Here is a 144,179-nt window from a genome sequence, read left to right as displayed (position 1 = left end):
CAACCTAATGGACGATAGGTAGGCGGTTTTCCTAGGCTGAGTGGTACAGGTGGTGAAACCGCTGGCCTGCTGGGCCCGATTTGGCTGGCGAGTTCGAACCCGGCTCAGTGCTCAATTGCGGAAGGTTTAAAAAAATTGCCATAACTCATCATTTCCGAAAACCGTAACAGTAACTGGCGGGATTTAAAACCACTGGATTTATTATTATTATTATTATTATTATTATTATTATTATTATTATTATTATTATTATTATTATTATTATTATTATTATTATTATTATTATTATTATTATTATTATTATTATATCGCTTTGTTGTCGATTCATATTAAAGAACTAGATGATCAATTTGATCACAAAAAAATCAGAATTTTTACTAACTAATTTCTAGTCGTGCAAATATTAAGTCATTCACAAGCTGACGGTATGGATGCTGTTGATATTTGTGTGATCAAGACATCTCGCAGAGTAGGATGTGCTCTCAACACGAGCTGTGACGAGACGACGTCTCTGACAGGTGTCGTCCTTCCCACGGTCTTGAAGACACACTGCTAAGGAAGGGGAGTTGTGTTGACTCGTGGGCTTGAAGACATAATTCCGCTCGTCTCTTCTCTACTTCTCGGATAATCTCCAGTACAAAACCTCGAATATATTTACTTTCCTTCTCCTGCACACTCATTACTCCAGATCTCGATGCTTATGTCAATATGCTCGCACGCACTTGCGTGAGGGTCCTTTCTACACACTGTTCATTTATTACACTTAGACCAAGGAACGTCCAAAGAAGTGACTCATTACTTTCTCGGGAACAATATTTTAAAGTTTGTAATCTATACGTATGAGTCATTCCAACGTACCCAGGAAATTATTCCAGATTTACCGTTGTTAATGAATCATCGTCCACCCAACTCGTACAGCAATTTGAATTCAGGAGAGATCTGTAAGAGATTGTAAAATATTAATTTGAATTCAAGTGGTCATAGTATACCTTAGATCGAAGGATAGATGGATAAAATCCTTTATTATTATTATTATTATTATTATTATTATTATTATTATTAAAGCGTCTTTATTGTGGCGAAGTTAGGGCTCCCGGCCCTTTCTTACACTTAACCACTTCATGTATATACAATGTATATTTTACATAAAATTTAAACATATGAAATCTTTACAACCTAAAGTATAACTAAAGCAACTTAAGTATCACTAACTAAACTAAGGTGAGTGAAGTATAACTAAATTATATACAGGAACACATTGCAATAAACAACCATATTCACTCTCATTCATGCATCCCATTCACACTCAAGAAAGACTGGAAGTGCTTAAAAGATGACGCTGGCAAAGGATTTTAAATTTTGTCTTAGATTTAGCTTCCCTGATGTCATTGGGGAGTTCATTCCACCAGCTCGTGGCGGTGATAGTGAACGATCTGTTGTAGGTTGCGGTTCGATGCACAGGAATGTCTAGCGTACAGCCTGACCGGGTATTGAACAGGTGCAGGGAACTAAGGTAGCGAAATCTGGTGGATAGGTAAGGAGGAGTGTTTTCAGAAAGCACTTGATACACCAAAGTAGTTGCGTGGAGTCTACGTCTGTCATTCAGTCGTAACCAAGATAATTGTGTATAGAATGGGGATACATGGGCGTATGGTTGTATGTCGAATGCATACCTGATGCATGCATTTTGGGCACGTTGCAGTCTCATGCTTTGCTCGTTATTGATATCAATAAAAACTGTATCACAGTATTCGAGAATTGGAAACAAGAGTGATTGAATGAGCTTTATTTTCAAGGACCGAGGAAATATATTTTTAAACCGCTTCAGAGGATGCAGGCTTTGATATACCTTTTGGCACACTTTCATCACATGTTGCGACCAGTTCAATGTTTCGCTTATAGCCACACCAAGATTCATAACTGTTTCACAAAATGGAATAATGGTATTGTTTAGTGCTACAGGAGGAATTTCGTATTGTTTTAAGACGTGTAAGTTTTTTGAAGTACCAATGATTATTGCTTGCGTTTTAAGAGGATTAATTTTGAGATTGTTACTCAATGCAAAATTACTTATGAGACTTAAATCAGCATTAACTTTTTCTACAGCACTCTGAATGTTATCAGTTCTTGAGTGGTAGTAGATCTGCAGATCATCAGCATAAAGATGATACTTGCAATGTGTAATCGATTTGGCAACATCGTGTAAGTAAATTGCAAACAGCAATGGTCCAAGTACAGACCCTTGGGGGACACCGAGGGCTTTGTTAAGCCACTCAGATCTGCTATTATTTACTTTGACACACTGACGGCGATTTTTGAGGTACGAACTGAAAAAGTTTATTGCCGTCTTGCTGAAATTTAATGAATCCAATTTTGAAAGTAGCAGTTGAGGAACAACAGTATCAAAAGCACTAGAAAAATCAAGTAGAACCAGTACAGTCACTTGTCGAGTGTCCATTGCCTGTCGGATATCATCAGTTACTTTCAGTAGGGCAGTCGTTGTGCTGTGTCCTTTCTTGAAACCAGATTGGTAAGGGTCAAGCAGTGAGAAGTTAGTCAAGTAAGTGAGGACTTGTTCGTGTACCAAGCGTTCTAGTACTTTGGAAAGGGGTGGGAGAATGGATATAGGGCGATAATCTGATGGTAAACTAGGAGAATTCTTCTTAGGAATAGGAATGACAATACCGTGCTTCACCACAGTTGGGAATACTCCCTGTACAAGGCAATGATTAAATATATGCGTCAGAATAGGTAATATGGCACCAATAATATTTTTTATGAAAGATAATGGTATGTCGTCATTACCAGGAGCATCAGACTTGAGGGAGTAAATTACACGCTTCACATCGTGCGCCCCAACTTTTTTGAAAGTGAATTTTACTTGATTTACTCGGGAATGAGCATTTATGGCGTTAATGTCATCATCAGTTAGGTCATCAACTGGTTGATGATGATGATTATTATTATTATCATTATTAGGATAGTTAGCATCATGGTCATTATTGTCAGTAATATCATTATTAGTGTATGCTGCTTTCGTAAAATGAGAATTTAGATCATCAAATGGTATACTGGGTGTCTGCATGGTCAGGCTGCGACCTATACCCATCTGATGCAAATGTTTCCATATTAGTGCTGAATTTCGTCTGTTTGTTATCTCTTGAATATATTTATACTTGCTGTTACGAATTAATTTCTTAACTTGATTTCGGAGAATTATCTATGGCGTGTTAGGGCTCTCGCCCTTTCTTACACTTAACATCACATATATTATCACTTATTAATACTCTGCAACTGACACACTTAAAATGCTAAGAACTACAAATATCACTAATGTTTCAGACAAAAATATGAATCTATACACACAAAGAAAGAGAAAAAGGGACTATGTACATAACACAGATTAGAAAAATTAAAACTTCAATACAATAACTCAAAGAAATGCATACGATAAGCTAAATTACTAGTAAGTAAAAATATTGGGGCTGCCTCGCCGAGACGGTAAAGGCGTGCTCGGTTCGCCCGGAAGGACGTGGGTTCGAATCCCCGTCAGGAAGTCGTAAAATTTAAGAAACGAGATTTCCACTTCCGGAGGTGCATATGGCCCTGAGGTTCACTCAGCCTACACCAAAAAATGAGTACCAGGTTAATTCCTGGGGGCAAAGGCGGCCGGGCGTAGAGCTAACCACTCTACCCCATCACGTGCCGTGGTTAACAATGGTGGAAGCCTTTACCTTCCACTCCTCCAAGGGCCTTCATGGCCTGTACGGAGGTGACTTTGCTTTTCTTTAGTAAAAATATTAAGTGAAATTTAACTAATTTTATTCCTGCAGTACTAGATCTGAATTAAATACTGTGATTACTACTATGTTTACTTCTACCAGAGATACACCTCCCCAGGCGCGCCTTCTCTATGGCCATGAATGTCAGTGAACACGAACTTTTAAAAACATTCTAATGATATCTGGTGGACTAAAAGCAAACTAATTGCTGTAGATATTTTTGGGGATATAGTTGGTAAACCTTTTTTCTGATGATTATTCTTTATATGTACCGAAGTTGTCAACACTTCACCTGGTTCCTCCTCTATTGTAACCTGCCTATCACATGCTTGTAACTATGTTCTCTAGCCAATCAAACCCTGGGGTGTGTATGATAATTTAGCCTAAAAGCGCTTTGTTTTTTAATTCGGTCTGGGACTTTCCCCTACGGAACTGTTTACGGAGAGCACTTTTGGGCCGTCTTGTCTGAATTGCTCGAGTTCTTGGGAATGCCACTTGACGGCGACTAGGGGGGCTAGGGGGCAGGGGGCGGCCGGCTTGAAGAAGATCCAGCTCTATAAGATAATGGCCCTCCTCTGCGAACCATGTGACCTTGCCACGGTGGGGAGGCTTGCGTGTCCCAATGATGCAGATAGCCGAGCCGCAGGTGCAACCATATCGGATGGGTATCTGTTGAGAGACCAGACTAACGAATGGTTCATCGAAAGGGGGGTAGCAGCCTTTCGGTTGTTGCAAGGGCGGCAGTCTAGATGATTGACTGATACGGCCTTGTAATAATACTCAACATGGCTTAGCTGTGTTGATACTGCTACACGGCTGAAAGCAACGGGAAACTACAGCCGTAACCACCTCCCGAGGACATGCAGCTCTCTCTGTATGAAAGATGTACTGATGATGGCTTCCTCCCGGGTAAAATATTCCGGAGGTAAACTAGTCCCTCATTCGGATCTCCGGGTGGGGACTACACGAGAGGGGGCGATCATCAGGAAGATGGATACTGACATTCTGCGAGTCGGAGCGTGGAATGTTAGGAGTTTGAATCGTTGTGGTAGGTTAGAGAATCTGAAAAGGGAGATGGATAGGCTAAAGTTAGATGTAGTTGGTATAAGTGAAGTACGTTGGCAGGAAGAACAGGATTTTTGGTCAGGCGACTACCGAATTATCAACACGAAATCAAACAGGGGTAATGCAGGAGTTGGTTTAATAATGAATAAGAAAATAGGGCAGCGGATAAGCTACTACGACCAGCATAGTGAAAGAATTATTGTCGCCAAGATAGACACCAAACCAATGCCCACCACAATAGTGCAGGTCTATATGCCTACCAGTTCAGCGGATGATGAAGAAATTGAAAGAATATATGAGGAGATAGAAGATTTAATACAATATGTCAAAGGTGACGAGAATCTAATTGTGATGGGAGACTGGAACGCAGTGGTAGGCCAAGGAAGAGAAGGTAGCACAGTAGGAGAATTTGGATTGGGACAAAGGAACGAAAGAGGAAGTCGGCTGGTTGAATTCTGCACTGACCATAATTTAGTCCTCGCCAATACTTGGTTCAAACACCACAAACGACGGCTGTATACGTGGACGAGACCTGGAGACACTGGAAGGTATCAAATAGACTTCATTATGATTAGGCAGAGATTCAGAAACCAGGTATTGGATTGCAAAACTTTCCCAGGAGCAGACGTGGACTCTGACCACAACTTGTTGGTCATGAAATGCCATCTGAAGTTGAAGAAATTGAAGAAAGGAAAGAATGCAAAAAGATGGGATCTAGACAAGTTGAAAGAAAAGAGTGTGATGGATCGTTTCAAGGAACATGTTGCACAAGGACTAAATGAAAAGGCCGAAAGAAACACAGTAGAGGAAGAGTGGAGAGTCATGAAAAATGAAGTCAGTAGGGCTGCTGAAGAAATGTTAGGAAGGAAGAAAAGATCAACTAAGAATCAGTGGATAACTCAGGAGATACTAGACCTGATTGATGAACGACGAAAATACAAGAATGCTAGAAATGAAGAGGGCAGAAAAGAATACAGGCGATTAAAGAATCAAGTGGATAGAAAGTGCAAGGTAGCTAAGGAAGAATGGCTGAAGGAGAAGTGCAAGGATGTCGAAGGCTGTATGGTCCTGGGAAAGGTAGATGCTGCATACAGGAAAATCAAGGAAACCTTTGGAGAAAGGAAATCTAGGTGCATGAATATTAAGAGCTCAGATGGAAAGCCACTTCTAGGGAAAGAAGACAAAGCAGAAAGATGGCAGGAGTATATCCAACAGTTGTATGAAAGTAAAGATGTAGATAATTTGGTTCTGGAACATGAAGAGGGTGTTAATGCTGATGAAATGGGAGACCCAATTTTGAGGTCAGAGTTTGACAGAGCTGTGAGTGACCTAAATAGGAACAAGGCACCTGGAATTGATGATATTCCCTCTGAATTACTGACTGCCTTAGGAGAAACCAGCATGGCAAGGTTATTTCATTTAGTGTGCAAGATGTATGAGACAGGAGAAGTCCCATCCGATTTTCGGCAGAATGTTGTTATACCTATTCCCAAGAAAGCCGGTGCTGACAGGTGTGAAAACTACCGCACTATTAGTTTAGTATCTCATGCCTGCAAAATTTTAACACGTATTATTTACAGAAGAATGGAAAAACAAGTTGAAGCTGAGTTGGGGGAAGATCAATTTGGCTTCAGAAGAAATGCAGGAACACGTGAAGCAATCCTGACTTTACGTCTGATCTTAGAGGATCGAATCAAGAAGGACAAGCCCACGTACATGGCATTCGTAGATCTAGAAAATGCATTCGATAATGTTGATTGGACCAGGCTATTTATGATTCTGAAGATGATAGGGATCAGATACCGAGAACGAAGAATTATCTACAACCTGTATAAAAATCAGTCTGCAGTGATAAGAATCGAGGGCTTTGAAAAAGAAGCAGCAATCCAGAAAGGAGTGAGGCAAGGCTGCAGTTTGTCCCCTCTCCTTTTCAATGTTTACATAGAACAGGCAGTAAAGGAAATCAAAGAGAAATTTGGAAAGGGAATCACAGTCCAAGGAGAGGAAATCAAAACCTTGAGATTTGCCGATGATATTGTTATTTTATCTGAGACTGCAGAAGATCTCGAGAAGTTGCTGAATGGTATGGATGAAGTCTTAGGTAAGGAGTACAAGATGAAAATAAATAAGTCCAAAACAAAAGTAATGGAGTGCAGTCGAACGAAGGCAGGTGATATAGGAAATATTAGATTAGGAAACGAAGTCTTAAATGAAGTAGATGAATATTGTTACTTGGGTAGTAAAATAACCAACGATGGCAGAAGTAAGGAGGACATAAAATGCAGACTAGCACAAGCAAGGAAGAGCTTTCTTAAGAAAAGACATTTGCTCACTTCAAACATTGATATCGGAATTAGAAAGATGTTTTTGAAGACTTTTGTGTGGAGCGTGGCATTGTATGGAAGTGAAACATGGACGATAACTAGCTCAGAAAGAAAGAGAATAGAAGCTTTTGAAATGTGGTGTTATAGAAGAATGCTGAAGGTGAGATGGATAGATCGAATCACGAATGAAGAGATACTGAATCGAATTGGTGAGAGGAGATCGATTTGGCTAAATTTGACGAGAAGAAGGGATAGAATGATAGGACACATCTTAAGACACCCAGGACTTGTTCAGTTGGTTTTTGAAGGAAGTGTAGGTGGCAAGAACGGTAGGGGTAGACCAAGGTATGAATATGACAAACAGATTAGAGCAGATGTAGAATGCAATAGTTACGTAGAAATGAAAAGGTTAGCACAGGATAGGGTGGCATGGAGAGCTGCACCAAACCAGTCTATGGACTGATGACTCAAACAACAACAACAAGATAATGGCAGAATTTACCTAAACCTATGATCGTGCCTACGGGTAGTACGAGGGGAAGATTTCAGCAGTTTTCTTAATATCTAACAGGTAATCGTTTCTTTTTGGGCTGAAATAGTCTACCTTCTGCGCTGTCTTCGGACTCTGTTTTTATTGCCTACTGGGAAAACATTTAATATAAGGGAGCACGAATGGTGACCCTCAGATCTCTTCCCTCTTTCTCTTCCCTTCAACTCTGAGCTGGGTGACTAAAGTTTTCAACCTCTAAACTTTAGAAATCTTGTCCCGGATTTTAAATTGTACCCCTTTAATCACCCTTTTTAGTATGGGACTAGCCTCTGCATCAGTGGGCCTTCGGCCCACGTAGGTTCTTGTTTCTTCCACAATGTTTGCTAAAGAGTGCTTTATTTCGCCCCTTTGCTTCATGTTAATGGCCTGTTGTGTGAAACCTTTTCTTTTTGTCCTTAAGGCCTTGTAGTATGGGTAATTATGCCCCTGTGTATTCTATATTTTTCTTAGGAAAACCGTGTCTATGTTTGGTTCCCTTTGCTTAAACTAATCGTGGAACTTTGTAATACTTAAGCCCACCATGGGGCAACCAGTGTGTGAACAATCTGAAGCGGGCTCACATTTGAGGTTGCCGTGTGTAATTAGGATTGTGAAAATCTACTGATTGCCTGATTGAGGCTAGCCTCTTGTATCACGGAGCGGAGATTCCTATAAATTGTAACTGTTCAGAACAACTAAGCTCTTTCATAATATTGTACCTTTCAGGTGGTAGTGATAGTAGTGATTATTGTTTTAAGAGAAGGTACAAGTAGGCAACCATCTTCTAGTACCCGTCAGGAGCAATTATGCTCTTTCGAATGTAATTTAACGACTGGGAGTTTCTCCCAATTTATTTTGTACACGATTTACGACTTCTAAGTCCAATGCATTGTTCGAGCCGACGAGCTCGTTGTTCATATTTCTCTCTCTCTCTCTCTCTCTCTCTCTTTCGCTGAATTTTAAGAAAGGAAAGAAAAAAACTTTCCAATTTTTTAAAGGTAAATTTGCTCTAAGTAATCCTCTGTCCAGGCATTCAACCCAGGAACTTCCAATTCCTCTGCGAGCCACGGAATCTCCGTAACAGGTAAATACTGATTTTTAAATTAATTCAATTGTCCGCCTCTGTGGTGTAGTGGTTAGCGTGATTAGCTGCCACCCCCGGAGGCCCGGGTTCGATTCCCGGCTCTGCCACGAAATTTGAAAAGTGGTATGAGGGCTGGAACGGGGTCCACTCAGCCTCGGGAGGTCAACTGAGTAGAGGTGGGTTCGATTCCCACCTCAGCCATCCTGGAAGTGGTTTTCCGTGGTTTCCCACTTCTTCTCCAGGCGAATGCCGGGATGGTACCTAACATAAGGCCACGGCCGCTTCCTTGCCTATCCCTTCCAATCTTCCCATCCCTCCACAAGGCCCCTGTTCAGCATAGCAGGTGAGGCCACCTGGGCGAGGTACTGGTCATTCTCCCCAGCTGTATCCCCGACCAAGAGTCTGAAGCTCCAGGACACTGCCCTTGAGGCGGTAGAGGTGGGAACCCTCGCTGTGTCCGAGGGAAAAGCCGACCCTGGAGGGTAAACATATGATGATGATGATGATGATGTTGATATGCACTATTAAATCAGAAAATCATTAAGTCAGGAAAAGAGCTTAATCAATCTAGTTACAATGAAAGCTACAGATTGAAAAGTTACAGAACCAAACTTAACTTGAATTATCGTGTTAACCCAATATTTGATTTAATTTTACAATAACCTCATAACATGATTTTCACACACAATCACTCGTTCCTCTCATATAGGTAACTTGCCAAAAGCACTTAATGAAGAACTGTTGGTAAGATGCCTTAAATATACTTTTTGATGTAGTATCCTTCATGTCTGGGGAGAGCATTTCACTATCCCGAGGCGGCGACAGTGAATGGTCGATGGTATGTGGTTGTTCGGTGGACAGGTATTTCTACGAGGGTCACTGAGTGGGTATCATGGAGATGTAAAGAACCAAGGTGACGAAAATTGCTGGAGAGATAAGCAGGGAGGTCTTCCGAAAGTACCTGGTACAAAAGAGTATTTGAAAATACAGTAGTTTACGTCTGTCGTCTAATCGTAGCCAAGATTATTGTTTAGAGCAGGTAGAAACTCGAGCGTCATATCGTAAATCTATAGCATATCTAAGGCAAGCATTTTCGGTGCTTTGTAGTTTCAAGCTTAATTCATTTGGTATATCCGTAAAAAATTACATCACAGTTATCGAAAATGGGAAATAATAATGACTGAACTAGTTGAATTTTAGTGATCGAGGGAATACATTATTTTCTGAATCGTTTTAAGGGGTGCAAACCACAATACACCTATTTTCAGATATTCTAAATGTGCACTAACCAATTTAGAATTTCCGTTATAATACCTCCAAGGTTAGTAACTGATTCACAATAAGGTATAACAGTTTTATTTAAAGTTAGGGGTGGAATGCAATTTTCTTTTAAAATGTGAATATTCTTTTATGTACCAATGATAATGGCTTGCGTTTTATGAGGGTTTAATTTAAGGGTGTTTTTAATTGCACAGCTATTATTTAGTTTAAAGTCAAGGTCTTAGAAAATGAGGTGTTTATTGCCGTACAATCACCAACATTTTTTTAAACACTGTATGAATTATTTTAACTGTTGGGCATATTTAAATACATTTTGTGCCTCAGGCGATAGTGTAGTTTTTGAGGCCAGGATGAAAAGTTCCAAACCGCCTCAGTACAGGGGTTTGGTAGGTACTCAAATACACCTGCCTCATTTCGTTAGATATACGGGCACGTACAAAAACTCCTGTGTAACAAAATTTCGACACTAGGGTCTCAGAAAAATTAAAAGTAGTTACTGGAATGTAAAATTATCATAATAATAATAATAATTATTATTATTATTATTAGACATATTATTTGATTATTTATGTTCTGATAACGTCTTAGGATAAGAATATTTCACCTTGTATGCTCAACAAAAATAAATTTTGAGGGAAAGGACCGGCTACTACCTGGACCTGATTTCAGTGCAATGCGGTCATGTCAACATTCCAATTGCAAAGCTGCAAACTAAAGAAAAAAATTACGGATAGTGGACAATAAAATATGTTTTGTTGATTTGCACGTCAGGTAATCAGTAATTTCGACTAATTTAAGTACCCTCGGTTAAGCTATTACTCACAAGGGCACATTTCAGCTGTTTTTATTCTTATTTACTTCAATCAATACTCTAAAGGCCCGCTCTGTTCTTTCATTGGCTGTTCGTTTCGGTTCCATGTAATTGTCACAACCTAACCTCTTCTTGATGTCTTCCAAATACTTCATCCTAGGTCTTCTTCTTCCTTTCCTTCCCAGCACTTTCCCTTCAAGAATGTTAGTGAAAGAAAGTGTTGTGCCTGATGACATGTCCAATAAATTTTAATTTCCTGTTTTCCATTTCCTTCAATAATATTCTCTCTTCTTTAATATCCCTTAAGACTTCCAGGTTGGTTTTCCTTTCCGTCCAGCTCGTTCCGGTCATTTTCCGCCATAACCACATTTCAGCAGCTTCAAGCTTATTCACTTATGTAAGTTTATTATAATTCACCTTGATTAAATGCATTGGATACTAAGCTATACGACGATACAAATTCTCACTCAGCAGACATTTCTCACGTTAACCATTGGAACAACGAGGTGTCCATTTAGGACTTATCTTGTTTGTTTATTTATTTATTTAGATGGATTAACTTAAACTACGGACTCACCGTCAAACTGAGTGAAGAAACATGATCCCAGAGTCCACTGAAACTTGTAATCATTTTGAGACACTTTACGACCTTGGATGGAGTATTTCCCAGTCTCACAGGTTATCGCAAACCCGATGTAGCATAGAAATCTGGCTGGTTTGTTCAAGAAATGGTAGGAAAACGGCTTTGAAATTCCAGCTATTTACCAGGAATAATAGATAGAAAAGCTTGGAATATCATTTCATGGACGGCGACTTTGGATTTCATCTACATCTCTCGAAGCCAACAAAAGTTTGTAGCCTTGTCCTTTTTATCTGGACCTGCTCTAAACAATAATCTTGGCTACGACTAGACGACAGACGTAAACTACTGTATATTCAATAAATAAATAAAATAAATCTGGTTTAATGGCCATCTCTCCTTAACATGTTTAATTGGCATTATTAGAGTATTGTTACATGGAACATTTTCACGACCCTTCTCTTGAACCAGTTCCCGCATTAAGGCTTAAGGAGCACATCTGAGTGCGACTATGAAATGAATCACACTGTCAGTATATCCATTCTAATGACTAACCTTCTTTACCAAGACACACAAAGAGTCATATTCAAAAAGGTATTCCTGTTTCTCTTTAGGCAATTGTATCATTTTAAAATTTGGCAGCAGGCTACTCCCATGAATAGCAAGTGGGGAGGATTAGGTGCAAACGGATACTTCTACCTTGAACCTTCCCCTGAAATGATTGTACTGAAGACAATAATCCACTCTATCCTTTTTCTTTTGTTTGCTATTGGCTTTACGTCGCACCGACACAGATAGGTCTTGTAGCGACGATGGGACAGGAAAGGGCTAGGACTGGGAAGGAAGCGGCCGTGGTCTTAATTAAGGTACAGCCCCAGCATTCGCCTGGTGTGAAAATGGGAAACCACGGAAAACCGTCTTCAGGGCTGCCGACAGTGGGGTTCGAGCCTACTATCTCCCGAATACTGGATACTGGCCGCACTTAAGCGACTGCAGCTATCGAGCTCGGTCCACTCTATTCTTAAAACAGAGATTCATTCCAAGGGGTTATGGGTGAACATGATGCAAAATAACTATTTTTCTGCTCAATAATATTTCACATTATCTTCAATAAACTTCCTTGTATATATTTTTTCATTTCTTCATTTTATCTTCTAAAAAAGTGAGTCTGCAGTGATAAAAATCGAAGGCTATGAAAAAAAAAGCAGCAATCAAGAAAGGAGTGAGGCAAGCCTGTAGTTTATTCTCACTCATTTTCAATGTTTATATAGAACAGGTGGTAAAGGAAATCAAACAGGGATTTGGAAAATGAGTCTCAATCCAAGGAGAGGAAATTAAAATTCTGAGATTTGCCGATGATATTGTTATTTTATCTGAGTCTGCAGAAGATCAGATGATATGGAGGAATTGGAGTACAATATGAAAATAAACAAATCCAAAACAAAAGTTGAACGAAGTCAGGTGATACAGGAAATATTCGATTAGAAAATAAGGTAAGTAGATGAATATTGTTACTTGGGTAGTGGAATAACTAATGATGAAAGAAGTAATGAGGACATAAAATGCAGACTAGTACAAGGAAGGCCTTTCTTAACAAAAGAAATTTTCTCACATCGTACAGTGATATAAGAACTGGGAAAAATGTTTTGTGGAATTTCGTCTGGAGCGGGGGATTGCATTGAGGTGAAACATGGACGATAATTAGCTCAAAAAGAGAATAGAAGCTTTGGAAATGTGATTTCAAAGGAAAATGCTGATCATGAGATACATAGATCGATATACGAACGGAGAGGCACTAAATCGAATTGGTGAGAGAAGAACAATTTGGCGAAATTTGACCAGCAGAAGAGAGAATGATAGGACACATCTGAAGGTGCCCAGGATTTGTTCAATTGACTTTTGAGGAAGGTGTAGACGGTAAAAACTGTAGAGTTAGACCAAGTCATGAATAAAACAAACAGGCTAGGGTAATGTAGGATGTAGTACAGGGTGAGCAACATAAAGCGGAACCAGTCCCGCAGCCCGGCAGCGCAGCCTGCACACGGGAGGTGCGTGGGTGATAGAAAGTCCAGAGTAAAGACATTGTCGTGTAAGATATGTCTAACATACGAACGAACAAACAAAGAAAGAAACAAACAAACAAACAAACAAACAAACAAACAAACAAACAAACAAACAAACAAACAAACAAACAAACAAACAAACAAACCAACAAACAAACAATACAAGACACAAAAGAAACACTCACATATATCACGCCAGGAGATGTTGAAACTGCCTCCCTTGGCTGTTCAAGCATTTCTGGCACCTGCTTAGGAAATTTTTCATTACATTCTGCAGTTCCCTCTGAGAAATGGCAGCAACTTCTTGACGAATGTTATTTGGAACTTCATCTAAAGTACGCGCACGTATTTTATACACTTTCCTTTTCAATGGCCCCAGAGATAAAAATCGCAGGAGGTTAAATCGGGGAACCGTTGTTAGTGATAACTCTATCTTCAAACACTGCATGGATTTTCTATGAGGAAAAGCGGACTGCATATGCGACACTTTTTTCCTCTTACTGAATTCTCCAAAACACGGCTGCAAAATGGTTTGCACATGGTTTTCCGAAAAAGTGTGGCCTATTATTCTCACGTCGCTAATAGCTCAGCACACTCCTAGTTTCGCGTCATACAGAAGTACCTGGTGAAACTGATTAGGCTTTTCAATACTCAAATAACGATTATTTTGTGTAATAATAAACTCACTTAGGTGAAACCACGATTCGTCCAAAAACATTAGAGTAGGGTCAATTTCTCCGCCATATATCGCATTCAAAACTCATTCTCAAAATCGCATTCGTAATGCAGGGTCACCCGGTTTAAGTTCTGTACAGCAGTAATTTTATACGGCTTTAACATCAGTAACTTTGTATCCGTTCGAACAGAACCATAGGGAATTTCTGTTTCCTGAGCAAGTCGTTGAAGTGATTTTAAGAAGACCTTTCCAGATCGTTACCAATGTTACCTACAGTTTCTTGTGGGAGTACTGTAAGTGGTTTATTACATTTCAAGAAGACTTCCCGTCTTACGTAATTTATTTAGTAATCTATGAATCTAAATCCGACCTGGAACTTGAACGTTAGGAGACTTCTCTTAAAATAAAGTCCTTACGGCCCTTGCATTTTCTGTACGGATGTATGAATCGTAAATGAATACTCTTTGGGGAACGGAATACCTATACCCGACTTGAGCCATTTCACTGAATTCACACACTGTACTAATATCACCAACGAAACACGTGCCACGTTTACAAACGTTTAACACAAACTGAGACCTGGCGCGGTAGCGTGGACATGAGTCCATCTGGCACTGCATCACATCACTGGCGGACTCACTCACTCAGGAATTCCCGCGTGCAGGATGGCGCGGTTCCGTTTTATTCTGCTCACCCGGTAGTTACGTAGAAATGAAAAGTTTAGCATAGGATAGGGTGGGAGGGAATCTGCATCAAACCAGTCTGTGGTCTGATGACCCGAACAACAACAATGTATAAAATCTTCACTTTCAAAGTATAATCACAATTGCAAGGTTTGATTCTACTTAATTTAATGTTTATGCTCACCATCCCAGCCACTGTATCTCGGCTATGTCATTTTTCGTCTTCGAGATGATTGCCTTTCTGCATTCGTACATTTTAGATAAAAATACCTACTTTTTCCTTCTCGAGATACCGGGCGAGTTGGCCGTGCGGTCAGGGGCGCACGGCTGAGAGCTTGTATCCGGGAGATAGTGGGTTCGAATTCCAATGTCGGCAGCCCTGAAGATGGTTTTCCGTGGTTTCCCATTTTCACGCCAGGCAAATGCTGGGGCTGTACCTTAATTAAGGCCACGGCCACTTCCTTCTCACTCCTAGGTCTTTTCTCTTTCCTCTCCTATCGTCGCCATAAGACCTATCTGTGTCGGTGCGACGTAAATCCACTAGCAAAAACAAAACAAAAGGACTTTTCGAGATATGTTTAGTGTCACAAGCAATATTTCAATAATAGCCACTTTACATTTACTTTTCGCGGATAAAGATGAGGTCATAATTGGGCAAATTATATGTTAACATTGTATGATAACCGAGCTCGATAGCTGCAGTCGCTTAAGTGCGGCCAGTATCCAGTATTCGGGAGATAGTGGGTTCGAACCCCACTGTCGGCAGGCCTGAAGATGGTTTTCCGTGGTTTCCATTTTCACACTAGGCAAATGCTGGGGCTGTACCTTAGTTAAGGCCCTGGCCGCTTCCTTCCAACTCCTAGCACTTTCCTGTCCCATCGTCGCAATAAGACTTATCTGTATCGCTGCGACGTAAAGCAACTTTAAAAAAAAATCCCACATTGTATGATTACTTTCACTAGCTACTGTATTGTAGTTGAACGTTGTTATTCAATCGAATGATTGATTTCACAGCATGGTTGCTTAATTAACAGACTAATACGAGTGAACATAGTGTAGATACCGGTGAATAACGCCGCAAATGAAAGACAAAGAAAAAAGAAGGAAAGAAAGAAAGAAAGAAAGAAAGAAAGAAAGAAAGAAAGAAAGAAAGAAAGAAAACTATGTTCAGATAATTGACGCCCGAATTATAGGTGCTCTGTTGTACAAAGGTAAAACTCGTTTCTTTCTTAAAACTGTTCATTTTATCGAGAACTCCATAAGACGTTACTTTTCTATTTATGTTATTTTTATTGGCACAAAGGAAGGAACGTTACGCTAACCGTTTCCGTAGCACCGGTAATATTTAGGGATTCTCTAAATAATATTGGAATAATATTCGATAAATAGTTCACTAGGTCAGAGGCTAATGACCAGGATGCTTGTTCCCTTAAAATAGCAGTCATCATCATCATCATCATCATCATCATCATCATATCATCACCGTCCCTTAATTTGGTCGTCACATGTTGCGAACATTTGTATACAAGTTTTCATTTCTTTGTACTGCCCAAAGAGAAAGACGGATTTCCTATCAGAGTGCACCACAAGGCACATTACTTCAGAGTATAATATTCCCAATATTTGATTATGGTGTTGTACCTTACTGCCGGCCCCGCGGTGTAGGGGTAGCGCGCCTGCCTCATACCCGGAGGCCCTGTGTTCGATTCCCGGCCAGGTCGGGGATTTTTACCTGCATTTGACGGCTGGTTCGAGGTCCACTCAGCCTACGTGGTCACAATTGAGGAGCCATCTGACGGTGAGATAGCGGCCCCGGTCTACAAAGCCAAGAATAACGGCCGACAGTAATCGGGAGATAGTGGGTTCGAGCCCCACTGTCGGCAGCCCTGAAGATGGTTTTCTGAGGTTTCCCATTTTCACACCAGGCAAATGCCGGGGCTGTACCTTAATTAAGGCCAAGGCCACTTCCTTCCACTTCCTAGGCCTCTCCTATCCCATCGTCGCCATGAGATATATCTGTGTCGGTGGGACGTAAAGCAAATAGCACCAAAAAAAAAAGTCCGAGAGGATCCGTTTTGCTGACCACACGACACCTCGTAATCTGTAAGGCTTTTGGCTGGGCAGCGGTTGCTTGGTAGGCCATGGTCCTTCGGGGCTGTTGTGCCATGCGGGGGGGGGGTTGTACCTTACTATAATATAAGCAAAATATTTAGCTTCCGATTACAGTAGTCGTTCAATGACTGTACTCGATTTTTTACGACTATGCCAATCCAATCCAATCCTTCTCTGCTAACTGTCACTGGTAACGTTGATTGGATGATGTTACTACCATGGTTATTTCCTTCTTAACAATGTTATGTAAACAGCATACCGAACTACACAGCTGTGCAAAACGTAAGGACGAGATAGATACAGCTAGTATCTACTACTCGGTGGAAATGAATGAAAGTGCGGTAACTTGTTGCCAGAGGTATCCCACACGTGCAAAGAAACCTGTCGTGAGGTCAGCGGGACTATAGCGCCACGGGTCCGGTCCCACAAAACGAGGCAGTTGAAGGAACGGAACAAGATAGCTGTGAGTCAATCAGCGAGCTGTTACGGTGCACTCTGGTAGTGTTATTCATTACAATATGGCCCGAAGAACACATTTGAATGACTTCACACGGGGAAGAATTATCCCGAAACTGGAAGATGATCGAAATGTGACGAGTGTAGCCCAGGAGTTTGACATTGCTCACAACATTGTATCATGTGCATGGATAGCATTCTGAACCACATGCACTACTGCTCGAAGGAGAGGAAGGGGTTGACCACGGTCAACTACAGCAACAGATGACCTCTATATTGTGCAACAGTCAAGAAGGGACTCACGTCAAACAGCAGGTGCAATTGCAACCACATTTAACAGGACTGCAAGGCACCCAACCTCACGCTCTACAGCGGCACGATGACTGCATGGGTTTGGTGTGTTTGCCCCACGACCAATACGTTGTGTTCCGTTGACCACCGCACATCGACGGCACCGTTTGCGATGGTGCCGAGAACATCAGGTCTGAACCGACAAGGAGTGGGGTCACATGCTCTTCTCAGAAGAGAGCAGATTCAGTCTGAGTAGTGATTCTAGACATACCCTCTTCTGCCGAGAGGTGGAGGGAACACGTAATGCACTAAGGAAACATTGTCGAGCATGATCATTTAGATGGTCCATGTGTTATGGTGTGGGGAGGCATAACGTTGCATGAGCGTACATACCTCCAAATCTTTAAGGGTGTACACTCACCGGTCAGCGTTATTGTGACAGTGTACTCCTTCCCCATGTGCGTCTTTTCAGGGGTGCATTCGGCCCTGAATTCATATTTATGGACGACAATGCAGTAGCGCATCGAACAGCGCAGGTGGAGGAGCTCTTGGAACGAGGGGATATTCTGTGAATGGACTGGCCTGCCAATTCTCCCGACTTAAATCCCATCGAGCACGTGTGGGACATGTACCACAGCACGTCCACATGCACCAACGGCCATCCAGCAGTTGTCAACCGCGCTGGTTGAGGAATGGATCGCCCTACCAAAAGAACTCCTTACCAATATTATGCTCAGCATGGGAAGACGTTGCAGAGCGTACATCGCTGTCCGTGGTGATCACACACTCCTTTAAGAACCATGTCCCTTCTTTTGTGATATCCCGGTGACCATCATGAGTTGCAGTAACTTACGTGTAATTGATTGTCTCTGTTTAAAAGTGCCATTTCTGTTCGTCTCATTGCGTATTCTATTCATTTGCCTACCGTACCACACTGTAACAGTTCTTCATATGTATGGTTCAAGTTTCATCGAGCTATGTTACTTGGCAGTGACACAAAATGCGAAAGTTACACTCGTCTTTAAGTTTTGCACTGCAGTGTATTTTCTTCTTTATGCGGAATTCCTAGTTCATAAACACATTCCCTCTCCAACGCCCGCAGTCATCACATATCATTTGAAACTTTTATCGTACTCAATCCAACATGATATCCGAGACATAAAGCAATCTGAGGCTATGTAATGAATAGGGCTCGGATTTTTTTAAAAATGCATATGCGCATATAAAAATGCATATTTTGAATGTTAGTGCATATTCTGAACGTTAGTGCATGTACAGATATACTTTTCTCTTATGTGTGAGAGATTATCTAAGATTTCTGAACGAAATGAAAATCTAATAAACACTATAGATGCTGTACATCCCTTGGCAAAACGATAAGCCTTCCCTGGTCAAAGAAAATGACTTCAGTGTCGCAATAGTGCACCCGTCCCTACGCATAATGGCTCCGGCATGATATCTACAGGGCGTTAACGGGTTGGAATAAAACAAATAGGCGCTTAACTAGACTTGGCTTAAAGGCATACAGGGTAGGAGACGGATCATACCTAATTACAATGAGAACACATTCGGGTTAAAGTTTGGATTAATACAAGTGGTTTATTAGGCCTTAATGATGATGATGGTAATGACGCATTTATATACAAATGAATTACATGGATTATTATCAATTGTTGTTGTTTGTTATCGACTTTTAGTCGTATGTGATGGATCCGAGTATTATCTATCGCAGAGCGATCCATTATGACGAGATTCGAACGGGAAAACACTTATCATAGACACTGAGGCTATGTGATATCATTGACCAATAGGATTAACATGCATGCAACGAATCTGAGCAATCCCTATACTAAACACACGACTATTCCCCAACGAAGTACCACGAAGGAACTCATAAAAATGTGGAACAAACGCCCGGGTTTGAACCGACCCTCACTTGTATACAATTCACCACCCCGATGGTCACCACCATCGGCAACTCAATTATAATCACAACAAGATACATAAACCCTTAAAGAACACAAATTATATACAGTAAACACGTGAGACATCCAGCCTTCGGTTGAGCATTGGGTACCAATGCCGCTGTCGGGAACTGAACTGACACCCCTTGGGATGGAAGTGGGACTCTGAAAACCCTAAGCTACATTATACTCAAGTGTGTAATGACAGTAAACTAACAAGTACTGGTAACAATCGCCGTGTCATTTATTAGCGACTACATCATTCTGGCGTGTTGAATAATCCATTATTCGGCGATTCTTCTGCCCTCGTTCTATTTAACTCAAGGCTTCCCCTTTTACGAGCGGAGGAGCATACAAAAAAAAACCAACACTTCTCCTCACTAGGTCAACTGCCCCCAGCCCATTTGCACGGCGGGTGGTCAATGGCCTCGGCCTTCACAGGCATAACGCCCTTTCTTAACAAAACACCCCATCTCGGGGATCGTTCACTAATAAACTGAACTTCATTGTTCATTAAACAAAATTACATCGGCTCTCAATACTTCACTTCAATTCAACCCACACATTCGTTTACAATATCATGATCCCGCGACGCGACACCGGTTTCTCTGATACCAATACTTGCATGATTACCATAACTACAATTTATTATTATTATTATTATTATTATTATTATTATTATTGTTATTGGGTTCATCATTACACTATCTCCCTACACGACTTACCTGGAAATTAGACCATACTGCATGATCATAATTAACTTCCTCGTAATAACGGTGTAATTAATCCATATCTAAATTGTGATTTCTCATAAAATCGTCACACGGAAATACAATTATGAATTAAATATTCCTCAATTTGCACTTAAATTGTGATAAGCCTGCCAATTAAAATCGTACACTTCCTATCTAAATATATGTCAGTGGAGGCCTGGGTGTCAGTTCCGAAGTCATATCTCGTAGTTCTGGGTGCTCACGGAATAAAATTACACTATTTACCAGCCATGCATTATCAACGCTGGACTACAGCCTAACTTGAATTACTCTGAATTACTAAAAATTAGTCTCCTGACGCATCAATAATTACAAGTTTTCCCAAATAAAATGATTAAGTCAATCTACTACTGCATGCAAACTTATCGTATTACCCCTTTATTTACAATTGATTGCTCAGACGTGTTACTAATTAAATAAAGTAAATAGAAGCTACGTGTATCATGGTAGCACATCTACATTACTGAAGTTACAATCTTTAACATTATAGCGTCAGGTAATGATAACTGTTCCCCGCCCAATCTGATTACGTCATATTAATTATGATTTATACTCATCTCCATCTCGATGACCCGTTGTCAGCTCAGGGAGTCCATTGCTGGTTTAGTGCTGACCCATAGGCACCAAAGCAGTTACTGGAGGCACCATTCTTCTTTCCAACCGGGAGTCCATTGTTCTAGGTTGACGAAACCGCTGGCAGTATTCCTGAGGCACACAACACGTCACTATTTATTCCAAGATTTGTTTAGTTACATTCAGTGTGAACGTCCAGCCACGATATCGGACCTCACTCCGCAATCCGCGATTCAGTATCGGATTCCGCGTACCTTTGTTACTACTCGACACAGTAGCGCCGTAGTAATAATAATAATAATATTATTACAAGTTATATTTAATGTTCGCGACACGTCCCTGATCTTTAAAGTTTAGACACTAGCATCGCGTCTATCCAATCTCTGCAATATTTACGCACAGTACGCGATTTCACTTGTAAATTAAATTGAAATTCACTCAAACAAAAGATCGCTGGAAGCTCGACGGCACGTAGCTTCGCCGTCTGTAAGCCACAAATCCCGACTGACCCTTCTCCCTTCCTGCAGTAGTTTTTACTAGGGAGCGATACCCCTTCCACTAATTTGTGTAGCGCCTATTCCCGGCGTACTCGAGGTAAAATAGTACGGGTGGTCGGTGACCAGTATCTAATTGGTGCGATTGAGACATAACCACTCAATTATCCTTCGGTGAATCTCTTTAAATTAATTAAAATATGTTCTGCTTCCCCTACCACACGGGGTGAATTCCCTCCGTCGAGGACGTGTCATGAGACTAACCAGATGGCCCCAGTACTTTTCCACGCAGAAACAACACAGTATTCTTTCTTCTGCTGAAAGTTATCACGGAAGAGGACATTAAACACTCTAAATAAATGTCGCAGTAACATTTATCCCTTTTAAATCGGGAGATGAGCCCCTAATTCGAGTTTTATTAATTTTCTATCTCGTAGGTAATTCAGTTGGCCAGTCCGATTCCAAGATGGCTCCTATATTCCGTTTCGAAAAAGTTAGTTTCCCCTCATTCTGTGAGCCTTGAGGAGGGATGTCTTCTCTCGAGTGATGTCACAGGGAATCCCCATTCATAACCCCTCCCGGGTCTAAGTTGGCTTGGCTTCATCTGCGGGGCCCCCGCTACACAAAGGATAATACTGCGCAATAAGTCGCAGACAAAGAAATCTCGTAAAATAATTTTAAAATACACAATTTATTTATCTCAATGGTATGAATATTAATTAGTTCCGGTATGACCTCTATTAATGATATGAATATTAATCATTTTCAGCGTTCTTTCCCTTTAATAGCATTGCGTGCGTAATTACGGATATCGATATCAACCTAAGGTCCTTGGATCATGCACCTGTCGGGTTCATATTCCCCTCTCCCCGAGAAGAAATGGGTACAGGCACTGGACACATTTCGTCGCTAAATATTCAATTGGCAATATCGATCTACAACTGTTTCCAAACCTTTGCTTTCTGGCGAAGTTCCTGGTTCTCTCTTTCCAAATAATATGCTATCTGACGCAATGCTTCTCTGTAGTTCTCCCGGTACTGACATTCTGGACATTCTTCATCCCCAAGATCTCTCTGTGAAAACAAATTCTCCAAATAATTGACTTCTTCGGTTTCCTCATTTGGTCCCGACTCTTCATCTGACACGTCACGTCGATCTTCTTCTCCGTCTTCCTCATCGTCTTCTTCTTCCGTTGCCCCAAGTTCTTCAGCGTTGTCCGCGTCTTCTTCATTGCCTCCGGACGTATGGTACAACTTCAGATTTGCCGCGTTGTAGATGGTTTCGGTCACGCCGTCCATGCTTTGCACCTTGTACGCGTTGTTGTCGAGGTTCTGGATGACTCGGTAAGGACCGATGTACAGTTCAGCGAACTTGTGGTAGAACTTGTTAGGTGGATCGGATACTGTTGGTCGTTTAACGAGAACAAGTTCCCCTACGCGCAGTGGTCGATGGTACCTCTTGTTACGGAGACGACGTAATCTTCGTTCTGCTTGGGCCTTCAAATGATTTGCTGTCTCCTGTATGCATAGCTCAACCGATAGCCTAGGATCCTGTGGACATTTTAAGACCTCGTGCCATGGTCTCTTCGGGAAACTGTCGAAATGAATCACTGACGGAATTTGGCCGGTGGATTCGTGGATAGTGCCGTTGATACTTTCTGTGATAACAGGAATCACGTCCACCCAACGCCAGTGTTGTCTAGGACAGTAAATACGGCAAAACTTTGCGATTTCTCGCATTATCCGCTCTGCGGGATTCGACTCCGGATGCCTAATTGAACTTAGATGATGTTTGATGTTTAAGTTGACAATGTCTCGCTTGAAGTTTCCCGATGTGAACTGCGACCCATGATCCGTGAGAACACATTCGGGCTTGCCCATACGTGGTATGATTTTAGTCTTCAACTGATTTATGACGGCTCTAGTGTTTGCCTTCTGGATTGGACAGAGAGTAACGAATTTTGAAAACACATCTACGCATACCAAAATGTATTGAAGCCCTCTCTTTCCCTTGGGAAGTGGTCCGTAAAAGTCTAAAGCAAACAGTTCCCGAGGTTTACTTGGCAACAACGGCTTCGGTTTTTGCTTAAGTAGGTATGGATTGGGTTTTACCCGTTGGCAAATGTCGCAAGTAATTTTTCCAGAAAAAAGTTTCCCGAAGTGTAGCAATTACTTTATCTCTTCCTGCGTGACTTGTAACGTGATGAGCGAGCCAAACTAAATCAACCTGCAACGTCGTTGGAACCACGATCCTGAATTGCGTGTGGTCCTCGTCCACGAATTTATGCAGCATGCCATTAAAAAATTGGTACTTCTCGGATCTTTTCTGAAGTTCACGGTATTCATCCGTCCCTGGCTGTATTCTACGTTGGAGGAAATCGATCAACTTCATCATTTCCGGACATTTTTGCTGTTCTTCACCAATAGTCCGCAGCCTTTCTATGATTTCGCGGTCCCCTTGTTCTATCAACTGTATTTGGTTAACCACGATAGGTTCCGGATCTGGATTTCTACTGAGGGCGTCTGCAATTACATTTGCCTTTCCGGCGCAGTGCTCAACTGTAATGTTGAATTGCTGCACAAACAAGCACCACCGGCTGACTCTCTCGCTTGTTAATGCCGATTTCATCATGAACGTCAGAGCTTTGTGATCCGTCCTTAACACAATTGGATACCCATAAATGTATTTCTTCCAATGGTTAAGAGCGGTCACGATCGCGAGCATCTCCAGTTCGGTCACGGTGTATTTCAACTCATGCGACCTTAATTTGCGACTCATGAAAGCCAAATAGGTGATCCTCTGTTCGGGTTCAGGCGTCTCTTGATATAGGACTGCCCCAACTCCTATAATCGACACATCAGTCTGCACGATAAACTTTTGTGTATAGTCCGGATATCCTAATTTTATACTATGGGCCAACAGATCCTTTGCTGTAGCAAATGCTTCATCGCAGGCGAGGTCCCATTTCCACCTATTGTTTTTCTTAAGGAGATCTTGTAATGGTGCAACTATACTGGTGTAGTTCGGACAATGATCCGCGAAAAAGTTACAAATTCCTAAAAATTGCCTGACATGTTTCACCTTCGTCGGCTTTAAATTTTGAATTGCCTTTAATTTAACAGGATTGGGCATAATTCCTTCTGAGTCGATCACATGACCTAAGAATAGGATACTCCTTTGGCAGAAATTAGACTTTGGTAGGTTTACCTTGAAGTTGTTCCTTTCCAAATCAGCTAATAGTTTATCAAGTTTCTCCAGGTGCTCTGGCAAAGTTTCAGATGCAATAAGGATGTCATCCACGTACCTCACCGTAAACTGTTTAACTTCGTCACTGAGGTCACGATCTAGTGCCCTAATGAGCGCTGACACTGCTGTTTTCAATCCAAAGGGTAACCGATTAAAAACGTAGGTTTGCCCATCAAACAAAAACCCGGTCAAAATTTTGGTGGCTGGGTCAAGTTCAACGTGATGAAATGATGATGTCAGATCAACTCCACTAAATAATTTCATTCCCCGGAATTTCTTAAGGACCTCTTTTATACACGGGGCCTGGTCATACTCTGGGATTAACGCTGGTTTATTGCTCGCGCGTCGAGGCAAACCCGCAACGAACCGTTGCCCTTCTCCACTACGACCAACGGATTCAAAAATGGTGTGGGTGATTTTGATATAATTCCGTTATCTTCCATCTCCTGTATAATTTTCTTCACCCCAGCGTGAAACTTTTCAGGTATCGGATATGGCCTTTGCCGAAATGGCTCCCAATTGTTGACGACTAAGGAATATTTGAAATTTGGAATTTTCCCTGGACGTGAACCAAATACATTTTCGTGTCTCTCTATGACTTTCTGTAATGTGCCTTTGTCTTCCTCCCCTATCTTCGCTTCGTCGATCTTTTCTCGGACTACCTCCGCCAATGATGGTCCTTCAATCTCCGCATCTAACTTGAAAATCATCCCTTCAAACTCCTTGATCATCTCGTCCCGATAGGCATCCCAGTTTGGGAAGCAATCTCCTCCTTCATGTTTCAATCGTTCTACCTCCATAGTCCAAATCTTCTCCTCCCCGTGTTGTCCCTCGAAGTCGTTTAACCTTACATCTCCCTGAATTGAATCGTTCCTGAATCTAATTTCATTCTTGTCCATGTCAATGACCGCTTTGAATTCCCGAAGAAAATCAGCTCCAATGATGATATTATATTCCATTCTAGTCAAAATTATAAATGGATGTGATATGAGGTTGTTCCCAATTTCCAAATCTAGATAGGCCTGGCTATTGCATGTAGTTGTGCGGTCCGGAATTATTCCTCTAACCTTAATATTGGAAATCGGAAGGATTGGAATACATTGCTTCGATTCCAGTTCTTTAACTAATACTTTAGATACCACGCTGACGCTCGCGCCTGTGTCTACGAGGCAACGAACCAGCAACTGGTTGACACGGACATAAATGACGGGTAACGCTCTGATTGGTTTTGGACATGCCTGAACGGGATCTTCAACGAGGTCATCGGGCTGAACTATCCAAGATGCGATGGTCACGGACGTCCACGGTTCCCCCTTCGCGTCGGTAGTCCTCGAAAATCCGACTATCTCCTCACTCGGTTTTCCTAATTTTTTTTTATCTGACCTCCGCCTCCACTTGAATATGGTGGTGCGCGGGGATCAAGATTACTGGCCCGGTTTGCAGCATTATGTGCCTGTAGTTCGAGGCTCTCTGCCCCTCGACACTCATCCGACTTAGCAAACTGCTGCATCGAATCTTTCCACCGATCGTTTCCGGCCTGGGTATTTTGCAGATCTCTGACGTAACGGCGTGACTCATTCCTTCTGTCGTTGAGGTCACCCCGATAGTATTCTCGCGGTCTGTTGTTCTGTCGACCACGGTTACCCCAGTAGGAATTGGGTGTTCTCTCGTAAGGTCGTCGCCCTCGTGCGCCGCTCTGTCCGCGGTTGTACTTCCCTGACTGGTACCATTGACTCCTACCCTGGTCATTTCGACACTTCCATTGGTGGTTTTCCCACTTCGGAGATCGCCAATCCTTACTATTCCTGTTCTGGTTGCCTATCTGAGCATCAGTCTGAGTACTTATCACCTGAGTACTCCGGTTTACCGACTGATCTCCCTCTCGAACATTTAACGTGTTGATGGCTTCTACGTTTCTAGCTCGACCGTGCCCGACATGAGATGTCTGATCCAACTGCCTTAACACGTGCTCGGCTTCCACTGCCGTACGAATGTTCGCCGCAATCAACATGCGCTGGACGTCAGCTGGGAACTGCTTTGTGATGGCGGTTATTAATTCACTTTCAGTCGGCGGGCTGTCCAGTTCGCGCATCTTCACCAGCTGGGACGTGAAATAATCGCAGAACCTTGTGGGTCCTCCCGAAGCGTACCTCCTCGAGTAAAGCTCTAACCTAAGCCCTTGCTGCGTGTCCAAACCCCAGTATTTTTCCAAAAATAGCTTCTTAAAGCATTCGTAGCTATCGAAACAGTAGCGGAAAGCTTTAAACCATTCAAGGGCCTGGTCTTCCAAGAATTTTTCCACTACTCGTAACTTCCTATCCGCCGGTACCCGATGATCCGCCATATAATCATCTACCTCGCGGAGGAAACTTTTTGGCGTAGTCCTAGTGCCTGGTTTGAACTTCTTTGGCTTATCATCCGCCGAACGTAAGAGGCTATACATCGGTATTGAATTTTGGCCAAGCAAGGTCGACGTTCTCTCGTCCATCGTCGGTAATTTATACTCTTCATTGCCGGGTAGTTGCTCCTTGAACAGACTGTAGCCCAACTGATGTGATCCGCTACCTAATTCCATTTTCTTCATTCCGGCCGTTTCCATTTTGAAATGTGGTTCATCCCGAATGTCTAATTTCTTCATTCCCTCTATTTCTTCGCGAAGCGCGTTAATTTGTTCTTCGTGGATCTCCAATTTCACCATCATTTTCGAGCCTTTCTCTTCGCTCCATTCGTGGATCTGTTTAGCAGTCTCTCCTACTATTTGTCCTGACACTTCCTTCCGTAACCTGGCAAAAGTTAGTTTCGTATCGGACTGCGCTGCTTGCGATACTGACGTAATCTTTTCGTCTAGGGCCTCAATTACCGCCAAGGCTTTCTCCGTCCTTTCTTCAACGATCCTGATATTTATCTGGTTGTCCTTGACCTGCTCCACTATCTCTTCGATCTTCGTGTCGCGGTCATTAGCTTTGGACCTGACCTGTTCCATCTCACCATTCAGCCGATCGATTTCCTCTTTAACATCCACGATTTCGCCATTCACGCGAGTTATGTCTCTCTCGATACCGGTCTCAACCTGACCAAGCCGCTCAACTATTCCCTCGACCTTTATTTCAACAACGGCATTGAGCTGAGAAACCGCGTCTATTTTATCGCTTAGTTCCTTAGCCCCCTTTTCGCATTGTTGTTGAACCTCCTGAATTTTGTTCATTAAACTACTGCATTTCTCCTCAATCATCTTACTAGTCTCGGTTCGGTTTCCTTCCAATTTAACCTCAAAATGTGTCAATTTACCGTCAAAGTTCTCTAATTGGTCTCTGACCTCCGCACGCCCCTGCTTGCATTCATTCTCAAGCGTCTTAATATCGTCCTTCACGCTGTCCCTGATCTGCGCACTATTCTCCTCCATCTTATTTTCAAGTGTCTTAATATCGTCCTTCATTTCCTCCCGATTTGCCTTTAAATCGTCCTTCACACTGTCCCTAATCTGCGCACTGTTCTCTTCCATCGCCTTCCTGCTCTCCCTAATTTGCGCACTGTTTTCCTCAATACTTCTCTTTAAATCGTCCTTCACGCTGACCATAATCTCCTCCATCAAAGCCCGCATGGCTTCACTATCCATGTCGCTATCCTTTGAGATGACAGGACCCCCCTCGCTAACGTCGGCGTCAACAAACCACAACAATATATAATTATTATTTATTTTAAAGGAAAAGATTCCTCTATCCAAACTTTACGTTCTTCCAGCTTCAAAAGGAAAATTTTACTTTAATCATCATTGCAAATTAAGCCTCAAAACGGCTATCATTGAAGCTGCCTAACCGCCTAACATCATTAAGGTTCATGAAATTTATATAAGAAGGCAACGGGAAATTTCCGAAAATGATTATAATATTAGCCCTCAAATTCAGTTAATACAGTTGCCGGTTGACCTGTAATTCTAAAATCGGGCTCGATTGTCAATACCAACACATGTGGTATAGTGCCAGTAAATCAACCCATGCCCTCAGCATTGAGGTCCTTCAAACACACAAAGTCATCATAATCTCAAACTGAACCCATGAAATCAACCTACTGCCACTCGAAAAAGAAAAGTAGGCGTGAGGTTACCTCTTCTCATCCACGGTTATACTAACGTAAAATATATTTCCTAATAGCAGGTTGTTTGGTGAAGAAACACGCACCACTGGCTGATATTCGTGAATAAATAGGCACTAAGAAAAAGCCACTATTCACTTCAAACCTCACTTATGGGAAATTCATTTTATAGTTTCCCGGGATTCGAACTAATCCCCTTGAATTTTGGATACGCCCCTGCTTACGCGAATGTCATGGCTCTGCCCATATCATTGGACCATGACTGTGTTCTCATTCATAAAACGATTTAATATTGACATCAAGGTATCACTTATTCAACTATAATGAACTGGGCCTCGCGTGGAAATGTCAGAAGCAGACCTGGGTTACCAAATAATCGTGCCCACTCCTGGAAGCCGCACAAGTATGCCTTGCCTAATACATAACACAACACGCCCCTATCTTCGCATTGTTGTTGCGATAGGTGGGATAATTATGCGCCTATTAAACATGAAAATACGTCCATTAAACCGTAAAACATGTCCCACCTGGAGCGTCATTCTATATGGCAGGTAAAGTAAATATGCGCCCCTATTTAACAGTAAAACACGTCGGACGTTGGGCCGACATTTTATATGGCGCTATGGTACCCCTTTACGGAATTTCGGGCCACACGTTGCTCGGCTACCATGTCTACTATGGCGCTAAATTTTCTAAATCTGGGTAGTCCTTATTTACGGACATATCGAGCCCCCACAGTTCACTTGCGCCCTTTTATCTCGCACCACGATGGACTGACATTTTAGTATGGTGCACAACGTGTAAAAGTCATGTAGAATAAATATACGCGCCTATTTATCTAGCACCACGTTGGAAGCGCCATTTTTAGTATGCACCCGTCCCTACGCATAATGGCTCCGGCATGATATCTACAGGGCGTTAACGGGTTGGAATAAAACAAATAGGCGCTTAACTAGACTTGGCTTAAAGGCATACAGGGTAGGAGACGGATCATACCTAATTACAATGAGAACACATTCGGGTTAAAGTTTGGATTAATACAAGTGGTTTATTAGGCCTTAATGATGATGATGGTAATGACGCATTTATATACAAATGAATTACATGGATTATTATCAATTGTTGTTGTTTGTTATCGACTTTTAGTCGTATGTGATGGATCCGAGTATTATCTATCGCAGAGCGATCCATTATGACGAGATTCGAACGGGAAAACACTTATCATAGACACTGAGGCTATGTGATATCATTGACCAATAGGATTAACATGCATGCAACGAATCTGAGCAATCCCTATACTAAACACACGACTATTCCCCCAACGAAGTACCACAAAGGAACTCACAAAATGTGGAACAAACGCCCGGGTTTGAACCGACCCTCACTTGTATACAATTCACCACCCCGATGGTCACCACCATCGGCAACTCAATTATAATCACAACAAGATACATAAACCCTTAAAGAACACAAATTATATACAGTAAACACGTGAGACATCCAGCCTTCGGTTGAGCATTGGGTACCAATGCCGCTGTCGGGAACTGAACTGACACCCCTTGGGATGGAAGTGGGACTCTGAAAACCCTAAGCTACATTATACTCAAGTGTGTAATGACAGTAAACTAACAAGTACTGGTAACAATCGCCGTGTCATTTATTAGCGACTACATCATTCTGGCGTGTTGAATAATCCATTATTCGGCGATTCTTCTGCCCTCGTTCTATTTAACTCAAGGCTTCCCCTTTTACGAGCGGAGGAGCATACAAAAAAAAACCAACACTTCTCCTCACTAGGTCAACTGCCCCCAGCCCATTTGCACGGCGGGTGGTCAATGGCCTCGGCCTTCACAGGCATAACGCCCTTTCTTAACAAAACACCCCATCTCGGGGATCGTTCACTAATAAACTGAACTTCATTGTTCATTAAACAAAATTACATCGGCTCTCAATACTTCACTTCAATTCAACCCACACATTCGTTTACAATATCATGATCCCGCGACGCGACACCGGTTTCTCTGATACCAATACTTGCATGATTACCATAACTACAATTTATTATTATTATTATTATTATTATTATTATTATTGTTATTGGGTTCATCATTACACTATCTCCCTACACGACTTACCTGGAAATTAGACCATACTGCATGATCATAATTAACTTCCTCGTAATAACGGTGTAATTAATCCATATCTAAATTGTGATTTCTCATAAAATCGTCACACGGAAATACAATTATGAATTAAATATTCCTCAATTTGCACTTAAATTGTGATAAGCCTGCCAATTAAAATCGTACACTTCCTATCTAAATATATGTCAGTGGAGGCCTGGGTGTCAGTTCCGAAGTCATATCTCGTAGTTCTGGGTGCTCACGGAATAAAATTACACTATTTACCAGCCATGCATTATCAACGCTGGACTACAGCCTAACTTGAATTACTCTGAATTACTAAAAATTAGTCTCCTGACGCATCAATAATTACAAGTTTTCCCAAATAAAATGATTAAGTCAATCTACTACTGCATGCAAACTTATCGTATTACCCCTTTATTTACAATTGATTGCTCAGACGTGTTACTAATTAAATAAAGTAAATAGAAGCTACGTGTATCATGGTAGCACATCTACATTACTGAAGTTACAATCTTTAACATTATAGCGTCAGGTAATGATAACTGTTCCCCGCCCAATCTGATTACGTCATATTAATTATGATTTATACTCATCTCCATCTCGATGACCCGTTGTCAGCTCAGGGAGTCCATTGCTGGTTTAGTGCTGACCCATAGGCACCAAAGCAGTTACTGGAGGCACCATTCTTCTTTCCAACCGGGAGTCCATTGTTCTAGGTTGACGAAACCGCTGGCAGTATTCCTGAGGCACACAACACGTCACTATTTATTCCAAGATTTGTTTAGTTACATTCAGTGTGAACGTCCAGCCACGATATCGGACCTCACTCCGCAATCCGCGATTCAGTATCGGATTCCGCGTACCTTTGTTACTACTCGACACAGTAGCGCCGTAGTAATAATAATAATAATATTATTACAAGTTATATTTAATGTTCGCGACACGTCCCTGATCTTTAAAGTTTAGACACTAGCATCGCGTCTATCCAATCTCTGCAATATTTACGCACAGTACGCGATTTCACTGTAAATTAAATTGAAATTCACTCAAACAAAAGATCGCTGGAAGCTCGACGGCACGTAGCTTCGCCGTCTGTAAGCCACAAATCCCGACTGACCCTTCTCCCTTCCTGCAGTAGTTTTTACTAGGGAGCGATACCCCTTCCACTAATTTGTGTAGCGCCTATTCCCGGCGTACTCGAGGTAAAATAGTACGGGTGGTCGGTGACCAGTATCTAATTGGTGCGATTGAGACATAACCACTCAATTATCCTTCGGTGAATCTCTTTAAATTAATTAAAATATGTTCTGCTTCCCCTACCACACGGGGTGAATTCCCTCCGTCGAGGACGTGTCATGAGACTAAACAGATGGCCCCAGTACTTTTCCACGCAGAAACAACACAGTATTCTTTCTTCTGCTGAAAGTTATCACGGAAGAGGACATTAAACACTCTAAATAAATGTCCCAGTAACATTTATCCCTTTTAAATCGGGAGATGAGCCCCTAATTCGAGTTTTATTAATTTTCTATCTCGTAGGTAATTCAGTTGGCCAGTCCGATTCCAAGATGGCTCCTATATTCCGTTTCGAAAAAGTTAGTTTCCCCTCATTCTGTGAGCCTTGAGGAGGGATGTCTTCTCTCGAGTGATGTCACAGGGAATCCCCATTCATAACCCCTCCCGGGTCTAAGTTGGCTTGGCTTCATCTGCGGGGCCCCCGCTACACAAAGGATAATACTGCGCAATAAGTCGCAGACAAAGAAATCTCGTAAAATAATTTTAAAATACACAATTTATCTATCTCAATGGTATGAATATTAATTAGTTCCGGTATGACCTCTATTAATGATATGAATATTAATCATTTTCAGCGTTCTTTCCCTTTAATAGCATTGCGTGCGTAATTACGGATATCGATATCAACCTAAGGTCCTTGGATCATGCCCCTGTCGGGTTCAATACAAGCAGGTATACGGGTAATGAACCTTTTCAGAACAGATACTTTCTTTCTCTCTGAAATTCCTTCCTCCTTACAGTAGCCTCCCAAGGTTTGCTTAAATAAGTGTGTTCATCTGTTAACTTGCTCTTCGTCTACTGCAGTGTTTTTACCAAATTAAAATATAAAAATGCCTAAGGTAAAAGCTCGAGGTCTTTATTAATTAAGCTGTGGATATCAGGCAGTAGTGACTATACTAGTGACGGTGATGTAGTGTACTGTCAAGTATGCGACAAGAGTGTAAAATGCGATCATTTTTTTTTAACTGAACAGCATTCGAAAACAACTTCACATTTCAGATCAAAAGAACATAGTAAAAATACGCAACACTACTTTTAACCGACGTGGAAACACGGCAAGTAGTTAGTACATTTTCCGCTGTTATACGTAAAACTTTTGTACTGAAGGTTGAATAATCCACACCTACTCTCGTTTCTTGAAAATTATTGTGCTAATCAAAGGATACAGGTGAATCTACTCTTAGAAAGAACTATTTGCTTTCAATGCTCGCTTCTGTCGTGGATTCGATACGATCTGACATAGGAGAGAAATGTGTCTGTATATCGGTAGATGAAACAATCGATTTGTGTGGTCGATACATTGCGAACTTCATAGTGGGTAAATTACCTCCAGAATAACCCAACTTGCCTCATTTATTTTCGTGCAAAGTGCTAGAAAAATCCAACAACGCTACACTTGCGAGATTTGTTAACGATTCCCTGCGACTTCTGTGGCCTGTGAATCGGAGAGCGATTGTTCCAAAGTGCGCCGTTTAGTCACAGATGCAGCTTCGTATATGGTGAAAGCTGGTCAGTCTCTTTGAATATTTTTTCCAAATAGCATCAATGTCACATGTTTTGCCCATGGATGGCATTGCATTGTAGGAAAGATACGTACCCTCTTTCCATCTGTCATCGAAGTAATTTAAAGTGGGAGAAAATCTGTTCCTAAAAGCATCGGCTAGTGTATAGTTGTTGTACAAAACACATCTACCACAGGTTTTTCTTCCGCCGGAACCTGTTCTTACAAGATGGACAACGTGATTATCCGCAATATCGTTCTACCAGAACTTTAATCAAGTGAAAGGTGTAGGTAAAAGTGTTGACTGATAGTCATACTGCGTGTGTTCGTGAAACAAAATGCGCATTTGAATCTGAAACTGATTAAGATATCAGTTTGAACCATGTGCATTATTCGTCACTTTCGAAGGCGATTAGGGGCCTAAAAACTCATGGTGCAAGAATTCATTCAGTTAATTCAAAACACCCATTAGTTCTTTAAATGGTGTCCGTGGTGGAACTGAAGAAAAAGTTAAAAGAAAACTCAGTGCGGTGTTTGACTCAAACCCAGGACTGAAGATAATTCAATCCATAAGCAACTACATAAGTGGAATCAGGCAGTCTTTGCCAGAAGAATGTTCCGAGCAGTCAGTGCCAGTGTACACGTATTGCCCAGTTACGATCGTCGACGAAGAACAATCAACTTGAGCGTATAAATTAATTCTGTACGACAACAGAATGTCATTGATCCATGAAAACATTGAAAAAACTATAGACCAGATAACCTAATGCAAAGTATCATTTTGCAAGGAATGAAACATGGTTATCAATTTAACACTGAGCTGAAATTAAATAATGCGTTTTGTAAGTGAATTTTGTTTAATTTTTAGCGCATATTTTCAACAATTTTAGTGCATATGCGCATGCATATTTTTGGAGTTTTTAGTTCATATGAATCCAGGCCCTAGTAATGAAGTGTCTGAAGTGATATTTACAATAAAATGCAGAAAGCAAGATTCACAAATCCAGATCACAATTAGAATTTAATATTAATTTTATTATAAGAATGGACTAAAATTGAGAAATTCGAGAAGATTCCTTTGCAAAGAAATATTATATTTTAACTAACACATCAGCTATAATATTGCATGAACTGTACGACGGTGTAATAAAACATAGACTGGCATTTAAATCACAGTGTACTATACAACCACATCATAGTAACTGCTTTCCTTGTCAATGTGTTTAGTTTCCAAATGTTGAATGTACGCTATTTCTAGTTCTTAAAAATGTTATTTTTAATGTATGATGTTTCTCGTTAGTTTGCGCATTTTTCTTCAAAACATGAAATACAATTGAAAGCAATTAATCGCAAATTAAACAAAATTGCTTAGCATAAAGAGAAATGGATTTTTTTATTTCAGTCACCGAGAGGAACATCGATAATCCAGCTGCAGTAGGAGTTATTTCCTTGTTGTGGCCTACGCACTTCGTAGAAATGTAGACGGAGACTATCTGCCAACTTCAGGTTGAACAGCCTTCAAAAAATATCATCATCCCAAGGTTTTCCTGAAGTATGAAAGGGAAGTTCTATAGTGAATCCACGCCAAGGGAAATGGTAAATGTGCCGGGTTCGATTATGCTTTCCTCCATCTTCATGCGCACGAGAGATACTCAGTTATTGAATACTCAATTCAGAAGCTGAAATTATAAAATAAATATAATGTACTTTGTTCGCCACCACATTATTAGTCTTGATTAGATAAATAGGTCTCGTAGAAATAGGGGGAGGTGGGGAGAGTATGGTCTCTCACAAATCAAACAATGAGTGTGTGTGTACAGTATTATTGTATCGGGCTGCTTGGGTTCCCTTATCAATCTTGGAAGTAGAGCGTGGGAGGGTGGCAGAACCGCACTTCCGGAGTGGCTACCAGGGAATATTGTCTCAGCTTCGCCTACGACGGTGAGTCACAGCATTCTGACAGCTGACATTCTCCAGCATTCTTGATTAAAACACTGGTTTCCGTACGCTGCTGTCAGCTCTGTGATTAAGAGGGAATACTGCAACGAAATTCGTAGTTAAGACAGCATTCCATGGCGGAGTTCGTATAATGAAAACAACTACTCTTCTTTTTTTTTTTTTTTGCTAGGGGCTTTACGTCGCACCGACACAGATAGGTCTTATGGCGACGATGGGATAGGAAAGGCCTAGGAGTTGGAAGGAAGCGGCCGTGGCCTTAATTAAAGTACAGCCCCAGCATTCGCCTGGTGTGAAAATGGGAAACCACGGAAAACCATTTTCAGGGCTGCCGATAGTGGGATTCGAACCTACTATCTCCCGGATGCAAGCTCACAGCCGCACGCCTCTACGCGCACGGCCAACTCGCCCGGTAACAACTACTCTAATCAGTCATGAATCTCTTACTAAATTTTATGTTCGTTTGTTTAATTCTAAGTTCGAAGGCTAGTTTTATCCTCAACAGGTCAGTGATCACCTCCCGCAGTTGGACTAGGCGTCAATGAAGAGGTGTTCCAGGGAAATGACGAATGTGGTAGTTTTCTGTTGCTTTCTCTCAACTCGCCAGAAGTTGTTATTACATACCAGTCTGCCTAGCTCACTGAAATGGACGCACCAACCGACCCCATGAACGACATTTTCACACCATGCATAACAGGAACTGACTGCATAAGGAATGGCATTAGGCTACTAGCATCGCCCATTCCTCAATCACTTTCATATTAACAAAGACGGCCACAAAACTGGGCCAAGCCTACATGTGTGACACAGGAAAAGAGAAAAATAAATTAAGCATCCATAGGTTCAGGATATTTGAGTCGCTAATTGCAGAAACCACCTAAGTGCACTTTTTCAAACTGTTGGGAAAATGAAAAAAACTGTGTGGCAATGAAACCATTTTAGCCCATACCAGAAGTCACAGTGCACTGTATGCACTAGATCTTGCAGACAAAGGCAGTGGTAAATGGTGGAAAAGTAAAATCCACAAAGCCGAGTTTCTTAAGCAATAATGAGCATCGGCAGAGGGAGGGAAGTGTCGAGTCACGCGCTGGGTCATTTCGGTTTTCCTCTTAGATAGCAACCCCTTACACATTGCAAATGAATAGTTTATTTCAGAAACCATCTAAGTGACACTTTTATCAAAATTGAGTTTTTGACGGGATAGTACTATTCGGAGATACATACATTGTTTTTAGCAGAAACAACTCAGTTTCCATATAAACAATGCTGTCAGGCAGCTGTGTAAATAATGTGTTTATTTCAGAAAGAACCTAAGCGCCGTCGCTTAGGTTCTTTTCTGCGGTAAATTTATTCCTCCACTCATGACGGTTGGCGGTCCTGTTAGGATAACCTGTTTTGTGACTCGCACAGAATCACACAGTTGTGCAGTTCTTATTGAATATCTGTGACAGAGGTCAGTTTGAGATGATTACGCATAACTTCCCTGTCCGTGGGCACTCTTTATCGCCTTGTGACAGGGATTTTGGAAGTATTAAACGGCTCTTGAGGAAGGTGGTCAGAATTTATACTCTAGATGAGTATGCTGAGCAAGGCAAGTGTGTCTGGACGTTTTACCGTTTATCATATTACCTCGAACAATGTCTTAAGTTTTAAGCATTGGTGGCCTACAACGTATAAGGGAATAACAAACTCCAATGAAACATCAGGCAGGGAAGTACCAAGAGAACGTAAGGAGCCTTTCCAGTTTTCTAGTTACAGTTTCTGTACTCTAAAGATACTCCAGGACAAGTTGTGGCATAGGCGTTTATTGGTGGATTTTCATCTACTACTGAAAACTGACAGCCCACCTGAGCTACCTTCCTTATCCTTTGGGAAAGGTAAGTCGATTACAATAATATTAATATATGGATATAAAATTATTATTAAAGGGATATAAAATTATTGAGCACGTCAAAATATTTTGTAGCCTATAATAACTTTATAAACTTTTACTGGGTTCTGCACAATGCAGTTTTTGAATTTAGGTTGCAATCAACAAAAAGAAAGTAGAAGACTTGAAAAAATTAATGGACACACCGTTGGTTATGAAGACTTTTATGACAGTATCATTCAATAGCCAACAACCGAGAGAGAACCTGCTGAGGATATGCCAGAGGCTGAATAAAGACAGAAAGGGTTTTATTGTTCTAATTTGTATTTTGTGGCTCATTAACTAATGCCCACTAAATTTTGATGAATAGAACGGTGTTATTTACGTAACCTTTCATCTTTAAACTTGCATAGATTAATCAATTAGCTGTTTTTTAAATAGTTGCTATAAAAATTAACAGGAAAAGTTGTTTATTTCAGAAACAACCTAAGTGAAATGTTTTGAAAAAATTGTTTATGGCATTTAAAAAAAATGAAATATTATTTCATGTTTAGTACACTTTTCTAGCACATTACAGTTTAACTTTTAAAAAAATAGAAGGAGATCAGACTTCAGCTTATACTCCCACACAGTTTTTTTCATTTGCCCAACAGTTTGAAAAAGTGCACTTAGGTGGTTTCTGCAATCAGCGACTCAAATATCCTGAACCTATGGATGCTTAATTTATTTTTCTTTTTTCCTGTGTCACACATGTAGGCTTGGCCCAGTTTTGTGGCCGGGTGCTCTTCCAGATGCCAATACTGTTGTTGTTGTTGTTTGAGTCATCGGTCCATAGACTGGTTTGATACAGCCCTCCATGCGACCCTATCCTGTGCTAACCTTTTCATTTCTACGTAACTACTACATCCTATATCTGCTCTAATCTGCTTGTCATATTTATACCTTGGTCTACCCCTACCGTTCTTACCACCTACACATCACTCAAAAACCAACTGCACATGTCCTGGGTATCTTAAGATGTGTCGTATCCCTTCTTCTGGTCAAATTTATCCAAATCGATCTCCTCTCACCAATTCGATTCAGTATCTCTTCATTCGTGATTCGATCTACCCATTTCACCTTCAGCATTCTTCTGTAACACCACATGTCAATAGCTTCTATTCTCTTCCTTTCCGAGCTAGATATCGTCCATGTTTCACGTCCATACAATGCAACGCTCCAGACGAAAACTTTCAGAAACATCTTTCTAATTCTTATATCAATGTTCGAGGCGAACAAATTTCTTTTCTTGCATTCGGGAAATAGTGGGTTTGAACCCCACTGTCAGCAGCACTGGATATGGCTTTCCGTGGTTTCCCATTTTCACACCAATCAAATGTTGGGGCTGTACCTTAATGAAGGCCACGGTCGCTACCTTCCCAATCTCCCACCCTTCCGTCGCCGAAAACCTTCGATGTGTTACTGCGACGTTAAACAAATAGCATCAACCAGTTACTACGTTTGCTAACTGGGGCACAATTAGAGAACATGCAACATGAACTGCAGAATACACAAAGGACGGTACTTCAATAACTTACAACACATACCATCACATTCATGACGTAAAACAGAATTTGTTTTCCAGCAAACGAATTTTTCGATTTGTTGTTTTCGATCGTGATTAGAGGAATCCGAAGATATGCCATTCTGTGGTGAATGAAATATTACATTTCAGCTCTTGTATCTGATCTTACCTATTTGTATTATAAAGTATGTTTGATCGACAAGAAAGTTACTTTTACGTTGACACTATCAAGACATTTTCACTGAAAAGCATGCCTTCTAACCAATCAGTTTTCATTTGCGGTGATGAGTTGCTCACATAGTAGAGCGCTAGCGTTCGGAGCTCAAGTTGGTGGGTTCGAACCCGGCTCAGTCCGGTGTTAGTTGAAGGTGCTCCAGTACGTCAGTCGAGTGTTGATAGATTTACCGGCATGTAAAATAACTCCTGGGAGACAGAGTTTCGGCACCTGGGCGTCTCCGAAAACCGTAAGAAACCATAAAGTGAATAACAGTATTATTAGATCTTCATCTATATTTAACTACCAGCAAATGTACCCGCGCTTCGCTACGGCATTCTACATTATATACGGATATCGAAGTAAATTACTGTACACGCAATGAATAAGATTTTTTTAAATTGCATGTCTCTTAGCGTTATCCGAGAAACAGCAATGGGAGGTCCCATACTTAGTTTCCAATGTGAAGAACGAGTTGCAGAATTTTTGATGATAACGGCAGGCTCACTTGAATACTGCCATTCACAACAGAGTTGGGAAGTTTTCGTTATAATGCCAGGCCCCATTGCCTACTGCGCGGTCGCAATCGATCTGGGAAGTTTTCGTTGCAATGACAGGCCCCCTTTCCTACATCCAGACAGATTACATTTAGAGAGTTTTTATTATAATTGCAGGCACCTTCCCTACTGCCAGTCAAACTTGAGTTGTGCTGTTATAATTATAATGACAGGCCCCTTTTCCTAATGTCAGTCAGCTTACTGCCAATCACACCGAGTTGGTGAGTTTCCGTTATAATAACAGGCCACTATGGCTAATGCCAGTCACATTTTAGATGTGCAAATTTATTTATAACGGTGGGTACCCTTGCCTACTGCCAGACACAGTCGAATAGGGGAGTTTTGAACAAAATTGCTTGCTCTCTTGCCTTCTGCCAGTCAAATCGAGAATTTGCTGACAGTCACTATCGATTTGTAAAGTATTAATTATAATGGCAGACACACCTTTTCTAGATCGCTACAAATCGATATCAACTAATATACACTGCTTTAAATAAAGTTAAGCACCCAGACGGAGTGGTTGAAAGTGAATGAAACTACATGTGCTGAAAGACTATGTGCCTTTATTCAATTGATTACAATACGGGATAAAAGAGACAAGGCCGTTGGCGGTTGCAGGTGTAATGTTGGCGCCAGGTCAGGGGGTGTCTCACCCACCCTGGCCAAAATGCATGCCCTTATGCGGTTCGAAATGGCTTCAAACAGCATCTGGATCCTCTCCTGAGGCAATTTCGTCCACATTTGTTGCAGCTGTACCTCCAAATCCCGAAGATTGGTACTGGGATGCGGTCCCCTTCCAATGTCATCCCACAGGTGTTCAATGCTGGATGGTCCGGGGATCTTGCTCGCCATGGTAGGACCCCAACATGCTCAAGGCAGTCCATAGACACACGTGCTATGATTGGACATGCATTATCATGTTGAACACTGTCCCAGCATGCTGTGCCATAAGGGGTAGGATTTACGGACGCAGAATGTCTGTGACGTATAGCCCTCAAAGTTGCCGAAACAGTGTTAGAGGTGACCTGAACGCATATCCTATGGCTCCCCACACCATGATGCCAGGGATTACGCCTGCGTGTCTTTCCATAATATGGAAAGGATTTACCCTCTGCCCTCGACGCCGCCAAACCCGCACACAATGGTCATCGGGGGTTATGGAGAAGAGGGACTCATCACTGAAAATAATGCAACGCCAGTCATCATCTTTCCATGTCTCCCGGGCAAGGCACCACTGCAAACGCAGGCCTTGTTGTTCTGGTTTTAATGGTAACCGACGCATGGGGCTGTAGAACCCCAATCCGACGGATGCGAGTCATCGTAACACTGTGCGGGAACTCACAGTATGTTGTAGAGTATCCAGTACATGTTCGCGGATGGCGGGTGCAGAAGTTATGGGATCCCGCAATGCTTGACGCAGTATACGACGTTCCTCCCATGGGGTGATGTTGGTTGCTCTCATCTACCCATTTAGTCCAACATCGGACCACTGTGACATCTGAATGGCCCATATGGCTAGCAATTGCAAGATAAGATCAACCAGCCTTATGCAGTCCCACAATGCGGCCCCTGTCAAGTGCTGTCACTTGGTGGGGAGGCTGCCTAACGCGTCTGCGAGGCATCGCGGGTGCTTCGTACTGTACGTAGTTCTCTCTCCGCGTCTTGCTTAACTGTCAGACTCACAGCAGTTGGCAGGTAAATACTTATAAACAACAGGACGGTGACAACACGAATGAACTCTGGTGGGCGTTATACACATAACAAATCCTTGTAAATCTAATCATTTACTCACACACATTTGGTATGCCGAAATGGGATAATATTGGACCACTCCTTCTAGGTGCTTATCTTATTTTGTCAAGCAGTGTATACAGATAGACATACGAAAGTATATGCATGTTTACATTATTCGAGACCTTCATTTACAGATTAACTGCTGCTAAACGGTACGTCATATCCACAAGCGCAGTGTAGCATGAAACGCTTCATTTAGCGGTCTAAATGGATGGTCCTATGCTATTTTCTCGTATCTCATCTGTATATGGGTAAGCAAGAGTTAGGAACGTTGAATACAGTGAAAACTGGGTAGGGTTCTCTAACAGCGCATTTCGTGTAGAATTTGATGATTCTGTTTTTCTTATAAATGAAAAATGAAATGGCGTATGGGTTTTAGTGCCGGGAGGTATCCCAGGAGTTCGGCTCGCCATGTGTAGGTCTTTTGCTTTGACGTATCTAGGCAACCTGCGCGTCGTGATAAGGATGAACTGGTGATGAAGACGACCCAGTCCTCGTGTCAGGCAAATTATCCAATTATGGTTAACATTCCCGACACTGACGTGAATTGAACCCCAGACCCCTCTGACCAAAGGCCAGCACGCTAACGGTTTATCCATGGAGCCGGAGTTGATTATAAGTGATTGAAAGTATGCATTATACGCGCAAAGAGTGCAAAATGTACCCTACAATCGGGAATCAGAGAAAAATCTAATTATAAGGGATAGAGATACGACAAAAAGTCATAAGACCAAAGTTTCAGATCACTCCAAATTGAAGTGAGATTGTGCCATCCGTTTTGTGACAGGTCTACGACTGACCGTTACGCCAAGAAATATCTCGAAACGAATGTCTGCACCGTCATTAAAATTGTCTCCATATACAGATATTTTTCGGGGGTAAAATGCAAAAATGTAAAGAACTTTGAAGTTTTCCGTCAGTTTTATGTTAAAACCTATAATTTTGTCAAATTTCTATTTTCTAGCGCGCCTGGCAGACTGAGACGCAATCTTGATTCGGGGGACGGGGGTGAAAATTAGGACTTTCAGGAAACTAAAGCTAAAAGATATGCAGAAGGTCAATTATTACACGCGAAACGGACAACTGTACGAAAATTTCGTCAAAATTGTCAACGTACAGTCACACGGTCGTTACGATTTTATTTTGTATACAGATAAGAAATCTGCTTCACGTGCAACAATTTTCGGTCAATGTCCACTGCGACTTAGCCTTTGGAGCCGTCCGTTAATGATACCTCCCTTAATAAACCTCCTATGGAATAGGTGCGCATGAGAAAAAAAGGTTTCAGAAATAGATTTCCATTAAGGTTGGTAGATTTACACTCACGGTGGTATTTTGTATTTTTGTGGGAGAGTCAAATCACTGCTTCGGTTCCTCATAAACCTGTAATCATTTACGGAAATTTGAAATGGTATGGACCTAAAACCTACCTCAGGAGGGTGGTAAATATGAAGTTTGGTTGAAATATCTCCAGTAGTTTAGAAGTTATAAGAAGTACGCTTTACACGCACCCGCTTTTGAGTTAAGTCCGCTGTTTTGGTTTCGAATAAACCCCCAGTAAATTTGGGTATACAGAACTAATATTAGCCCTGAAACCTATCCAAGGCCAGGTGTATTCTAAATATCAGGTTTAGTGGAAATATCTGCTGTAGTTTTCAAGTTATCAGAACTCAGACAAACAAACAAACACCAGAGCTAAAAAGTATGCAGATGGTCATTATTACACCTGAAACGGATAATTGTACGAAAATTTCGCCAAAATAGTCAAGGTACAGGCACAGGTTGTTACGATTGTATTTATATGGATAAGGAATCTCGACTTAGTCTGAAGAACCGACCGTTCATGATATCTCCCTTGTAACCCTCCTATCGAAAAAATACACATAAGAAAAAAGTTTTAGAAATAATTTTGGTTTTCCATCAAGGTTGGTGGATTTGTGTGTCTAATATATATTATGGGATAGTGAAATCACTGTTTCGGTTCCCTATAAACCCGTAATCATTTCTGGAAATTTGACATGGTATGGACCAAAAACCTACATTTGGACAGGTAGATACTGAATATGAAGTGTTGTTGAAATATCCCCAGTAGTTTTCAAGTTATAATAAATACGCTTTACGCGCACCCGCTCTCTATATAAGTCCGGTGGAACTTATACTGAAAACGGTCCGTTAATGATATCTCCCTTATTAATCCTCGTATCGAAATGATGCACGTGAGAAAAAACTGTTTTTAAATTGATTTCCATTAAGGAAGGTAGATTTCCATTAAATGTGGTTGTGTAAATTTTGTGGGAGAGCAAAATCATGGTTTTGGTTTCGTATAATCCTTCCAGTCATTTCATGGATTTAGAAAGATTTGAAAAATTTGACATGGTATGGACCAAAAACCTACATTTGGACAGGTAGATACTGAATATGAAGTGTTGTTGAAATATCCCCAGTAGTTTTCAAGTTATAATAAATACGCTTTACGCCAATGCCTTGAAGCCTATCCAAGGACAGGTGAATTCTGAGCCACACCCCCTCCCATCGCGGAAACAATCCCAGCACAAATCAATACCGTGAGAGATTTGAGGCGTAGATCGCGAATAGGTAAGGCCAAAGAAAACAGCCTTGAACTGGAAAGGAGCCTCACTACCAATTAAAAATAGTAAGGGACTAATTCTACAAGTAATAAAATCCAAGTACACGTAATGAGGGTTTATTAATATCTTAAAATAAAGGTAGAAGCAAAGAATAAATGGAATCAATTAAAAGGATAAGAACGGGTACATACATGAGTAGACTTGGTCCTGTTGATGGCATAACATTGCTATGTGAGCATGACGTTATCCAACCCCTAGATAAAATTAAAATTTCGGTGAGCTCACTCAGTTAAATACAAAATCATTATTGAATATGCCAGTATTAATATTAGTGTCACTGATCAAGCAGATCGTTCTTTCCACAAGTTTAATATCGTATCATCTTTCATACACACTTCGTTTCAACTCCACCCCTATACCAACAATCCCCATAGATCGTCAAACTCCCACGCATCAAGGAGAGAAACCCGAGCCGGAAAAATATGTAAGATATCAGCATGGCACAAAGAGAAACATCTTTTGACCAAGGAAACAATATAAATAACCAAAGGAAAAATCCCAGGCATGCAAATAGCCTAAATATAAGAAACATAAACATGGAGGCCCCATGGGTAAGCGAGCGGCCGAGACAGGTGCGAAGGCAAGACATAGCACCTACGAAAAGGTGGAAGCTCGCGCCGACACGAAGGGCAAACAGTCATTAGATAGCGAATTACATAAGAATGCACTGCACGTGAAAAGAAGTAGTCTAATATGAGAACCAAGTATCAACATAAAATAATCACAATAACCACAAGAAAACATGCAGCCCATTTATACTGCGGAGCGAAAAGACGCATATCGATCAACTATGAATAACAGAACAAATATTACGAAAGAACAGTAGAACAAATAATAAGAATATGAAAGAATTACCATACCTGTAATATACTAGCCATCAAAGTAAGAAGAATGATGGTAGTATATACTAATTTTGAATCGTTTAAAAACCCTTGTGTAAGTCAAAAACGCTACTCCGATCTGCGTGGGGTCCATTTTTATTCTTCACTCTAAACCAAAACGAAGATTCGAGTCATAGATATAAAATTAATATCTCGTCAGAAAGATCGACCATCCGTGTTCGCCATCGGGGGAGCTGCCCTCTCTAGTACAATCATGGAAATAGTTAAGTCATTCAGTAGTATCCAGTAGTCTTCAAGTTATAAGAACTCAAAGAGACAAACAGACACCAAAGATAAAAAATATACACCTAAAACGGATAACTGAATGAAAAATTCATCAAAATAGTCAAAGTACTGACGCAGGGTCGTTACGATTGTATTTATATAGATTAATATATTCTGCATCTACTGTACTGTAATTCCTTTGTCTTCTTCAGAACATGGTCTCCCCGACTGGTGGCCATGATCATTAAGCCGTGAAGTTCAGATAGTCTGACACCATTGTTAGCCGTTTCGAGTCCCTTTGGTGTAAAACGTTTTCATCATCAGAATGTCAGCTGGCAAAACACGAGGGGTGGTGGTATATAATTTCTAATCATTAGATTTCGTGCCAAAAGTCTGGATTCAATCCCAAAATTCTCCGCAGTGCTCTCAAGCAGAGAGGGTATATGGCGGTGTTGATGTTGATTCGACCTTCGGATTGGGACGTAAAGCCTTAGGCAGACCCTTTGGTGCTATTCGACAGGAGTGGGCCCGTACAGGGTTTGAGCCTCTACCGTCCTATCACATATCAGATCATTCATTTCATCCCATGAACCCCTCCGATGATTTTGATGTCATGAAGGGCATCTGGTCGTAAAAGCTCGCTACGAAGGTGCATCTTATTTCATATCCGAACCCAGAGAGAGACAGGGCAAATGTCGGACATACATTCACAGCATGGTCTCCTCTTATCATTCTTACATTACACAAATTCCTCCAAATCCAATTAAATAATTCTTAGGGGTCTCAAAATGTTCCCTATTAATCTATCTCTTATTCTTAGAGTCGATGCATGCATGGTCTCTTAGACTACTGTTAGGCCCTACGTACTTTGTTCGGGTTGGACAGTGTCTTTTTCTATGTACGGTATGGATACTCTGCGCATTTCGAGTACGTTCCAGTATTCATTATCAAGGCGACTGATGTAACCTTCTCTATGAAGGAGGTTAGGAATTCCATACACAACAAATCGAAAGATAAGCAAAGTATAATTTGCGACTTTGTCCTTTTAGGGTGCATTAGGAGGAATTTATCAAATACAATATATTGAAATGTATGCACAACTTATTTAAAATAAATAATTTAGTGATCTTTCTTTTTTGTTGCTATTTTTCTTAACGTCGCAATGACACGTATATGTCTTATGGTGACAATGGGAGAGGAAAGGTCTAGGAAGTGGAAGAAAGCGGCCGTGGCCTTAATTAAGGTACAGCCCCGGCATTTGTCTGGTATGAAAATGGGAAACCACGGAAAACCATCTTCATGGCTGCCGACAGTGGGGCTCGAACCCACTTACTCCCGATTAGTAGATACTGGCCGCACTTAATCGACTGCAGCTATCGAGCTCGGTAGTGATTTTTCTTGAATACTATGATACATTGCTAGTCATTAGAATTAGTACACCACAAAAGCCGGGGACTCTTAAAATTTTTTAATCGCTTGTAGATTACACAGAAATCAGTTTATCGTGGAATCGCACTGAACGGTAACGACTACTCTTACACTGCCCGGCACAGGGGGAAGAGACGAAGATTTATGCCTGGAGTATGATCATCCATGTGGTTTCGTCACGTATCTCAAGTTTAAATGCTGAAGTCTGAGGTGATCTAAGTAGCGTCAGTTACTCTGTAATCATGGACCAACTACGTTAAATAGCTGACTGGTGTGGCACATGCGCAGGCCAAGGGAACATGATTGACATCCAGAAATCATTGAACGTTCACGCACGTTTGTGCAATAGCATGTAAGTTTGTGCAATGTCCTCTTGTTAACTGGCTAAATGCTCGCCTTGGTGATGAGGAAGAGCAACACCTCAGAGTACTGGTCATGAATGTGGCTGCAATCCAAGTTTACGCCATGCCATCACATCAAGTTCCGACCGGTATGATGATGTATAGTTCAGGATTCCCCCTATATCATACCACGGTACCACCATCGTGGTGCTGGGGAATATGCCGGAAGAACTATGCACGAAAATAGTGGAAGTTTAAGTATTTCTACAAGCCTAGATTAGGTATTTGAGGGATTCTCGAAATGTTGTTGGTCTTAGGATTTACTAAAACTTGAATAAAATTATACCACTTTACCTAGTATGGCTGTGTTTGTTTTACCTCATTAATTCCTAGATAGTGTATTATGAACCATGTGTTGAAGCGTGCAGTCATATCGGGGATTTACTGTTTACTGCCACGACAGTGTATTTGACTAATGTGTCTTCCTTCTTTGTCAAAAATTTTGTAATGTTCTCATTAAATGCTACATACCGCGTCATACTGTCCACGTCAACGGCATCTTCGTCCATGATTGGTACCGGATAATGTAGTGTAACCCTCCGCGCTTTCATCTGAAGTTTTTCTGCGTAGTTTAATTTTGTTTTTGCTCTTTCTTATGATTATTTAGTTAATAATAGTACTATTCTTCCAACGCCTTTCCTTATTATTTTTATTTTCAATATTTATTCCTACTTCTGTTGTGTAATTAAAGTTTTTGGTTCCTTTCAGCCCTACTTTTCTTCTGTGCACTCCGCCCCGACTTCTCCAAATAATAGGATTCACCTTCTTGCCAGAAATCATCAGCTGCAGTTGAAGATTCATTTGTTGCTCCACTTCCTACAGCAAGAGAAGACATTCGCCAGCCCCTCGTTTTGAGCACGCACGCCACAGCATGTAGCATGTCCCAAAACCTTTCGCTGAAGCTTGGTTTCTTTAGAGCTGACATGAATTTGACTTGAAGATATTTGAGTTTGTATGATACACAGAAGGTGGACGTTTTTAGACTTCAGTTCCTTGCACTTTTGAGAAACATGCTTACGGAACAGGCGTTGAAAAAAGTAAATGAAGATAGGTAAGTCATGTACAGTATTGGAAACCTTTACGGCCAACAAACATTTAAGTAGTTAATCTCGAGGTATCTTAAAACCGCTACCCCTTTGTTTTGGGAAATTAGAATTTAATGTAATTCTTTATTTATAGAAGCTTGATATTTTTGTGAACTTAGTCCACAGTAATGGCAGTTAGCCGTTTTTTTAACAGTGAACAAATGTCTTCTTCTTCGTAATAAATTTGTCAAAGAATACGTAACTAACATATCAAGGCTGTGCCTTTTTCTCATGTTAACCTATTGGTTGGTCCTATGTAACACACCATTATGCAACTTAAAACTGCTTTCTAGCTTCGTTAAACATCAGTTTTATATTTCTTAAATAATTATTTTGTGCTAATCGGTGGCGTGACCAGTCTTAAGGAGAATAATCGATAGGAAGAGCTTTGTGGAATACAACGTTTTACCGGTGAAGCGACGATATCCTTTTTGTAGCTTCATTAGCCTACGGTCTTACATTTTTTTATATCTGTTTTGTGCTAATCGGTGGCCCCTGTGACTCAAGACCAAGAACTTTTATTAATTATTTGTACTTTTGTTAGTTCAACAAATTTAATTAATATTTGTAATCCCATAAAACTATATTATGCAAGATTGTGGATATTCTCTTTTCATACATATTCAATTCTTCTTTGGTGTGCACATGATGCTTTATGTTAAGTCTCCCACACCATGTACTCGAGGTGAGTGACCGTGTTGCCTACAGTTCCATTGTATATACAACGGCTTCTGTAAGTATATGCGAATATAATCTTATCTGTAAGAACAGCCGTTTCTATCAGAATATCTAACATGAACGTGAGCTTAACCACATATTAACTGACATAAATAATTACTGAAAATAAGTATATTTAGCCATAATATCACTAAATCGCACACTTCTCACAACGCTATAAGGCTATAACTTGGAATATATAATGTCGTAATCCAATTTTTGACTCCCATACAGTTTATAGAAAGAAAAGAACGAGAAGGTAATTTAAAAATGTAAAATAGAACTTTCCCCAGTTAGCAGACAATGAGCTACTTATTCTATCTTAAAGATTTCATAACTACTATTTTATTATACTTTCTAGACGTAGAGAACTCGGGGTGTAGTATTAATATTACTTATCAGTTTATCTCTATGATTAACGATGACCCACATGACCGTTCTAGAACTTCACCGGGTGAGTTGACCGTGCGGTTAGGGGCGCGTAGCTGTGAGCTCTCATCTAGGAGATAGTGGGTTCGAATCACACTCTTGGCAGCCCTGAAGATGGTTTTCCATTATTTCCTATTTTCACACCAGGCAAATGCTGGTGCTGTACCTTAATTAAGGCCACGACCGTTTCCTTCCTTTTTGTAGTTCTTTCCTGTTCCATCGTCGCCATAAGACCTATCTGTGTCGGTACGACGTAAAGCAAATGGCAAAAAAAAAGTAATACCATTCCCTCCAAATGTATAGAGAGAATTACATTAAATACTAGATGAATGCGCGTTCTTATCACGAGATAATGCATTTTCTTTTATTTTTAATAAAAAATATGGGAATAAAAAACCTTAGTCTTTTTAACTACTTTTTAACAAGCCCTTGTGATAAATTTCATCCCTCTACCGTTGTGGTAATTGTGCAATTTAGTGGTATTGTTTTTTTTAGAGTTACCCAAATTTCACCCCGTTTATCACAAAACATCGGAATTAAGCATATTTACTCTCCATAACTAGCTTATAAGGAATACCTGTGCCAAATATAATCCCTCTAGCTTCATGGGAAGTGTGATAATGAATTATATTTTAATTATGCGTTTTACCCCAATTTCACCCCTTTAATCACAAAAAAACCCGCAATGAAACATTTTTAACATTCCCTGAATAGTTTATGAGAAACATCTGTGGCAAATAGCAGCTCTGTAGTTTCGTGGGAAGGGTGAGAATTAAATATCGTAATTAGAGAGTTAACCCTATTTCATCCCCTAGTAAAAAATCTGATTATACCATCCTTACTTTCCTTAAGTAACTTGTAAGTAATATTTCAACCAAATTTTAGCCCTCTATGTTAGTGGGTTATTTATGACATTGTGTTTAGGGTAGTTATCCCATTTTCATTCCCTTTATCACAAAACATTGGAATAACAGATTATTTCCTAACTACCTTTCAAATGACACACGTGCCAAACTTCAACCCTCTCGTTTCGTGGCAAATGTGAAAATAAGTGAGTGAGAGGTTTTAAGCTTTTACGTATACGGATTACTGTTTTTCCTAATATATATTTTTATACACGTGGACACTATCTTTAATGACGTTAGGATACAGTACTAGGAAAAAGTACGTACAATCTAATTTCCACTCATGTTTTGCAGGAAAGTAATTATTCTACTAATGATTGAATGTTGAAAAATGACCCAATATTTTCATGTAGACCGGCATGTTGTCGTAAGTAAGTTAATGTTGAAACAACCTTCCCTAGTGCGTGAAGAAACACAGCATTTTCACTAAAGAATACATGCAGGCACACGGCCGTTTTTTCATTGGGTTGTCGAAAATATGGCCATAATTTTAGCCTCATGTGGTAAAAATCTCGGAGGTGCTGCCTTTGCTCTATCGTCTTGCAGCAAACTGAAGCACAGCGTGTATTTTGAGATATGAAGGAATCCATCACAAGAAATGTATTCGGGTGTTTTCTATTAAACAGTGAAACAACAACAATAATGTGTTTAATAATTCTCGTATCCCACCTTTACCTTCAACTTAAATAGAACTGTTCAAAATTTTTAGCAAGTCAAAATTCATCATATGCAATTAACTCTCCTAGCAGATACCATGTACGCTCTGCTGTATTAATTATGCACGACCTAAAACTGATAAATTAGTTTGAAACTTGAAAATATTTTAATTAAACAATGCCATAACAGTAAGATCACTTGAAATGGGAGTTAATAATCCTGTGGTTTTACAATTTAATGCAACAATTACAACTATTTATTGATGTAACACCATTAACCTACACTTACGGGTAAATACTACTACTATCACGTCTACTACTACTACTAAACCCCATGGCACTACAGCCCTAGAAGGGCCTTGGCCTACCAAGCGACCGCTGCTCAACCAGAGGGCCTGCAGATTACGAGGTGTCGTGTGGTCAGCACGACGAATCCTCTCGGCCGTTATTCTTGGCTTTCTAAACCGGGGCCGCTATCTCACCGTCAGATAGCTTCTCAATTCTAATCACGTAGGCTGAGTGAACCTCTAACCAGCCCTCAGGTCCAGGTAAAAATCCCTGACCTGGCCGGGAATCGAATCCGGGGCCTCCGGGTAAGAGGCAGGCACGCTACCCCTACACCACGGGGCCGGCACTACTACTACTACTACTACTACTACTACTACTACTACTACTACTACTACTAATAATAATAATAATAATAATAATAATAATAATATTAATATTAATATTAATATTAATATTGTTGCTTTTACGCCCCACTAATGTTCAGCTCTACAATGAAGCGTTGTACGATTAAAATACTGCATCTTCTTCTACCGATTTTCCCACACCTGTGCAGTCGCGGGTGCGAACTGTGTCGCACATGTGAATTTGACCTTGTTTTACGGCCAGATGTCCTTTCTGATGCCAACCTTATATGGAAGGATTTATTCACAATTGCGTGTTTCTGTGGTGGTTGGTAGTGTAGTGTGTTGTGTGCATATCAAGAGGATGGACATAATATTCTACATGCTGAGATGATATTGATATTACGGTTTTCGGAGACGCTGAGATGCCGAAAATTTGTCCCGCAGCAGGCTGACTTATTTAACTGCCTTCAAATACTACTGGGATGAGCAGATATCCAATCCGCCTACTTGAGCTTGAGCTTTACCGTCTGAACTGCACAGCCTTCAAAGACACGTACAGCCGTCATCGTGAATTCAAATTGGAAACATGTGTATTTTGACGTATTTTTATTAGGACGTTCTAAATAAATAAAACATTGATAGGCAGCATTTCTTTGCTTATATGTCTTGTTGTTACCCCTATTTTTAGTATATATATTTAAAGCTCTGTCGTATGTTCTTAGAATGACTGCCAGTAGTTGAGGCATCTAATAAACAACGCCCCATACAGAAGATAACTTGCTAATTTTTCTTTAAATTGGTTGTTATGAGGACTAAGATACATCAGGTAATCTTAGTGATTATAATTCTCTTCACGTCGAAAGACTTAAAATGCGGCTGCCTTTGGGATTCCAACGCTATTTCTTCTCTCGAAGTACGAGGGTCTAACAGTGTTTCAGTTAGAGTAGGAAGCTCATACGCAATTCATAATTCTACTGGTTGTTTAAACACTCGTCTAGAATTCAAAATATAAAATTTGAATAATTAATCGCCTTTCCCAAAGAGTCTTATTCAGTTAAATTATTATGTACGACTGAGTTAATATTTCATTTTGCTGTAGGGATATTTAGCGAATATAGAGTCTTCAGCAGAAATTCATTAAAGAACCATACAGCTTTAGGAGAAAAGTCATTTTCTTGGCGTGGAACTCAGTACAACTCTATCAATCATGTGCTCCTCATGACTGTCTGGGAGGTTCATTATATCCTCCCCCTCTGCTTAATAAGGACTTGCATTAGCGGCACCACAGGCTGAACACAATATCAATAATCCATTGCTCATTTGTGAGTCCGCTGTTTAACGAGGTCTGGATTTGTCTTTCAAGAAACTCTATCCCCGACCACATCGTGTTCCTCCAATATTGACCATACAGCCTAAACCCCGCAGAGAGGTTGCTTATTGGACAGCTGATGGTGGGGATACTGCTGGGATGTTCACCAGAAGGAAAGGGGCTACTTCTATGCACAAAACCGCAACTACTACCGACATTGCGAAGAGGAATTAATTTATGAACACGGATAATAATCGTTATTATTATTATTGCAATCAGAAGAAGTAGAAGAAGAAATTCTGTAGGAAGTGAAATCCTTGTGCAATAATATCCGACAGGAGATACTTAAACCATAAAGTTTGGGTAATAATTGCTCAAGGGGAAGAAGTCTTCAATCATTATTATTATTATTAAAACATTATTTATGAATGCAAATTGGTGTTTAAAGGGGGCATCGATTAGAGGCGTAGATATTTTTCGTGTTTAGTCATCAATATTGGCATCAGTCATTTTTCGTATCCTTCCAACATTCGAATTGGAAGTAGGTATATGCTCGTGTGTCTGTGTATTAAATTATCAAATTATGAATGACTGCTTCCTTTCTGCTGACAGCTGATGTGTTGGGAGTAGTATTTCCACATACGAAAACCTATCTTCTTATTCGGTGGCCTTGCAAAATAGTAAAATCGTTACTATCTACCTACTACCGTGATTCGAATGCAAGGCCATTAATGCGCAATTTACAAAATGAAAAGCCATTATTCTGTTGTTAGTATTACACGTAAAACTATTGATCTGGTAGGTATGAACGGGAGTTCAAAATTCGTTTAAAACTCCAGTCATCCTTTCTTTTCTGGTTACATCAAAACAGCCAGCTAAATTGAATTCGGAATTTTCCAGACACTGTGCGATAAGAACAATTTCTGTAAAACTTGATATAATACCAATACTAATTTGTAACAATGCTTCTTCAAATATTGTATCTTTGTAGATCCGAATGGATATGATAAAATTTCAAGTTCGAAACTGCTCAGCTCTCTATCGAAGCATTGTACGTACGGAATACTTCATATGAACATAACATTATACCTACTGAAATAATATTGATGATTGTAGTCGTTATACGGGACCAAATATCGAATTTATTGGCTTCTTCTTCTTCTCTTCTTCTCTTCCCCTTGTGCCGTCTTCATTGAAGGTCGGCGATCATCATGGCAATCTTTGTTTTCGAACTTCATGCGCAGGAAATTGAAGTCATGCTATTCCCGTAGGTTTATCTTAGGTTTATCATCCAGGGAGGTTTTCTTCGGACTCGTCATGTCCGCCTTCTATATTATCTGCATCACTACTTTTAAGATCAGCCTTCGCAAGTTTGTGTTATATAAATGCTCCCATCTACATATATTTCACAATAGAGATTAATAATAATGTTTTTGCTTTACGCCACACTAACTACTTTTACGGTTTTTGGAGACGCCGAGGTTCCGGAATTTTGTTCCGCAGGAGTTCTTTTACGTGCCAATAAATCTAGCGACACAAGGCTGACGTATTTGAGCACCTTCAAATACCACCGGACTGAGTCAGGATCGAACCTGCCAAGTTGGGGTCAGAAGGCCAACGCCTCAACAGTCTGAGCCACTCAGCCCTGTATAATAGGGATTAGTCCAAATATGTATGGCAATTCCGTTGAACTGCTGTGCATAGCTACAATATCAATAGTTTTACGTGGAACACTAACAACAGAATAATGACTTTTTATTTTGTTCATTGTGCATTAATGGCCTAGCATTCGAATCACAGCCGTCGTAGTAGATAGGCAGTAACGATTTTACTATTTTACAAGCCCATCGGATAAGAAGATAAGTTCATATGTGGAAATACTACTCCTAACACATCAAGAAGTTTTAAAAATTTGAATTGAAGAGCACCACAGTCGCTACGCCATCGTATGAGCACTGGGAAGTTCAAACGAAATAGCACAGGCACACTGGTATTCAAACAACGTAAGATTATTTTGAAGCGGTATTTCCAAGTGGAGAATTTTTTGAAGTGCAACGGTGATGGTATCATGAGTTTGGGAGTGAGCCATCAACACGGCTGGGAATCGCACACTTTCTTCAAAAGTTTGAATGTTTGTGATGTGTGCAAGAGATCATCTCCGGGAGACGTCACTCCCTGTGTCCTCGGATACGGTGTTACAACTTACACGCTCACCCGCAGAATTCTGTCAATCAATGAGCACGTGAGAAGAGAGTCTCTATCAAGCGTACGACTAATCCTGAAGAGAGTGAAGTGGGGAGTGTTCAGCAGGTGATCGTTGCACGTTACGAATGAAGATGATCTTGACTGACATCTGCAGTAGTTTAACATCGTACATGAAAATTCGCGGAATCTTCTGTGTTGGCTGATTGAGCTCAATTTAAATTAAATGGTAGAGTCTAGCGTCGTATTCAGATTCATGTGGTCAGAGCTATCAATTTGCTAATGGTTAATGCCCGATTTTAGGACTGTTATCCAGGGTCTCTATTGGACCATTCGTTTTAAGGTACGGTCACTAGCTGCTCGTACCTTTACATACTGTGTGTATCCGTTTAATGGGTCATCCATGTGGATTTAAAATGAACAAATTTTCTCTGAATAACTGAACATTTTCATTTTATAGGTATGATTTTCTCTTTCATGAATATATGTAAGTACGCATGTAAGTATGGTGGGCAGAAATGTTCTGCCGTTTCAGGTTGTATAAACATATCTTCACCTGTTACTTACTGAGTGACAATACTGAACAAAGTCACCGGAGTACAAAATATTAAATATGATAAATGTATAGAAAAATTAAGCGTTGTCATCGTATACAGTGACAACGTTAGAATCGGAATAGTTTGGAAACTGACGCGTGGACTGTAAAGAAATGTGAGTATTTACATTTAAATGGAAGTAGTAAGAGAGGGTGCGAGAAACCTGGGCATTTCACAGAGGAATACACATGTAAATTACAATATAATAGGAATATTCTAGAGAAGAAGATAGAAGCAATTATTTTTACTTGCGAAGTTCCTGAATAAAAATCTCGTACAGACAGCTGGTGCAGATGACAATGGCTCTAAAATGAATAAATTTTCTCTGATAATGAATATTTTAATTTTATAGCCATGATTTCCTCTTTCATGAATCTATGTACGTACGCATGCAAGTATGATGGGGAGAAATGTTATGCTGTTTTAGGTTGTATAAACATACCTTCACCAGTTACTCACTGAGTGACAATACTGAAAAAGGACACCAGAATACAAAATACGAAAGGCCATGTCTGATAAATGTACATAAAAATTAAGCGTTGTCGCCGGTTACAATGACAACGTTAGAATCGGAATAGTTTGGAAAATGAGCCGTGAACGTGAGCATTTAAATGGAACTATTAAGGGAGAGTGTGAGAAACCTAGGAAAGCGGAAAGTTCGTCAATTTTAATCGCGTGCCCGGAAGTCACAAAGTAATACCATTTTCCCGAAAATAAATATTTTCTCCGCCAATGCGATTACACCATTCTTAACATAACGCGAAGAGCATTTCTGACTTTTTTGTTGGTGTAGTTATGATACACCCTATGTAATGGATGAATTAGAGAGATTTGAATCATAAACAGCAATGTACGGTATATTTTCTGGCAACAAGGTACTGGGGTAATGTTTGCACGTACCGGTTCATTGGAAGCTGAGTGTACTTGCGGTTTAGCGTCTGTAAACACGACTCGATTGAGGAGAACGCAATATCACCTTGCTGTATGGAGCGCAGTAGAGTCTTACCAACCGCTATTATGCAGCTAATATTACAGAACGAGAATTATTACGATTTAACTGTTTAAAGGAACACTACCATAGATAATAGCATTAGTTTGTAACTGACTTCATCGAACCTCACACAGAGGAAATTTCAAATCTTCCATTCGACAGGAATACTTACATATTTCATCGTCTATCACAAAGTAAATTTATGTGGATTATGTTGAAGTAACCTCAATAATTCGCTGCTGGTTATATACGCACAAATCAATTTCTGGTCGGACACAGTACTTCCAGGCTTGTGGTATAGGCAACAGTGTGCTAGCAGCAGTGCCAGACCTGTAGCTCACATCCTTTCAAACAGAACAAAGATGGCCTAGGCCACCATAGCTCAATTGGTAGAGCAACCGACGCGAAATCGGGAGGTTGTGGGTTCGGATCCCGCTGGCTATTGTTGTTCTGTACTTAACATCTCTTCAACACGTGCTACATGTACGTAACACGACCTAAAACGTTGAAAGTCTGTTTCGATTACAATGCGGTCGTGAAAATTCAATATTCATTGACATGCCCCACAACGGGCGACTTAAACGCACTCTACAGTGTGCTAGCAGCAGTGCCAGACCTGTAGCTCAGATCCTTTCAAACAGGACAAAGCTGGCCTAGGCCACCATAGCTCAATTGGTAGAGCAACCGACGCGAAATCGGGAGGTTGTGGGTTCGGATCCCACTGGTGTCCGGCTGGCCATTTTTGTTCTGTACTTAACATCTCTTCAACACGTACTACATGTACGTAACACGACCTAAAACGTTGAAAGTCTGTTTCGATTACAATACGGTCGTGAAAATTCAATATTCATTGACATGCCCCACAACGGGCGACTTAAACGCACTCTACAGTGTGCTAGCAGCAGTGCCAGACCTGTAGCTCAGATCCTTTCAAACAGAACAAAGATGGCCTAGGCCACCATAGCTCAATTGGTAGAGCAACCGACGCGAAATCGGGAGGTTGTGGGTTCGGATCCCACTGGTGTCCAGCTGGCTATTTTTGTTCTGTACTTAACATCTCGTCCGCCTCTGTGGTGTAGTGGTTAGCGTGATTAGCTGCCACCCCCGGAGGTCCGGGTTCGATTCCCGGCTCTGCCACGAAATTTGAAAAGTGGTACGAGTGTTGGAACGGGGTCCACTCAGCCTCGGGAGGTCAACTGAGTAGAGGTGGGTTCGATTCCCACCTCAGCCATCCTGGAAGTGGTTTTCCGTGGTTTCCCACTTCTCCTCCAGGCAAATGCCGGGATGGTACCTAACTTAAGGCCACGGCCGCTTCCTTCCCTCTTCCTTGTCTATCCCTTCCAATCTTCCCCATCCCCCGCAAGGCCCCTGTTCAGCATATCAGGTGAGGCCGCCTGGGCGAGGTACTGGTCATTCTCCCCAGTTGTATCCCCCGACCAAGAGTCTGAAGCTCCAGGACACTGCCCTTGAGGCGGTAGAGGTGGTATCCCTCGCTGAGTCCGAGGGAAAAACCGAACCTGGAGGGTAAACAGATGATGATGATGACTTAACATCTCTTCAACACGTACTACATGTACGTAACACGACCTAAAACGTTGAAAGTCTGTTTCGATTACAATGCGGTCGTGAAAATTCAATATTCATTGACATGCCCCACAACGGGCGACTTAAACGCACTCTACAGTGTGCTAGCAGCAGTGCCAGACCTGTAGCTCAGATCCTTTCAAACAGAACAAAGATGGCCTAGGCCACCATAGCTCAATTGGTAGAGCAACCGACGCGAAATCGGGAGGTTGTGGGTTCGGATCCCACTGGTGTCCGGCTGGCCGTTTTTGTTCTGTACTTAACATCTCTTCAACACGTACTACATGTACGTAACACGACCTAAAACGTTGAAAGTCTGTTTCGATAACAGTGAAGCTCTTTCTTTCAATGGTCTGTCTAAGTCTCATCCTTGGCTTTGACGGTATGAAAGTGGCTGATACATGAACAATGACAGTACTACCATTCCTTATGCAGCCAGTCCCTGTTATAAATGGTGGGAAAGTTTAGCTTTTAGAGTGCGTTTCTGTTGGGCGATATAGCAACTTCTGCTTCAGTGAAAAAAAGCAATAAGAACCTACATTTATTCTTTTTTTTTTCTTGTACGCCTCTTCACTGATGCCTAAGCTATTTAGAGCAGCTGATAGTGGAATATTAGGGTTCAGGATACCCTGCGAGCTGAAAACTAAACATACAACATACTGCTCATTTGGACTAAGATTAAAATAACGAATAGAAATATTCACCTACGTTGAAAACAAACCTTGCTTTCCAGATATACTTTTACACACATTCTGGAAGCTTCGGGTGCTAGGGAGTTCTCCAATTCTGCATTAAGGTCTGTCTATACATATCCGTGCAAAATTTGTACTGCGTTCGACCTGTTCCGCGAAATTTAATGTTTATGTGATGGTCAATATCCTTTCTTTGAATTTGAGTGCCCTATACACATATGTCCGGAAAAATACCGCATTTTATGAGCCAGGATCGGTGCAATGACCATTCCGTGATAATGAATATAATCACCAACGATATGTTCGCTGTTGCATGGACGCGTAAGGTAATTTCAAACAGTACAGAACCTCCATAGTTCAGGAATCAACACGCTGGCCTCTCACTGCTGGGTTCCGTGGTTCAAATCTCGGTCACTCTATGTGAGATTGGTGCTGGACAAAACGAAGGTGGGACAGGACTTTCTCGCGATACTCAGGTTTATCGGTCATCTTTCATTACAGCAGCATTCTCCAATATAATTTATTATCATCCATCAGTCATTAATCATTGCCCCAGAGGACTGCGGCAGGCTTCCCATCCTCGCCGCTAGATGGGGTTTCATTCATTCCATTTCTGACCCAGTCGAATGACTGGAAACATGCTGGCAATTCCCTAACTAACTACTTTCAAAGTTTTCATTAACTATTACAGTAGAAATCCATGGTAACTACCTCTTCAAATGCGTAGTTTTAACATTATTAAACATTTGTAAAATTCAAACAAACCACCAGCTACTCCCTCCGTCAATTTTCCTTCTCCACTCACCCATGCCTTATGAAGATGTATGAATATAAAGGTGGAATTCAAGGAGACAAATAGGGACAAATATTAATTTACAGGACGAGGAGTATGGTATTGGAATACATTATTAAAGGAAATATTCTATACATTTCTAAGTTCTTTGAAAATGTTAAAGGAAATGTTGATAGAAAATCTGGCACCTGGGCGACAGCCCTAAATTCAGATCTTTAGTGATTGATTGATTGATTGATTGATTGATTGATTGATTGATTGATTGATTGATTGATTGATTGATTGATTGATTAATTGATTGAACCCAATTCCATTTCTTCACCGGACGTTGTTCCTCTCCATTTTATTCCAAAATTATAGGAATCACTTCGAATTCTAAACCGTAAACTTTGTCATCTCTAAAAGAACAGACTTCCAATTATTGAAACGATACTGACAGGTGTGGATATCCGTCAGTGAGGCCTCACGATGTCACTGAAACTGAACTGACACGTCGCAGATATGTGTAAATTGACCTTTACCAACCATTTCTCCTCCATAAACAAGTATTGTATGCAATTTGGGGACAATATTGTAACTCTTATTCAGGCAATAGGGTCACCTGTCAGCATTTGTTAACTCACTTTGTGATAACTAAACGTTTCTTATTTTGGCCATTTACCTACGGTTATTACAGTGTTCGTCAGATGTCCTCTGTACACCTCCGTACATTTGCTCAAGACAATGTAATGATCGAAATTTACTCTAATTACGCGTGAAACTTTTCAATGTTTATCACTTTCAATGTCTATTGTCTAACAGATTGAACTAGGTGTTGGATTTCTTTGACATGTCATATTTTTATCCTGTTTGCCTTTCACTAAATGAAGTTAAAATACTAATTATTGCTTTTGAGAACACGATCATAGGATTATAGTTGGTCACATAAATTCATTTTTTACCTATTTCATCATTAAATCATGGTGTAAAAGCATTTTTGGTCATCTTATAATAGTTTTACCACTTCTCTAAGGCTTATTCACATGTCATGAAATTTTGTTTGTCTTTAGTCATTTTGGATGTCCTCTATTTAGAAATATTTTTGGTTAACTGACGTATGAAAGCTAATGGGCTTCGCAAGCAGTAAGTTGTCAACATAGAACGGACAAAATAATATTAGGAATATGCCAGCAAATTTCAGAGAATATTTAATGTCTTTTGTGTCATTTTCCGAAGTTTCCTTTCGCCATATTTTCGTAAGGGAATGCATATAATTTATTCAAAGATTTTAGGTGATAGAAATCCGAGTCCTAGAAATAACGAAAGAATCAATAAAAAATGTATGTTATTTCTGTTGTCTATTCTCTATCCATGCAATAGTCCATCAGTACATACTATACCCTACAGGGCACATTAATACTGCAGGATGATACCTACCTGCTCTTCTGTTCTTGGATACGGACACCAGCTCAGCTGCAGTCGGCAGAAATGGTCGATAGTTTGGGTTCTTATGACGAGAGGATCATGGGGAACTCAATACTACATTAAACTACGGAATGAGGAACACTTTCGCTGTGATCAGAATTTTGAGCATAAGTTTGTATTCACAACACAAGTTAATTACAAGGATTGCACCTGTAGTGCCAAAATACGTGCGCCGAAGGCTCACATCTACAAATTAAAAAGACAACAAAGCAAATACAATCTGGATGATGACGTTATGCTGAAATTTGTCGATCTGTGAACCAAGAAAAGAAAACCGGATGTGTTCTCCCACATGGAAACTACATCCCTATGTCTGCGACATAAAATGATATAATGGTAGAATTAAGGATACCTGCGGAGATTACCGCTATGATGAAAGTTTCCTCCCATACCGGGATATTTATATACACAAAAATTAGCAGCACAATAGGTAAATAAAAATAAACTAAGATAACCTACTCTAGCGCCCTCAATTACATATTTACACGGACGTGAACCCACGTCCACCAGGCAGAAACATGTGCCAACAGGGCAATCATACCAGTAGCATAGTGCCAAGATCACCTTAGTAGAATACACAACCCTAAGAACGCGAATCAAACAAGAAAGGAATACAAGGTAAAGTGGATAAAAATAAATGACGCACAGTTTTGCAAAAGACTCCCTGCCAAAGGAGAATGACCGACCTCCAGAGCAATTTAAAAATGGCCGAGCTCACCCCAATACGGAGCAGGCGAACATTGACCTGAAGTCGGGTCTGGAGCCCCTTTCCACAACAAAAAAAACTTGTAAACAAACTCCCGCTAGACGTCTTACCCTACATTCTTTCACAAAGGGACTTTCAAGCTTCTACACATAGCAGCAAATGGCATAAAATAAGTGAGGAAAAACACATCTCACATCACGCTCCTGACTTCAATTAACCACCCACTCGGGTCGCAGTTGAATCACATAAAGTGTTCTACTATTCAATCATATCAAACCATCACCGCCAATATGCGGCACGACAACAGTAACCTTGGGAGTCAGAGGTTCAAACCCAACGTTTGGCAGAGTAGCACAGAGTCGAATAGCGTTAAAACCTGCGCCTCCGCTATAGTTTACGCCCGTCTAAGGCACGTAAATAGAGCCCCTTAACTAAATAACTACCATCAGCCTGCATACCTTACATTACGCAGCTATATCTGCCCTTCCCCTGGAATATAATGGGAATTACACATAGTGCCTAATCCTACAAGTAAAATGCATTTCGCGACCGACCCAAATGAAAATATCCGGTCTATCGTACTCAAACAAATATGTGTCACTAGGCACACTACCTCTTGCCTCGATAACAAATATTACCTCATTGTCCGCTTTACATAAAGATACAAGAAAACAAATCTAACTACTCTTACCCTTAGATATATCAAACAATCTTAATATGCAGCCTGATGGGCCACCATCAAATCCTATATGAATATTTACACGTTTAATTCTACTATCTCTGCGTGATACCTTAACTCTACCATATGTCTAATAATTCATTGTTCCACTTATCTTAATTAATCTCCTCGTCTCTCCCTCCGGGTAGGCTAGCATGATTTAGCCCATCATGATAGATGTCTCAGCCAGGTTCGATTCTTGGAGTCCAGTCTTCCAGCCCTGCTGGTTCATGGTGCCGCCTTCTTCTTGAGGGATGCCTCGTTCAAGGTAGCGTCTTCGAAGGCACGTTCTGAAGTCCTTGCACCTCACTCCCCTCGGCTATATCTCGACTTCTTACTACAATGAAATATTCACTTTAAACACAACGCCACATTCTGGACATTTATTTAGGTTGAGCTAGCACAGATCGCTACCACTTTGCAATACACACTCCTCGTCCTCCACTCTCGTATAGCTGCATACTCGCTAGCTTGTGCACTGTGCCATAAACTATTTCCTGCTCTATAAACTATCCACTCGGTTATTGTGTTTTTATGCCCGCTTAACTTGGATTCAACAGTCTATCAGAGGATAAATATAGACCTCCTTAGCCTTTGTCCACACTTCCTCGGCACCTCGGGAGCTTCGCCCCTACCGTTATTTATCCGAGTCTACAAGTACGGCTTTCTATTGTTACTGATACCATTAAGCACACGCGATCTCATTGATAGGTATCTGAACATCGCGCCACTTACAAATCCACCACCTGTAACTCCGTGTCTCTTATCCACTGGATCAAAGCTATCGCACTGTAATAATTACACACTGTCTTTGTTCTGAACAAAGGATCTCTGGCGCAATCTAGGCAGACGTGCGACGCGTGCCGGCAGCAATATGATAGTCAACTGGATGATCTCCCCCATATCACTTAGCTTTTATATGGGGCAGCACCCCAAAGGACGCCAGGGGAAGTCCCGAGAAACAACTTAAGTCTGGAATATGGCCACTACAGAGCTTCCCACGGTGGTTCTGCTTGGAACATATTTATCGATCTAATCATATGTTAATAAACCTAGAGGTATCTACCGCTTCGTAAAATTCTAGTAACCATTTCCATCTTTTTAATTTCTTGAAAAACCTTCAATTACGGGAATTACGGCTCAATTTCCGTAATGTGGTGGGCCTGCCTGCTCCCGCTAAAAATCTCTGTTAAGATGGCAGGTCTCTCCCCCAGACAAAATCCCATCTCTCTTTCTCTCTTCCTCACATATTCTTTCTTCGTCACACCTGACCACGCCTTGCCTCGGGAAATCACCTTCTCGATTCCCGCGCTCTGTATAGCATCACGCCCTCACAAGCGGCGCCCTACTGCAAAATTATCACTGCGTTAAATATCCATTCTCGCCGCTCAATATAATGGTACAATACTTCCGCCTAGCCTTCGAAATCAAAAATTGATGAAAAGTTCCTGTACATTTTTTCAGTTTATTACCATCTGGTAGGGTAAAACATAACATGGAAGCTGATCCGTAGGGAGCTTAAATGACGTCATACTAAATACCTGTAGACGGTAACTGAGGATATGTAAATATTATTATTATTATTATTATTATTATTATTATTATTATTATTATTATTATTATTATTATTATTATTATTATTATTATTATTATTATTATTATGCTGAACCCCTTTAAATTCGAGGGAATACTAAGGCCCTGGTTAGGTAAAGTATATTTTTCTGAGAAATAAACTGTTAAGGGACAGCATTTGCTACATTTAGATTGCAATGGCTAAATGCAGACTCCAGAATTTAACTTCAAGACTGAAGTGTGTAGTACCTATTTGCAGATGAATTTAGGTCCAATGTCTCTGAAATGTAGTGCTGTTAGAGCACCTTCTTCGCCGTCGGTATTTGTACTTTCAAACTGTCAAATAATCGAACTCGAGACTTTGATACGTACAGCTGGTCATGGCTAAACACAGGATGGTGTAAATGTACACCAACACGATTTAATGTCTGTCCTTGAGTTGTGATTGTTAATCTTCTTACTGAATGTAAGGCAATAGGAAACTAACCTCTTAAAATTAAATGGAAGAGTAGTGTCGGATGGTGTTAAATCAATTCTAGGAATCAAAACTCTCTGCCCATCACTCAACCCAGTAATGATTTCGAGATCCAAACAACTGTCATCTATTTTTCCTTTCTTTCTACGAGTTGCTTTATGTCGCACTGACGCAGAAAAACCGTATGGCGACGATGGGACAGGAAAGAGCTAGGAGTGGGAAGGAAGCGGCCGTGGCCTTAATTAAGGTACAGTCCCAGCACTTGCCTGGTGTGAAAATGGGAATCCACGGAAGCCATCTTCAGGGCTGCCGAAAGAGGGGTTCGAACTCACTATCTCCAGAATACTGGATACTGGCCGTAATTAAACAACTGCAGTTACCGAGCTCGGTTTTCGTACAATTAATCTTGTTCCATTTAGAAGTCCCTGTGTAGCATTTCTCTTAATAACATCACAATTGTTCCAGGTTTTAATATAATTTAGGGACATGATGAGGAAAGCCACTCAATTCTAAGCTGTTCGGAAACTCTATGGGAAATTGGAGACTTTCATTTTCACCTTCAGTAATTAAATTATTTACACTGATGTACCTTCTGGCCGTTCCGGGTAAAAGACCTATAACTTTAGAATTTATTTGATCACAATGTTCGTTTTTAGCGGCAAGAATAGCAATTTTGGACAAACTTGTAACCTGGTAATAATAATAATAATTTCGTGTGGCTATTTCTAGCCGAGTGCAGCCCTTGTAAGGCAGACCCTCCGATGAGGGTGAGCGGCATCTGTCATGTGTAGGGAACTGCGTGTTATTGTGGTGGAGGACAGTGCCATGTGTGGTGTGTGAGTTGCAGGGATGTTGAGAACAGCACAAACACCCATCCCCCGAGCCATTGGAATTAACCAATGAAGGTTAAAATCCCCAACCCGGCCGGGAATCGAACTCGGGACCCTCGGAACCGAAGGGCAGTACGCTGACCATTCAGCCAACGAGTCGGACACATCTTCTGGTGATTCAAATTTATTCCCGTAAATTTGGGAGATGGTGTCTTGCTTCGCGATGATAAATCAATCACAGATTGCTCTGGTGATTTATGATTCACGATTGAAGGATAATCTCCATAACCAATTTTCAGTAAAAATAATCAGCAAAGTCTAACTCTCCTGGTCTTACTGGCATATTTAAACAGACGAAATATTTTAAATTCTGACCAAAGAGGAGAAAATTTTAGAGAGTTCTGAATAACAGCTTTTTTTGAAGCATGCGGAACAACAGGTAAAACCTGTCTAAAATCTTCACCTAGAACCATAACTTTCCCTCCAAAAGAGATGGAATTACCCATGATGTCATTCAAAAGCACATCAGACCATTCACATTAGCAGTGCGTGCTTCATCGCATATAATCTTGTTGACATGAAGTTTCGTGTAGTTTCAGCGGAAACTTAAATCTGCTGTGTACCGTACGGCCTTTGGATAATAGCATGGCAAAAATTCCAATCCATGCCACTGGTATCACTTCTAAACCCAAAATCAGTGCACTCTTTTATGATGCATTGAGCCGTATCCTGCCGGCCCATAAGAGATACTCGGATTATTATTTGACATAATATGAAAACTTTTATTGATATGAATTGCAGTCATATATGGTAAAGTAAGGAATCGCAGGATAGCTGAGACCGGAAGTTTATGGAGCCATCAAGTCGCTAGATATTGCCCAATACTTCCTCGGGACCGTGAGAATGGCTTAGCGTCACTAGGAGTTGGCACATCTCCGCACGTGTACAAGGTGCTGACCAAGCGATATATTCAACCAATGAGAACATGAGGATATGGCAAATATGGAGTCTACATCGCGCGAGGTCATAATCCCAGGTTGACCAACGTGTACAGTTGCTTGTGATAAATTCTGTTATTTGGCGGATTTCCACAGGTCTATAAGTGAAATATAATCATGAATACGGTATAAAAATTATAGGAAGAGATTTGATATAATCTGAACTGTGTTTTATTGATATGTTATAATTGATATTGTGTCATTATAAATGGCAAGCATTCTGATTGGTGGTTTGTCTAGACAAGCGGGAATCCCATAGTTGCAACGGCCTTACCTACGCTTCCTTAGCACCCCAAGCTCTGGAGAGCGTCACTCTGATCGGGTAGTTTGGAGAGTGTAGAAGTGCGACTCTGATCGGGTAGTTTGTAGAGCGTCACTCTGATCGGGCAGTTTGGAGAGTGTAGAAGTGCGACTCTGATCGGGAAGTTTGGAGAGTGTAGAAGTGCGACTCTGATCGGAAAGTTTGGAGAGTGTAGAAGTGCGACTCTGATCGGGTAGTTTGTAGAGCGTCACTCTGATCGGGCAGTTTGGAGAGTGTAGAAGTGCGACTCTGATCGGGAAGTTTGGAGAGTGTAGAAGTGCGACTCTGATCGGGTAGTTTGTAGAGCGTCACTCTGATCGGGCAGTTTGGAGAGTGTAGAAGTGCGACTCTGATCGGGAAGTTTGGAGAGTGTAGAAGTGCGACTCTGATCGGGAAGTTTGGAGAGTGTAGAAGTGCGACTCTGATCGGGTAGTTTGGAGAGTGTAGAAGTGCGACTCTGATCTGGCAGTTTGGACAGTGTAGAAGTGTAACTCTGATCGTGGATATTGACGTGAGGTGGACGTTGTTCGATGTGCTCCGAGAATTGTACTTTAAAGTTGCCACGTGAATATATCATTAACAGAGTATGGTTAATAAGACCAATAAACAGTGTTTCAGTCGTGCAGTGGAATAAATTAACTGATGCAGAGTTAATTGCAGATTATATTATCGCTAAGTTCACTACCAATATATAGACGGTGATAATTAGCCGCAGTGTAGAAAGTGCAGGAGAGACGTTCCATTGTCTCATATTTTCGTGTCGGTCGCGTTTCGCGAGGAACTCTCGATTCGTACCGCGTGCAGCTCTCAAAAACTGTGTACATAAACCCTCAAGTGTAAAATTTACAGTATATTTATGTGTCAGTGTGTTTGGCTGAGTCTGTAGCCACAAAAGGGTTGTTCGGTACGTGCAGAATTGAGCGGTGAAGAGATATTCATCCAAAGCCTTCTGTGTTGCAGTGTTAAATAACTTTCAGCAAGAAGATGGCTTCGCCTATGGAAGAAGCAGTGATCAACATGGAGTAGACGCCCAGCAAGGCAGAGATGTGAGCTGCTGCCATGTATCCAGAGAGTCGTCCAAGATAATGCGCAGGTGTTAATTATGGAATGTTATATGGGTTATGTTAAAATACTAGTCCAATTTAGAATAGGGATTTTATTTAACGTAAAGTAAGCCTGACGGCATGTGTTCGTTTCACTTTTATATTTTTGTATATACGGATAAAAGAGAAATGCATGTTCTCTTTATTTTTATTTTTATTTATCACTAGATAGTTGGGATAATGAGGGATTGGTTGGGATTATTTCGTTGTTCATTTATGCATGATGATTTAGTTTAGTATTCTTCCGCTTTTTCCTTGTATATTAGTGCTAGGAGGATTAGATTGACAAGTTCATCCAATTTTCAAAGTTAAACACTTGCTACGTTGAGCGTTAATTCAATTTTATTTTGGTCATTTAGAGAGACAGTAACAGTTAATTGCATGACTCATGGTATTTCAGAAGCTGTATATAAGGAGTTGCATAACATCGTTGAAAGAACAGGCTCTTCGAATTTAGGTTGGAATCTGTTTTGCCCAATGATTTGCACAGGAAAAGAACCGGATCTCATCATGTAAAAGGCTGATGTGATTTGTGAGAGATATGACAAGTTATAATGCATGCGGAGTTATAAAGTGATTATACAGGCCGATTGCATGCCTGATAAATGAAAGAATTATGTGCAGTGGATATGTACCTGCTATTGTCTTCTGAGAGAATATTAGTTACCAGAATTGACGGAATTGATTCTAGACCAATGAGTCTGATGTGTGTTAAATTGTCAAAGCATGCTAGGAAGGTATACGATTGTACGTGAGTTTCCGTGTAGCCGACGAAAGATGATATCTCTTGGCAAGCTGATATATTGGCCGTGTTCTCTTAGACGGCGTGAATGAGACGGTATTTCCATGTTACAACCTTGGCGGACAGAATCCAAGCCTTAGTACAGTGTTGAGTTCCAACATTTCCTTTCAGCTCACAGCACACCAGGAAATACGTGACGGATGATCGCGCTGTTGAGTGCGCAAATGCAGCAGAAGAAGGCAATGTTGCCCATTGCTTTCCAAGTGAATATTGATTGGATAATTACATGTTTTTCTCTTACAGCAAGGTGTTTTATGATGTTTATGTTGTTTGAATATGTTTTCTTGTTGTTTAATGGGGAACAGCCCGAGTGCTGAGTATATTGATGGTCAATCTAGTTCTCACTAGATCCTTTGTGGTGAACCGCGATTCACGTAGAATCTGTGTAGTATGTAAGACTTTTATCTTTATCCGATGTAAATAGATGTGTTATTTTGCTTATTTTGCTCATTGTAAATATAACGTAGGAAATGCCGCTAGTATTTTTCATAATTCATATCATGTCCCATTGCGTCTTAATTTTTCTTTTAGCTTTTCTTTTCATCTTACTTTATTTTATATTGCAATTTTCCTGTTAACGTTTAATCTTGTGACGACTCTAAATGAAATTACAAACCCGTATCATTGCGATATTTTCAAGTGTGACTCCATCTGAAATAAATACGTATCAGTGTATGCCTACACATGTTGTCATATAACATGAACAATGGAAAATAAGAAGAAGATTATTTCTGAACGTATGCAAGTATTCAATGTTGTGCTTGATACTTCATTTCACTTTTGTTTATTTGATCAATTAACGTTGTTAATGTCCAGGTATTTCTTTAATTTTGAGATTTTTGTAATGACATATTATTATTTGATTTATTTGATTTTCGAGTAGTATGATTCGGGGATATTTATGAATAAACTCCTACCCCATATTATTGTTTCTCATTCGAGTTATACCTCCATTTTCCTGTCATTTACTTATACTTAAGTGTAGAACTTCGACTTTTAGCCTGACCCAATAACGACCAACCCACTCTCTGTCCAACCCTGAGTTAGTCGGATGTTCATACAGGAATGGAGGCATCGTCCTAGAGGGTTTTTACCCCTGGGTACGGTACAGCATAGGTATTCGAATGTCTTGCCAGTATCGCCAGGACCATCTATAAAATACGCATTACTTTTATACATATTGTTCTTTTACATAGCGTGAATAATTTCATCAATGGTGGATCTTTGTTGTACATGGTAAATCATTGATAACTGGCAACCCGAAAGTTGAAAGAGGAAAAACCATCTAATAATTTTATCTTACTGATGCTGCTGAGCATCAGTTAATAAACTGTTTGCTGGTTGTGAAGACGTAGGTAATCTTCACTAACGAAAATGTATCCCATAATTCAACTAAATTAGATGATTGTTGTAATATACAAATGAAAAAAAATAATTGTCACAATTGAAATGGATTTTGAAAAACTGACACTTCACGTAGACAAAACTATGTATCAAAATGAACAAGAAATATTAGTGATGCGCTTCTATAATGAACCTCATTCAGATCCCCGGAGATAGAAGTATCGTACGTATTCTGACGTTTTCGAGTCATGGGATGGTGTTCCACCCTCTCACAGACACATTATGCTAAACAGGATGGATTTACAAATTTGCTTACAGATTTTGACGGAAAGCATTGCGACCTTTTGACCTGCTTACTTATTTGGCCATGTGGACAGGATGGCATATTTCATTGCCGGCTGGAGGAGAGAGGAAAACTAAAATCTACCAGAATAACACTATAAGAGAATATATTTCATATACACTTCATATTAAAGTGATGACTCTCAACGAAGAAACGCAGGGATAAGATATGTATCTTTAATTTAAAACAAACAACTTGAAAATTGGCCAAGTAGAAGTCATTCAGGGATTGTAGAGAGAATGCATATTGGTCGCATATGGGCGAATAGCATTATGCGCATGACATTTCGTAAAATAATAATAATAATAATAATAATAATAATAATAATTGAACTCAAGAAAACAATAGTGATGGCACATATACATCTAGGTACCTTTCAGCTGAAGCGCATTTCATAAAGATCTGTGCAGTGGGGAGTTGTTGGCGGATTGCAAAAGAAAACGCCGTTATTGGCCTTCGGTTCATAGGGTGTCGTGTTGGTTTCCCGACTAGATCGGAAATCTTCACCGTGTCTGGTTAATTCTTCTGGATCTGAGACTTGATATTTTAGTGTTTATATTAATATATACCTCTCCATCCACATAAAACACATGAAACTGCCAACCACCACGGAAACACGCATTAATAAACACAGCCCTCCACGGTACATTGGCGTCAGAAAAGAAATCCAGCCGTAAAACACGGCCGTGTGTACATATGCGATAGAGTTCGCACCCATGCCGCAACCAGGGCGTATAAAAAAAAGAGAGAAATAAGATTAAAATGACTCCAGTTTTAAATAACAATACTACTAATAATAATAATAATGTTATTGGCTTTACGTCCCACTAACTACTTTTGCAGTTTTCGGAGACGCCGAGATGCCGGAATTTAGTCCCACATTATTTTTTAACTTCAGGTAAAGCTACCAGCACGAGGCTGACGTATTTGAGCATCTTCAAATACCACCGAACTGAGCCAAGATAGAATATGCCAATTTGGGGTCAGAAGACCAGTGCCTCATCCATCTAAGCAACTCATCCCGACTAATTTGAAAAATACTAATTAACTGAACTAGCTCTCAGGTATCTCAGGATTTCCTTTCGACATGACATGAGGTACAAATTTTATCTCAAGTAAGTGAGTGGAGTGAAGGTGCAATGTTGCTTGCATCCTGTTAGAGCACATAAATATTGTATTCACTAGATTGCGCACAGTATCTTAGTTCCTGACAACGACTTATATTATACATCTTATGGGACTTTACACGTAGTGTGAATTTGGGTGTAGAACACCGTGAAAAGTCTAAAATATTTCTGGAGAATCCCATAAATGTCACTTAACTAATGTGAAGTTTCATATTCATGAAATTGGGAGGTAGAGTGGAGGAAACTTTATTCACCGTCCTTTCAGTACCGCAAATTTCATACTCTCTCACGGATGTACTTCTGCCTTAAAGTCATTTATTCACATTTTAGACAAGTTTACAGATTACAGATGTTGGTACTAGGGAGAACTATATATATAAATGTATTTTCCTTTATTATAATGAATAGACTATGTGTTTTAATAAAATTATTAAAGTGGAAGTGTAGTAATGAACAGAGATAGGTGAAAAATTGAAAGTAGACAATTGAATGAATGCGGCACTTGTAGGCACCCAGGAATCTTACAGCTCGACACCAAGGAATTTGATGCCCTTATGATTCTTACAAAAGTCAACTATTTTCCAAAAGCTTTTTTTCTTTCAAACAGATAGGCCTTATGGCGGCGATGGGATAGGAAAGGGCTAGGAGTGGGGAGGGAAGCGACCGTGGCCGTAGCCTTAATTGAGGTACAGCCCCAGCATTTGTCTGGTTTAAAATGGGAAACCACGGAAAACCATCTTCAGGGCTGCCAACAGTGAGGTTCGAACGTACTATCTCCCAAATGCGAAAGCCCAGATCCATCCGCAATAAAATAAAATACAGCTTCTCATTAATGTCGCCTCGATTCAAATCCCGGGCAATGCATATACGAATTTGAAATGAACACACACGTTCCTTTGGTTCAGACTGCACGCAAAACTGAAGTACTCTCTTCCAGGGAGAGGGCCTACAGCCTTCGTGAGCTTTAACATTTTCTGAAAATTCAAATTAACTTTAAACATTGAATCCTAAAAAATATACTCAGGAATGGGAGTCAACGTGTAGGGTTGTATATATAGTCTTCATCACGAAGGTTGGTTGGATCCTAAAATAGCACCACCGAAGCTTATGTTCTTATAGGTAAACCGCAAATGGTACTGGTAGCGTCATAATGAGGCATTAAAGCTGCAATGAGAAGTGAGATAGTTTGCCAATGCTTTCCCCTATAGGGCCAAAAGGTGCTATTGTAGCACAACTGGTCATTTCAGTAGCACCTTTCAAAATATCTCGACTCATTATTCGTGCTCCGAATGTCATAACTCACAACCACTATACCTCAGCAGGTTCCGTAAAGTCATCGCCATAAATGAGAATTAGAATATATCTTGCCCTGACCAGAGCCACAAGAATGAGAGTATATCTTACCCCGACCAGAACCACAAGAATGAGAGTATACCTTGCCCTGATCAGGGCCTCAAGAATGAGAGTATACCTCACCCTGACCAGAGCCACAAGAATGAGAGTATACCTCACCCTGACCAGAGCCACAAGAATGAGAGTATATCTTGCCCTGACCAGAGTCACAAGAATGAGAGTATACCTCACCCTGACCAGAGCCACAAGAATGAGAGTATATCTTACCCTGACCAGAGCCACAAGAATGACAGTATATCTTGCCCTGACCAGAGCCACAAGAATGAGAGTATATCTTGCCCTGACCAGAGTCACAAGAATGAGAGTATATCTTGCCCTGACCAGAGTCACAAGAATGAGAGTATACCTCACCCTGACCAGAGCCACAAGAATGAGAGTATATCTTACCCTGACCAGAGCCACAAGAATGACAGTATATCTTACCCTGACCAGAGCCACAAGAATGAGAGTATATCTTGCCCTGACCAGAGCCACAAGAATGAGAGTATATCTTGCCCTGACCAGAGCCACAAGAATGACAGTATATCTTACCCTGACCAGAGCCACAAGAATGACAGTATATCTTACCCTGACCAGAGCCACAAGAATGAGAGTATATCTTACCCTGACCAGAGCCACAAGAATGAGAGTATATCTTGCCCTGACCAGAGCCACAAGAATGACAGTATATCTTACCCTGACCAGAGCCACAAGAATGACAGTATATCTTGCCCTGACCAGAGCCACAAGAATGAGAGTATATCTTGCCCTGACCAGAGCCACAAGAATGACAGTATATCTTGCCCTGACCAGAGCCACAAGAATGAGAGTATATCTTACCCTGACCAGAGCCACAAGAATGAGAGTATATCTTGCCCTGACCAGAGCCACAAGAATGACAGTATATCTTACCCTGACCAGAGCCACAAGAATGACAGTATATCTTGCCCTGACCAGAGCCACAAGAATGACAGTATATCTTGCCCTGACCAGAGCCACAAGAATGAGAGTATATCTTACCCTGACCAGAGCCACAAGAATGAGAGTATATCTTGCCCTGACCAGAGCCACAAGAATGAGAGTATATCTTACCCCGACCAGAACCACAAGAATGAGAGTATATCTTGCCCTGACCAGAGCCACAAGAATGAGAGTATATCTTGCCTTGACCAGAGCCACAAGAATGAGAGTATATCTTGCCTTGACCAGAGCCACAAGAATGAGAGTATATCTTGCCCTGACCAGAGCCACAAGAATGAGAGTATATCTTGCCTTGACCAGAGCCACAAGAATGAGAGTATATCTTACCCTGACTAGGGCCACAAGAATGAGAGTATATCTTACCCTGACCAGAGCCACAAGAATGAGAGTATATCTTACCCTGACCAGAGCCATAAGAATGAGAGTATATCTTGCCCTGACCAGAGCCACAAGAATGAGAGTATATCTTACCCTGACCAGAGTCATAAGAATGAGAGTATATCTTACCCTGACCAGAGCCACAAGAATGAGAGTATATCTTACCCTGACCAGAGTCATAAGAATGAGAGTATATCTTACCCTGACCAGAGTCACAAGAATGAGAGTATATCTTACCCTGACCAGAGTCACAAGAATGAGAGTATATCTTGCCCTGACCAGAGCCACAAGAATGAGAGTATATCTTGCCCTGACCAACGCCACAAGAGTACGCTTTGGAAAGGATACAAGTCAGGCCACAGAAGCTAACACTTTCAAAATAGGCACTTACAACAATACATACGCTGCCTCTGCCCGCACTGCAATCTGACCATTTATTCTTAGAAAAATCTTGAAGAAATATGGATTTAGGCATAGCATTGGGGGAAGACATCACAATCGGTAAAATCAGAACTCTAAGCATCCTACATCGTCACTTGTACTTTTCATTATTTTGTTTCGACTTTTATTTAATGTTCAAATTTTTATCTGCCGATTGAGTTATGGTGATTTATTTACTGCCCACCCTCTTCGGAGTGTCTGCCTTACAGTAGTAGCAACAGCAACAATAAATTAATATCTTTTTTCAGAATGTTTAGACGTGGTGCTGTATAATTTTCAGTATTTCTAGATTTCTGTTCGTTGTTCCTTGATTACCGCTGTACAATGAAATTATGCATCATATTACTTGGAATTCAGGATCCTTGCGGTCACACACTGCTGAGTGTACTAATGTGATAATGAAAATACATAATTATTCCTACAAAGAGGCAGTTCTAGCAACGAGAAAGTTTGCCAAGCGGTTTGGCTCACGTTGCAGTGAGCTTACATTCGGAAGATAGTAGTCTCGAACCCCCAAATCAGTAACCCGGAAAGTGGTTTTCCCGTGGATTCTTATTTTCGCACTAAGTAAATGCTGGGACTGTAGCTCAATTAAGGTCGCGTCGCTTCCTTCCCATTTCTATCCTTTTCCCAACCCATCGTCGCTGTAAAATCCATTTTGTTCTTGCTACGAGATATGCCGAGAAACATCAAGAAAAACAGTTCTACGCACCCTAGAAACTAAATATCACATCTGAAAACCTGATATCCCCATATTATTTGAATCATCGAAAATGCCCTGTTCTTCCAGAGGGGCAGAACTAAGAGGGTGTGCACTGGTACGCAGAGTGCACTACATGAATATGGTCTCGACATCAACAGTTAAGTTGAACTACAATCATTCCTTTATATAACATACATATCGCTCCTTCTCGAAATTGAGCACGGTTTAAATCGCAATTGAAAATAAAATAAGAGTGACGAACAAAACCTTTGTAATTACCATCCAGTAACTGTATTACGGCCATAAATACAAATGAAGCAGATAATGCAAATATGAATGTGGCTTCCTTTATCTCCCACTCGTGCAGCCAACAGGTAATGCGCCTCGAATTATTGCCTTCGGTTTTCATCGGGCAGTGTTCGTTATTTTAAAACCTTAATCACAGCTCCCACATTCCGGCTACCTTTATAAAATGATTTAGTCTTCCCATTAATACAACATATATATGATAAAAGCTCAGTAGAGAGTAGATTAAAACTGCTACATTTATCACCCACCAGGTATAAAATGGTGGTTATTAATGTAAACCTAGTGGAGTGTACGTACTTAATACACCACGAGAAATGTGTGGCAGTTACTAGAAAGCTAATCCTTGTTTGTTACGAGTGTACGTTTTTTAAAAAGATTTAATCGCCTAAGTCTTGTACCACAGTACAGTAATTCAAAGAGAACTTTCGTTATTGCAATAAGGTGAAGTAAATTGCTATATATGCCAGTACACGTGGTAATTTTGTCACAGTAGACGAATGGAAAGGATACCCTGCATGGTAACAATGAATGATAAGGTTGTGCTTATCAGAGCCGAAAAGAAATGTAAGAGTTATTGAAATGAAGCTATCGGTTTATTGGACAGTTGTATAGGAAAGTCTTAATGGTGTATGTTTCTGTGGGGAAGGTTGAAGAAAAAAGGGAATTAGTCAGGTCATGCTTACAACTCATTAATGAAATCATTGAAGATGTTGATGCGAAATCCCATGTAGAAATGAAACGTCTAGCAGAAGAAAGGGAGGAATGGTAAAGAAGAATCGCTGACGTGTGTATTGCCTGACAGGAAAAAAATGTTCCTGTTGATGGTGAAATATACGGAGTGTAACAATGTAATTTACCACCTTAAGAGGACGATATTTGTATGAAAATTAAAACAAAAAGTACGTCTTATAACATTTTAGACGTGCATGATTTACAAGATATGTTGCTTTAACCGATGGTTGTCAGTATACAGTAGAGTTAAAACAAAGTGCCCTTTGAATGGACTATGAACTCGCAACTAATACTCAACGTTAGTTCTCGGGATGCTGTTGTCCTTACCCCAAGGATTAGATCTTGTATTTTGTAAATTAGAAGTAAAACATACAACAGGAAGGGAAGTGGTTGATTAATGTGCTTCTTCTTATCTTCTTGTTCTTGGCGTGAACTATGGAACTACTACCACTACTACTAATCGTTTTCATCCCTCCCCCGAAGGGGGAGGCGGACCTGTTAGACGGTAACGCCGTCTCTCAGGCCGGGAGATTTGTTGCGGTGAAGGAGATGTGCGGAGAAGGTGAGGGGGTGGGCGGCGGTGGCCTATACTACGAACTGTCCCGGCATTCGCCTTAGTGTAGGAGAATGGAAAACTACGGAAAAGCATTCTCAGGACAGCCGACGGTTGGGGCCAGCCTTGAGGTCCAGCCCTGTCCCGTCTCCCGAATGCAAAGGCGTAGAGCCACGATAGAGCCATGGCCACCTCTGCTCTGCTCGGTTGGCCGGTCAGAGTGCAGAGCTGTTGGACCATGGACCAGTCGTGGCTACTTAAGGGACGATACCCAAGGGGCATCTACCGACCAACTATAGAAGCACTGGAACAGTAGAGTGAGGATGCTGACTGCAAGCCCATCAAATGAGCTATCACCAAATAAATTGTAGAAATATAAAAGTACGTAGATAAGTGTATTGATATGATGAAGTTTAGGACGGAATAAAAAATTGCCTTAGACGACAGTGAACCAATGAATAAGAGTTTTGTTAGGATTGAGCTGTACAATGAAAGTACCGTTAACCTTAGTTCTGTTAATGAGGTTATCTTAATGCCTGTACACAGAACAGTGTATAAGATATTAATACAATGATTTACTGGCGTTTCCAGAAAAATGGTTACAAAATAATTGATAATGGTCGTAATATTGTGTATAATGTGAAGCGATGAGATTTTAGCTCAGATTTCGGTCCAGAATTCGTCCATAAAAAGGCGGTAAAAGATTCGATTACAGCCGAACTACAGTAACTGAAAGAAACTATTCCAATATAATAATGCCACTTTCATTACACTATTAGCTCAAGGGAAAACATGCGTATGTATGGTTGAAGTCATTCATCTTTAACACCCCAAGGACTGGTACGTTTCATTGTGACAAAGAACCGTGAGTAGGTTTTTCATGAGGGTGATAAGATGGTCGCGTTTATTCATGCGATTAGACTAAAGAAGTCTGGAGCTCTAGTAAGGTCAGTTCAATACCGACGAAGATGTAACAGGCTACACTGCACTAGTAACGGCAATGGTCAGAGTTGATGGGAGAATCCATTGCGAAACGTGCAGTCAAATCCAGTCCTGAGAAGAGCAACCTGAGAAAGTATATACACCATAGAAGCGTTCACCCCTCCAACGCTGCAGACTGAACGTAGTAAAAAATAAGATGCACATTGTGAATCCCGCAGTCTGGTAGGAGTCTTGTCAATGGTAAAGATAGAAAAAGTAATATGCAAACCACTCAAGGATGAAATTTTGGGATAATTAGGACGAACACTTATTTCTAGAACTACGTACGGTACCTGTTGATAATTTTATGATTATTTGATACAGAATTGGCAGTTTCGTGCGGAAAAAATCTAAACCCTCGTTTCGAAAGTTCTATATGCACTGACTAGAATCAAAATCGGCAACGGAACGTACCGTGGCTATCAAGCACACTGATTTTTATTACTGTTTCTGATCATATTATCAGATTTCAAATGCCTATCAGGATGCAAAACCGTGTTGAACATATCCTTTTCGGAGCTGGCTGGTGTGGACGTAGTAATCTTGTCATAAGTGTTAGTAGTTTATAATCAGACTGTATAAAGGAAAAGAATAAGGATCTTTGGCACGTGAATAGTATGAGTGTAGAGAATGTGTTGGATCCATTTTGGTGTTGTTGCTACCGTTCGTGATATATTTGAGTACCATCTCTGTGCATTGTTGTCTGTAGAAAAAAAACTTGTGTTACCGTGTTGCCTGCGGTCATGTAATATTTACAATTATTATATTTGGATCCAGATCTGGTATAGGTGAAATTTTGCTGGACTTTTCTTGGAAGGAGAAACATCTAGTAACGAAACATAGTCAGGATAGCCAACGTCAACTCTGACGATGTTGTGTTCTGATGACTTAAGCACAGATTTTGAATTATTTGTTCCAGCAAGCTCTTCTTACGTCTGTTTTACATGTGTTTTGCCCTGTTTTTCAGGTGGTTCGTATGTTGGTTTTGCCTTTGAATGCATACTCTTCGTCAATTTTTTATGTTTATGCCTTTTAGTGAGTTTTTTCATCAGTTTATCTGAGATGCTGTACATATTTTATAACCTCTTATTTACATGGGTTGCTAGTCGCCTTCAGGTTCTATTTTTAAGTGTATTTAAAGTTGACACTTCTCTTTTCTTAAGTCCATTCCCAAAATGTGTTTTGATGTAGGAATGTGCACCGACAATTTATTTACCAGCCATCTTCTCTTTTAAAGTTTGGATTGCAGTAGAAGCAGTGATGTAAAAGGAACCTGTTACATTCCTCACAACATCGAAGTTCTGGACATAATAATTACAGCCATCAATCCATGTTCCCATCTCATCAACAAAGGTGAAAATGGTAATGTGTTAATGGAATGTGCGATGCTTCTATTTTGAATCCTTGAACTCGAGAGAGACCTTTCTTGACAACTTTTTTAATGGGCGCAATCACTTTGTCAGTTTCAGGAAAATTGGAACGTACTACCTTCACAGTATTTATCGTGTAGGATTCTGTCCCTCTTAATTAGCAGCAGCACGTTATCGTTTCTAATGCCGTCGGGCCACAGTATTTTCAATGGCTGGCCTAAATTTCTGCAAATTGTTGAGTGGTCAGCTTTGTCCAGCTGATCATAATGTAATGTCCGTCTCGTTGGCTGAATGGTCAGCGTACTGGCCTTCGGTTCAGAGGGTCCCGGGTTTGATTCCCGGCCAGATCGGAGATTTTAACCTTCATTGGTTAATTCCAATGGCTCGGAGGCTTTGTGTTTGAGTTATCCCCAACATCCCTGCAACTCACACACCACACATAATACTATCCTCCTCCACAATAACAAGCAGTTACCGACACGTGGAAGATGCCGCCCACCTTTATCAGAGGGTCTGCCTTACAAGGGCTGCACTCGGCTAGAAATAGCCACACGTGATTATCAGTATATCACAATGTAATGAGAACTGTTCTCCAGGGTTTCAAGTTTCCAAAACTCCAAGCACATCATTTGCCATGCAAGGAATCTGATGTTTCATCCACTGATATCCATGTATTATTGACTACAGCTCTCTTCCTTATTTCTTGTATAGTCTGGTCGGAGCATCTGGCAACATAAGATCGACTCAATGTCCTGGGATCTGGTATTATTTTTCCAGTCTCCTCTTCTAAGAAACTGCGGAGCTTTGGATGATCCAACTTATGCAGCGGAATATCGGAGAATAAAAATGCTATGCGTAATTCCTCACAGAAATTTGAAAATGTTGCACTTGTTTTCCCGAGAAGCATATGCTGCAGGCTTCTGTTATCCTCATTTCAAATTCCCTGCAGATCACATTTATATTTCTCTCGTGCTATGTGTTGTCCTGTGAATTATTTTTCCGAAGCTACTCGAATATCGCATACCTTATCAAAAAATATTTGTCTCTCAGTAGAAAAAGTAAGTTAATTATCTCCATACTGTGAAACAAGTCGATTGAATTTAATACGTTGGAATCCTTTTACTTTGCCTTGCACGGTAGTTGGAATGGAATGGCGTATGGCTTTTAGTGCCGGGAGATCTCAGGACGGATTCGGCTCGCCAGGTGCAGGTCTTATGATTTGACTCCCGTAGGCGACCTGCACGTCGTTATGAGGGTGAAATGATGATGAAGACAACACATACACCCAGCCCCGTGCTAGGGAAATTAACCAATGAAGGTTAAAATTCCCGACCCTACCGGGAATCGAATCCGGGACCCCTGTGACCAAAGGGCAGCACGCTAACCATTTAGCCATGGAGCCGGACTGCACGGTAGTTGATTGAACAAGAGTAACTAACTAACTAACTAACTAACTAACTAACTAACTAACTAACTGATAAATAATACATAAATACTCTCTTGCTAACCCACTATTCCCTGGAAATTTGCTGGTGTGTGGGGAGAGAGGGGCATGTGCGGGAAATCCATACTGCACAAACTTTGAAAAATTGGGACAGGAACTGTTGCTATAGATATGGTGCTTTCCTGGAAGCTTTTGATTTTATGAAATTAAAAAGACTTCGAATTTGATGAAAACTAACATGACAACAAAACAGAAAATTGTCTTTTCCAAAAACTAGCGATAAAGGCAAAGATTTCTACGAAAATGCCTTCATTATAAAGTGGTAAACACTTTACGGGTATTGTTTAAAGCTTTTACATAAAATAATGCAAGATCATCAAATACCTTGCCTACTCACAAACAACAACCGGAGGATGTCTGTACTGAAAATCATCAGCTTCTATAAGGAAAATGAAATGGCTGTGGTTTTTAGTGCCGTGAATATCCGAGGACAAGTTCGGCTCGCCAGATGCAGGTTTTCTGATTTGACGCCCGTAGGCGACCCTCAAGTCGTGATGAGGATGAAATGATGAAGGCGACACATACATCCAGCCCCCGTGCCAGCGGAATTAACCAATTATAGTAAACATTTCCGACCCTGCCGGGAATCTAACCCGGGACCCCTGTGACCAAAGCCCAGCACGCTAACCATTTAGCCATGGAACCAGACTTCTATAACGAAATTCAGAATCTGAAATGCATTACGGTCACTGGTCTGATGATTGGAGTTCGTGGAACCATGCCTAAGCTAATGGTCGATTTCTGTAGAACTCTCGGCCTGTAAAAGAACATTTTAATTCATGTGTCTCTGGTGGCGTTGAGAGGATCACTATTCATCTAGGGAAATCTCACTTACTGCCCTTAATGTTTGATTTATTCATTTATAACTATGATGTAATTTAACAAGTAATGTCGTTTTTCCTTTATAATCTTATTCCTCAGAATATTATATTACACTCTTGTTTCATTGTTCTTTACAAATTTTTATTACCATTCGACTTAAGGTCTGTTGTTATATATAACTGCACTGGTACTCTTCGTTACTGGCAACCTGGAATTGCTGCAGGAAGAACTGTAAATACAAATTTGCTTTAGTGTTTGGAAGCTTGTGGGGTTTTGCCAGTACCTGCAAATATATTTAATTTTTAACATAAATACGCAGCATACAAATGAAATATACTCCAGAAGGGTCTATTGATATATATAGGATCAGGATATCGAGGAAGGAGAATAGGAATTCATTCAATAAAGGACGATAGTGGGAAATCTTGTTTATATTATCCGTAGCCTGGTATCAGTGGGGGCACATGGAATGCTAATGTGAGAAGCTAATGACTGAAAAGTAATTTCTCCAATAATGAAAGAATTGAAGAAAATGAAGAGAGCATAGTTTCAGTTCCAACGCCCATTGAGTATTGTCGCATAAAGCAGGTCAGTAACCATTCTCACAACTGAAAGGTGCGCTACATGGAATACTCACCTGGTGAGCAGTCTTGTGCCGTATACTTCAGTCAACTTCAAATATATTTTGTACTGGAGTGATACAGTCCCAGTATAAAGCAACGTTTTAGTTGTATATACTGTATCTATCACTGTCACTATCTGATCATTATGTGTAAATTTACACTTTCTCATCCTCTTCTTTAATTTTGTGGTGTAATTTATATTCTACGTGCCTAATATTCGTAGGTCAGGGCAACCATCAAATACTCGTTCATCTCCTTTCATTTGAACTCATTCTTACCCAACTCACTCTAGATTTACATTATTCCCATGACTTAGCAATTTACATTTAATTTAGTCATTATTAAATTAGTCTTTTTGTTCGTTCAAACCGCGATGGTTAACATTAATTTTAATTGCTTCTTCCATTTCTCTCACGTTTCTTTGATTACTTCTCGATGATTATCTCTCATTTCCTCTGTCCTAATGGAACCAGGCTTCATGGAAGCCTTGAGAGATTTGTAATTTATTCCTAGATAGTGAACAATCATTAGCGTCTTCTTCGGTAATTTGAATCCCTTCTGTGTCCCTTTCGGTTTTTAACCCCGCATTTTCAGTATTCCAATGTAGTTGAAAAGTTTTCCTTAGATACGTTTGGAATTCATTCTTTGAAGGCGTTCATAGAAATTTTAGAAAATATACACATGTACAACCAAAAAATGAAGAATTATATTTCCAATTTGTGTACGGTATGTGTAATTATCTCAGTATGTATGACAAGCTCGGTGTTACGGCTCTTTTGCAGTATATTGCCCTCCAACTCTAATTGGTCCCAATATTGTCCTTACTTCTTTAAGTGGTTTCTCCCCCTGTGGGTGAGGACGGTAGAATAACACCCACGGTATCTCCTGCCTGTCGTAAAAAGCGACTAAAAGAGGCCTCAGGGGCTCTGAACTTGGGAACGTGGGTTGGCGACCACGAGGCACTCATCTGAGTCTTGGCATTGCTTCCACTTACTTGTGCCAGACTCCTCACTTATATCTATCCTGTCTGATCTCCCTCGGTCAATTCTTGTTCTTTTCAGACCCCGACGGTATTACGTATGGAGGCCTAGGGAGTCTTTCATTTTCACGCTCTTCGTGGTCCCTGTCTTCCTTTGGCCGATACCTTCATTTTTCGAAGTGTCGGGCCCCTTCCATTTTTTCTCTCTGATTAGTGTTATATAGAGGATGGTTGCCTAGTTGTACTTCCTCTTAAAACAATAGTCACCACCACCACCACCACCACCACCACTAAGTGATTTCTAGATATTTCTTCATCATTTCCCCAATCGAAGTCAGTCATTTTACTGTACAAAGTGCTTCTGTGTGAACTACTGTCGATTAATGTCGATGTTCAACGTTTATGTTATTATTATTATTATTATTATTATTATTATTATTATTATTATTATTATTCAGTTAATTAATAACTTTTCGGCCAGCTATGGAACACGTCTTTCAACTGTATCATTCTTTGGGCTTCAAATTTTACCCAGTAGAGTCCCGCAAATCTGAACCCCGACAATCCGAAAAAGTTCTAAAATAAGAAAGTTGTCATGCAAAGAAAATATAATCATTTCCTAATGAAAATTATCTTTAGTAGCTGAACACTCTATTGCAGTTAGTGCCGAGGTTACGAATAGTGGAAACCTTAAGCATATACTCCTCCAAGAACCTCCGTGGCCTGTACTGAAATAGCTTCAATTTCTTGAAGTCAGTAATAGGTAATATTGCACTCTATTGCGATAGTAAGGTATATTCAGCCAGAAATCGAAGAAAAATAATTTAACAAAATTAATCGGGTTCCATAGTGTTTGGTTGCGCTCCAAAAATATAAATTATTAGTTATTTCCCTTTACAATGTCAGTTATCGTGTTTGGTTATAAGATACCAATCTTCATAATTGCGGCGCAGTGCTGGATTCCGGAAGAAAATTCTGATAATTCGAAATCTGTCAGTACGAACAGGCCCTGGTCGAAATTAGTTCTGATTAGCGGGACTCTACTCCTCTTTCGCATTCCTTATCCATATTGTTTCATCTCACCTTATTTCACCCCGTTTCCTGATGTGCTTGAAGTTTATTTCTAATGGTTCATGCTCCTGGATGTCATCATAATTATGTGTTCCTCGTTTCTTTGAGATCTCTATTTTCACTAGACCACCTTGGCTTTCTTGTCCTGAAAGCAGATGAAAATACGGTTTGTCACTCTTGTTAGGCTCATAGTGTCACGTGTCCATAAACGGCAATGCTTCTGTTTCGAACTGTGTCACATACCTCTTCAACGTCGGTCATCTTCTCTGTTCACCGTTGTCTTTTACTGGTACCAAGAATTTTTCAAACTGTTTCTTTGACCTCTAGTTTTCGACCAGGCCCGTCTATTTATTGTATTATTATTATTATTATTATTATTATTATTATTATTATTATTATGAGGTACGTGAAACATATTTATTTTCATCGTCATAAATGTAATGCATTATTACCTTGTGCTTCCTAAAACGCTTACGTGCATTGATTTTCCTGCCCCCAAACAGCAGAAAAAGCTTTGAGAGCACGCTTGGAGCGAAGGAAGAGGGCAAGAAAAGGCAAATTGGATCGGATAGAAATTACTTCTCAGTGGGAGGTTCAGAAACCTTAAAAGAACATACGAGCATTAAGATAATAATTAGCGAAGTGCTCTGATGATACGTAAGCTTCTTTTGAAGAAGAAAGACTTCAAGGGGACGGATGACTTGGACCACTATCTTTCCGCAGTCATTATTGACAGTTTCATATTACGGATTCTATCAAAGCATCAGTCAAGTAAGTTTACAGATAAAATAAGAGAATACAGTACATTCCTTCGATCTTGTACTCTAATTCTTGGCAAAGAAAATGTGGAGGATAACAGAATGTATTATTAACTACTCTCTAAGGCCTAGTCGAACACCTTCATAAACACTGAATGTTAAATGGATAACTGGTCTCAGTTTTTCAAATTGAACGTTTATTGCATTTTTTATTATTATTATTATTATTATTATTATTATTATTATTATTATTATTATTATTATTATTATTATTATTATTATTATTATTATTAATTTCGTACTGGAAGTACGGTGAAAACAAACTTCTTTAACCTCTGTCCAACGAGCCTTCAGATATTGGAGAGTCACGTGGTCAGCGTGATGGTATTCTCAGTCGCATTAATTGGCTTTTAGATGGGGTCTTCTTCCTCTCAGATCGAACAACACCTTAGATCATACCGCAGAGCTGAGTGAATACCATTCCGGCCCCAACACTGGATTAGAAACCCTGAACGAGCAAGAAATCGAATCATGGGTTTACGGATTTTAAGACTCTCATACAGTTAAGAAGAGTAGTCATATTGAGTCTGTTGTATATCCAAAACGAAGAACATGGTCGAAGTTTCCGCTACGCATATGATTACTAATAACTTCCATATCGATGGCCTACTTCTAATAACACGTACTGTAACTGACAATGCTCTTCCTAAACATTATTTTCCTTAAGACTGGTCATGCCTCCCAGCTACATATGGATATCAGAACAGTTTTCGATGTGTTCATTTTTCTATGCTACGTTGCAAGGGAAAATGGCCCTTACTGTACCGTGCTGTAGGAATGTATGTTTGCATGACATATTTACCCACTCCTATAGTATAATGCACTTAAGGCCTATTTCATTGGAGGCGTGACCAGTATTAAGGAAAATAATGGATAGGAAAAGCATTGTTGGATACGTGGTATTAGAACTATGCCATCGATATGGTAGCCCATCTAACGACCAAAAGCGTACCAAACTAAAAATTATATGTCACAATACAATGAACGATATATCCGTTCAAACGTATTAATGACTGTTAAAACAGCCTTTTTCTCTTGAAAAAGTACGAAAATAAGCAAAATTGAGACCATCGTAGACTGTCAATACGTCCCTAATAACAGGCATAAATTTAAAGTAACAGCAAAATGTACCTGATCGACAATTAATAGAGAAAACAAAAGTAAATCACAGCATTAAAAGTTCAATTTTATTAACAGATTGTCTGAAAACTTCCTTTAAAAAGAAAACTCAGTTTCAAGTTACTAATAGAAAGTCTGGAAACCGTCTTTTATAGCCTATGGGAAAGAACGTTCACTGTATCTTCGGAACTCAACACTGGAGAATCAAGCGTTTAATTCAGTTCACAATTAACGGATTTATAAATACTCGCATTACATTTGTATATCTTTTGGTTTTCTCTGCAACTGAGAAAATGTGGGGTTTGTCAGCTACACAGATTGAGGAAACTGCAATCTGGGAACTTACAGATATGTTATGAATAATGAGATAAATTATTTGGATTTTCTTTGGATTTTAATTTTTCAAAGTTTAATTGACGGTTATGATGCATAATATGATTCAAAGTCCCATTCATATGATCAGAAGGTGAATTAGAATAGGAAATGACACTGAATACAAATTATCCCCGTTTAGATAACCAGATAATATACTATTCCTAATCCACTTCTGAGCAAATATAGGGTACGAAAATTACGTTATCTTCCTATTATCCTTTATTTTCATGATCATGTCATCTCGCTAGATACTTCCTGGATAAAATAATAAAGACGTTTATAGCCACCCGTAAAGATAGGAAAACAACATGAACAATGTTTCTGAAAAATTATAAATAGGGATACGGAATACAGTATATGCATTTCCTTGGTGGAGTATTACAGTATGATTCACTGGCGCGCTGTTAATTTACCGGGTGAGTTTGCCGTGCGGTTAGGGGCGCGCAGCTATGAGCTTGCATCCGGGAGATAGTGGGTTCGAACCCCACTGTCGGCAGCCCTGAAGATGGTTGTCCGTGGTTTCCCATTTTCACACCAGGCGAATGCTGGGGCTTTATCTTAAAAAGGTCACGGCCACTTCCTTCCCATTCCTAGGCCTTTCCTATACCATCGTCGCCATAAGACCCAGCTGTGTCGGTGCTACGTAAAGCAAATAGCAAATAGCAAGAAAAAATTATATTCTGACCAGGTACAGTATTTGAGCAATGTAACGGCATTGATGACACTTTGAGTTAATTACGTATTCTACATTTTTAATCGTAAGCAGGTGTTACGTGGCGGAACAGATGGATAATAATTTCCCAATTTTCGTTTCATGTGTGTTGATAGAGTTTTTTCTCATTCCCATCATTCTATACGGGATATGATATATACTTTACTAGCAAGATACCCGTGCTTCGCTACGGTATTATACTGAAATTTATAATTGAATGCTTATTGTTTTAGATATATAATTCGCCGAAATTCGCGGTCTGACTCGTTTTCTGCGAGAACCCACCAAAATTCCCGATCTGACTCGTTTTCTATTAGATTACGGCATGTTTCCTCCCATTTTTCAATCTTCTTTTCGAGCAATCGATTTCGTACTTCCCGGGCTAGGCTCAGGTATTCCTCCCGGTCAGTTGGGTCCGTAAATCTTTGCCATCCTTTCCTATAATCATTTTTAATATGGATAAAATCCTTCAGGAGATCCGGCGTGGTGTCATATTGGGTGCCTAGAAGGCACTGAACCCGCGGCCGGACTGCATTCTTAGTCATTACCCGTCCAGGAGCCGTTTCCAGCGCGGTCCGCACATTTGACGACGGTCCGGAACATTATTATTATTATTATTATTATTATTATTATTATTATTATTATTATTATTATTATTATTATTATTATTATTATTATTATGTGTTGCTGGAATGGATGATGACAGGAAAACCGGAGTATCCGGAGAAAAACCTGTCCCGCCTCCGTTTTGTCCAGCACGAATGTCACATGGAGTGAACGGGATTTGAACCACGGAACCCAGCTGTGAGAGGCCGGCGCGCTGCCGAGGATCCTTATTTAAGTACATTAATAACAGTAAAATCAATTGGTCTCACCTCCTTCTACACCCCACCGCCGTTAAGTTTATTTACCGGCACATCCCCCCCCCAAAAAAAAATTTAAAAGAAGGCTTGTTTCTTATGTTTAAAGAAGATTTCAAACACCAATGTTCACGTCTATTACCTTCAGTTTTGAGATATAAGTATCCCCATAAAAATAATTTACTTTTTTCACTTCATTTCACACTACTCCCCCCCCCCCCTAAGTGAATTTTCCCGCAAAAGATACTTGTTTCTTTAATAGTAAGGGATCTTCTAAATACCATTATTATCACGACTCTAACTTCTTCAGTTTTTGATTTATGTGTCCTCATGAAAGGAATTCAACTCCTTTACACTCCCGCCCTCCAAGATGGTTTCCCCCCAAAACGCGTTTTTCTTTGTTTTTTAAGGAGATCCAAATACGAATTTTCACGTCTGTAACAACTTTAGTTTTTATTAGATGTATGTATTCTCATTCAATTAATTCAATTAATTTTTCAATTCTTTCACCCCCCCCCCTTCATTGGATTTTCCGAGAATACGTGTTTCTTTATTTTCAAAGCAGATTGCAAATATCAAATTTCACGTCTGTAACATCTTCATTTTTGAGATATCAGTAGCCTAATTAAAAGAATTCAACACCATTTTCAGTCACTTTTACCCCCCCCCCCTCCACCCAAGTGGTATTTCCGAAAGCTAAAAATACACGTTTCTTTATGTTTAATAGAGATAAAAAATACCATTTTTCACTTCTGTAACATGTTAAGTTTTTTGAGATAAACTGTAAAAGTTCTCATTTTAAAATTTCACCCCTTTTGAGTTCCCCTTAAGTGGAGTTTCCAAACACACATCACCTATGTTTCTTTAGATTTACAGGAGATTACAAACACCCACTTTTTACGTCTGTAACATTTTACGTTTCCAAGATATTCTGTAGATATAGTCTTTCAAAAATTCACCCAATTTGTCACTCCTGTTTAACCGCCATTAATTGGATTTTCCAAAACTAAAAAATACGTGTTTCTTTATTTTTAAAGGAGATCCCATATACAAATTTTCAGTTCTGTAATATCTTTCGTTTCTGAGATATATGTATCCTCATTAAAGGCATTCAACCCATTTTTCACCCCTCCTATTGGGATTTACAGGAAACAAAAAATACGTTTTCCTTTATTTTTAGAGAAGATTCTAACTACCAATTTTTACATCTGTAAATTTTAAAGTTTTAAGATGTATACACACTCATTTTAAAAAATTTACCCTCCCCCCTTTTTACCCCCAATATTTGGATTTTCCAAAAACGAAAAAATACGTGTGTTTATTTATTTTTAAAGAAGATTCTAAATACCAATTTTCACATATATTACCTTAAAAAATTTTGATCGATACACTCATTTTAAAATATTACTCCCTTTTCACCCCCCCCTAAATTAGATTTTCCAGAAACAAAAAAAATACGTGTTTCTTTATTTTTAACGGAGATCCCAAACACCAATTTTCAGGTCTGTAATATCTTCAGTTTTTGATATATAAGTAGCCTCATTAAAGGCATTCAACCACTTTTTAGCCCCTTTTCACACCTATTGCGATTTTCCGAAAACAAAAAAATACGTGTTCCTTTATTTTTAATGAAAGTTCTAAATACCAATTTTTACATTTGCAAACTTTAAAAGTTTGGAGATATAGATTCACTCATTTTAAAAATTCACCCCATTTTCACCCTCCCATTAATTGGATTTTCCAAAAACAAAAAATTACGTGTTTCTTTATTTTTAAAAGAGATCAAAAGTACCAATTTTCAGGTCTGTAATATCTTCAGTTTCTGAGATATAGGTACCGGTGTCCTGATTAAAGGCATTCAACCCATTTTTCCCCATTTTCACCCTTTTTCACCCCTCCTATTGGGATTTTCTGAAAACAAAAAAATTCGTGTTTCCTTATTTTTAAAGAAGATTCTAAATACCAATTTTTACATCTGTAAACTTTTAAAGTTTTGAGATATAGAGCAACTCATTTTAAAATTTCACCCCCGTTTTCACCCCGTTAGCGAAGGAATATCCAAAAATCCTCTCTTAGCGAGCACCTACGTCTTAATATGAATATATCCCCAAAATTTCATCTCTTTATGTCCAGTAGTTTTGGCTCGGCGATGATGAATCAGTCAGTCAGTCAGTCAGTCAGTCAGGACAAGTTATTTTATATATATAGACTAGCAAGATACCCGTGCTTCGCTACGGTATTATACTGAAATTTATAATTGAATGCTTATTTAGATATATAATCCGCCGAAATTCGCGATCTGACTCGTTCTCTGCGAGAATCCACCAAAATTCCCGATCTATTATTTTACGGCACGCTTCCTCCCATTTTAAAATCTTTCTTTACAGCAATCGATTTCGTACTTCCCGGGTTAGGCTCATGTATTCCTCCATGTCAGTTGGGTCCGTAAATCTTTGCCATCTTTTCCTATAATATTTTTAATACGGATATAATCCTTCAGGAGATCGGGCGTGCTGTCATACTGGGTGCCTTGGCGGCACTGAACCCGCGACCGGACTGCATTCTTAGTCATTACCCGTCCAGGAGCCGTTTCCATCGCGGTCCGCAATTTGACGACGGTCCGGAATATTATTATTATTATTATTATTATTATTACTATTATGTGTTGCTGGAATGGCTGATGACAGGGAAAACCGGAGTATCCGGAGAAAAACCTGTCCCGCCTCCGTTTTGTCCAGCACGAATGCCACATGGAGTGACCGGGATTTGAACCACGGAACCCAGCTGTGAGAGGCCGGCGCGCTGCCGCCTGAGCAACGGAGGATCCTTATAAGTACATTAATAACAGTAAAATCAATTGGTCTCACCTCCTTCTACACCCAACCGCCGATAAGTTTATTTACAGCCACCCCCCCCCCTGAAAAAGAATTAAAAGGATGCTTGTTTCTTTATGTTTAAGGGAGATTCCAAACACCAATGTTCACGTCTATTACCTTCAGTTTTGAGATATAAGTATCCACATAAAAATAATTTACTTTTTTTCATTTCATTTCACAATAATCTCTCCTCCCCCTAAATGAATTTTCCCGCAAAAAAGTACTTGTTTCTTTAATAGCAAAGGATCTTCTAAATACAAATTATCACGACTCTAACTTCTTCAGTTTTTGATTTATGTGTCCTCATGAAAGGAATTCAACTCCTTTACACTCCCGCCCTCCAAGATGGTTTCCCCACCAAAACGCCTTTTTCTTTGTTTTTAAGGGAGAACCAAATACGAATTTTCACGTCTGTAACAACTTTAGTATTAGATTTATGTATTCTCATACAATTAAGTCAACTAATGTTTCAATTCTTTCCCCCCCCACCCCTTCATTGGATTTTCCGAGAATACGTGTTTCTTTACTTTTAAAGCAGATTGCAAATATCAAATTTCACGTCTGTAACATATTCATTTTTGAGATATCAGTAGCCTAATTAAAAGAATTCATCACCATTTTCAGTCACTTTTACCCCCCCCCCCCGCCCTCCACCCAAGTGGTATTTCCGAAAACTAAAAATACACTTTTCTTTATGTTTAATAGAGATAAAAAAATGCCACTTTTCACTTCTGTAACATGTTAAGTTTTTTAGATATCCGTAAAAATTCTCATTTTAAAATTTCACCCCTTTTGGGTTCCCCTTAAGTAGAGTTTCCAAAAACAAATAACCTATATTTCTTTACATTTACAGGAGATTTACACCCACTTTTTACGTCCGTAACATTTTACGATTCCAAGATATTCTGTAGATATAGTCTTTCAAAAAATTCACCCCAATTTGTCACTCCTGTTTAACCGCCATTAATTGGCTTTTCCAAAAACTAAAAAATACGTGTTTCTTTATTTTTAAAGGAAATCCCATATGCGAATTATCAGTTCTGTAATATCTTTCGTTTCTGAGATATGTGTATCCTCATTAAAGGCATTCAACCCATTTTTCACCCTTTTACACCCCTCCTATTAGGACTTACTGGAAACAAAAAATACATGTTCCTATATTTTTAGAGGAGATTCTAACCACCAATTGTTACATCTGTAAATTTTAAAGTTTTAAGATGTAGACACACTCATTTTAAAAAATTCACCCCCGTTTTCACCCCCCAATATTTAGATTTTCCAAAAACGAAAAAATACCTGTTTCTTTACTTTTAAAGTAGATCCAAAATACCAATTTTCAGGTCTGTAATATCTTCAGGTTCTGAAATATAAGTATCCTCATGAAAGGCATTCAACCCATTATTCACCCTTTTACACCCTTCCTATTGGGATTTTCCGAAAACAAAAGAATACGTGTTTCTTTATTTTTAAAGGAGATTCTAAATACCAATTTTTACATCTATAAACTTTAAAAGTTTTGAGATATAGATACACTCATTTTAAAAATATCACCCCCTTTTCAACCCCCCCCCCATTAATTGTATTTTCCACAAACAAAAAATACGTGTTTATTTATTTTTAAAGGAGATCCCAAACACCAATTTTTAGGTCTGTAATATCTTCAGGTTCTGAAATATAAGTAGACTTATGAAATGTATTCGACCCCTTTTTCAACCTTTTCCACCCTTCCTATTAGGATTTTCCGAAAACAAAATATACGTGTTTCTTTATCTTTAATGGAGATTCTAAATACCCATTTTTACACCTATAACCTTTAAAAGTTTTGAGATATAGATACACTCATTTTAAAATATTACCCCTTTTTTACCCCCTTAATTGGGTTTTGCAGAAACAAAAAAATACGTGTTTCTTTATTTTTAAAGGAGATCCCAAACACCAATTTTCAGGTCTATAATATCTTCAGTTTCTGAGATATAAGTAGCCTCGTTAAAGGCATTCAACCCCTTTTTCACCCCTTTTCACACCTCCTATTGCGATTTTCCGAAAACAAAAAAATACGTGTTTCTTTATTTTTAATGAAGATTCTAAATACCAATTTTTACATCTGCAAACTTTAAACGTTTGGAGATATGGATTCTCTAATTTTAAAAATTCACCCCCTTTTCACCCTCCCATTAATTAGATTTTCCAAAAACAAAAAAATACGTGTTTCTTTATTTTTAAAAGAGATCAAAAGTACCAATATTCAGGTCTGTAATATCTTCAGTTTCTTAGATATAACTACCGGTATCCTGATTAAAGGCATTGAACACGTTTTCCCCCATTTTCACCCTTTTTCACCCCTCCTATTGGGATTTTCTGAAACCAAAAAAATACATGTTTCCTTATTTTCAAAGAAGATTCTAAATACCAATTTTTACATTTGTAAACTTTTAAAGTTTTGGGATATAGGTGCACTCATTTTAAAACTTCACCCCCCCTTTTCACCCCCTTAGCAAACGAATATCCAAGAATCCTCTCTTAGCGAGCACCTACATCTTAATATGAATGTATCCCCAAAATTTCATTTCATTATGTCCAGTAGTTTTGGCTCGGCGATGATGAATCAGTCAGTCAGTCAGGACAAGCTATTTTATATATATATAGATTAAGGTCTAAAGAAGATATATATTTACCATGTTCACATAATCGCTTGAGTTGTTAATATTGATATTATACACATTTTTTCACGGTCTCGGCGTGAAGAACCCTCACTTGTATTACTATGTTTCTATTGGTGGGTTCGTTGCCTTTCTTAACACTAGGTCGCAGGAAGCTGAATGAGACGGCACCTGCCACTGGCTGGCTTTCAGCTTGTAAATGCTATTGATTTATAATCCTACGTGCATCACGTCTAAGATAGACTTACGAGATCTTATTTTCCGGTATGAAGGTGTACACGTAGCTCTGACAGTGAAATACGACGTTAGTGAGGGAAGTTAATCCGGTGTTGTGCTCACGGGGGCAATCCCCAACCCATATATACTGCCATAGGTCACCGGTTTAATATGTGAAGTGAAGAGAAGGAGAAAATTCTGTCTTACTAAGATCTCACATCATGTGACTTTTCACTTTGGAGAATCATAAAAAATAATGCTTTTTCACAAAATCCTATAGTTTTCGAAGAGCGAAGGAGAAGCGTTGAGGTAGAACAGTATTTACACATCAGCAGAAGCTTTATATTGTAACAGCACGATCAATGAAAGAACAGAAATGCGCAGTTTACTCTTTTCTTGCTGTACTTCTTAACGATCTTTTAAATGACCCTGTGGTTGGTATACATCATCCTCTAAACGGTTCCGTTATCGTGCAACAAACACAGAGAATTAGTTGTTATATGATGAGTTCGAGAAGGTTTAATGTTTGAGGCTTTGTACCTATGTTATGAACATTTGAGAAATAATGGAAACGCGAAGAAAGGTAAGATAGGGAAGATGTACTAAGAACTCGGTGGAAGAGAGACGAAGTATTGATGGTTACGACGAACATTTAGTCGCGACAACTGTAGTTCTAGGAACCTGATGACACGTGGTCATATTTTCTTAAATTGCATTTATATCTGTATCTCACACTTGCATTTTGAACGCGCTATAGTCTTAGAGACAATTGTGACTGCAGTCGTAGCCCCTGGACGACCTGTTTGAGGCTAGCCGTCAACAATTCCTTTCTCCCTGTAACGCTTCCATGTTCGAGCCACATCACTTCGATTACGGCCCACACGTCAAGCAACTACCCATGTCCACCGTTCTTCCTGATACAATGTGATTATGCGCACACGTTCACACGTCGACATTGCACGTCGTGCCATCCTAGATGCTCAGTACACTGCTTTGAACATATTTCTAATGTTTCCACACTAGTGCCACAACTTATACTCAAACATCACCTCCCATTTGATGTGACATTCTGCCTGTGTGTTGGGGTACGTGCAATTGGGACTGTGTTTACAAACATCCCAATGGTCGTCCTTCCGGTCTCCGTAGGTTTGGCCAACTTAGCAATACAGTTATTTGATATACAAGGGTGATATAAAACTTTTCTGATGTGTGTACTAAATTAGAGTACAATCGCTTTGATATATTACACTGTAACACAGATCAATAGTTAAACGTTGAAAATAACTGAAGATAACCCAGTGCCAGAAACTAAATCGTAATTATAATATCGAAAACACTTAAGTTTGAATGAGCAGTATTTGTGTGACAAGCTTCACAATTTCAACTGTGGGTTTCGAAGGAAAAAATAATGTATGATGTTTTGTAAAATATTTTAGGAAGACCCGTACTTTACTGCTGACAGAGTAACTTACACAACGATGCACGCTATTAAAACGTTTCCTAGTAAAAATGAAAAACATGACTGTTATGAATCGCAAAAATGTCAGATTTAAAAATTAGCTTTCAGGTATCAACCATAGGTGTGGCTCAGATGATAGAAGTGTTGGACTTCTCAGCCCAGATTGGCAGATTAGATCCCATTGTAGTCCAGTAATATTTAGTTTTTCAAATATGCCAGCCTCGTGCAGTTATATTTACCACTACTAAATGGAATACCTGCGCAACGAAATTCTGGGATCTCGACTCCTCCGAAAACAGTAAAATGGAACGTGTTATTATTATTATTATTATTATTATTATTATTATTATTATTATTATTATTATTATTATTATTATTATTATTATTATTCTTGATGTGCGTTATAATAAAGGAAGCCTGGTGTTTTGAAAAAGAACTGTTGTAGTGTGGTTTGTTCCGTGCGGCCTTCTGTTCCAACGTTGGCGAGGAATTATTCCATTTAACATTGTATTATTCACCATTCATTCAGATTTCATGTTTTCGGCAAGGTAGAAAATAAAGTCGACCGTTTCTAAAGTATTTTAACTTCTACCTAATGGCTAAAAACCTAACATGAAGTCAATTTAATTGTTGAATTAGAATATAATGAAATTTTAATTTAGATATCTCTCTGTAGACATCACGTTGTTCAATAAATATTTCGAAACCAGGAACTTCATAACAACTCTTAAGCTAGAAGGAGTCATATTGTAGTTCCTTGAATCTCATAATGTAAACACAAAATACAATTTAACTTGGGAATGAAGTAGGCTGGAGAAAATGAAAAGTGATGAGATGGATCCAGAATAACTTGTGTGTTACGGTCAAAGGGCAGGAAATAAGTTATAAGATTGTCGAATGTTTCAGAATGAAGAAAGCTCCAAGAGTTTCATAATTAATGTACATTTCCCTGCGTTTAAGGAATATACAAACCGTTCGCGTACCCTCGGGGTTAATGAAATACATTTAGCCTATGACAATTCTATACGTTTTCACTGCGTTAAAGTACAAATACGATTACTTTGTTAAACAAAATATAAAGTGTAATTTAAAAGGAAACCCATAAAACGAATGACAATTTCGCTGTGCGTATAGAATTTCAAACTCTCGCAAACCGACTGTATGTTATATACATGATGTGAGTTACAGCGAGTGTATGGATGAGAGTGAGTTCATGAGTAAGAGTCGATATGTGAGTTATGAAAGTGTATGAGTGATGATAGTGAATATGTGCGTTAAAGTGAGTATATATGTAAGTTAGAGTGAGTACATGAACGAGAGAGAATGTGTGAGTTAGAGCGAGTTTATGAATGAGAGTGAGTATGTGAGTTATGAAAGTGTACAAGTGATTAGAGTGAATATGTGCGTTAAAGTGAGTATGTGTGTGAAAGTAAATATGTAAGCTAGAGTGAGTACATGATTGAGGGAGAATGTATAAGTTACAGCGAGTGCATGAATGAGAGTGAGTTCATGAGTGAGAGTGAAAACATGTTAGAGTGAGTAAATATATGAGACCGAAAATATGAGATAATGTGAGTACATGAGTAGGAGCATGTGAGTTAGACTCAGTGTATAAATGAGAGTGAGTATGTGAATTATGAAAGTTATAAGTGATGTGAGTGAGTATTTGAATTAGAGTATGTGTCTGAAAGTGAATATATAAATTAGAGTCAGTAGATGGGTGAGAAAATAGGTGAGTTATAGCGCGTGTACGAATGAGAGTGAGTTCACGAGTGAGAATAAATACGTGAGTTATAGCGAGTACACGGGTGAGATTGAAAATATGTTGGAGTGAGTAAATGAATGAGAGTGAAAATATAGTTTGGTGTGAGTACATGAGTAAGAGTTTCTATGTGAGTTAGAGCGAGTACCTTAGTAAGAGAGAATATGTTAGAGAAAATATACGAGGGTATGTGAGTTAAGAAAGCATATGAGTAAGAGTGATTGTTTTACAAGTTGTATTACGTCGCACCGTCACAGATAGGTCTTACTTGACGATGGAATAGAGAAGGACTAGGATTGGCCTTAATTAAGGTACAGACATTTGCCTGGTCTGGAAACGGGTAATTACGAGTAAACATCTTCAAGGCTGATGACAGTGGAGTTCGAACGCACTATTTCCCGATTGCAAGCTCACAGCTGCGCGCCCCTAACCACACGGCCAATTTGCTCGGTGGGAGTGAATATTTGAGTTACAGTGAGTACACAAAGAAAGTGTTAGAGTGAGTAAATGAGTGATAGTGAGTAGGCAGTGTATGAGTGAGAGTGAATATGTGAGTAAGGGAGTGAAGAGTGAGAGTTACGTGAGACGGCGATTATCCAACTCCGTGACTGACCGGTCAGCACCTCGCCATCGGGACTCAGGAAACCTACACCGGCGGAAAATGAAATCCCAACACCAAGAAGACGTTACTTTAAAGGAGTGCAATTTAGGATAAGCAGTTGTCTAGATAACATATTTATTTCATTAAAGTTTCCAGGTATCAGGGTCAAGTATGCGCGAGAAGTCATGTGACATGATGGTACATTATAAGACGCATAGTATCTACGATTTTGAATACAAGCAGCAAACATGCATGCATTGTGTCGTACACGTGCCGTATATCTTTTTGTGGGTTAGAGTTCCACGGCAGTTGCACTTTGTCAGTCAAATCAGCAACCGTTAATGCTGGTATTGGATGACGCTAGACTTTTCGTCACATAATGTCCCATGCACGTTCAATAGGCGAAATGTCTGGTGATCTTGCTGGCCAAGGTAACTGCTTGATACTCTGTAGGGCACGCTGGGTAACAGCAGCGGTAAGAGGACGAGCGTCATCTTGTTGGAAAATACCCCCTTGAATACTGCGAATGAATGGCAGCACAGCCGGTCAGTCACTAGACTGGCGTGCAAATCTGCTGTCAAGTTTCTTGGGATTACGGCGAGAGTGCTCCTGCTGTGAAAGGAAATCACTCCCCAGACCATAATGTAGGTCCAGTACGTCAACACTAAGACAACTTGGTTTCAGTCGCTCACCCAGCCTCCTTCTCATCAAACTAAGGCCATCACTGGCACCAAGGAAGAAACGGCCGTCATCTGAGACCACAACAGATCTCCACTACTCCCTCCAGTGAGTTGCAGATGGCAGTGATTCGGAGTTAGTGGCATAAACACTCTGAGTTCTCTCTCAAGTAATCAATTTGTTGCATTTCGCTTTTGCCACTCTTGTGCCAACTGAAGCTCTATTGGCTGCTGCAGATGCAGTAAGATCTACCACAGCCATGCGGTGAATACGGTGGTCTTCCCTCTCCTTGGTGACCCGTGTGTGACAGGAACCGAGTCTTCTTAAGATCATTATTGAAAACAGGGTTGCACTGAAGCACATTTCTGCCAAGTTTTTCTCTAATACCGCGGAAAGGACATCCGCCTTCTCGTAATCCTATTCCAAGGGGTCGATCAGACTCAGTAAGCTGCTGATACTGCCTTCTTCGTCTCTTTAAAAGAATGTTTGACTCACACCTACCTCACAAGGTCAACACCCGATGATGAACTAACGCTTACGGAGGGTACAGCGCATATTTAAAGCAAACATGTCTTTCAAGGTTGTCGACCAAAGCGCAAATTTGAATAGGCGTCATCTTTCAGATGTGCAAACATGCCTCCCGAATTACGTATGTAACTCAACTCCTTGGTGTTGGGATTTCATTTTCCGCCAGTGTAGTTGATTCCTAGTGAGATCACAAGACACTGTGAACAGTTAGAAGACATGGCTCAGGGACAGGTGTTTGTGTTTTCTGCAACGTTCCTTCAATGTATGAATCTACAGTAGTATAGTAGTACTAATTTAATGTCTTTACATGGTCCTTACCACGCATCCGCCTTACTTGATTATTTCTACAAGTGCCCCCCTCCCTCACTGAGTTTGCCTTAATCCAAACCTCATCCATGTGGACTCCTTTATCCTCATACGGAGCTAGTAACAAGACTTTAATTACCTGTTTCACATATATTTGCATTGATCCGAGAAGTTATACCTTGCGTTTATTTTAAATGTGTCTCCTTTTCCTCTTTCAAGTTACGTACATGGTATAGATGTTCCTTATTTACTAGATTTGGACGCCACTATGAAGCTGTGGCGGAGAGTGAAATGTTAAGGTTTGGTGAAGGAAAATGTAAGTTGACGAGTGCCGCTGTTGCTAAGCTGCCTCACATCATATCCCTAGCCTATTCCTCCATCAAGAGAAGAGCAGATATTGTTGCCATCCACCAGCAGACTCGAACAGCTGTTGTTCTTGATCCAAGTACCCGGTCCAAAAGACACTTATCGCAGGCCAAGGAAGTTGACCAGGAAAAGAAGAGCATTTATGAACCATGCGCCCGTCCCATATCTGAGTGAGAGACATAACATTCTGCCAGAAAACTGGTGGTTCGTGATGGGTCTGATACGTTTCTATGAGGGTTTTTTTTTTTTTGCTATTTGCTTTACGTTTGACTGACACACATTGGTCTTATGGCGACGATGGGATAGAAACGGCCTAGGAATGGGAAGGAAGTGGATCTGGCCTTAATTATGGTACAGCCCCAGCATTTGCCTGGTTTGAAAATGGGAAACCACGGAAAACCATCTTCAGGGCTCCCGACAATGGGATTCGAACCCACTGTCTCCGGGATGCAAGTTTACAGCTCCGCGCCTCTAACAGCCTACGAGGTATTTGTGTTGGCCCCACGGCCTGGAGGTAGCGAGCCTTCTCTTACTAGGAGGTCCTGGGTTGTTCGATTCTCGAAGACGTCAGAGATATTGACCTGGATCCGAGGGCTGACTAAAGGGTTATTCAGTCAACGTGGAAACAATAATTGTGAATCTATCTGATAATGTTAACAAATCCGATCTAGGAAGCAAGAAAAATAGCTGAGAATATTCGGCACACTGACCGCACGCCACCTCATAATCTGCATGTATTCATACAGAAGACTGAACAGCAGTCGCTTGACGGGTCAAGGTCCATCAGGGCAATAGCGGCATGGGGGTTGTAGGAAGAGGCGTATCTGCATTCTAAAAGCTAACATAAATAATGTAATTAAAAACTTGAATTCCTAACAAAAGAAACGCCATCTTCCGGAAGTATTTCCAAAAATGTCACGTTTCACATTACCTCAACTCAAATAGGTTATCATATCTAGAAGGATATAGTTTGACATGACTGCTGGTAATGGTGATTATAATCACGGAACCTCCAGTTTATTTGAAACCTGAAACGCAGAAATACGACTTTTCATTTCAAAATTCTACATTAAATGGCTGGAAATCAAACCGCGGTCGATTTGGGGAGGGGACACTGTCAATACCAATCGGCTATCACGTCCGACACTCTCAAGGCTAAACTTATCAGTGCCTTTATTCTTTACCACAATTATTTTTTCACGTCGCTGTTATACTTTCTCTTCAGGTATTTCTTCAACACTTCCTTGCCTTTCCTTCTTCACCTGTTTTATCCCTTCTATTCTTTCGTTCATATTTACTTATTTTCTCAATAACATTTTCTTCGTCTTACAAACTCTCTCTCTTTCTTCCTTAGTTTCATTCACTGCATTCGGCGAGAAGAACATTATTGCCACCGGTAATCCTGAATATATTGCGCACTCCAAGTGAAGCGCAGAGTGTACTATAACTTAAAGGAGGTACTTAATGACGATATGGGAGATAAAATCGGGGCGGAAATTATAGCGAGTGAGGTTGTCAGCAATTACCGACCGATCGAGTTGTGGTGTCGTTAAAGCAACGCTCATTTCCTCAATAAGGTCGTTACCATGCCCCGACCTACAATGGTGTCACATTACCGGAGGCGCCACTCGCATCCCCCCACGCTGTATTTGTCTGCCCAGCCACCCCATCAGATGGTTCATAAAGCAAACCTATGAAACATAACAGGGCGTCTTAGGTTTCTTGTTTCTCTGAGTCACAACTTCTCGAACTGTTAGGAAAACACAGCCGGCCCGCTACTCTGGGGCTGCTAAATATAACAGAATTCCACCCTTATGCATTTACCCTCATCAGAACTCTACCGTTATTTTATTACTAAAAGAATAACATGAGGTCATATTGCCATACACTACTGGAGAAGTTGAAAGCGATAAATCATACTTAAATACTATTGTGCTTCAGGGAACCGAAGGATATTAACTGTTAAATGAATCGTTTAGGGTTACCAAACGTACATAATAGGAAGTGTATATTTTTTTTTTTTTTTTCGTTTGTTGTCGGGGTAACCGTCAGAATTTTGAAAATTAGAGGAACGTCAGTGTTATTAGTAAACGAAGTTGAGTCTGCCGGCTTTTGTTTCTAGTGCCGTTTAGCTCTTGAGCATCGTCTCTTCAAGTCTCACAAAACGATCGAGAAGGTTGTGCTTTTACCATATAGTTCATATGGAGTACTTTAATGTTAGGTTGGTACTACAGGCGGTGAGATGTAAGTTGCTTTCAGCTGTAGTATCAGCATAGTATAATTCTTGCCTGTGAGTGCTGAAAGAATGCACAATGTTAGCCAATGTAAAAGTAAAGAGGAAGCACAAACAATTTTCATAATAAAGTGAAATGTTTTAGAAGAGGACGATGGAATGAATGAGCTGTCTTTAGTGCGTAATCTGGAACGTATATTTCTATTTCGTACTCTAGTTCTTTACAGAAAACATCGAAAAATGTGATAAATTGTATCTGATAGCGTAAATGTGACGTTCTCTTGTAAAATAACAAATGTACAGTCAATATACAGTAGAAACTGTTCGAAATGCTACAGTGTAGTTAATGGAATATTTTGCTAGGCTGCCCACCATACTGTACTGCGTCATTCAAGTTATAAAGCACTAGACTTGCGTCCTGCTCTTTCTTCGATCTTCACCTTAATTTAACAAGAATAATGTTATTTACTTTTACGGTTTTCGGAGACGCCGAGGTGCCGGAATTTGGTCCCGCAGGGGTGCCAGTAAATCTACCGACACGAGGCTGACGTATTTGAGCACCTTCAAATACCATCGGACTGAGCCAGGTTCGAACCTGCCAAGTTGGGGTCAGAAGGCCAGCGCCTCAACCGTCTGACCCACTCAGCCCGGCCACCCTAATTTCTTCAGCTTTGGTCCTACTTTTCACTTTTTTGATTTGGTAACTCTACACTTTATTGAAGATGAAAGAAAGGGGAATCTGTACATAACTTATGTATCTCTTCTTTCTTATTCTTCTGCAGATAAATTCGGAAATGGTGCCTAAGCTACATCCTAATTCCGATTTACTACAAATTTCCCTCTCACTGATTGCTGGTAGCTCTCACTCCCAATGTCCCATTTCTCTAAACTAACGTAACTTAAAACCATTACCATGGTGTAAGGATAGCGTATATGCTTCTTACTCGGGTTATTAATCAAGGTCTGAGGGCTTCGCGAGTTCAACGAAGGTGTTGCTAGATTAGGTAGACAACGGACCTGGTCAAGAAAGCCAAACAGTATGGCTGAGGAATTGCGATATTTTCAAACCATGCATAACAGGGACTGGCTGCATAGGGAATGGTATTACTAGCTTCACTCATACCTCAGTCACTTTCATATTGTCAAAGCCAAGGATGAGACTGAGACAGCAAAGGCATACCGTCAACTATCAACAATATATTACAAAGAGAAAAGAATCATAGAAGGGAAATAGAAAGGAGTTATGGAGACTAATCTTCTCAGTTCTTCACATCCTCCCAACTATGGTCCATTTCCAGAGGGAAGACAAGCTGTACAGGCCGACTAATCTTCGTCCCATTGGCCATCTGAAGGATGAGGGTTCGTACCTTATTGTCTCTGCCTGGTTTACTTTCTGCGATTCGCGCCTTCTGCCTCATACGTCTAGGTCGCAGGTCATCCTGAAGCAGCACGATGTCTCCTACTCGTCACTTCTTCTTTTGTCGTTTGGGGGTCGTACTTCATGGTAGCTCCTGAGGTCAAGAAGATACGCATTTCTCCATCTTTTTAGGAAGTCCTCCTTCATTTTCTCCCTGAGTCTGGCCTCCTTCCTCAAATCTGTCTAGGTCGTGGGTTCAGAGCCAGTGGGTAGGGCAGGTAGTCGTGTACCGTTCAGGAAATAACTTTGAGTCAGTGTCTCAGATCCGTCTTGAATTATTTGTCTTAAGTTAATGGCGGCTTCTACTTCCATCAATAGTGTTCTGAGTACCTCCTCACTAATTAGAGTCTACATTAATTAGGCATCTATTAACTGTTTCCACCATTCTTCCTCACCAGCCTCCCCACCAAGCCGAACGTAGAGCTATGAATTTCCACTGAACTCCGTTATATGCAAAGTACTGGCTCATTCGCGGGTCAGTGAGGACCTGGCTGAGCTGTTGCATTTTCCCTGTGTGCAACCTGGAATGTCCGAGTATATAATGTGTGGGAGACCTCTTCTTTCCACAAGCCGGTTGAAAGCCATCAAAAACGTCTCTGTAGTCATATCCAAAGCTACTTCAAGGTGAAGGGCCTTTGTAGTTGCACATGTGAAGAGCACAATATACGATTTCTGCACAAGGCTCCCCACCTTAACGTGTAGTGTTCCTGAAAAATCCACTCCAGTAACTGCAAATGGCTTAGTATGTTGGACACGGTCTGCAGGTAACGGAGCTTCGATTTCATTTCCTTGCTGGCTTCTCGCGATCTTGCATGGTAGACATATACTGATGACCTTTTTTACAGCGTGGCGTTCCTTGAAGATCCAAAATTCTTCACGTACTACTGAGAGGACGATTCTGACTCCGAGATGGTGTAGCCGTATGTGCGTCTGGAGGATCAACAACTTAATGAAGTGGTGTGCATCGTCGAGGTGAATCGGCAGGTCTGCATGGTGGAGGCGCCCTCTCAGTCTAATAAGGACATCCCGTACGAAGGGGCTGTATCGAGCAATCTTAGACTTTCCAGACAAGTGTCTTTCTTTTTTCAGGGCATTTTATTCTTCAGAAAAACTCTCTCGTTAGACTGTATATATCCAATGTAATCGTGCAACCTCTAGTTATCGTGCAGTAAAATTAACGTGAAATTTTTCTGACTGTGTGGCATTGTACAGAAAACGTAAAATCCAAGCCATGATGTGCAGTATTTTCCAGTAACTGCTGAATTTTGAGGCATCAATAGGAGGTTCCCAGGCGACAACAGTTGTTGGGTTTCGTGACATTAAGAATCGTGTAATTATAATGTTATTTCTTAAAAAACATCCATCTTTATTCCGACCGTCAGCTATCAACAATATATTCCAAAGAGAAAAGAAAATATAGAAAGGAATTATGGAAGACCATCTTCTCAGTTCTCCGCAATGGCACTGAGGTAAGATCATTACACCTATATCGATAAGTTTACTCAACAACGTAGGGATTATTTCCCCTTATTCTGATCCAATGGAGGAGACTTAGGTTAAAAACGGAACTTTGGTCTGGAATATAGCGCAAGACACATAATCACCATTTACAGAATGGATATCAGAAAGGTTGAAGCTGTAATAATGTTCCGTGGTACCTCCTCTGGCGTCTCTAGATACATGCTAATGGCATTGACCATTGATCATATTCCCCATACTTTCATATAATTGTAATTTTTAATTAACTTTATTCATTGTTTTCTATTTCCTTCTTCATATTTTAATGATATATGAATCTCTTTGAGATCTAAATTAGCGTGTTAGTGCAATACACTGTAGACGTACAGGAGGGACATAAATATTTTAAGCCGCTTTCAGAAAGTTTTCCTGCTCCTATTCCCCGCTATCAATTAACATTATGAAGTGTAAACAGTAGCACAGAGTGGATCGTGTTTGTTATGGACAAACGATAATCACGCTTCAAGTACAGTCTGTCTACCATAAATGGGTATGTGAACTACCAATCATGCTCAGTGACGTATTTAATAAATGTGCTGGCTCCATAATAGTTTATACTCTGAGGTTCGAAATATTTTCCGTCTATAATTGAACACTGTAGATTTTGTACCTAATGTTGATGATTATGGATTTTTCTGACGATGGAATGGTAAGTCAGAGTTTAGCGCGAATAATTCTCTTAGTTTTTAATTATTCAACGAGTATTACTTAGGTATGAACCAAGATTTAAATCCAGGGTGCAGTGGTGAAATATTTATGCCTCATCGTCTGAACTATGAATTAGTTGGTGTCGGGTATCAATCCTTCGAAGAACGCGGGCCTTCACAATATTTCAATCACCCAATTGCTTATTGCTTTAAAGTAGTTGAACTTTCACTGAAGAACTAATGCTGTCCTCAGTCCAAATACATATTTTATACAACAAATGTGATTTATTGTAATATCTCAGAGTCCAATAATTTGGTAAATTCTATTGAGAAATCGATATATAGGGTCTTCTCGTCTTTCATATTCATTTAAGCCTTTTGACTCAAAAGTTAACTTCTATTCATTCACGGAGACAGTTAATGTTTCGTCAAACCATTCAAATCTACCATGACCTTAAAATGACAGGTCATACCAGCATATTTATGGAGTGGCCGACTGCGCAGCATACATAGTCTCCTACGATAAAATCTTCCCAGGATGATTCCTACCACTCTCGCTTGGCGATTAAATACACAAAATCGGTGTTTGTACATTTACTGCCACTCCGAAGATATGCGAAGCACTGACGTCTCATACGGCAATCAGCAGCTTAACGATGCCAAACGCAAATACTTTTTCTTACTGGATATGATGATCTTTAGAGTTTATGCCATGTCAAAAGAGACGAACTGTAAGGAGACTTCACGTTTTGGGAAGACTTGGCTTCACATCTTCAGACATGACCACGATCGACCACGACTGTTACTAAGAAAAGTCGTGGTCGGTTACACGATATAAGTCCAAATGAATATTACGTATGTTATTGTGAACCGTGAAACCATAAATACGATTATTATTATTATTATTATTATTATTATTATTATTATTATTATTATTATTCATGCTCATTATTACAATTGATTAGGGTCAGCACCTGTAATGGAGTTGGTCCCGTTTTACTATCGTATGCCTTCCTGACGCCAAACTTTTGTGAAGAAATGTATTCACTATTCGGTGTTTGCGTGGTGGTCGGTAGTGTAGTGTATTGTGTGTAAATGAAGAGAGTGTATTTAGACGAACACAAAAGAAAACTAATCTGAAGGAATTAACCACATGTAGTTACAATCCACGGCCCGGCAGAAATCGAAGCTGGGACCTTCTAAACCGAAGGCCGCTAAGCTGGCCATTCACCCAATAATCCGGACTATTATTATTATTATTATTATTATTATTATTATTATTATTATTATTATTATTAGCTGAAACTAGTCAAGACATGAGGGTCAGTGGGGTAAATATTTATTGAAGGATTACCTTTTATACGACATTCCTTTTAATTTATTCTTTTGCAATTTTCTGTACGTCGTACCGACACAGGTAGGTCTTACTGCGACTGTGGGATAGGAAATGGCTAGAAGTGGGAAGGAAGCGACCGTGGTCTTGATTGAGGTACATCCCCAGCATTTGTCTGGTGTGAAAATGGGAAACCACGGAAGACTTTCTTCAAGGCTGCTAACAGTGGAGTTCAAACTCACTATCTCCCGAATGCATGCTGATAGCTACGTGACCCAAACCACGCACCCACTTGCTCGATGCATTCCTTGTACACTTACCTTTTGGCACTATTGCAACTTAATATCGTGTATGTGCCTACCCCCTTCCACTTCCCCTATTGTGTCTCCTACTCAGCGCTCTTACTGTTCCGGCAACCTTGTCGGTACTGGCGAGAGCTTTAACGAATCAGAATTCTCCTTTAATAATTTAAAAATATACGGCAAGAATGTTTAATGCTTGTAAAGACACTCTGCAAATCTACAAGCCAAGAGCTATCTACAGAATGCTTTACGATGTCAATCTTTTCAGCCGTTCTCTCAAAATCGCGGTTATAAAAGACAGCCTAGTGTTTTAAATATATATTATTATTATTATTATTTGTATTACTTTTATTCTTACTATTATGGCTTGAAAGACTGTGGGAACTCTAAGGGAAAGATGGCGGTGAAAAAATTTCTATGGACGGAAGTTGATTCCATACTTAGTTTTGCGTTTCTTCTCTTGTTATATATATCCTAACACTTAATGCTGAGGCGGACTAAGTTGTTCATGAAGTAGAGCACCTTACGGAGCTAAAGTTGGCGGATTTAATCCTGACTGTGACCAGAAGTATTTGAAGTTGCCCAAATACCTCCGCCTCGCATTGATAGACTTACCGGCACCTGTAATAACTGAGGACAAATTTTCCGGCAGTTCGGTGTGTCTAAAATCTCCGTTTAAGTAGTTAGTGAGAGTGGGACGTAAAAATATTATTATTATTATTATTATTATTATTGCGTATAGAACTGTACTAGTGTTGATTGTTGATATCAGGAGTAGATTTCAGTTAAAGGGGGTACTTGCTAACTACCATTGCCGACGTGACGATAAGAAGATCAGTTATCCCTCTGAGAAACCATATTGATCTTCAGTAATAGATTTAACTATGCTGTGTCTCACGACAAAACTATTTATATAATATATAATTAGATAGGATATGTACAGAATATAATTTACTTTAAGAAAATTTACTGGAATGCAATAGAAAACCTGTTTGAAATTACTAGGGGAAATGCAATAGAAAGGGATGCAATTAAAAGAAATTGAATGTTTGAAATTCTAATTTGAGACGTGTGATAAGATACATCAATTTTCTATGTATTTTATGTAGCATCGATGTCAAGTCTTATGGCGACGGTGGGATGGGAAAAGTGTAGGAGTGGGAAGGAAGCAAGCCTGCCCTTAATTAAGATACAGCCCCAGCATTTGTCTTGTGTGCAAATGGGAAAGCACGGAAGACCATCTTCAAGGTTGCCGACAGACAGGTACATCATTTCAAGGAGATACAGGTACTTGGCAAATGCCAAAAGGAAAGTGTTAAGAAAGGCAAGAAGGCATAGGCATAGGCCTAGAAAGTACTTCGAAGATATAAAAGAACAGGATTATTAAGAGCTACGGAATAAAAGAGAGTGGTCGCCTTGCATTATATATAACGTATTCTGTGGTAATTTGTATAAGGGGAAATGTTTCAGTGTCCAACAGGTAGGAATAAGGCTCGATTCCAGTCTTCTCTTAGAAAAAATACAGAGCATCTGTCGAAATTCTTCCTTGTCGGAAAACGAGCGCATACCTTCTGTCCCTACAGCCACAGAGCCAACTGTTCCAGATGCCACACAGTTGACCGATGACCATGTTATTCTACTGCCGTGGAAATTGTGTACATCACGTGGGAGAAGTATTTGTACAGTTGTGGTTGATGGGTATATTTAGCGTTGTCTTGGTGCTAATCGTGTATCTTCCCTCTTTAGAGCGACAGCTGACGGAAGGCAGCCAACCCCCTTTCTCTGATGGCTATCTCCTAACTTGTTTAATGCATCAGCAGACACTTCCCACATGAACTAGACGAGTATCTTTGTCATTCTAAACAGAATTCTTATACATCACTTGCAATTCTGTGGTTTTCTTAAATTTACAACGTTGAATGTTCTGGTCGATCTCTAGTTCATAATTAGAAAACTAGATATGAAGATAATCTCACAAGTTTGATTAATGGCATTTGCATCTCAACAAGAATTGCATTATATCGCTCTGTTACTTAATATTATTAAGACGCATTAAGAATGAAATTTTAAGACATGAACAAGGAGATAGGGCATAGTTCTTGCTCGGTCTCATTCTACTCTAAGATATATACATTTTCAATTTCTTACATACTCTGAGTACTATGTCTTTGTGTTTCCCTAATATATTTAATCAGTTACATCATAGAAATTGCATGTTAAAATACACCTATCTTATTACAGACATTTTGAGGTATCGATTTTTTAAACTAGTGCAATGATATTGAGATGGAATCAAACTAAAATATCAACATTTTTGCATAATATGGACAAAATGGAGGTATCGTCCTGATTTGCGCTGAAGTATATTGTTCGTAAATTACCCTAAAATAACGTCTAAATATTTAGAGTTTCTTAGATGAAGCCAGACTGGGTTAAATACAACAAAATACATATTTTAACCTCACCGAAATATCAAATATCAAATATGAGTTTAAGAATGTTCTTCTACCACATCAATCCGTAAACAATGCTTGGTTCAGAAGAAATGAAATGAAAAATGAAGTGTAATCAAATATGGTACTTAGTAGGGCCCTTGCATTCATTCTAGACCACGTTTGACCCTGAACTGACCTCGGAACGTGTTGCGCGCGTGGCAGGGTGCTGCTTTCTGGCGACGATTTCGAAACTAGAGCGTGGCCGGAAACGTGTGAAGGCTTACCAATCTGATGGGTGGGGTGCCAACCTTACAGACCCAAGTTGGATACCCAAGAGTGCAAGCTCAAATTTCAACACCCGGGCTAACCGCATAAGAGTGCAAGCTTAACCTTGCAGGCTTAAACTAATTAAGCAAGATGGCTACTATGCACTATTTTTATCGGCCTAAATTTAGAGAGCTACCTCAGTGTCTCACAGCTTGTAACTTAAAACATATTAGCTTTTCGGCCTAACTTTTGTTAAATGACGCAAGGGCTATTAGACAAGATGCCTGATATACATTATTCTTAAGGGTCTAACTCTGGAAGGCGACCTCAAGGCATCAGAGGTGAGCTACTACTTCTGAACAAAATGGCGACTATGCATTACTCTTACGGCACTAGAGAGGAGGCGTAAGGTAAGCTGGGGGTGTGATTGTCTTCGTTATATCTATTGCCATTCTTTCTTTTACGGCTAATACATTTCGTGGAAACCAATTCTACCCTATTGACCAAATATTATTTTGAACAATTGTATCTGTTGTAATCCTTTAATGGGCTAAAAGGTACTAAAGGGATAAATGGCACTAAAAGGCTATACGGTTTAGAGTGGAGGTGGAGTCAGAGGTTTAGGTGGAGATAAATGTGGAGGCGGAGGAATAATTATTCCGGATAAAGAGTTTTTACCATCTACATGGGAAGATAAACGTCTCAAGTTTCTTGCCTGGAGGAATGTACACCTACATTCCTAAAACCGTATAACGTGTGCGGAGGAGAATACCTATTCGGAAGCATGGATGGAAAAAAGCAAATAGAATATAATTAATAGTCTCCTTTTTTCTCCTTCTTCAGTAGATGGAGTTGGTGGTAAAAATATTATGGATATCTACGATAATGAATTTGTTTGTGTCCCGCATTGGGAACTTGCTGCTTTAGGGAATTTAATTATGATATAATGCCAATATATTACATGTCGTGGTAATTTATTTTCATGGCAAAAAGCCCGTAAACTTGCACGCACATTTTTCTACCAATCATCATTCATAAGTGTAATGTACAGTCATGAAGGGTGGCGTTTAGAATCAGGATTGTTGTTCCAACGAAGAGATTAGTAGCCCTGGATGCCTATCCTGGTACGATATCTCCTTGATCATCACCGTCACTCACCATGACAGTCCGGCTCCATGGCTAAGTGGTAAGCGTGCTCGCTTTTGGTCACAGGGGCCCCGGGTTCAATTCCCGGAAGGGTCGGGAATTTTAACCATAATTGGTAAATTTCGCTGGCATGGGGGCTGGGTGTTATGTGTCGTCTTCATCATCATTTCATCCGCATCATGACGCTCAGGTCGCCTAAGGGCGTCACATCAAAAGACCTACACCTGGCGAGCCGAACATGTCCTCGGGCACTCCCGGCACTAAAAGCCATACGCCATTTCATTTAACCATGACAAATACTGTAAATCTATCCTACAACTTAAAAGGACTGCGGGCGCTGCATGAGAAACACATAGATATACTACGCAAATAATATTTAAAAATCTCTCACTACGAGACAATATTTGTAGGAAATGCGATGAAGCAGAGGAATCAGCTGAACACATACTTTTCAAATGTGAGGCGCTGGGTAGAATTAGACTCTCCATTCTAGGACTACCAGGTGAAGAGAGAGAAAAAATCCAAGAAGACCCAATAAGAACAACCTGCAGCCTTGTGAAGGGAGCAGGTATATCTAGGGGGAATGAAGGTAAAAGATGGTAGCGAAAGATCTTAGAGGTCAACGCTAATTAGGAACTAATATTTAGAGGCCCCATGAAGAAAAGAAGTAGAAAAAGAAGAAGAATGACATACTGAGTTCAGTTTAATATTTGCCTGCGTCTGTCACAGCATCAATGGAAAATGGATGGGTGGATTTTAATGAATGTATTTCAGTTTAGAATAAGGTCTAGTCTAATCTTAGCTATAAGTTGATGAAAAATTTCATGAGGAGGGGGTGCTTCAGAAGGGGCTCAAAGCATAAATATCGATGTATCACTCTTACGGTTGGTTTTAGGCCGTGCACGAAAATAGCTCATAGCATTTTTTGTAGAACTTCTTTAAGATACAGCTAAAAGTAAGGGAAATGTCGGTGGTAGTCATGTGAAAGGTTTAGACAAATAGCGGGTAACGAACTATATAAACTGTAAAGAGAGTTGCTATGGAGATCATTCCGGCAACGTTTTAAAGGCTTTGCATATCTCTCTATATTCTTCCGTTTTGTGTAACTCGAAACTTGCTTTCTTTTCTACCAGAAGGAAGAAGTCAAATCCTTATGAAAGTTTAAAGGGCCTCAGAATCTGGGAGGAGAAATACTGTATGAGGTGTAGACAAATATACTGCATAATCATGCAGATTCTAATTGTGCCCCAAACGACTGGTACCTTAGCTACTGAATAATATAATTAATTGAATATTTACTTCTTCCTTTTTCTGGAATTATTGAATGACTTATATTAACAATAATCTCTAGAATTAATGAGGTATTCGTTCAAAATGGTTGACTTTTATTAATCGGGACCGTAAATATAGGTTTTTCTCATTTTTGCACTAATTATCTGAAAGAATTTCAATTACCTGTTAGAAATTCTACACCTGTAACATGTTTGTTCACATCAATAAAATACACCACCATGCGACATTTCATGCAAAACTCTTCAAAAAATTTTTAATTATGATGCAAGGCGTGTGTATAATTTAAAGTTATGAATGTGCGCAAAAACGTATGACAGTGGGACGTAGAAAATGACATACCTTTACCAATATATCTTTTGAAATAGTGAAGACTAACTTTTCAAAAGAGGGAGGTATATTCTATAGCGAAAGGAATAAATTGATAAATACAATGTTTTGACCAATAAAGTTGTACATCTCACCCTTAATAGATTATGTCGGAGAAATGAAGAACTGAATTTGGTTAGAAAGAGAGAGAATCTTTCTTAATATGGGCGTCCACCTCCGTAGTGTAACGGTTAGCGCAATTAGCTGCCGTCCTCCGAGCCCGGGTTCAATTCACGGTACTACGACGTTTTATATTAGCAGGAGAAATAGTATGTGTATTAAAAGTGTGTAATATATACATCTTACTCTCTATTGAGGGTGTGCCTGGAAAATGCTGATCCATCTCGGGACGAAGACACGAAATTACATATAATAGGAATTTGATAAATTCTAAGTGAACCAACTTGCCCTCCTGTGTCAAAACCTGCAATGCTTTACAAGATGTTCCCGTACACTTACAAATTATAACAATTCTTTGGGAGGAACGTGTCTTGGACAAAGAGTTAGCGGAGCCCGAGGCCCGGTCCTATCTCCTAGCGACTGACAGCTACCAAAGTCCTCGTTCGGCAACTGATTAAGATTTCAATTAGAAGAAACTCCCTTGGAAGGAGTCTGAAGGGGACTAGGGGAACACAAAACACATGTTTCGATCAAATTGTGGCAATTTGTGCGCGTCTATTGTGTGCAGGCTGCTCAGAAGAGACAGATGTGAAGCTCTCCGGCTAGATGGAGATAAAGCACATGTGGAGACCGCTCACACGGCGTGGCCTAGGGGTTGTGCAACTCTCACAGACACTCTGTTAGCAGGTAAGCTACTACGCTCTTCGATAATAAGATCATTTACGAATCACGTTGTCTCTGCAGTTATTGAAAACATACTATACTAAGAGAAATAATTAAAGGCCGATGACCTAGATCTTCAGCCCCTTTGAACAACAAGCAAGCAAAAAAAATTAACATTTGAAACTTAATAATGGAGTTAATATCTTTTAGAGGTAGTGCTGATCATTGATCTTCAAAGTAATAAGAGTATCAGCTCTCAACATAAGGGAAGCTGGAATTCCAGAACAAAAGAAAATGCATGGCCATTTTCAAACTTTCAAATAATTTAAAATTTCATGAAAAAGTAGGTCTGTCATTATTTGTTAAAGGACTCGTTAATAGAAGTAAATTTCTGCCGTTTACCACATTGCAGTAAAATTTATCCCCATTTTAATTAATTCAATTGAAACCTCTTCATTTTCTAAGCCGACTAATCCAAAAGGCTCTGGTTTCTATGAATTCGTAGAAAAAGCGTGGTAGTAATAAGTACGTCTGCCTAAAGTAGGGCCTACTTTGTTTAGCAATTTAGTGTTCATTGAATAAGTATTCACTACTGTGATCACAACTTCTGGTACTTCACATCATAAATATAATATTACCTCCATCTGACAAGCTGCTGAACGGATAATATTAACATTTTCATCAATTTCTTAAGAAAACAGAAAAAGTTATGAACCAAAATTGTAGTAGAATTGTTCTCATTGCCTCTAACAATTATTCCCTTCAAATATGGCTTTCGGTAAAAATGAACCATAAGAATCCAGTGAATGTACAAGGTGTGCTTAACTGATATGTTCTAATTCCAAATGTCTCCGAGATTTGACAATTTTTATACTGATGGTAATAGTTCTTCTTATTCTTATTATTCTTCTAATGCCGTCTCCGTAACTGGACATTGGCGATCCTTTCGGCTATCTTAGATTTGTTGGCGGCTGTGCGGAATAAAAGAAATAGTTCTTTCACCGAACCACTGTCGCAGGTTCTCCAGCCAAGACCTACGGGATCTCCCAGGATCTCTATCCTCCTCTATCTTCCCTTGTATAACTATGTGGAGGAGATTGTAAATTTATGGGCTCCTCATGATATGACCAGAGTATGAGAGCTTCTTCATCTTAAGAGTCCTACATAGTTCTTGTTTCTTTACACATGATGGTCAATAACTCTTAATTGCGTAATCGGTCTACCCAGCTGGTACGAAGCATGCGACGGTAGACCCACATTTCAATTGCTTCTAATGGTTGTTTTTATCATAGTGCAGGACTCTACTCCGTACACCAGAATGGAGAACTCATAGCATCGTGCTATCCTAACGCGAAGCCGTAATGGTAGTTCTCTGCTATACAGTAGCCTACTTGACGGAGGCATCGTATACGACATTCCAAATTCCCTTTACCATAATCATATGATATTGAGTTCCAACCGATTTAGGGTGTGAAAGGAGAACAAAAGCTGGCCTAAAGATTTTAGTAGAGTCCAATGTGTCATAATTTTGTCTGATAGGAGTTCATTGATGTGTCTGGAGGCAACGTCTCGGAGTGGTCGCATTTAACATCCACAAATAAAGCCGTACTCTGCCAGGATAGAAGATTTGTCTTGGGAGCGGAAGAACAACGATAACCGACCGAACCACTGGCACCGCCCTTGTTAGTTACAGCCGCTAATTTTGGTACATAGTATTTATATACACTGACTGAGCAAATGTCATGGGATAGCGGAGCACTGATGTGCAGGTGTGTTGTCTGCGCATCACACGCCCCCTGTGCCAGCGGCAGTTGTACAGGAGACCTTGTGAGCAGTGGCTGTGCGTGTGACAGATGTAACATGGAACGTCGTCGTGAGCTGACACCGTTCGAACGGGGTATGGTGGTCGGTGCCCGACGGATGGGAAGTGCAATTTCGGAAGTGGTGCGGGAATTCGGCTTCACACGATCAACGTTGTCCAGGGTGTATCGTGAATTGTTGAATGCGGTGTCACCGTCCACAACAGAGGAACGACCGGCCGTCCAGCCACCCTCGATGACCATGACCGGCGACATCTGAGACCGATTGTCAATAGTGACAGACGGGCAACCGTGCAACAAATCACGGCTCAGTTCAACACAGGCCGTGCTAGATACGTCTCCCAGTGGACAATCCGTAGGAACATGGGTTCTATGGGGTATGGGTGCCGGCGCCGCACACGGGTGCCACTGTTAACCCAATGTCATCGGGCACAACGACGCGCATTTGTCGCCAGTCACCGGGGATGGACAACGGAACAATGGCGTAACGTGATATGGTCGGACGAATCACGATTTCAACTGCACCATGCCGATGGTAGGCACCGTGTATGGCGCAAACCACGTGAAGCGATGGATCCCGCCTGCCTCGAAGGTGTGGTCCAGGGCGCTGGTGTCTCTGTTATGTTCTGGGGTGCATTTTCCTGGTATGGAGTGGGCCCCCTAGTTGTTCTAGAAGATACTTTGAATGGTACGCGGTATGTTGAGCTGCTCGGAGACCATCTCCATCCAATTTTGGCCTTCCATCTCCCAGACGGTTCTGCGGTGTTTCAAGATGATAACGCGCCGCCACATCGCTCCCACGTCGCTCGGAAATGGTTCCAGGAACATGCAGCGGAGGTCCAACGACTGCCATGGCCACCCAGGAGCCCTGATATGAACCCCATCGAGCATATCTGGGATGTCCTGGAACGCAGGCTCCGTGCCACGGAGACCAGCTTTGGCGGCCGCTCTGCTAACGATTTGGTGTCAGCTGCGTCCAGAGGACTACCAGGGACTTGTCGACTCACTTCCACGGCGTCTCACTGCAGTTCGCAGGGACAGAGGAGGCCCCACACGCAATTAGGTTACTATCCCATGACATTTGCTAAGTCAGTGTACTTGTATCAGTTTATACAGGTTGTGCAGAAGTATGAAGAATTGAGAGATAAAAGGGCTTAGAACTGCAAACATGAAACCTGAACGTATGGATTTGGTTACTAGTCCGATTCATCTTATATATTGGTTTCACGATTTCAGTTCCATTTGTATGATCATTGATACTCGATACACCTTGTATGCATCTGATTTCTGAAAATGATCGTAATTCCACGGATAAATTAGTTTAACAACTACTATATTCTAACGAACTATGTTATTGTAACAAACATGATTACATTGTACCTTAATCTTTTCATACCGAAATGTTTTCTCCGAAGGTAGAAAAATCACTCATAAAATATGGCGTTTCTAATGATCACATAAAAAAGAAACAGTATTTTCTTGTGGAACTCGGCACGCGTTGTACAATTGTATTACTGTAGGTGCTGCGCTAATTGGCATCGTGATATTCAGTGGTGTGGTTGAAATTATTTCTTGATGATATTATGAAAACAGTTAGCTTTAATTAGAAATGGGCCTAGATGTGAGGCGAGAAATTACTCAAAACCTAATAATTTGGAAGTAGATTTTGACTTTTTAACAAAATGTAATCAATCTAATGTAAAATGTATTTACAACCTTTCTATTTAGCATTATTGACCTATATTAGTTAACTGTACTCTTTGGATAAACAAAATTTGACTTCTCAAACATTTCATATTAAGGAACCGTTTTTAGATTCATGTTTTTAAAAAAATATTTGACGAAACAATGCCCAATTTGATATTTTATACTACCATACGCACATAATTTTACTCTGCCAGCTTAATATTGAACCATGAACAACTGAAATTTCCATTTAAACATTTAAAATCCTAAAATTAATATTTCTTTTCTAAATATTTACTATTGAAAGAAATATATTCAACTAAATAAGTTATTTTTAGTAAGATAAACATAAAATTCTTATTTTAACCGTCGTGGAAAATTTTGTTTCTCTATCAGGAATACATGAGCAGATAAAAATTTTCCCAAATAAAAATATTATAAGGAGAATAAAGAAAATATAAACTTTAATCAATCCAGCCATCATATTTGAGACTGATGCGACACAGCCAGTAGAAGTAAACAAAGAAGAAAAGTATTATATAATCTACAATCCGTGTTACAGAACATCTGTGTTCTTTGATTTAGAGTCGGTACTACAGGCACGATTACATCGTTCTTTGTTGCCATGTGCAACGGACTCAGAATCAGCAAGGATGCCATCCACACTGCTGTCCTCAATCTTCGAAGGGACCATTTATGGTATTGAGATATACTCTATACACATCCTAATGTCAACGCATTCAGTGTGCTGCAGATCAGAAATATTTCTCTTTAACACTTCTTTCACTCAAAATCTCTGTAGGTTATTAGTATATAAACTTGTAGTAACTGAGAGCTTCCTGGTCACTTATAATTTCAGGCAGATTATTAAGTGAAAATTCTCAATCAGGAAGGTTACCTCTACATATCGGTGATAGGATAGAAATACGACAATTTTGTCCAATTATGACGATCAGGGTTTATTTAAAATTTAATTTAAACATTTGCATGGAGATATTCAGTAATTAACTACTTATTTGTGGCAATGTCCATCAACGGTGAGCCTCGCTGAAATGGAAATATTGTTAATCAATCATGGGAATAGTGATGGTTGAAGTCGTGATTTGCTTCGTAAGGTTCATAACCATGTGATTATCTGCCCCTCAATCAGACTGTAGAAATATGAAGAAACACATGAATGAAGGTGCTTTCGTACAATTAGGGAGTAAGAATCAAAAACTGCTAGGTGATTAAAAATATTTTCAAGAATTTCGTGCTTTTTATTTGCAAAACAGGAGCTACGTTCCCATGAAATCTTGAGAAAGAATCGTTGACACTTTTATTATTGAAAATCGAATTCTTGGAAGAAAATTACTTATGAAATTTTCGATCAAAATCATAAAATGCAAATTTGCCAACAGCTGGGAAATATTTTGGATAGTAATGGTAATGTGCAAGATGCATTGTAATGACGTTGCAAATTCATACGTATATAAAAATGAAAAGAAAAATTGTATTAAATTAAAAGTAACGAAAATGAGAGTTTCTTGTACTCCGATGAAATAACACCTAACCCGAATACCCAGTCTCTGGCCTATGAAGCACAGTTCGATATGAGACCGTGCAATATCCAATGTAAGTTAAGTTACTAATGACCAACTCCATTGACAGATGTCAGAGCTGACTTGAAATTTGGAGTTAGTTTCTACTTTAAATACCACCACGCTCAACTCAAAATCAATACAAATAGCTTGAACTATTCGTAGCGTTTCGGGATGTAATTATAAAGTCATTTGTCACCGTCTAACCATGTTCTGTATCCCGCAATCAAGGTAACTGAGTCTGTATTCAACACAGTGCTTGGGCAAGTTAGACGGTTGAACTTCCCGTGACGAGACATGGGCTATATGTACAGGCCTCGAGAGGTCTTATACTAGAGCTGAGCTATACATAAGATGATTAAAGGAGAAATGTAGCAAAGTAAATCAGTTCAACATCCAAAACTCGGAATGAATCTCAAATTGCTGAGATGTTAATGGTGCCAAAACTTCCCCAACAAAAATATCATCGGTAATGTCCTATAATGTAGTGGTAACGTATCTGCCTCTTACCTGGAGAACTTGGGTTCGATTCCCGGCCAGTTCAGGGACTCAGGAAGTTCACTCTGCCACGTGATACCAACTGAGGCACTGTGTGATTCAAAAGGTGGTGAAAGCCCAGCAATATCACTGAGAATATCGTCACGCTGACCACGTGGCACTGCCATATCTGCAGGCCACCTGACAGGACAGCAAAAAAATTGAAAAGAAAAATTGTATTAAATTAAAAGTAAAGAAAATGAGAGTTTCTTGAACTCCGATGAAATAACACCTAACCCGAATAAAATTCGGATAAAAGATTGGATACATCTCAAGACACCCAGAAATTTTTCAGTTAGTCTTTAAGGGAAGGGTAAGCTGTAAGAACGGCAGGCTTAAACAAAGCCATGCATATGACAAGCAGATCATAGTAGATGTAGGATGTCGTAGTTACATAGAAATGTAAAGATTGACACACGATACGGTAGTATGAAGAGCTGCATCAATACAATCTATGGTTTGATGACAAAAAACAACAACAACAACAACTTCAACTGTGTTCAATTAGGCGGAAACTATAAAAAGTGGATGGTACGTAGAACATGGAAACATATCAGCATATTTCTGTACCGATAACGAAAAAATGCTGGCGTATATGTAGATCATTGAAATGTTTATGAATGATGTTTGTAAAATGTCGACCCACAATTCACACACACCATCCAGGAGTAATACCTACCATCATACTGACTGATTGTGTACATCGATTCGAAGATATAGTAGACAGTAAAGTTAAAACTTTTGCTTTATTAAGTATACAAAATGAAATACTAAGGGAAGATAATGCAATAATAATAATAACAATAATAATAATAATAATAACAATAACAATAATAATAATAAAGGCGCATTGTCTCCGGAGAAGCCTGGTGCAGATCATTTTCTAGTAGCCGGTGTTTAGGCGACCTGCATGTCTGTGAGCCTTACCTAAGATGATTTGTAATGATGAAGACTGCACACACGCCCAATTCTCGAGCCATACGATTTAACCAACTAAGGTTGAAATCTCCGAACCGACCTGGAATCGGACACAGGACCCCTTGGACCAAAGGCCAGAACGCTAACCATTTAATCATGAAGCCGGGTAGTGCAAGAGAAGCATTCGACTATTATCTGGAATTTTCTGATAACATTTCGATTGGCATCTCTATAATTGCCAAACATTTTGACAGCTCTGTATACGTGACGTTTAGTTCAACGCAGCCTCTAAAGGTAACAGCTTGTCGACGCAATCGTACTCTATGATATTTGCTTCTTTTGCCAAATCTTTGCCTTTTCTATACCATTATTCACGCGCATTTTGTTATAATCATATTTCTTGGCTTTTTATTCCTTTCCTTGCGATTTTGCCTTCAACAATGCTCGTGATGGTAATAATATACCGTAACACTGTCTGTTTTATTTGGATTCCGGTTACGACCATTATAATGTTCATCGAATGTTTTAATACAGCTGTATTTTAGTCCAGCCAGGTTTAATCATTTTACGCAATATATGTGGATTTATCACCAATTGAAGTTTTCGAATGTTAAACTTATATAATTATAGAGTAGTATGGAAAGTGCTGTTCTATCCTGATATGGTTTTTGAGAGTATCGTTGATATGTGCGCATAACTTTAACTCATGTATTAGTGTCTGCGTAGTCGCTGTATAAAACACAAAATTTACTCCACTAATCAAAACATAGTTGGTTGTTGTTACTAAAACTTGTGGAACTGATCAAATGTGTTAAATTAATTTCTGTTTTAATTTATCCTGCGAGACCATTACAGGGCATATTGCTTTCAGTTACTCGAATCGGCAAGATAACAGACGTGAAAGGTCGTATGTACTTGCCATGCATACCAAGATCAGTAACACATATTCTGAAGTTATGAGTAAGATGAGGGGACAAAAAAAGAAAAACATAGACACACACACTCAAGAAAAATAACCGATTTCATAAAATATTTTTCTCTGTTCTGAAGGTACGCCAAATATAGGGGAAGATGTACTAAAATTAATCCATCTAACAATTAATTTTAACCTCTGTGATAATTTAGTCGACTTTTTCTCTCACAAATTTTGGATCTTTTGACAGAGTGGAAATAAATGTTAGGTGAAATTGGTGAACTTTAGAACAGAAAATCTTATAAATAAAATCCTAGGGTTCCGCTGTCTGCAGTTTCATTTATTTTGCCATTTTTTGACATATTTATTCGTTTTAGGTCAACTCAAGACCGTATCAGTGGTGTCTGTTTGTCTGTCTGCTTGTTTGTTTGTTTGTTCCACCATCACGTGGAAACGGCTGGATAGATCTCATCACACTTTGTATTTACAGTTAACTCATTCGGGATCAGGTTTCCATATGCACATCATTTAAAAATAACTGAATTGACTGGCGGTTTAAAGAAAGATCAGAAGAGATTTCTTCAATAATTATTTTACCCTATTGAGTATATCTCTACCATACTTCATATTTAGAGTCTAATCGTCCATGAGCAGGTTTCTATATGCAAATCATTTAGATATCACTTAACGTACTAGAGATATATAGGAATATAAGAAGAGTTTTTCAATTTTCTTACACTATTGATTATATCTCGATCAAACTTCATATTTAGAGTCTACGCGTCCAGGAACAGGTTTTTATATGCATATCATTTAAAAATCACGGAATACACTGGGGTTTTATAGGAATACAAGAAGAGTTTTTCAAATTTTCTCTTAAACTATTTATTATATGTAAAATCTGTGGAATGAATGTGAAACGCCCCTTTGTTGTAAATAACTTTGTCATGTACATCATTTCGCTAACTCTTCAAATGACGGTGAAAAATACTATATTGTCTACGGATTTCATGCTCTTCAGCCAGTGACGGACACATTCGCAGACCTACAGTTATTTCAAGAATGCAAAGCAGGAGAAAATCAAAGGATATATAATATTTCTCTCGGCTTGAAAATTAACCTCACTTAATGTAACTGAACACCGAGGAAAATGAGGTAGAACTTTTCCTTTTGGTGTCTGTCTGTCTGTCTGTCTGTCTGTCTGTCTGTCTGTCTGTCTGTCTGTCTGTCTGTCTGTCTGTCTGTCTGTCTGTCTGTCTGTCTGTCTGTCTGTCTGTCTGTCTATTCCTAACGGTGGAAAACTGCTGGACTTATTTCAACCAAACTTTTTGTTTGGAATGGACTCACTCAGGATTGTGTTATCAGGTGCATATGATGTCATAGTAATCACATAAAGTTGGTATTTCAACGAAGATTATTCTCAAGTACTTTCGTTAACATTAGGTCTATCAAAAGATTGTATACAAGAAACGTTTAAGAGTATGTTATTTCCATTTCTTTACGCCATGTACTTATTCGTCGTACGAAGGATAATAACGCAGATGATTAGGAAAAATTGAATTTTTAGCCCAAGTCCCGTGGAAAATGTCGTACAAGTCACTTCAAGGTGGGCAACGGGAAAAACTAAAGAGCCATTTTACTCCTTTCGGTAGGGCAGATATTAAGGGAGATAACATCGCCGTCAGAGCGCCATGCCCGTGGTCAGAGATACAATATGCAATCTGAGGAACACGGAAAGTTTTCACAACTTCGGACCAAGAACTGTACCCTTACAATAAGTTGGGAAATCGTCCGTATTCTCTCTCGACTTTGTTCAGCTTCTTCATATTTCACGTTATTGCCACGCGCTGTCGTAAGAAAATATCGTTTTAACGTGTTGCATTAAACGTGCGAATAGATGCACGTTACTTCGCATAAATTCCTGAATGAAACATGTAATTCATTGCAAATTCCCCTTGCGAAGAACGGGTACAAATGCTGGTATGAAATGAAATACAGTATTTAAAATTCTTCTCAGACAGAACAGAATTTTAAAAATAAATGACATTGTTCAAACATTATTGGAAAGCAATTTTCACAAAACCCAGATAAGCATAAATATGCATTTGTGTCTTCTCAAAAATTACAATTTATTTTGTGCCTTACACTAATATCTTCGTGGATTAACATGACGGTGAATGGATTTCCACGAAGAATTACCATTCTTTTCAAATGGTTTAAAATCACCAGCTCCATAATTTTACTTTATGCTGTTTATAACGTCACAATGAATGTGTGAATGATCGAAATTCATAAGAATGAATATTAAATAAACCAAAAAGAAGAAAGTGAAACCTGCTTGGTCTAATCATCATTATTATCACCATGGGACTAAATCTTCAATCTCATTTAAAATGAGTGACTGCCGACTTTGCAACACTAAAAAACTTCATCTGCTGCATGAAATCACATTGCAATCGCAAGAAAATATATAGAACACATTAATAGCGAAAATGAAAATCTACAGCCTGTTTCTAGTCATACGACCGGGTCAGTAATGGAATGAATGAAGCCTCCCATCTAGTAGCTAAGATGCGAATTGTGCCGGCTGCCGAAGCCTGTCGCGTTCCTCTGCGCAATGATTAATGAATGACAGATGAAATGAAATGATATTGGGGAGTGTTGTTGGAATGAAAGATGACAGGTAAAACCGGGGTACACGGAGAAAATACCGTCCCGCCTCCGCTTTGTCCAGTACAAATCTCACATGGCTTCACCGGGATTTGAACCACGGTACCCAGCAATGAGAGGCCAGCGTACTGCCGCCTGATCCACGGAGGCTATCCCAACAAATCAATAGTTTTGTATGAAAATTAATTACAATATATGCATACCTCTTATTTTTACGCCCTCCTTGTCATGGGAAAATTCTTATTCATTTTTAGTCATTATGTGAAGTATATCCTAACGAAATCTGTAATTTCAAGTGAAGGTTGTAAGTTAAAATTAGTGTCACTACCTGGTTCTATTTTTAAATATAATACCTTTTAAGGATTAAATCAATTGTATAATTTTCCAAGCTTCTCTTCTAATGCTAACTGTCTGCATTAAAAAGCTACCTAGCCTCGTTGTAATCGATTGTAAACAAATTAAATTGCTTCCATCACTTCATAATGCTCATTATTTTCTTCGTCACTAACATGATCTCCTTACCACAACCTTTTCTACCGTCGCACAAAATTAATGTAAAACATACGGTGTTTGGCAAACTATTTTCCTGTGTACAAATTAGAATTCATCAACTGATTTGCCGTAGGTAAATTCTCCTATATCGCACCACTAATATAGCCACATTAAAAACATGACAATGTGTTGATCTTCTCCCCCATCGTTACTCTTCCACACACGTTCATTATCCCCCATAGTGACAGTAGAATGAATAAGAGAAGATACAGAGGCCGTGCATGAATGCAAAGTGTGGCACAGAAATAATTGGAGACTAACAAGAAGTCCTCCCGCTCGACGCTCTGATTATATGCTAATCACGTGGTGTGGGTGCGGAACACACACACTGCAGTTGTCAGCTGTCTTTCTCTGGACTAAGTAATTATGAAAGTCAAAAAGTAATAATACACAGAGGTGCTTTGTTTGCGAGTCGAAAGTAATGAACCATAGTGGTGAGAAATTACTGAAGGCTCTGCACTGTTAGAAAAGAGGAGATTCTACCGCAGCTTTAAGGAGACACTATTATAATGAACCTTATTTCGCGCTATCTTCACCAATGAGATGCACTCATTATATGAGAGTATAGAATTAGCATCGCTAACTCTACTCTGACGGGATTATCCTTTACGTTTTGCAGTATTTGTGTGAGAGGCGTGACGGGCAAGTCCCATAGTCACTAGCTTCTCACCAAGATGCTCGCAGGTCGAATCCCGACCAAAGTACTTGGGATTTTTAAATGAAAACTCACGTCCTTGTGGTTTGGATTCCATGTAACACTGGAGGGCCCATGGTTATGACCAAAATATGAACAGTCACGTGAAATTACAAGCTTGCTTTCTGTAGCAATCGTGTAAAAAACCTATTGTTATTTAAAAGTCAAAGGTGGTTTTGGGGGTAATTATTATTTGAAGAGGAAGTACAATATTGGTAAACTATCCTCTCTTAACATTAAACAGAGTAGTAATATTAAAAGTCTGACCCATCGGAGAATGAGGCTATCGGTCGAAAGAGAACTAGACTTGGTCATGAGAGATTGGATAGGAAAGTGAGGAAGCAACACTACACTATAAGTTGGACGGCGGCGAAAGTTTTTGCAGAGTAACTAGAGTAAACTGCATGTCTCACACATAACATCGTCATATTACACAAAGTAAAGATATCTGCATACAGGTCATAAAGGCCCCCGGAGAAGTGAAACCCCTCCACTATCTGTAACCTCAGCACCAAGGAGGATACGGTGGTAAGGTCTATATCCAGCCGTCTATGCCCTCAAGAATTATTCTGGCACTCATTTCTGGTGTAGTCGGAGTAAACTTCATGGACATGTGCCTCTCCTGAAATGGAAAACTAGTTTCTAAATTTTTCGGCTTCCTGAGGGGGGAGAATCGAATGCATGTCTTTCGGGGTGAACTGTGCAGCCTCTGACAGAAGATACATTACAACTAATATTCGTTAAAGTTGAGAACTAAGGATTGAAATTGATTACTCGCGGCGTGATACCATTTTTATGTTATTTACTTGTCTTTAGTAGTGGCAAAATCAGGACTTGTGGTACTCTTCTACACTTAACTACATTATTGTACAGTAAAAATCACGAATAATATGAAACATTACAAGAAACTCACTTGGATAATATAACAAAATATAACGAATTATGAGGAAGCACTTTCAATCGTCAAAATGTTCTTTGTCACTCGTAATACATACTTTATTAAGAAATAACAGAGAAAACACTTTCATAAGGTTGATAACCACTTCTAGTCCTAGTGATGCAGTATTTCCCTTCATCGTTCCCATTAATGCTGAGGAGGGTGACCTCCAAGGAGACTGGTAGGCTTATGTCCTTTCTCCATCGTTCCTGGTTCCGCTCCAGGAAGAATGTCTCATCGTCCGTTGTCCCTTTGATAGTGTTCGAACAGCGGGCAGAAGGTGAACCGCACTGTTCCCCGCCAATGGCGTTTCCTGTCACGATGAGTTTCTCCGGCTTCTTCTCTGCACACCCAGCTATTTGGAGGAAAAACGAGAAAATCCACCGTTTGCATATCGCTGATGGTCTGATCTTAATGTTAATCTCCTCCAGAATAAACCCGTTGACACACAATGCTTTATTTATTTTTATTCGAATTAAAGACGTCAAAATAAATAAACAAACTAAAATTATCACAGGGAGATTAACACGTAATTTAATCTAAGAAACTAATTTACGTAATTTACAAATTATGTATTTAAAAATTAATTAATTAATTAATTAACTAATGCGAACAGTCCGTAGCAAACAATTTCAGCCCATTTTTGGAACACGAGTTTACTATACGGCGCATTTATCTCCAACACCATATTTAAACTTACGACATTGAAATGACAACAAAATCAATTTCAATCCTGAAAAGTTTTACTCTCATATTTCCGTGAAAATAACGGGCAAATTTCTTTCCACAAAATGCACTCGATTTTTGAGGTACAAATCATAATTTAGTTATAATTCGCAAAGACGTGTAATTGTCGTTGAGGTTACTTTCTTTTGAATGTGTCTGCATGAAACACGTTAGTTGTATTCAGTTTCCATTAAGCGTCACCTTGATTTCATTACTTCTCTCTGATCAATATTGAAATTTATTTCTTATGAAGTGTAAGATATGGGTTCAGAGCCCACTGGTGTCGCGTTGGCCACTTTTATTCTGTATATAACTTATCTCGACATAGAATGTATATTCTAATAATAATAATAATAATAATAATAATAATAATAATAATAATAATAATAATAATAATAATGTTATTTGTTTTACGTCCCACTAACTACTTTTTAAGGTATTCGGAGATGCCGAGGTGCCGGAATTTAGTTCCGCAGGAGTTCTTTTACGTGCTAGTAAATCTACCGGCATGGGGCTGTCCTATTTGAGCACCTTCAAATACCACCAGACTGAGCCAGGATCGAACCTGCCAAGTTGGGGTTAGAAGGCCAGCGCCTTAACCGTCTGAGCCACTCAGCCCGGCAAATGTATATTCTGAACACGGTCTAAAACATATTGAAAAATTATTTTCAGTAAAAGAAAAGTCCTTATTGCTGACTCCAGACCATGAAAAGTAAAGCTGCTCCTTCATTAGATCTGGGGTTTCCTCGTGTCAAGAAGGGAAGCATGATGCAGATGGGCTATCGTAATTATAACACATGTCCCACCTGCTGTGAGTATGATTGGGTGTGCGGAAGAAAGAGACCTGGAATAATAACCAGATTTATTATGGCGTTACCCAATTGGCCTACATTGTTCGTAAGGAAGTGCGAGTAAATTGCCAGCATTTCTCCATGTTAGTATCATACAACACATTCTAAAGTGCTTCATATTTTTATTCTTGTAACGAGCACTAAATATCGAAAGATAAACCTATGTCAAAAACATTTCTCTCTAGTAAGTGTTCAGTACCTATATCTGTTAAGTCATGATTATACCAGAGGCTGGTTGGATTTCAGATAAAATCCCCAAAAGTTATGTGATCGTAAGGAAACAGGTAAAACCAATGGTGGGCTATAACAGGCGAGATCAGGAGTACCATTGTGCTATTTCTGTCCTCACTGAGCCAGAAAGTGCTGCTGCAGCACGACTGACCTTACCTTTGACATGATCCGCATGCATTAGTCGTGATCTGAACTTCATTGCCTAGCACTACTCATAAATCAACAGTTTCCATACTGTCGCAGCTATAAATTAGACTGAGAAATCAGTGGAAGATATATTTTTGTTTTGATCTGTGCCAAAAGACAAAGATGCAAAAACTCTGCAATGAAATAGAAATAAGCAAACAATCAGTTCTTATGAAGTGCCCACTGGTGTCTCCTTGGCCACTTTTATTTTGTATTTACCTTATCTTCGACATATAATGTATGTTCTGAACACGATCTAAATAATGTACTGAAATGTTATTTCGAATAAAAAGAGCCCTTGTTATACGTATATACTCTCATATTATCATATTAAGGGACGTAAATGAGTGGATATAAAGAAAGAAGGAAAGAAAGCGGTTGCTTATGCATAAAGGTTCAAACGAAATTATCGTATTGACTCCTATGAGAAAAGTTCCGAAGTTCCAATATTCGGGTTTGCATGAATAGTGAATAATGTGGATTGCAAAATTTTTACGCCAATCTGAATTTTGCATGAGAGCCAGTTCCCTTCTCTATTGCTTGATAGCTGTATTCGATTGATTGACACTAGTAAGTTCGAGTAATAACCGTTCAATCAATCAATCAATCAATCAATCAATCAATCAATCAATCAATCAATCAATCAATCAATCAATCAATCAATCAATCAATCAATCAATCAATCAATCAATCAATCAATCAATCAATCAATCAATCAATCAATCAAAGTAAATAAATATCCATCTGTATATATATTTATATATCTGCAACTTATCTCTTCCGTTTGAAATAACTCGTTTAAATGGGTATATGGAAAATGGAATGAAAGATATTACAGCTGAGAAATCACTACAACTGTATTACCATATTTATATTATGATGTTGGTTATCTAGTTGCAGTTCACATCAAAACAGTAATTACTACCTTCAATATCTGGTTGACGTGATATGCAGCCGTATGCGATAATTTATTTTATTTTCAGTCATAAGATTTCACCCTGATCCATATATTAAGAGTTCCTTGTCGCGACTGTAGATCAGGCCGAATATATTTCACTTATGAGGCAGTTTCAAGTATTTCAAATGCTGATCCGTTTAAAGTATAACACAATGAAGTAGAGATGTGATTTATAGACTGGACGATAGACAAACCTATGATTTATAGGCCTAATACGCGTTATTCAGTCCTATCCACTTCAGTTCTCTAAGGTAGAGGTAAATATATCTTGTTACAGTAAGGATTGGCTGTGCGGTTATCAAGGGTCAGAACGTTTGTTTACCCACAGTGCACCATCGATCTTCAAGACTACACAGCAGCTTGACTTCTTCTTCAAACAGTCTGTTTACCTGCCCCTTGATCCGTCACCTAGCGCGCTGCTGTAACGCAACACTGCTTTAGTCCTGGAAATATTATTATTATTATTATTATTATTATTATTATTATTATTAAAACATCATGTGAATTACTCTGTACGGCAATAAACTAGTTAATTAATTTTGTATGGCTATTTCTAGCCGAGTGCAGCACTTGTAAGGCAGACCCTCCGATGCCATGTGTATGTAACTGCCTGTTTTTGTGGTGGAAGATAGTGCTATGTGTGCTATGTGAGTTGCAGGGATGTTGGGGACAGCACAAACACCTAGCCCCCAAGCCATTCGAATTAACCAGTGAAGGTTAAAATCCTCGACCCGGGACCCTCTGAACCGAAGGCCAGTACGCTGACCATCCAGCCAACGAGTCGGATATATACTGGTTGAAACGAACCATAACAATAATGGGATATGGAAAAAATGTACGATTTACTTATTTCAAATTTTTGACGTCAGTGACAACAATGTTGAAGAAATCATGCTCCTGTACTGTATTCTATTTATTCTAAATGTACATCTATAACCAAGCACATACTGCACCCGCCCCCTACCTAAATGGCACCGGCATGGAATCTACAGGGTCGCACATGGGTCAAGAAGTATGAAATAAATAGGCGCTGAACTAAAGTAAACTTAAAGGCGTACAAGGGAGGAGAAGCGGGACATATATAACTAAAAATGAGAACACATTCGAATTAAAATATTTAACTCACAAACCGGTTTATTCAACCTTAATGATGATGGGAAATGGCGCACTAAATAACACTAATGAGTTACATTAAAATTTATAAATATTTGTGGTGGTTTGTTAGGTGGGCATCTGTCCGTTATACTGATAGAAACGAGTACGTTTATCGCGAAGCGATTTATCGTGACATATAGCGAATGGTAATTTTATCATAACACTGAGGCTATATTATCGCTAACACATAAAACTAACATGCGTCCGACAACACGTCTGAGCAATTCCTATCCTAATGAAGACCTAGATTTCCCAATGAAATGACGTAAAAAATATACACACATATGATACAACACCTGGGTTCGAACCGACCCTCGCTATTATAGACGTCGCCAAGCTGATGGACAGAACCACCACTGACCTTATGTACAACCACACATGACATAAAGAACACATAAATGATACATGATATGCACAAAAATACGTAAAAGGCACTTTGATATTTCTTCCGACGCTGTAGGCCTCCAATGCCTACGTTGGGCATCGAACTGACAACCTCTTGCGATGAAGGTAGGGTCCTGTAATCCCTATCTATATTATACTCGAACAATTAACAATGATTCATTGGCAAACATTATCATTATCGACCGGGTCGCTTGTTAATTATTACACTGCTCTGCCGTGTTAGGTAAATCACATTATTTCGCCGTTCGTAGAAGCCAACTTTTCTTTAACAGCAAGGTCGCTCCTTCCTCAGCTTACGGAGCGCCCGCACAAAAAACACAACTGGGCAAGGTCAGACGAAATGCCCCCCCATTCCACACGCGGTCGACAACCCACCATTAACAGGCGTAACATTTCCTTTCAAAAGGAAACGGTAACACTTCTCTCGGAAGTACTTCTACAATAAACTGCGCTCTCACAGACACGCGCAAAACACCTTGAATTCAACACATATTTACCCAACAGTATCACGTCATTATCACAACGCGACCCCGGTATTACAATGGTAATCCTTGCCCGATTATTATTATTATTATTATTATTATTATTATTATTATTATTATTATTATTATTATTATTATTATTATTATTATTATTATTATTATTCCTGCCCTCCTACATGGCTTACCCGCTACATCACTTATACATGGTCATCGTGCGGAATCTATTCAGCAATTACAACACAATTAAGTGCTCGCTCGGCAATTAACATCAGATTACTGACTGCTCATTAATCGATGGTCAGCGCATGGCCACTTTATCGTCACGCGGCATTACATTCATAAATTAATTACTATTCACACGAATATATTTGACACACTCATTATGATCACTTCCTGATGAATTTATTCACATAATCAATTTAATCTTATCACTTCCTATCTAAGTATTTCAAAGGGTGGAGTTTTTGTGGCTGTCAGTTCGGCCGCTGGGCCTCGGAGTTACGTGCCTTACACACAATAGTACTTACCGTTCTACTTGCCATACACTTGTCAAATTAATGATTACTCTAATAACTAATCTCACTGCATTCCCCTAAACTAATTACTCCTGGTCTTCTGACGCAAATAAACAAACAGAATCTCCCAAGAAAGAAATAATTGAAGAAATCTCTATCCTATGAAAAGCTAAAGTATTATATTCCCTAAATTATTTACAATCAATTACTCAGACCTGTTGTCGGTTTCCTAAATTAAGCAATAATAACTACGCGCCCATTCCGGCGCTCTATTTCAATAGAACTACATCTTTAATCTCTTATAGCGTCAGTTTACAATAAATATTCCCATCCCACTATGCATGCCAGATAATAAGACTTTGTACTCATCTCTATCACATGATGACGCCTTCGTCAGCTCGGGAGGTCCATCCTGAGCTTACTCCTCCTCCATGGGCACCACGGTGATTACTTTCATCTCCATTCCATTTTGAAGTTGAAGATCCATTGTTCGATGCTGGTGGAGCCGCTGGCACTTAATCCTGTACACACACAACGTCACTGTTTAATTCACACTCCGGTTGATAGCGTTCAATGTGAACGTCCGGCGCGATCTCGTAATCGACTACGTAAGATTATTGTACTATAGTAATACTAATAATATTACTTTACACATCACCGTTTTCTAAAAGGTTAACACTGGCGTCACAGAGATCAAAACTATACACTGTTTATGCAAATTGTATTATTTCTCTTAAAATGGGAGTTAACTTCACTTGAACAAAGAACAAACGAGGGCTTAACCGAGCATAGCTTCGCCGTCGATGAGCCGCTAACCCCGAATGACGCTTGTCCCTTACTGCAGTAGTTTTTACAAGAGAGCGATACCCCTTCCACTAATTTGCGTAGCGCCTATTATCGGCGTACTCGAGGTAAAATAGTACGGTTAATCGGTGACCAGTATTTCGTTGGTGCGATTGAGACATAACCACTCAATTATCCTTCGGTGAATCTCCTTAAATTAATTAAAATCTCTCCTGCTTCCCCCACCATGCGTGGTGAACTCCCTTTCTCGAGGAGGTGTCGTGAGAATAAACAGATGGCCCAGTACTTTTCCACGCAGAAACCACACAGTATTCTTTCTTATTCTAAAAGTTATCAAGGAAGGGGACGTTAAACACTCTAAATAAATGTCCCAGTGACATTTATCCCTTTTAAATCGGGAGATGACCCCATAATTCGAGTTACATTAATTTTCTAGATCGTAAGTAATTAAGTTGGCCAGTCCGAGTCCAAGATGGCTCCTATATTTCGTTTCGAAAAAGGTGGTTTCTCCTCATTCAGTGAGTCTTGAGGAGGGATGTCTTCTCTCGAGTGATGTCACAGGGAATCCCCATTCATAACCCCTCCGGGGTCTAAGTTGGCTTGGCTTCACCTGCGAGCCCCCACCACACAGAGGACAATACTGCGCAATAAGTTGCAGACAAGGAAATCTCGTAGAATAATTTTTAAAAGACACAATTTTTCTATCTCAATGATATGAATATTAATCGGTTTCAGCATTCTTTCCCTTAAATAGCATTGCGTGCGTAATTACGGAGATCAATGTCAACCAAAGGTCCTTGGATAATGCCCCTGTCGGGTTGATATTCCCCTCTCCCCGAGAAGAAATGGGTACAGGCACTGGACACATTTCGTAGCTAAATATTCAGTTGACAATATCTATCACAACTGTTTCCAAACCTTTGCTTTCTGGCGAAGTTCCTGGTTCTCTCTTTCCAAATAATATGCTATCTGACGCAATGCTTCCCTGTAGTTCTCCAGGTACTGACATTCTGGACATTCTTCATCCGCGAGATCTCTCTGTGAAAACAAATTCTCCAAATAATTGACTTCTTCGGCTTCCTCATTTGGTCCCGACTCTTCATCCGACACGTCACGTCGATCTTCTTCTCCGTCTTCCTCATCCTCTTCTTCATCCGTTGCCCCAAGTTCTTCAGCGTTGTCCACTTCTTCTAAATTGCCTCCGGACGTATGGTACAACTTCAGATTTGCTGCGTTGTAGATGGCCTCGGTGGCGCCATCCATGCTTTGCACCTTGTACGCGTTGTTGTCGAGGTTTTGGATGACTCGGTAAGGACCAATGCACAGCTCAGCGAACTTGTGGTAGAACTTGTTAGGTGGATCGGAAACTGTTGGTCGTTTAACGAGAACAAGTTCCCCTACGCGCAGTGGTCGATGGTACCTTTCGTTACGGAGACGACGTAATCTTCGTTCTGCTTGGGCCTTCAAATATTTTGCTGTATCCTGTATACATAGCTCAACCGATAGCTTAGGATCCTGCGGACATTTCAAGACCTCTTCGGAAAACTGTCGAAATGAATCACTGACGGAATTTGGCCAGTGGATTCATGGATAGTGCCGTTGATACTTTCTGTGATAACAGGAATCACGTCCACCCAACGCCAATGTTGTCGCGGACAGTAGATACGGCAAAATTTTGCAATTTCTTGCATTATCCGTTCTGCGGGATTCGACTCTGGATGCCTAATTGAACTCAAATGATGTTTGATGTTTAATTTGTCGATGTCTCGCTTGAAGTTTCCCGATGTGAACTGCGACCCATGATCAGTGAGGACACATTCGGGCTTGCCCATACGTGGTATAATTTTAGTCTTCAACTGATTTATAACGGCTCTAGTATTTGCCTTCTGGATTGGACAGAGAGTGATGAATTTTGAAAACACATCCACGCATACCAAAATGTATTGAAGCCCTCTCTTTCCCTTGGGAAGTGGTCCGTAAAAGTAAAAAGCGAACAGTTCCCGAGGTTTACTTGGCAACAACGGCTTAGGCCTTTGCTTAAGTAGGTATGGATTGGGCTTTACCCGTTAGCAAATGCCGCAAGTAAGGAGTACCTGCTGAACAGTTTTCCTCAATTTTTTCCAGATAAAGGTTTCCCGCAGTGTAGCAATTACTTTATCTCTCCCTGCGTGACCTGTAACTTGATGAGCGAGCCAAACCAAATCAATTTGCAACGCCGTTGGAACCTCATTCCTGAATTGCGTGTGGTCCTCGTCCACGAATTTATGCAGCATACCATCAAAAAATTGGTACTTCTCGGACCATTTCTGAAGTTCACGGTATTCATCCGTCCCTGGCTGTATTCTACGTTGGAGGAAATCGATCAACTTCTTCATTTCCGGACATTTCTGCTGTTCTTCACCAATAGTCCGCAGCCTTTCTATGATTTCGCGGTCCCCTTGTTCTATTAACTGTATTTGGTTAACAACAATAGGTTCCGGATCTGGATTTCTACTGAGGGCGTCTGCAATTACATTTGCCTTTCCGGCGCAGTGCTCAACTGTAATGTCGAATTGCTGCACAAACAAGCACCACCGGCTGACTCTCTCGCTTATTAATGCAGATTTCATCATGAACGTCAGAGCTTTGTGATCCGTTCTCAACACAATTGGGTACCCATAAATGTATTTCTTCCAATGGTTAAGAGCGGTCACGATCGCGAGCATCTCCAGTTCGGTCACGGTGTGTATCAACTCATGCGACCTTAATTTGCGACTCATGAAAGCCAAATAGGTGATCCTCTGTTCGGATTCGGGCGTCTCTTGATAGAGTACTGCCCCGACTCCTATAATCCACGCATCGGTTTGCACAATAAACTTTTGTGTATAATCCGGATATCCTAATTTTACACTGTGGGCTAACAGATCCTTTGCTTTAGCAAATGCTTCGTCGCAGGCGAGGTCACATTTCCACCTATTGTTTTTCTTGAGGAGATCTTGTAATGGTGCAACTATACTGGTGTAACTCGGACAGTGATCTGCGAAAAAGTTGCAAATTCCTAGAAATTGCCTGACATGTTTCATCTTAGTCGGCTTTGGAAAATTTTGAATTGCCTTTAATTTAACCGGATTGGGCACAATTCCCTCTGAGTCAATCACATGACCTAAGAACAGGATACTTCTTTGGCAGAAATTAGACTTGGGTAAGTTCACCTTGAAGTTGTTCCTTTCTAAATCAGCTAATAGTTTATCAAGTTTCTCCAGGTGCTCTGGCAAGGTTTCTGACGCAATGAGGATGTCATCCACGTATCTCACCGTAAACTGTTTGACCTCGTCACTGAGGTTACGATATAGTGCCCTAATGAGCGCTGATCCTGCTGTTTTCAAACCGAAAGGTAACCGGTTAAAAACGTACGTTTGCCCATCAAACAGAAACCCGGTCAAAATCTTGGTGGCTGGGTCAAGTTCAACGTGATGAAATGATGATGTCAGATCAACTCCACTAAATAGTTTCATGCCCCGGAACATCTTAAGAACCTCTTTTATACACGGGGCCTGATCATACTCGGGGATTAAGCGGTGGTTTATTGCTCGCGCGTCGAGGCAAACCCGCATCGAACCGTTGCCCTTCTCCACCACGACCAACGGATTCAAAAATGGTGTGGGTGATTTTGATATAATCCCGTTATCTTCCATCTCCTGTATAATTTTCTTAACTCCAGCGTGAAACTTTTCAGGTATTGGATATGGTCGTTGCCGGAATGGTTCCCAATTGTTGACGACTAAGGAATATTTGAAATTTGGAATTTTTCCCGGACGTGAACCAAATACATTTTCGTGCCTCTCTGTGACTTTCTGTAATGTCCTTTTGTCTTCCTCCCCTATCTTCGCTTCGTCGATCTTTTCTTGGACTACCTCCGCCAATGATGGCCCTTCATTCTCCGCTTCTAACTTAGAAATCATCCCCTCAAATTCCTTGAACATGTAGTCCCGATAGGCATCCCAGTTTGGGAAGCAATCTCTTCCTTCTTGTTTCAATTGTTCTACCTCCATAGTCCAAATTTTCTCCTCCCCGTGTTGTCCCTCGAGGTCGTTCAACCTTACATCTCCCTGAATTGAGTCGTTCCTGAATCTAATTTCATTCTTGTCCATGTCAATGACCGCTTTGAATTCCCGGAGAAAATCTGCTCCAATGATGATATTATATTCCATTATAGTCAGAATTATGAATGGATGTGATATGAGTTTGTTTCCAATTTCCAAATCTAGATAGGCCTGGATATTGCATGTAGTTGTGCGGTCCGGAATTATTCCTCTTACTTTAATATTCGAAATCGGAATGATTGGAATGCGTTGCTTCGATTCCAGTTCTTTAACTAATAATTTAGATACCACGCTGACGCTCGCGCCTGTGTCTACAAGGCAACGAACCAGCAACTGGTTGACACGGACATAAATAACGGGTAACGCTCTAATTGTTTTTGGACATGCTTGAACGGGATCGTCAACGAGATCATTGGGCTGGACTATCCAAGATGCGATGGTCACGGACGTCCACGGTTCCCCCTTTGCGACGGTAGTCCCCGAAAATCCGACTATCTCCTCACTCGGTTTTCCTAATTTTTTAGCTGACCTCCGCGTCCATTTTGCTATGGTGAAGCGCGGGGATCAAGATTACTGGCACGATTTGCAGCATTATATGCCTGTAGTTCGAGGCTCTCTGCCCCTCGACATTCATCCGACTTAGCAAACTGCTGCATCGAATCTTTCCACATATCGTTTCCGGCCTGAGTCTCTCGCAAATCTCTGACGTAACGGCGTGACTCATTTCTCCTGTGTTTCGGTCATCCCGATAGTATTCTCGCGGTCTCTTGTTCGGTCGACCACGGTTACCCCAGTGTGAATGTTTTGTTCTCTCGTAAGGTCGTCGCCCTCGTGCGCCGAACTGTCCGTGGTTGTATCTTCCTGACTGATACCATTGACTCCTACCCTGGTCATTTCGATACTTCCACTGGTGGTTTTCCCACTTCGGAGTTCGCCAATCCCTGTTATTCTTGTTCTGGTCTCCTATCTGAGTGTCAGTCTGAGTACTTGTCACCTGAGTACTCCGGTTTACCGACTGATCTCTCTCTCGAACATTTAACGTGTTGATGGCTTCTACGTTTCTAGCTCGACCGTGCCCGACGTGAGATGTCTGATCTAACTGTCTTAACACATGCTCGGCTTCCACTGCCGTACGAACATTTGCCGCAATCAACATGCGCTGGACGTCAGCTGGGAATTGCTTTGTGATGGCGCTTATGATTTCATTTTCAGTCGGTGGGCTGTCCAGCTCGCGCATCTTCACCAACTGAGACGTGAAATAATCACAAAACCTTGTGGGTCCTCCCGAAGCGTACCTCCTCGAGTAAAGCTCCAACCTAAGCCCTTGCTGCGTGTCCAAACCCCAGTATTTTTCCTCAAATTGCTTCTTAAAGCCTTCATAGCTATCAAAACAGTAGTGGAAAGCTTTAAACAATTCAAGAGCCTGGTCTTCCAAGAATTTTTCAACTACTCGTAATTTCCTATCCGCTGGTACCCGATGATCCGCCATGTAATCATCTACCTCGCGGAGGAAACGTTTTGGTGTGGTCCTAGTGCCTGGTTTGAATTTATTTGGCTTATCATCCGCCGAACGTAAGAGGCTATACACAGGTATCGAATTTTGGCCAAGCAAGGTCGACGTTCTCTCGTCCATCGCCGGTAATTTATATTCTTCATTGCCAAGTAGTTGTTCCTTGAACAGACTGTAGCCCAACTGGTGTGATCCGCTACCTAATTCCGTCTTCCTTGTTCCACCTGTTCCCATTTTGAAATGTGGTTCATCCCGAATATCTAATTTCTTCATTCCCTCTATTTCTTCGCGAAGTGCGTTAATTTGTTCTTCGTGGATCTCCAATTTCACCATCATTTTCGAGCCTTTCTCTTCGCTCCTTTCGTGGATCTGTTTAGCAGTCTCTCCTACTATTTGTCCTGACACTTCCTGCCGTATCCTGGCAAGAGTTAGTTTCGTATCGGACTGCGCTGCTTGCGATACCGACGTAATCTTTTCGTCCAGGGCCTCGATTACCGCCAATGCTTTCTCCGTCCTTTCTTCAATGATCCTGATATTTGTCTGATTGTCCTCGACCTGCTCCATTATCTCTTCGATCTTCGTGTCGCGGTCATTCGCTTTGGACCTGACCTGTTCCATTTCGCCATTCAGCTGATCGATTTTCCCTTTAATATCCACGATTTCGCCATTCACGCGAGTAATATCTCTCTCGATACTGGTCTCAACCTGATCAAGCCGCTTAACTATTCCCTCGACCTTTATTTCAACAACGGCATTGAGCTGAGGAACCGCGTCTATTTTATCGCTTAGTTCCTTAGCCCCCTTTTCGCATTGTTGTTGAACCTCCTGAATTTTGTTCATTACACTACTGCATTTCTCCTCGATCATCTTACTAGTCTCTGTTCGGTTTTCTTCCAATTTAACCTCAAAATGCGTTAATTTGCCGTCAAAGTTCTCTAATTGATCTCTGACCTCTGCACGCCCCTGCTTGCATTCATTTTCAAGTGTCTTAATATCGTCCTTCCGCTGTCCCTAATCTGCGCACAGTTCTCTTCCATTCTATTTTCAAGTGTCTTTATATCGTCCTTCATTTCCTCCCGATTCGCCTTTAAATCGTCCTTCACACCGTTCCTACTGTTCTTAATCTCCCTAATCTGGTCCATCAAAGCCCGCATAGCTTCACTATCCAAGTCGCTATCCTTTGAGATGACAGGACGCCCCCTCGCTAACGTCGGTGTCAACAATCCACAACAATATATAATTATTATTTATTTTAAAGGTAAAGATTCCTCTATCCAAACTCTACGTTCTTTCAGCTTCACAAATTTTTATTTTAATTATCATTGCAAATTAAGCCTCAAAGCGGCTAAAATTGAAGCTGCCTAACTGGCTAACATCATTAAGGTTCATGAAATTTATATAAAGTGGCGACGGGAAATTTCCGAAAAATGATTATAATGGTAGCCCTTAAATTCAGTTAACAAAACTGCTGGTTAACCTGTAATTCTAAAATTGGGCTCGATTTTAAATACCAACATATGTGGTATAGTGCCAGTAAATCAACCCATGCCCTCAGCATTGAGGTTCTTCAAACACACAAAATCATCAGAATCTCAAACTGAACCCATGAAATCAACCTACTGGCACTCGAAAAAGAGAAAGTAGGCGTGAGGTTACCTCTTCTCATCCGCAATTACACTAACGTAAAATATATTTCCTAATAGCAGGTTGTTTGGTGACGAAACACGCACCGCTGGCTAATATCCGTGAATAGATGTGCACTAAGAAAAAGCCTCTATTCACTTCGAACCTCACTTATGGGAAATTCATTTCATTGTTTCCCGGGATTCGAACCAACCCCTTTAATTGTGGATACGCCCCTGCTACGTCCTGGCATTGCCCATATCATTGGACCGTGACTGTGTTCTCATTCATAATAACGATTTAAGATAGACATCAAGGTGTCACTTATTCAACTATAATAAACTAGGCTTCACGTGGAAAAGTCAGAAGTATGCACGGGCTACCAAAATAATCGTGCCCACTCTTGGAAGCCACACAAGTATACCTTGCCTATTAAACAACACAACACGCCCCTATCTTCGCATTAATAGTATGCGATAGGTGGGATCGTCATTTGTATGCAATAGGTGGAATAATTATGCGCCTATTAAACCGTAAAACATGTCCCATCTGGAGCGTCATTTATATGGCGGGTAAGGTAAATATGCGCGCCTATTAAACAGTAAAAAAGTCCCACGTTGGATGCGCCATTTTATATGGCGCTATGGTACCCCTTTACGGAATTTCGGGCCAACAAGTTGATCGGCTACCATGTTTACTATGGCGCTAAATTTACTAAGTCTGGGTAGCCCTTATTTACGGACATATCGAGCCTCACGTTGGGCGCCATTTTATATGCACCCGCCCCCTACCTAAATGGCACCGGCATGGAATCTACAGGGTCGCACATGGGTCAAGAAGCATGAAATAAATAGGCGCTGAACTAAAGTAAACTTAAAGGCGTACAAGGGAGGAGAAGCGGGGCATATATAACTAAAAATGAGAACACATTCGAATTAAAATATTTAACTCACAAACCGGTTTATTCTACCTTAATGATGATGGGAAATGGCGCACTAAATAACACTAATGAGTTACATTAAAATTTATAAATATTTGTGGTGGTTTGTTAGGTGGGCATCTGTCCGTTATACTTGATAGAAACGAGTACGTTTATCGCGAAGCGATGCATCGTGACATATAGCGAATGGTAATTTTATCATAACACTGAGGCTATATTATCGCTAACACATAAAAGTAACATGCTTCCGACAACGCGTCTGAGCAATCCCTATCCTAATGAAGACCTAGATTTCCCAATGAAATGACGTAAAAATATACACACATATGATACAACACCTGGGTTCGAACCGACCCTCGCTATTATAGACGTCGCCAAGCTGATGGACAGAACCACCACTGACCTTATGTACAACCACACATGACATAAAGAACACATAAATGATACATGATATGCACAAAAATACGTAAAAGGCACTTCGATATTTCTTCTGACGCTGTAGGCCTCCAATGCCTACGTTGAGCATCGAACTGACAACCTCTTGCGATGAAGGCAGGGTCCTGTAATCCCTATCTATATTATACTCGAGCAATTAACAATGATTCATTGGTAAACATTATCATTATCGACCGGGTCGCTTGTTAATTAATACACTGCTCTGCCGTGTTAGGTAAATCACATTATTTCGCCGTTCATAGAAGCCAACTTTTCTTTAACAGCAAGGTTGCTCCTTCCTCAGCTTACGGAGCGCCCGCACAAAAAAAACACAACTGGGCAAGGTCAGACGAAATGCCCCCCCATTCCACACGCGGTCGACAACCCACCATTAACAGGCGTAACATTTCCTTTCAAAAGGAAACGGTAACACGTCTCTCGGAAGTACTTCTACAATAAACTGCGCTCTCACAGACACGCGCAAATCACCTTGAATTCAACACATATTTACCCAACAGTATCACGTCATTATCACAACGCGACCCCGGTATTACAATGGTAATCTTTGCCCGATTATTATTATTATTATTATTGTTATTATTATTATTATTCCTGCCGTCCTACATGGCTTACCCGCTACATTACTTATACATGGTCATCGTGCGGAATCTATTCAGCAATTACAAAATTAAGTGCCCGCTCGGCAATTAACATCAGATTACTGACTGCTCATTAATCGATGGTCAGCGCATGGCCACTTTATCGTCACGCGGCATTACATTCATAAATTAATTACTATTCACACGAATATATTTGACACACGCATTATGATCACTTCCTGATGAATTTAATCACATAATCAATTTAATCTTATCACTTCCTATCTAAGTATTTCAAAGGGTGGAGTTTTTGTGGCTGTCAGTTCGGCCGCTGGGCCTCGGAGTTACGTGCCTTACACACAATAGTACTTACCGTTTTACTTGCCGTGCACTTATCAATTAATGATTACTCTAATAACTACTCTCACTGCATTCCCCTAAACTAATTAACCCTGGTCTTCTGACGCAAATAAACAAACAGAATCTCCCAATAAAGAAATAATTGAATGAATCTCTATCCTATGAAAAGCTAAAGTATTATATTCCCTAAATTATTTACAATCAATTACTCAGACCTGTTGCCGGTTTCCTAAATTAAGAATTAATAACTACGCGCCCATTCCGGCGCTCTATTTCAATAGGACTACATCTTTAATCTCTTATAGCGTCAGTTTACAATAAATATTCCCATCCCACTATGCATGCCAGATAATAAGACTTTGTACTCATCTCTATCACATGATGACGCCTTCGTCAGCTCGGGAGGTCCATCCTGAGCTTACTCCTCCTCCATGGGCACCACGATGATTACTTTCATCTCCATTCCATTTTGAAGATGAAGATCCATTGTTCGATGCTGGTGGAGCCGCTGGCACTTAATCCTGTACACACACAACGTCACTGTTTAATTCACACTCCGGTTGACAGCGTTCAATGTGAACGTCCGGTCACGATCTCGTAATCGACTACGTAAGATTATTGTACTATAGTAATACTAATAATATTACTTTACACATCACCGTTTTCTAAAAGGTTAACACTGGCGTCACAGAGATCAAAACTATACACTGTTTATGCAAATTGTATTATTTCTCTTAAAATGGGAGTTAACTTCACTTGAACAAAGAACAAACGAGGGCCTAACCGAGCATAGCTTCGCCGTCGATGAGCCGCTAACCCCGAATGACGCTTGTCCCTTACTGCAGTAGTTTTTACAAGGGAGCGATACCCCTTCCACTAATTTCCGTAGCGCCTATTCCCGGCGTACTCGAGGTAAAATAGTACGGTTAATCGGTGACCAGTATTTAGTTGGTGCGATTTTGACATAACCACTCAATTACCCTTCGGTGAATCTCCTTAAAGTAATTAAAATCTCTCCTGCTTCCCCCACCATGCGTGGTGAACTCCCTTTCTCGAGGAGGTGTCGTGAGAATAAACAGATGGCCCAGTACTTTTCCACGCAGAAACCACACAGTATTCTTTCTTAATCTAAAAGTTATCAAGGAAGGGGACGTTAAACACTCTAAATAAATGTCCCAGTGTCATTTATCCCTTTTAAATCGGGAGATGACCCCATAATTCGAGTTACATTAATTTTCTAGATCGTAAGTAATTAAATTGGCCAGTCCGAGTCCAAGATGGCTCCTATATTTCGTTTCGAAAAAGTTGGTTTCCCCTCATTCAGTGAGTCTTGAGGAGGGATGTCTTCTCTCGAGTGATGTCACAGGGAATCCCCATGCATAACCCCTCCCGAGTCTAAGTTGGCTTGGCTTCACCTGCGAGCCCCCGCCACACAAAGGACAATACTGCGCAATAAGTTGCAGACAAAGAAATCTCGTAGAAAATTTTTTAAAAGGCACAATTTATCTATCTCAATGATATGAATATTAATCGGTTTCAGCATTCTTTCCCGTAAATAGCATTGCGTGCGTAATTACGGAGATCAATGTCAACCAAAGGTCCTTGGATCATGCCCCTGTCGGGTTCAATACATATTCCCTTCCCTTTGATTAAAGTATGCTAAACCATCCTTCGGCATTCATCTTTTCTTTAATGACGATGCACTTAACTTGGTCTTAGGTATTTGCTCTCTATAACAAAAAAGTAATGACCTGACTGATTATCTAACAGCACCTAAGCAAAACTACCGAACATAAAGAAATCAAATTTTGGAAATACATTTCTATTACATTGTATGTGTTCATCGATAAAGAGTTTCGAACAATTACATCCCTAAGATAATGAACCGTCCCCGCTCGGCAAGAACCAGTCCAGACCAATCGTGTTTTCACACGAAACTAGAGGCTTAGGGCCGCTTCGCGGCTTCTAACCCAACTTGCTTGTCCCTATATCACTGGTCTTGTCCAGGTCCTATCCTGACCGTCCGCACGGCTAGAACTCCTCACCAATCTTGTAAAAATAATCACCACCACCACGTATCGAAGCACCAATCGCTCATTAGTTCCTAAGTACAGAGGTAGGCAGCATTCAGCAACGCTTGCCAACATCCTTCCCGAGAAGGCCGCGAGCGCGTAAACAAACGACAGTCGTTCCGCGGGTGTGAAAGTCTTGTCAGCTGGATTGCAGTAATTATTTCATTTGATACAGTATTTCATATGATAGCAATGCTTTTAATCGCAAAATTCAACATTCCTACTGACGTCATTGTAATGACCTGTGTTTATTTCAGTTGGGAAAACGACTAAGACAGTATTTCCGAG

The sequence above is a fragment of the Anabrus simplex genome, chromosome 1 (assembly GCF_040414725.1).
Source record: "Anabrus simplex isolate iqAnaSimp1 chromosome 1, ASM4041472v1, whole genome shotgun sequence".
Lineage (NCBI taxonomy): Eukaryota > Metazoa > Arthropoda > Insecta > Orthoptera > Tettigoniidae > Anabrus > Anabrus simplex.
Note: the sequence above shows the minus strand (reverse complement) of the source record.